At 46.2% G+C, this 123,976-nt stretch overlaps 4 protein-coding genes across 8 annotated transcripts in view; 3 read left to right on the top strand and 1 right to left on the bottom strand.

Annotated features, from left to right (window-relative positions):
- Window positions 1-27,286: 27,286 nt before the first annotated feature.
- Window positions 27,287-49,009, top strand: LOC308147838 (sodium channel protein type 2 subunit alpha-like; the record flags this gene model as incomplete). Its single annotated transcript, XM_080520171.1, has 25 exons — window positions 27,287-27,553; window positions 27,634-27,920; window positions 27,996-28,124; window positions 29,319-29,410; window positions 30,933-31,226; window positions 31,905-31,968; window positions 32,456-32,597; window positions 33,248-33,454; window positions 35,176-35,463; window positions 36,277-36,627; window positions 37,081-37,192; window positions 37,286-37,524; window positions 37,634-37,807; window positions 38,402-38,758; window positions 38,839-39,363; window positions 42,514-42,649; window positions 43,674-43,828; window positions 43,932-44,105; window positions 44,218-44,340; window positions 45,214-45,489; window positions 45,566-45,619; window positions 45,699-45,843; window positions 46,989-47,086; window positions 47,165-47,435; window positions 47,817-49,009. 25 exons carry the CDS (start codon window positions 27,287-27,289, stop codon window positions 49,007-49,009), a joined length of 6,153 nt encoding a protein of 2,050 aa, XP_080376297.1.
- A 4,551-nt stretch (window positions 49,010-53,560) lies between these two features.
- Window positions 53,561-56,305, bottom strand: LOC308147837 (cysteine/serine-rich nuclear protein 3-like; the record flags this gene model as incomplete). Its single annotated transcript, XM_080520170.1, has 4 exons — window positions 53,561-54,427; window positions 55,117-55,428; window positions 55,525-55,781; window positions 56,131-56,305. The coding sequence occupies 4 exons, from the start codon at window positions 56,303-56,305 to the stop codon at window positions 53,561-53,563; spliced, it is 1,611 nt and encodes a 536-aa protein (XP_080376296.1).
- A 6,194-nt stretch (window positions 56,306-62,499) lies between these two features.
- xirp2a (xin actin binding repeat containing 2a) lies at window positions 62,500-92,406 on the top strand. Of its 5 annotated transcripts, none has more exons than XM_080519787.1 (10): window positions 62,500-62,697; window positions 73,416-73,509; window positions 79,480-79,631; window positions 79,895-80,038; window positions 81,043-81,123; window positions 81,214-81,283; window positions 81,607-81,710; window positions 81,988-90,883; window positions 92,054-92,187; window positions 92,266-92,406. In XM_080519787.1, the coding sequence occupies exons 1-9, from the start codon at window positions 62,560-62,562 to the stop codon at window positions 92,146-92,148; spliced, it is 9,774 nt and encodes a 3,257-aa protein (XP_080375913.1). In that variant the 5' UTR covers window positions 62,500-62,559; the 3' UTR covers window positions 92,149-92,187; window positions 92,266-92,406. The 5 variants fall into 5 exon arrangements, with proteins under 5 accessions (XP_080375913.1, XP_080375914.1, XP_080375917.1 ...); XM_080519788.1 differs by having other exon boundaries at window positions 62,574-62,697; window positions 73,420-73,509; XM_080519791.1 differs by lacking the exon at window positions 73,416-73,509 and having other exon boundaries at window positions 62,590-62,697.
- Window positions 92,407-115,986: 23,580 nt separating this feature from the next.
- Window positions 115,987-123,976, top strand: part of LOC308147372 (beta-1,3-galactosyltransferase 1-like) — a 63,567-nt gene continuing 55,577 nt past the window's right edge. Inside the window, exon 1 of the mRNA XM_080519492.1 lies at window positions 115,987-116,120. The gene's annotated coding sequence lies outside the window, so the exon portion shown is untranslated. The remainder of the gene's footprint in view (window positions 116,121-123,976) is intronic.

The following is a 123,976-nucleotide window of genomic DNA, read 5'->3' as shown; positions in this document are numbered from 1 at the left end:
AACGTGGTCACTCGGGGGGAGGGTTGAGTAAAGGTTGTCTTATTTTCTGAGGCTTGAAGAATCAAAGCTTCTATAGTGGGGAAATTTAGTTGTGACGAAGTTGAATGTTTGTTTTTCTCAGATCAACAACAATTACCTTTGAAGAAAAGATTGTTGACGAGAGCAACGGGAGCAGGACGCGGGGGTTGTTTTGCGGGGGGGACGAGGTAAACGCGTTTACCGACTCGTGTCCTACGTTGTTTTCGGGCCACAAAGCGTAAATAAAGCCGAGGCTTCGCCTGCGTGACGGACGTTTCCAGCGCGCCTGTGTGTTTTCCAGTGTGTCGGGCCGAGAGGTTGCCAGCTGGGATTAGGGGGAATGCGAATCAGCGAGGGGACCACCGTGGTGGAAACCAGTGGCGGAGGGAGCGTGTCCTCCCCCAGTCTCTTTCACAACCACCAACCCCCCCTCCCACCCCCGCCTTCATCCCTCGTTTCTGCCTCCAGCTTCAGCTCTTCTCCCTGAAATTTAGCGAGTGGTGGTGAAGATGCAGACTGACACCGCGCTGGTGTGTGTGTGTGTGTGTCACCAGGAATCCCCCCCTCCTTCTGCCAAAGTCCAGCAGAGAGGAAAAATAAAGATGTGAAACTACACGAGAACACCCCCCCCCCCCCCTTTTTTAGAAATTTTGCCCGTGCCAGTGTAAGCTGCTACCTATAGCGCTAACAATCTCCCTGTGGAGGGTATTAGAATAATTTTATTTATTTATTTTAAAGATGGCTGCAGAGAGCCGAGGAGAGAGAGGTCTCAGGTCAGACTCCCCCCCCCCAAAAAAAAATACAGCCGCAAAAATATGTTTACCATTAAAAAATGGCTCATCCGATTCGTTAAATTTCTCCACAAATAAAACAAAGGAGAAATGTTAATGTTCTGCTTGATCAGAAATGGTTCGTACGTTCAGTTTGCGTACGATATATTCAGACAGTGACCTCACAAAGAGGGTTAAACTGAATGAAAAAGTACCTTAAATCGGCTCAGTGGAAAACGAGAAGGTCTCGTCTCGCTCGGCTAGCGCGGAACGTTGAAAGTAGCATTAGCTAGTTTTTCAGCTCTTCACAGCAATTAATGTACAACGTCTGCTAAAACCGGTGAAACGCAGACTTTCTGTTGGGACAAAAACTCATTTGCATCTCGGAAAGGTTCCGACCGGAAGACGACACAAATGACGCACTCATGCTAACGAGGCCAAACATGCGCGGCGGCGGCCTTCTCCTCTGTGATCCTCAAACAACCGCCGAGTGTTTGGGCTGATTAATCAGTGAAAGCAAAGAAAGGGCTTTTAAATAGAGAAATCTTTCATGGTCTTTCAGTGTGTCCTGTCTTTCCGCGGCGTTGGTTGGAGGCCGGCTGTCGGTCTTCGGGGTGCCGTCCTGTGGCAACATCAGAAGAAATGTCAAAGATTGTGAAGGCTCGGTTAAATACGACTGGATTTCTTTGCCTTAAACCTTCAGTGACATTTTTGGCTGTTGGAAAGGTCAGCGTGCGGCTCCTGTGAAATGCTAGCTCTTTTGGGGTGAACTTCAATACAGGATAATAAATCCCTCTCTCTCTCTCTCTCTCTCTCTGTCTCCCCCTCTCTTCTTCACCCCCTCCATACCTCCAGCGCCACAATAGCCCATCAACAAGTAGGAAAACACACAAGATATTGAAGATGTGATGGATTTTTCTGTGTGTTTGGTCCTCAGAGTGACGAATCTCCACCTCCGGTAATAATTATTCATTGAAAATCAATTCAGCCTAAAATCTGCAGCTACGATTTTAAAAAAAAGTGTCTTTTACCTTCACAAAATACAACGAAAAACATTTTTTTTTCCTCCCATAATTTATTGTGCATTTTTTTAGTATTTCATCGTCACGGCCTGGAAAACCATCGGGGACGTCAGCGAGCTAAACCAGCGAGCTGCAGCCCGATCCGTTACGCAATACCACTTCACACCACAAGATGGTGCAGTGAGTCGTTCAAGGACTATTTCTGCATTCAGGCAGACGTTTCCGACGAAGACCTTTTTTTAACCTTTGCCAACATGCAGTAAAAAACAGCTTGATCGGCCATGCAATACAACTTTGTACCACAAGATGGCAAACTTCATTACAATATGAAAATAGCGACAACGAACCTAAAAAGAAAAGATGATGATGCTTTTTTTTATGCCTTTTTATGCATTTTTTTTTTCCAGTTTTGGAAATAAAACCTGGATTTTTTTAATATTTTGCGATTTTGCAGCTCTGTCAATACGAATAGCAACTGTTAGCTTGCATTCCGTCTGCCCAGAACACGACGTCCTGACAATAGCATCTCCCTCTTTTTTTCCCTTCTTTTTAATACATTTAAGCCTCTATCCTTTAAAACCTTTGTTTGCACTTTTCATTAGCATTTCAAAGAAATCCCATCGGGAGCTGCTTCGCATATTTACATCTGATTAGTAACTTTAAACGAACGTGTCAAAAACGCTCGACTTTCACCTAGCTTGTATAATTAGCGGCAGCACATGTAACACAGCCAAAAAACACAATTTCAAACACCTCTTTTTTTCTTTTTTTTTTGTTTTTTCTTTCTTTTACTTTCATTGAGAACGCTCAAATCTTCCCGTCTCACCTTGGACCCGGGACGCGAGCAGGAAAAGACGAAGTGTACGTTAGCGGAGGGTTTCTCGCTATGACATGAGGTCGTGTAGATTCTATCAGTTCGCCTGTGACGGGAGTATTTTTAGACGTACGGAGGAAGAGTTTGAAACGGGAGCGGGCCGAGTTCAAGGTCGCTCGGTTGGGTGACAAAAACAATCAAAAGCGACGCGTCAGATCGTTAAAGTTACGACGCGCTAACGTGACGTTTCTGTCGTCTGCGCTGACAGCCGAGGACGACGCCGCGCTGACATGTTGTTCCAGGGAGCCCAGATCTGAAACACAATTTAAACATTTACACACACACACACACACACACACACACACACACACACACACACACACACACACACACACACACACACACACACACACACACACACACACACACACACACACACACACACACACACACACACACACACACACACACACACACACACCTCCTGTGTGCGAAAGGGAAAGCGAAGTTCTTCCTCCTGAAACTTCTGTTGGGACAAACTGCAGCCACAGCCAGGGGTGCATCATGAGAATGAGTGGGGGGGCTGGGGTCCCAGGCCCCAGCCCCCCCCCCCCCCCCCCCCCCCTCCCTCCTCCAACCACCCCAGCTTATAAAACCATTGGAAAGTTGAATATTTTTCATCGACACAAGCAAAAAGACCAGATTAACAAGAAAAGCCTTATTTACAAGTGTGTTTTATGCATATTTGTATTTAGTTGACGGTATATTTTGCTTTTAGTTTATACAATGTTATTGTGTTGGTATTGTGGGATGTATTATAATGTAAACGTTTTCTGTTGTAACATAGGAGCTTGCAAAAATGTCCTGTAATTTCATATTGTAAAAAATATTGATATATTAAAGAGCATTTTATACTTTATTTGTAGCATTAAAACATATTTGTCAATGACAAAGTATATTTTAAGTGATGCTATAAAAAGTATTTCGTTGTGTTGTAATTTCACATTATAAAATGTTTTACATTATAAAATATTGTTTAAAAAAGTGACATAATATCTTGTTTTTCACAATTTTGGCAGTAAAACATGATTGCATAATCTATAATATTTTATAATATAAAGTGTTTTTTCAAAGTATTATGTGATATGTAATGGTTTCCATTGCAACATATTCCAAAATGTATTAGTTCTAATGTTGTTGCCATTTTTCATTTTATTTTTAACAGAAATGTTTTCTAAAAAGATTTACATTTTCCAGTGGTCATAAACTACCAATAAAATATTCACCCCACAACATAAGATATGTTACAATATAAAACAATTTGATAGATCAGTTTCATATCACATCATTATCACAATTGTATATTAGTGTATCATGAATTAGTTTAGGTATCATACCATTATGCCAGTATCATTTTGATATTGTGTGAGTATCGTATCGATATCAGTGAGTATTGGTTTTACAACATGTATCATTGATCCTGATCATATATCATAATCGTTATCAGTAGGTATTGTATCGATAGTGTATCAGTATCATTTTAGCGTTAGTATCAGTTGGTATTGGTTCAATTACAGTATCAAGCCGATATCATATCGGTATCGACGTCGGACCGGACTGAGGATCAGCGGAATCATTCTGATGCCACTATTTTGGATTTTTCCATTTTTGTGTTTTTTCCCCTCCAAATTCGCTTTCAATTCATCCCCAGGAAGTGAAATAAGAGACACACACCTTCCAGAAACTAACGACGTGATCATTAATTGGGAGCGCATTTCTGATTCCGTGCCCGGCGCCGAGCATCGTCGTGGGTCCTCGGCGGGAATGGGGGGGGGAGGATCCTCGGCATACAAATGAGCGGGGTTAAGAAGGCGCCGGGCTCAATCCCCCCCCTGCAAGTCTCCATGGACCCATTTCCAAAAGCTGCTCCTAATGTGAGCCCATGTCAATCACCCCCGCAGACAGCTCCCCCACAGCCCCCCCCCCATATGAAATAGTCATACATGAGGAGAGGAGCCCCCCCCCCCCCCCCCCCCCCCGCACGTATTCTAATGCGATTCAGAAGCTAAGTGAGAGGCGACTAAAGGCTCAGTTCTCTTTCAAAGATTCCCAGAATCTTTTGAGTGTTTGTTTGTTTGTGAGTGTTCTGTCAGCCGCCGGATGGGCGGGGGGGCCGAGGGGGGGGGGTTCGTATCGGATCCCGCCGCGACACGTTCATGTGACAACGTCGCTTGACAGCTCCGACAAAACACCTTCAAAAAGAGTCACTAAAAAAATAAAAAAAATATACCGTCTTTTGCCAAATGTACAATAAGTTGACGGATCATTTCTAAATTGAGTCAATCATCAAGACAAAGAAAGCGCAGCGAAAATTAGCATTCCCACTAATTCATCCTCGTCAAGGGTTTAAATTTGGTGGTTTTTTTATTGATTTGGTGGAAGAAACGAGCAAAGAGACTTTCTTTCAAGTAAAAAAAAAAAAAAAAAAAAAAAAAAAAATCCCTTTAAGAAACAAAACTAACAAAATTTGGACAAATTCTCCTGATATTTTCGGTTCCTGACCCACAAGCTGTGCGCCAAAACCTCAGGGAGCGTACACAAGTGATAACAGACTGAACAGAGTCCACAAAGGAACATTAAACCACAGACAGTTGGAGGTTTTGTGTTGCGAGTTACTCAGTTATAAGCTTAAAAGTAACTGACTTAATTCTTTATTATTTCCATTTAATGCTAAACAAGTGACGATTTGATGTGAGGGACCGTCTGAAAATGATTTGCCAAGAAGAAAATTATGCATATATTTGTTCATAATGACAAATACATTGTTATTTGGTGTTAAACTGTGACTTTTTTTTTAAATTTAAAAACAATTCTAAGTAGTTAGAATTAATCTTCACACTAATAACGCCAAGACAATTATTTTTGTTATACATGAAATCCAAAAGGCGAAATAAACTTTTACGCATGAAATTATTTTATTCCATTTGAAAAGTCTATCATCTTGGTGAGATTTTAGTTGAATGATTTATGATATATGCAAATAAAGCAATAAAATTCCAATCTAATTGCTCAGACAGAAAAATCAGATCCGCAATAGCAAAAAGGAACAGAATAAAATAAACCTACACTCCAATCAATTGATTAAATTAAGTAAGTATTAGACTTGCCCTGTATTCTTATTTTTTTATTGAATCACGATTAATTCATGAGATCCAAAGGATTCATACTATAATAATTACTTAACTAAACTCATAGTTGTAATTGTCCATCAAACACAAGTTAAAAGTGACTTTTGCCTGAAGATAATTGTAATTTATGTGTTTTTGTGGGTAAAAATCTACAGAGGTATTACAGGGAGTATTTTCACAGGATTTATTAATGGTATTAAAACTTGAATACCTGTGAGAAGACGAATCATCTGTATGACGTCTCAATCACAACAAGAATTGTGGGTAAACCGACCATCAAAGTCCAATTTACGTTTTTGTTTGTCTCTGAGGTTTAACTTTCTAAAGTCCGAATTAAGAAAAAAAGTGAGAAAAAGTTTCATGACCATCAATTAGGTGTCAAAAATATATTTCTGTGTGTATGTGTGACGATCAAAATCAAAACGAAAGCGTATGACGACAGGGCTCGCCGTAACCTTGTCTGTTCTGCTCCATCCCGATTAACACTGTTTTGATTAATTGTTTTCTTTAGTTTGAAAAAAAAAAAAAAAGCTTTTAAAAGGTGAGCATTTTGTGGCATTAGCAGGAAACCGACTGAAACAAAAAGGTTCTATCCAGTTAGGACCGCCTTAGCAGTTAGCATGAAAGAGGATCCGTCATTACTGTGGAACCCGATGTGCTTTTAAAATTAATGACAGAAGCACTCTGACTTTTAGTCTGTCTGAAATTTTCATTAAATTTCATTATTCAGTCGTCTCCGTGGCCCTGAATTAATAAACTGCAGGTATCGCACCATGAATTCATAAAACACTCCACTTTTTCCCCTCCCCTCTCCTCCATTGCACTACTGTAAAAACGTACAATTAAAAGTCTGTTCACAGCACTTCTTCTTCTTTCACACCCAACTTGGAAATGTAAAGTGGAGAGGCTCCACACATACATTCCGGAGTTATTTATACACAATTAATGAAGTTAACGCCACAGAGATTCATGTCACTTCTCCATTAAATTCTCTCTGTTATGTTCATTATCAATTTCTTAAAATACATCCCAGGAACTAACGGCAGAAATATAATACAGTAAATTTAGCAGCAGAAAGAAAAATAGCAATTCTAATTAGGAAGTTGGTCACTTCTTCAAGGCAATTTGTTTAAAAAAAACAAAACAAAAAAAAACATTTAAAAATGGACCAATTAAAGAAAATAACTGATTTCTTTTTACGTCTCCAGGTGTTGTACTGGAAGTTAGCATGCTAACCAGCTCGCTATCTACTCTCTCGTGCTAAAAGATGTGGATAACGAAGTTGGCACAATTACAGCTCGCCTTGGCGTGTTTAATTTTTTGGAAATTTCTCAAAGATATCGGCTAATATAGATTAACGTGTTGCGCTGCAGGTAAGAATGCTAAAGTTAGCGTTCTAACCAGCGAGCCTTAAGGCAAAGTCATTCTGTCGTCTACTTTGGATATACATGGTGGTCCATATGTCTTTTGTTTTATGCTGTACGTATCACATTAGCTAGCTAATCATCTCTTTAGTACTATGAATGACAAACGACTGCCGTCCGTTAGTTGTGTCACGACTGATAAGTACATAAGTTAGCATGCTAACGAACTATCCAATAACATATCGGTCATTTATTATGTAATTCGCTCGAGTTGTTACTTTAGCATAGCGTATCGATCTTTGCGGAAGTCAGCGAGCTAACTGTTGGCGATGTCGGCGGATATTTAGAACGGCGAATGTAGTTACCATGACAACCATAGACCTTAGCCCCCGTGTGTCAATGCCAAAGCTAGCAAGCTAATCAAAAGGAGCTACAGTGAGCGATTGAAAAAAAAAATGAAGCCGGCAGAAGCGGCTTGACTCATTTGGAGAGAATCACGTCAGCTTGAGGACAAAGTCCAGAGGATCAGAGCCGCCGTCTGTGACGTCCGCGGGTCATAAATGTAAAGACTTGAGATGTTGACGCCGGCCTCGCTCTGACCGCCTCGTCACTCTACATAAAACATCTGCGCGGCCGCGAGCTCTTTACATCCCGGGCAGGAATCCTGAAAGCGTCTGGGATAATACGGCGGCTTGACTCCGCGCGTCCTGCCGCGTCGCAGGGTTCATGTTTGTTTACCCGAAGCTTCGGGCCGCAAGGAGAGGAAAACACCTGTTAACAAAGTCCTCAAGAGATGCTGGTGAACCCGCAACCTCCAGGAAAAACAACAATAATGGGATGAGAAATGCTCTCGTTTACTTTAATGGATGCCGTTATGTCAAAACGTTTACAAAAAAATAAATAAACAAATAGTGAAATTATACTTAACTTTGAAACTGTGAAAAGTAATAATGTCAAAGGAAAAACTGATATTTTATCTGTCCAAAGACAAAAAAAGTTATTGAGGTAAATACAAATAAAATGACTCAAAATATTTAAATGATTGATTAAAAAAAAATCATGCAAAAAAAAAAATGGTGTTGCTTTAACTGTTTCCCAAAATATTACACGTCATTCATGTGTATTGTGTCAATGACAATACATTATTTCAAAGAAATGACAAGGGAAAAAATGGGTTCCTTGAATAAATTAGTTAAAAGGCCTACTTTTTTGTATTTCACTTTATCAATCTTAAATCTTAGGAGGGAATTTTTTAATTCCTAACAAACCGAGGCATGAAGCAGAATAAAAGCAATTTCTGTAAAAAAAAAAAAAAAAAAAAAAACTGAAATTAATTAATAAAATATTTTAACTAAAATTCCTCAAAATAACATTTCAAGCTGGATCCTGACACGAGTCTTTTCTTTTAGAAAATCAGTATCACTTGAGACGTGGCGTTTAAACTTTAAAAAACTTTTTTTTATCACCTGAAGCTTCAAAAACTCACAGAAAAATGTCAAAAGCAAACTTTTCCAGCAATCAGACCTAGCATGAATGCTATAATTAGCTTGAGATTTGTGGCGTTGGGGGGGGGGGGCTAATTAGCGCGCCGTTGTGTGGATGTGACGAGTCCGGATCCATTGTGGCGCCGGTTCACACCAGAGACGTTCAAGGTCACGGTGGGATTGTGGCGGGGGAGGGAGGGGGGGGGGGGTAAATTTAAAGAACTGCCCTGGTGCAGATTGGATGGCACGGAACACGCAACCTTGAATTACTGAAAGCTTTTCTCCTCAAAAATATCCTTTTTGTCCGTCGCATTAAGAGAGAAATTGCACAAATTATTCATGTAAAGACCCTGATGTCTCTAATTGGGCTTTTATGACTTTTACAATCGGTATCTTCATTTTCTGCTTCTTTTCTTTTTTCCTTTCTCCCTTCTGGCGTTTGTTTTCCTTCCTTCCTCCACGCTGCAGAGTGACATTGAGCCTCTCCCTGTCGGGGTGCTCTCTTGTCTCACTCCAGTGCACATCTCCCCCCCCCCCCCCCCCACCCCCCCCCTCCACCCCAGACGACCAGCTTTTGACTGAATACATTATCCGAGCTGTTGTTCTGTTTGTTGTTGTTTTACCATCCGAGGAAAAGAGATGAATTATTAATGATGACGGACAAAAAAAAAAAAAAAAGAAAAGAAAAGAAAAGAAGACTCCATGAAGACACCGTCACCTCTTCGACAAAATCAGACAATCGCTGCGATTATGGAGCGCTCGCTCCACTGTCGCCACTTTTCTCCGCAAATAAAGTTTGAGATGAAAGTTCAGACGCGTTGATGCTGATACATTTTAATTCAACGAGCAAAAGGAGGCGACACAACGGGAATATTTAAAGCAAACAAAGTCAATTTATTGAACGATTCTTGTGATATTGAAGCATTGGAAGCCGGTTAGCGACGTCTATAAGTGTGAGCAGGAAACTCAACTGTATTGATAAATATCTATTGACGAATATCATTTTTGTAACTAATCGGGATTCCAAAAGGAAAAGCAAAATGCTAAGAGAGCGCTACCGCGGCTAAAGAGGCTAAATTAGCTTTAACTAAAAGTATAAACTCTTCTTGATGGAAGTGATTAATCTTCCTCAATCTTCTTACAAGAACTTTAGTTTTTGTTTAAAAAATATATACAATTTTGAAATATTTTGCAGTTAAAAGATGTTTTGTTGCAGATTAGCTGATAGCATTCACATGTGATGCTATTTGCCAATGCAAACTGGACCCTGAAATGAGATAATCGGTTGACTGCAAGTAAAAACACGCCACTTTGCAAAAGTTGGTGTTTTTCGCAATGATCTGAAACAAGATTACTGCGCCCCCTGCTGGTTTGAAGCCAGCACTGCAGATTTGACAAATGACCGAACGTTATTGATCAGGAATTTGAAAATCGTTTGGCTTAACAGTTAGCGTTTCTACTAACTTCTTCTGCTTCGACAAATTTGATGGAAAATGGACAAAAATATTAGCAAATTTTACAGATCTTGCTAGTCCTCCACCGTGAGGCTAATGCTAGTTAGCATTGAGAGACACGCAGAAGAATTATTGCACCTCCTGTTGGTTTGAGGCCAGCAATGCAGAGTCGACAAACTCAATAGAAAACAGTGGCAATTCGTCTGAAATTTCAAAGACGTTTAGGTTAGCATTTAGCATTGCTATGCTACGGGAAACGTCTTACTTGTGTTTCGACAAATTTGATGGAAAACGGTTAAAAATATCAGCAAATTTTACAGATCTCAGTAATCCTCCACCGCTATGCTAATGCTACTTACCATTGAGAGACGTGCACCAGAGGCACAGCGCCTCCTGCTGGTTTAAAGCCGCGATTAGCATCTTTGTGGACGAGCGGGTTCCGTCACAGATGGAGGAGATTGTGATTCAACACATTGATTCCACCGTTTCCCCTCGTGTTTGTATTTATAGCTCCTTCCCCCCCCCCCCCCCCCCCACGAACGGTTGGAGAGGGGGGCTCCTGCAGGATCAAAGACGAGGTAAATATCATTTCCATAACATTTGAACCAGTTAACCGGCAGCACAGTGCGGAGAAACGCCGCTGACAACGCCAATGAGGCAGGAAGTGTGTGATTTGCCGCTCTGGCGAGGAGGCGGGGGGAGCGAGCGCCAGCACGGAGGAGGGGCAGAGGTCAGCCGCGCTCCCCCTGCATCACTCTCCAAGCACCCCCCCGCCGCCCTCCCCCCCTCCCTCCCCCCTCCCTCCAGCGCTGCGGATGTTTTAGGAAACCGAACCTCCGATCGGGGCGGCGGCGAGGAAGAAGAAGACCTGACGGATGGCGCTCCCAAGGTGGAGGGAAAGAATAGCTGCGAGCTGCTTTGGGTGATTCACGTATTGATTATTTCCAGCCGGCGTGGAGGTGCCGTGTAAACACACATATATTAGCGTCGGGGCTACGCGCACACACAGCTCGCCCCGGGCCGCACTTTTATAATCGCATTCCGGCTGGTAGCGGCCCGTGGGCTCCTTCAAACCAGCGGGCAGAGACTTCAGACGCGGAGCTAAATGGAGATGAATGAAGAGATGAAGGAATAAATAAATGATAAACGAGCGTTAGCAGCGTTTGTGTGGGCCAGCTATTAGGTTATCGATTCCAGCTCCCAGATTTTTTTGGGCACGAAGTCCAATTTTTTTTTTTGCTTTTTTACGCTCATTGTCGAGCAGAAATGTTGTGCAGAAGATTAATGTTTTGAAGGCATTGAAAGTAGGCTGCAAGAACGTCGCTAAACTTTTATGGCCGTGGCGGTATTGCAATGCTAGCTAAACGGCTATACTAAGTGTACTATTCTAAATACTTAAACTGGAACATGCTGCTCTGCTGAATTTATATCTATTTGAACTACTTTGCTAAATCTGCTTCTTCAATTTCCCACAGATGCTACATATGCTAGTCTATTTTTAAATAATCCGCTACGATTAAAATGTTAATATGTAATTTATGTAAATGTTTTCTATGCGTACTGCTCCACTAAACTGATTCTTTCAACCAAAAGCTGCTTTGTTCTGTTAAATGCATTAATTTTCTAAAGATGACGCTACGCCGTGACGCTAAATACGCTTCTCTGCTCAACGCGTTGACGATTCTACACACGATCTCCGCTTCATTCAATCACTGGAAAATGTGAGTCTGGTTGAAAAGACTCATTTGATTCTTTAGTTTTTCCATTTCTATTACGAACAAAGAAAAGTTTTCAAGGCCTCAGTTTTTAAAGATTTCATGGGCTCCATTAATGAACTTAACCAAGAGTGTTAGAAAAATATAATTCAAGTGTGAAAACGTCTGCAACAATTTTGTCACATTCCCATGATTTAGATTATTTTGAATGCAATGTATTGATAGAGAAAGCTATTTGAATTCAAAACAAGGAAAGTCAATGGAGAAACGTGAAGATGTTTGCAGATCGCTTCTGCAGAACGGGATGCGTCTAAATGTCCGCGTTTCTAAATTTCCGACGGTCAGTCTTTTCCTGCGCTCCGGTCGTCCGTCCGGCCGAATCACGGCGAGGTCTGGCAGCGCGGAGCGTTGGCTTGAAAGTCAACCTTCGGGAGGCGAGAATGCCAGCGTTGTCATTTACGTTGGAGTTCGCCGCTTTGAAAAGAGCTCCTCTCTTTTCTCTTCTCGATTTGGGAGAGGAGGAAAAAAAAAAAAAAGAAAAGAAAAGAAAAAGAAGCTCTCTCTCTCTATATATATATATATATTTCTTTCTTTCTTTCTTTTTTTTTTTTAAACGTGGTGGCTGTTTCCCTTAGGGGCGGTAATGGCATTCTCCATGACAACGGCGGTGTGACACGGCGGTGCCCTTGAGGGCCCGGCGCCCCCTCTGGGGGGAGCGCCGCGGAAACACGACAGGGTCAACGGTCACCTCCCATCATCCACCAGCACCCCCCCCAACCACCCCCACCCCCACCCCCACCCCCGCCTCTCTTCCTCCTCAGGTGGAGCGCCGGCGAGGGAGGGAAACGTCTCGAAGCGAGCCCACTCAGCCCGGGCCTGGCAGACGAGGAGCTTTCGCCACGGGCGCTTCTGGCGAGGCCTCTACCTCACATTCGCCGCTCCTCCAAGGCCGCGGCCGGATCGATACGCGCAGGATTCTTTTTGGCACCCGAGTATAGCTGCGCCGCATCGCCCCGAGGTCCGTTAAAGACATAACAGTGCGAGCAAAGTGGACCGAGTTTATTCAGGAAGCTTGGCAGAAAACGCAGGCTTCCTTTTTGTTGCTGGAAATTCTTAATATTCAGCTTCTTTCTTTTTCTTATTCTTTTCTTTTTTTTTTTACCTACACTGTGGGAATGTCCCTGGAAAGTATAAGAGATTCGAGACCCTACAGGAAAGAAAGAAAGAAAGAAAAAAACAATCCTCACAGTATTCAAATCTGCCTAATAGAAGAGCAGAGCGCCTTCCTGCTGCTTTCAGGAGAAGTGCTCTACTGCCACCTGCTGACCAAAAACCAGAGCAGCCGCAGACGGTGCAAAAGAGCTTTATGGTCTGAAGGGTACAAGACACAAAACAAAAGCCATCGATTGGTTCGTCGTACGGAGGAAATGAAAGGGTGGCGTCCGTCTTGGCACACGCTGAAGGGAAAGATAAGGAGAACGGGGACGGCGAGGGAGAGACGTCCCGAAACGTTTGGCACAAAGGAAAGACTCACGATACATTCAAACGCACAAGACTGGTAGAAAAACAAACAAACAAACGAAAGAAAAAAAACAAACGCCCCTGACAGTTCAGGGAAACTGCTCCACTGACCTTCGCAGGTCATTTACAGGTCGCGTGTTGAGTCTGATGTCCTGCGTCAGGCACCTGGAGACGCGGAGACCAAGGAGAGAAAGTCAAAATGTGGGTTTCTGGGCAGGAAAACACAGAAAGCAGCTGAGATGAAGTGAAAACGAAACACCGGTCCAATTCCTCTGTGGTACAATATTAATGTACTTCAATATCAAGCCGTGTTGTCTGATGGCACATTCCATATTGAGGATTTTTCTGTATTACTGTAATTACATTGAACATATTGCACCATACTTTACATTAATATAGTAAAAAGTTCTACATTGCAAGGTGAACTCAAAATTCCGTCACATATTTCACGGACAATTTTATTTATAATTCCTACAAAAAAAATTCAACCATTTTTATGTCATAGAAAAATGTGTCGATATTGTGTCGTCCTTATTTAAGACAGAATATAACATTAATAATGAATTTATGAAATGAGAAAATGACTATAAAAAAAAATTTAAGCTGCTGAAATGGCTTCAACACACCCGCAAAAATTGTTGCGGAGTTAATGACGGATATTTTCAGATATTTCGACATATTTAGTTGCGAAGCTATCCAAATGTGATATTTGGAGTTCTGTGCAAAACCGCCACGAGGAGAAGCCGCCTCACCGTACTGGTAGCTGGGTCTGGGCGCCGCCGCTCCGCCGGACGCCTCCGGTCCCGAGCCGCCGCCGTGACTGAGCCGCCGGGCCCTCAGCACGGCGCTCGCCACCGCCTGGGCGAACCTGGACGGCGCCGAGGCGCTCTGGGAGCGCCGGGGCCCGGCGGGGGTCGCCTCGCCCCCCGGGGCCTCGTGGCCTCCGTTCCGGGCCGGTTCGGCGCCGGGCTTCTCCTCGGCGGCGTCCTCGAAGAAAACGGGCGGCGGGGGAGGAGGGAAGCCCCCCTCGTCGTCTTCGACCTTCTCGTCTTCTTCGACCTTCTCGTCCGCGGCGTGAGAACCGCGCGGCTCCTGGTCCTCCCGGTACGAGTTCTCTTCCTGTGACTGAGGCGAGCCGGGGCGGTCCTGATGGTCGGGATCCTGGCGGGGCGGCGAGGGAGACCTCGGCACGTCCGGACCGGACGGAGCCGCGTCGCCCCCCGACCCGTCCGGGCGGCTCGGGACGTCCTCGGCCTCCGCGTTGGGAGGAACCTCCCCCGCCGGGCCCGCCGCCGCCCCGGGGGGGTCGGCGCTCTTCGGGGGAACCACCCGGAAGGTGGTCAGGCCCCGCCGCTCCGCCGGGTCCCCCCACTCGCTCTCCGTCGGCAGGGGCGACGCGAAGGCCGACTCGAACTCCGAGCAGAAGACGCCGTTGCCCGAGCTCTTGGGCGCGGCGGCGGCGGGCGCGAACGGGGAGGCGTGCGGCAGCTTCCTCAGGCGCCTCACGAGGGCCCCCCTGGACACGGAGGAGGTCAGGACCCTGGCCAGAGCGGCGCGGGCGTCCGACAGGTCCTTGCCGCGGAACGCCGGCAGGCGCGAGTCGGCGGCCTGGTGGAGGTGGTTGAGCGACGGCCGCGAGGACGAGAGCGACCGGGCGGCGAGGGGAGGCGACGGCGTTCCGGAGCCGCGGCGTTCGCTCAGCGGCTTCGGAGTGTCGGAGCTCACCGACGCTGGAGAAACGACAGAAACAGACGACGGCAGCGCCGGACTTCATGAACAACTCCAAATAAAAGAAAAAAAAAAAAACCTCATGGAAAATCTCCTTGGTTACAGAACTTTGAGGGAAAAATCTCATTTAAATTGTTGCTCGTCATCATTCAAAAGTTTTTATTTTCCTGTAAATTCTTAACTTGTAGAAAATATTTCTGTTCCACAAAAACTGATTTAATTTATTTTTTTGCATTCATGAAAAGATAATTTATTTCGTATGGGGTTCAAAATTTTTTAAATTAAAAAATAACCATTGGCTTGTTTCTGAAGCCGAAATGTCAAAAATCAGAAATAATCAGGAGTTTGAAGACGAATAAAGACTAAATCTGCATTTTCAAAATATAAAAACACAATAAAAATAGTCACATTTTTTATAAATGGATCATTTGTACAATAGAATAAAGTATTTTCAGAAATCGGACTGATTTCATTTTATATATCTATATATATTTTACATTATATTGTAAAAACCTTTACCGTTAAAAGGCAACATGCCTGTATAGTGTAACATATTACTACATGAAATCATGATTTTACATGATAACGGGACATAAATGAAAAAAAACACTGAATGTTGCAGGTTGAATTCATAAAGAAAATATGTTTTTAAAGTGACATATTGTAAATAGCACAACAAATAACGTAAATACATTCTAATTTGATTTTACATTGTGTGATCGTCCATGAGGTTTTTTTTGTCTCCCTGTATGTAATCTACTGCACGGTGGCGGCAGCATCATGCTGCAGGGATGCTTGGTGGAGGAGGAGGAGGAGGAAGAGGAGGAGGAGGAGGGCTGAGGGGAAGAAGAAAGCAGCTCAATGTAAAGAGAGAGCGAGTTGATTTGGGAGCGCAGGAAGCGGCAGCAGAGCCCAGACTGGAGCTCGGGGGTTGGGCTCAAATCTCCGCGGGCCGACCTGGAAATGAAAGTTTACACACTCCTCCCACCCGAGCTGGCACGGCTTGAGACGATCTCCCGGTGAGGGAAAACGGGACGGAGCGCCCACAGCGAGGAGAGACTTACCTGATCCTCCTTCAATCTGAACCACAACACAAGAAAGTCCAAAAAAAAAACAATAAAATACAAAATCACCTGGATGTTCTCACATCTCAAGATGCTTTAGAAAAAGAAAAAAACAAAACAATGAATCAATGAATTCAAGTAGTAAAAACACAGAGAAGTTTTATTGGAGCAGAAATGTGACAATAAAAAAGAATAATGTAAAAAGGAGATTGAAGGAAAAATAATAAAAAAAATGATTTCTCAGGACTGAATCTGATCCTGAAGCTTCGTTATTAATTCAAACTATGACGAAGAAGTTAAAGTACAGATGCGTTCACACGCTTTAGAAAGTAAGACAAAAGTAGAAAAAAACCAAAAACCCAGAAGTGTCCAGGAGCAGTGAAAACCTCCAGAGAAGCCACTGCGACGGGGAGGAGGAGGAGGAGGAGGAGGAGGAGGATGAGGAGGAGGAGGGAAAGGAGGCAGCAGTAGATCTCAGTCAGCCTGGAAGCAGGAGCACAAAAGAGCTGGGAGTCGTTTTACAGCCAGAACGTCATTTCACCAAACGTCTAAACTCGTATATGAACATCGTGACGGTAAATAACGACAATCCTAAAGGTTTTACCTCAAATTAGGCGCTAAAGTACTTTAGTTTTGAAGCTTCTTTCTCACTTTAACTGACTTTAACTGGATTCAACTGCTAAATCTGTCTTGACGTCGCGCAACCGACACTGAAACGATCTGAAGATTCCATAATAATAATCATTTTTAAAAGAAAATCGCTTGAATTTGGACTGAAACCCTGGAAAAGATCCTTTTCTTCACGTGTTTCCTTACCTGTGACGTGGCCGTGAGTCTGCAGCTCCTGCAGTGGACTCGCACACGGAGGAGGCGGAGCTCGTCTCTTGGTGTTCCTCAGGGTGGAGTCCGCGGACCTCTGCGCAAATAACGTCAACCTTTTCAACCCGCAATCGTCAATAAGTCTGCATCTCCGTATTTTGACACAAAACCATATTATTTCGACACTATTTAAAGAAATAAAGTGTTCATTCAGAGTGACACTAAATATTTTACATTTCTGACAAAAATCAAAATATTTCAACCACTTTTTAAAGAAATAAGTCATAAAAATACAAAAATGTTGACTCTACATTCTCACTCATCAGGAGCATTTTCTTCGTCACTATTTCGTGTTTTTGGCGTCTCAAAGCTGGAACTTTAACAGAAATGGACAGAAAATGGGAAAATAAAAATGGCGGCGGCGAAACGCTCGAACCTGAGTGAGGTGGCAGCTGCTCAGGTCGTTGGGCATGCTGAGCGCCGGCGCCATGGCGGGCGGCGGCGGCGGCGCCCTCCTCTTCTTGGGCAGGTCGGCGGGCAGCGTGCTGCACGAGTAGATGGCGGGAGCGCCGGGCGGCTGCTTCTGTCGGGGTGAGGGACCGAGGTGAGGGACCGAGGTGAGGGACGAGCGGCAACGGCGTTTGTTCGGCCGCGTTCCACCAACAACGTACCACTTCCTGTTTCTTCTTCCTCCTCCGGAACAGACCGAAGAACCTCGAGTTCTCCTTCTGCTTCTTCTCCCTCCGCGGCGGCTCTGATGGTGGTTTATCGAACATTATTTGCCAAATTAACCTTTTAGCGACTGAAAAAAGTCCCAATTAAAAATAAATAAATAAAAAATGTGTTTTTCTGTGTCGCTGCCTTAAAAAAAAAATTGATAAATACTTTGAAATCTGCCTCAGTAGGTGAGAAAATCTGATTCAGGGCGTTAACCCGCTTCTGTCTGTGCAAATATATCAAGTATCTAGAAAACATCTGCCTGTCATGATGAGGAAAACCCAAATAAACTTTTCACAAACAAGCGACAACAAGACAAATGTGAGTGGAATCATGCACTCAGACCACACCAACATGACTCCCACCGGCGCCGGCGTTCCCGGGTGGCGGTTCTGGGGTTCCCCGCTCCGGGGCGGCCGTGTCCCTGGCGAACACCTCCCTCAGGCCCAGCTGGTCCAAGGTCTCGGCGAGGTCCAGCGGCTCTTGGGCCGCGGCGTCCCGCAGCAGGACCGTGCTCTCCACCCGGAACTCGCACTTGTGGCAGACGGCCGGCAGCAGCAGCTCCAGCGGCACGCGGGGACTCACGCGCACCACCGTCTTGTGGGACTTGTCGTAGTTGATCAGCAGACGCACCGTCGCCTGAAAGCACGCCGCATCTTTGAATCCCGCGCTTCTTCCCCCAGAGTCGCCGCGTGGCGCCGCGCCGCGCCGCTCACCTCGGGCATGTACGGCCTCGTCGGCTTCTCCCCCGCCGCTTTGGGCTTCAGGACGAGCTTCTCCGCGTCCAGCAGGCCCACGGGGGAGTCGGCCTGGAAGCCGACGACGTCCTCGTTGGCCGACAGAGCCTCCGCCGTGAAGTCCGAGGGGTCCAGGTGGTAGCTGGCGCACAGAGTCGCCAGGAAGTCCGTCACCGGTTTACTGCCGGGACGGGAAGCGGTCAGACAAAACGCCGCCCGAGGCGAGACTCAAAAGATACGCGCGACACGACGACCTACCTGCCGTGGACGGTGACCGTCTTCTCCAGGCCTCCGGGCAGAACCACGCAGAGAGAGTGGTCCGTCTCCAGGGGATCCACCTGCTCGTCCAGCTCCATCGTCACCTGAACCTCCTGACAGGTACGGAAGACGCTCAACTTTCTGTACACAAACACCAACGGACACGCCCACTTCATCCTCTGGTTGTCTTGGGTATTTCAGCGCCTCATCTTGACTAACGGAGGTGAGCAAAATGCTCCAAAACACAACGAGGCGGGTGTCAAATTACACGGTGTGGTCGCTTTTCTTTGCTTCTGCCAATAAAACTGGATTCTTGCCACTTTGTAAACATTCCATGTAGCATCAGATGACTTTTCTATGATTTCAGTGCCTGATCACATTACATGGATGTGTTTTTAATCTGCTAACTAAAATAAAATAGTGGTTTTAATCATCCATCATCATTAACTCGGTGATCAAATTCCACAATATGAGCCTATAAAGAACATTTAAACTGGATATTCTGTTGTTTTGGTCGTTGATTGTGAAACATAGATGAAATCAAGGGTCTTCCGATGGATTAAATGATATTTTTTTAGCCGATTTGTGACAGTTTAAAGACCAGAAAAGGCTCAAATCTCGAAGGTCTGACCTCACGACACGTCCTCACAGAACACAGTTTAGCTAGTAACCTATCCTAACGTTTAGCGTCACTATTTAACAAATTCTCTCCTCAACTTTACGAAACACAAAAATAAGAATTGTAAACACGAGCTGATGCGTTAATTTAAAAGTCACGGATTAAACACGGTAAAACATACCTGAAAACATGTCTCGTCTTAGTCGTTGATGAAAACTACAAGTCCCATCAACCCCAGCGCGAGATTACTATACAAACGCTTTTTTTTTTTTTTTTTTTTTTTAACATTTTTTCCATTCCTTTTGAGGAAATGATCAAATCAAAGAGAAATATAAGCCGTGGTTGATTAAAATAGATATTCACGTTCATTTAAAAGTCGCCAAAAACGTTTCAAGCCCAGAGCTCAGCAATTATAAGAACTACAAGTCCCATGAGCCACTGCGGCGGAACGCTACAGACAGCAACGTTCAATCATTTTTCAGGATATATTCGCCTAAAGTTCAAGAATTACCCAGGTAAATATAACAATTATGACCTAACATTGATGACAAATTAATTTAAGTGGGGTATTCTGTAAAAAGTGGACCATAAGACATGTTTAAAGTCCGAATTCCAGCGAGCAAAGTGTAGTATCATGTCCTATCAACCAGCGCGGCTGGTGATTACAAATGCTAATGTTTGTTGGAGATTGAAATTTAGATTTTTTTCGCGCATCAAATCGATTAAACGATACGATATAAGATATATGAAAGCTGTGGTTGACTAAAGAAGTTATCCAAATTACATATTAAGCAAAAAGTGTACCTGATAAGGTGTTTCAAGTCTTGAATCCCTCGCTCAAAGTAGCTTTTGATTAAAAACTACAACTCCCAATCAACCCCGCGCTTAGAACTACAAACGCTCCTTTTTGATAGTTTCGTCGAGATTTTCCGCCTTAAATCGCTAAAACGATCAAATTAACGACAAATATGGAGATGATCAGCTTCTAAATACTCTACTGAAACTGTATGAATTATTTTAGCTTATTATTTCCTACATCCAGTCAGAAAAAGGGGCAGTTTGCCCAGTCCATAACAGAGTTAATGGGTGGCTCCGGGTGGACACTGCTTTCCTTAAAATACATTAAATTATTATTATTATTTTTAATTTACATTTCTTAAAACCTACCTTTGACTTGTCGACATTTACAGAAAAAAAAGAAGAAAAGACTTTTAGACGTACCACTTTTGTGGAAAATAAAACATGTTTACATGTTTAAAATCTGCCATTTCTTAATGTCTACATATCGTGTGTCCATTTATACTTTATTTGAGCCCAAATTAAGCAATAGAAAATCTTTAAATAACAATTTTAAAATAACTATAACAACTCGTATTCAATAATTCATCAAGACATTATTCATTGAGCAAATTGTATTCATTTTATTTGATCTTCATACTTTTGCCTCATTTAAGTAGTAAAAAAAAGTAAAATATCACATGTTGCATAGCAATATGTATGTTTAGTTTTACATAACTTCCAGAGGTTAAACAAAAGTAAGTTTGACTGAAAAATAATGTACATTTCAGAACTTTTTCGGTCCCGTCTGTCTGCCTGAATGCAGCGTTGCCTCATACTTGTACAAAATGAGAGGCAAACTGAACTTGTGCAGCGCAAACCGAGCTGCTTTTGGGATGAACTGGACAGAAGAGTGATAGTAAACGTTAATTTAAAGTTCTGCCACAGAGCTGGAACCCCCAGCCGAGGTTGTGGAGCCGCTCTGCCATGTTCCACAGACAGTAAATGAGCTTAATGTGTTCCTGCGGTAAGAAGGATTAGTGGGTTTGCTCCTACACACACTGCAGCATGCAGACACAATGCTCCATCACACACAGACACACACACTCTCACACACACACACACACACACACACACACACACACACAATCTCACACGATACACCTGTGGCCGTCCACACTCACCTGTGTTTCTCTGTTCACATGGTCCCTCTGCTGCTGTCCCCTGGGCTCTGGATGGACCGGCTCCTGTCCTCTGTAATCCCTCTCCAGCAGACGGTCCTGCCACACCTACACCCGTCATGTGACCGTATGTGTGTGTGTGTGTGGGTGGGTGTGTGTGTGCGCTTCGCGGGAACAGGGTGGAGTGTGTGTCTGCACGGCATCAACCCGGTGAACCAGTTTGTTTAGAACATTCGCTCCGGTTCCGACCGCATGAATTCAAAGAGACTCTTATTAATACAATTTTTTATGTTTTGTTAACGTTTGCGTCGACACCTCGGGCTCCGAGCGTTTGTGCTGGTTGCTATGACGATAGTTAAACTGCTTAAACAGTCAAAGGTCCCTTTAAATGTTTTAGCCTTTTAGTTTTTTTTATTTTAGCTTTTTGCTTTGTTTAAGTTTTCCTGAGGTTTTTTGTTGTTGTTTTTCTTTTGCGATTTTAGAAGTTTTAGGTATTTTAGTTACTTTTTGCTTTACTGTTTTTTGCACGATATTATTATTATTTTCTTTTAAAATTTCAGTCAGAAAACCAAGAAGTTTAAAACATTTTAGCTGTTTTACCTTTTTGTAATGGGTAATTTATTTAGCATTTAAATTTTATTTATATATTTTTTTTTTAAATAGAAGCACTTCTGCTTTACTTCATGCAGTTTGCTCGTAGTAGAATATTCTCCCAGTCAGATGAAAATATGGTCGTGTGTGTTTTTTTCTGCTGGGGGTCGCGGGGACAGTACAAGTACAGTACCTGGGATTATTTCCCAGTTCCTTCCATGGGAAGTGAAGAAGGCCCGCGGTAGGACTTTGTTTCCGTGCGCTCGTCTCGACTGTAAACTCAGGAAGTTTGGATCCAGACGCTCCAGACTTTGTTTTCCAGCAGCTCATTCTGAGCCGGGCTCCTAAATTCACCACGTGGACTCTAATGAAAGTCTCAGCGAGCTGCAGAATGAACCTCTCCACCAACCATGTGCCGCAAAAACCTGTTGACGCCACAAACGACTGCAACACACAGAACAGAAAGATCGGCAACCAAACCACTAGTAATCTAAAATCTGTTCACTGCTGAGAAAGTATTTCGATTTTTTGTTTCAATTAAAGAACAAAGTGAGTCAAAGACAACACAGAAAATAATCTTATTAACTACTATTCTTATTTTCAAAAAATGTTTTTTTGATTTCTATTCCCTGATGTAAAAGACTTTTTTACTTACAGTTAAAAAAACAAAATTTTTTATTAATTTTAAAATAAAAGATTTAACCCAATGAAAACAATAAAAAAAGAAAATACAATCTGTAAACTACATTAAAATGTTTATCATTCAATTCAATCTAGTTTAAAAAATTTTAAACGATAACAAAAACATAAGGTATTCTTTTTCATTACAGACTATCTATTTTTTATGGAGCAACTCAGATATCAATAAACATAAAATTCCATAAAAATGCATCAATTCACGATACTGAAACGTAAATAAAAGTAATAAAACAGCGAAGTTGTTTTGATAAATATGATAATAAAAAGCCGCTGAGGCGCACTTCCGGGTTTCGTCCAGTAGATGGTAGGAGTTCAACATAAACAGGTGACGCACACATGTGACGTCACCGGGGACGCACGTGGCGGAAAGTCACTTCCCGTGTTCGTTTGTGTAAACAGACGTAACAGACAGACACACACACACACACACACACACACAGCCCAAAGTGATAAAAAAGAAATGAAGACGCTGGAAGTGCATATTGACCACACAAAAAAAAGAATCAAGAAAAAATCAACACAAAGAGACAAAACTGAGAAAGAGGAAACGCAACATGAACACAAAGCAATAAAACCACAAGTGATGATGAAAGTGAGCAAAAATGACCACAGACTCAAAAAAGAAGACTCACAAAATGTAAAAGACTAAATTAAGAGGAAAAACCTACCCTAAATCAGAAAAAAGATTAATTGAGCAACGTCACAAGAAAAGAAAGTGTCATGATGAGTCACATTTACAGAAAAAACACAACATGAACACAAGTAATAAAGACGAAAACAGTCAAACAGATATTGATTAAAAAAACCCCAACCTTAATAGTGGTTAAAAATAGACCAAAGAGACAAAATGATTACAAACATTAAAGAAAAGACACAAATGTATTTAAAACAGACAAATAAAGATACCAGACGACTAAAAAAGAAACTAAAAGAATAAAATAACACAAAATGACACTGATTGAAAACAGATCCAGACAGAAAATGACCACACAAAAAAAGACAAAGGTGATTGAAAACAGACACAAAAATGATTAAACGCAGGTAAAAACACTAAATAATGACTAAAAACAGTGAAGAAACACAGTGACTAAAATAATCCACACCATTCATCTAAACGGGGTCTTAGAATAAAGACGTCAGAGGACACAGCTGCTTGTCCTCTGACGGGAAGTGGACCAGCAGACTCGTGCGCGCGCGCGCGTTTGTGGCCCAACAGGTTGCTGCAGCCGCTGTGTGTCGGATGCGCCTTGGACCTTTGAGCGTGTGTGTGTGTGTGTGCCATCTTGTGACAGTCGTGGACACTCGTTCCCAGCCTGCCATGTCTAACCAACCGGAAGCGCGCATTGATTTGTACAGAGCGAGCGAGGGGCGGCGGAAAAAGAAATAACCTAATCATGGAAAAAAGACGCGCCTAATACGTGGTAATCCCATAACCGCACGGGATTATTATTCTCTTTCTTCCAAAGAAGGGCTGTTAAAGCTGCTCCACCCGCTGTAATAAGGGATTATTCCCTGAGAGATGGGATCTACCTTCGGGGTCCCCACCTGCTGGGCACCGTGATGGTGGTAAGGTTTCACATCTTTATTATTTTCGCGTCATCTCACACGTCGTCATTTCTGTTTGCATCATTAGAATTCGCTTTGATTGGCGACAACGGGATAAAAACGTGTCGCATCTAATAGAAATCCTCCTCTAATTGTGTGCGTAAAAGACGCTCGTGTTCGAATATCCTCCGCCTTTTCATCCCTCAACAATCTGCGCGTGATTTTCCTCCACTTTCATCCAGATTCCGTTAAAATCGGACGGTCATTTGAGCCACTCGGGTGTTTTGGGAGGTGTATTCCCTGCGCGAGGCGTCAAGGTGGCAGGAAGGGTGAAAAATGAGGAATTGGGGGGGGGGGGGGTTAAAACATCTGCCCCCGGCGTTGGATCGATGAAGAGCGCACATCTGGAAGGGCGCGCCCAGACGCCTACCATCCGACGGAGGACTGACATTTACACCCGTTTCGAATGGAGGAACAGAAACGGGTGGTTTTTTATTACGATCGGGTGTATTTTATGAGTTTGATGAGGTCTGAGGGGTTTAATTTGAGGAGCGTGTTTTTTTTTTGCGTCTTGCGGCCGTGGCGGTGCGGGGGGGGTGTCGATCGAGGTGCCATTGCCGTCACCGTCAACATGGCGACCGGGGCTCAACCCATCCAGGTGCGCCGGTGGCACATCCCCCCCCCCCCCCCCCCCCCCCCTTTTTAATTTTTTTTATTTTAAACTGGAGCCGTAAACGCGTCGTGCGCAGGTGTTACGCGTAAATCTGGACGTGTGCAGGCAGGTGCTGGTTCGTTTAGTTCCCTCAGCCTGTTTCCCTTGTCTTCCTCTTCTTTTGTGACATTTTATTTTTCAATATTTATTCAGGTGTTTAGTTCAGGTGTCTTCTTTCAGACTGACGTCCGCGGTGTCCAACCTGTGGCTTCCTGACAAATGATTCCAGAGCCGGCCTGGGCTCCAGGGAGCTTTAGGACATGAAAACAACAGAAATTTATCAATGTATTAATCCGGAATGCTGTGAAAATATACAACAACACAAAACGGCTAAAGAATAGACTAAAAAGCACATAATGTCTTCATAACAACAGTTATAACGATGCTTATTCCCTAACTAGTACTTTCCAAATCAGCATTTTGTTTTTACGGCTTAAAACAAACAGTACAGCAACAAACAACTTGGAAACATATTTCACAAACTACTACAAATAACGAGTTTATCAGATTGTGAGCTCCGTCTTCCAGTTCCAATAAACAGCCTTTCAATTTGAAACACAACATTTGCTGGTGGTAGTGACTCGCTCATCGTCCATTACGGCTCAGCAGGACTCTATTGGCCAACTTGTGAGCTAATTAATAGTTTTGTTGTGGTATTTGACTTCATTAGATGAATTCCATTATGAGCCATTACGCCTGTTCAGTCCCAGTTTTACGTCCTTTCAATGACGAATCACCCAGTTGTGGCCTGAAATGTAGAAAATCCAGGGACGGTCTATTAAAACAGCAGCAATGCAAAGATCTTTACAATGAACCACGACAAGGCGTCAGATTAGAAACATTATCAATGAAGTTGAATAGTAAAGAAGTTTCCTATACCAGAGGCAATAAATCGCAATTTTTATATTCAATACACTTTACAGTTTTAACACCTGGAGGCAACATCCTTTTTGATGTTGCGTGTCAGAGGTACCCAGAGCCGCCCAGCACCAGAGGCAGTCAACATCTGCACCAATGAAAAGATGGCCGGAGACCCCTGGTATTTCAAGGAGTCTTTGTTAGCGCAGCTCTTCACGGCCGGCAACAGATACATTTCTATTTTTTTTCCCTTGTTTCTCGCCGTCAGAGGCAGCAGCAGCCAGTCCTGACCAGAAGCTGTTGACTCACGAGCAGCAGGAGCTTCACAGTAGTTGTTGTCTGAAACGTTCCGGCCCTTCTGACTCAAAAGCCTCGCCGTTAAAGTCCCGTCACGTTTCCCAGGGGGGGGGGGGTGCAATTACTGTCTGCCATGTAAGGAGGGTTTGTCTCCGTGCTCTTCCGAGGCCGTCGGCTAATTGACGAAGCGGGGTATGGCCGTCTCTCCTCCGTCTCCAGAAGCCACTTTCTGGCAGTAATCAGATTAAGATGGGACCCGCTTCGCTCCGACTGCACTTCGTCTTGACTGTTTGTGTCCCTGAAGACATTTCAAGGACGTCAGTCGGTTCTATTTACTGCCTCCGCCTCAACCTGTGTCCTAGCACTGCGCGCTATCAAGCATTCGACCCACCGGTTGGAATGACGTGAGAATAGATTAACTCTACCTTTTTTTTTTTTTTTTTTTTTATACCACCTCTCAAAGCAAATTGAAGTTATATCAATGCTGATGTTCTTTTTTTTTTTTCCCCTCCCAAATGGTGATGCTCGTCAGTCATCAGTTATAAAACCGCCACGGCGGCACCATTGTGATTAGTCACCAGAAACATTAGCATTTAAAATGTGCTCCGTCTCCACGTTGTTTCTTTTTCTTTTTTCTCAGCCAACCTTTCAGCTGAGATGCAAACATCTTCAAACTGAGAAGCTTGTATTTAACCAGATGTCTTGCTGATGTTTTTTTTTTTTTAGATTTACTATTAGCATTGATTATATTGAGAGAACGGTTCAAGATCCAAAGTTACTTGGCACCTCATAACAAATAAAGACACAATAAACCAAACAAGCGGATGATAATAATCGCCACAATCTTTTGGAGCGACGTTGCCCCACATGGTTTCTGCTGGTACTGCAGCATCGGTCTACATAATGTCGGTTCCAATCTTCTGACTGATCAAATATGTTGACGATAAATTTGGAACATAAAAGTCCGATCACGGACAAAAAGGTTTGTGCAGATCTGTGTTTAATGTCGAAAACAAATGAGCCTTGAGGCTGACGTCACATTTAGTACATTTTGTGTATTATTACGTCGCCATTACGTTGCAAGATTATGCTTAAACTACAGCACGGATGTTGTCAAAATTCACTACAGACAGTAATTGGGGTGAGGAAGATTTATTTAAATTTTGGTGGTTGATCCAGATCTGGGGTTTTTTTTCCGGCTGTATTTCCCCTTGATTGATAAAAAAGTTGACCCCAAGCCATGGCGACTATTTTCAGTCTTGTGGCTTGTCCCCGCTGCAGCTCCCGGCCCCAGCTGAGCCCCTCGCTGCCCTCTGAAGGAGCAGGATGACAAGATGGCGCAGCTGCTTGTACCGCCCGGACCTGACAGCTTCCGCCCCTTCGTCCCCGAGTCGCTGGCCGCCATCGAGAGGCACATCGCCGAGGAGGAGGCCCGGAGACCGCGGGCGGAGCGTCGCGGCGACAGCGATGACGACAACGGGCCCAAGCCCAACAGCGACCTGGAGGCGGGGAAGTCCCTGCCCTTCATCTACGGGGACACCCCGCCCCGGCTGGTGTCCACGCCTCTGGAGGACCTGGACCCTTTCTACAGCAACCAGAAGGTCGGTCGGCGTCTCGAAGCGCGCCGTCTGCCAAAGTGTCTGTGTATCGTCAGGGTAACTGAGCTGTCGTTCTCTTCCAGACCTTCATAGTATTGAATCGCGGGAAGGCGATCTTCCGTTTCAATGCCACTCCTGCCTTGTACATCCTCAACCCCTTCAACCCTCTGAGGAGGGTCGCGATTCGAGTTTTGGTGCACTCATATCCTTTCAAATACGCTCCGTCGTGGATCTGTGGCCCAGGCGTTGGCTTGTTGCTCCTTAACCCCGCGTCCTCTACGAAGTTCAGCATCTTGATCATGCTCACCATCCTGACCAACTGTGCTTTCATGACCCTCAGCAATCCCCCGGACTGGGCCAAGAACGTAGAGTAAGTCTCTTCCCCTCTGCCACAAACCTGTCCCGACACCACTCCAGACGTTTGACCCTCGCCCCGTTTCCCCAGGTACACCTTCACAGGGATTTACACCTTCGAGTCCTTCATTAAGATCCTGGCCAGAGGCTTCTGCGTGGGCAAGTTCACTTTCCTGCGGGACCCATGGAACTGGCTGGACTTCAGCGTTATCCTCATGGCGTAAGTGTCTCCGGCAGTCGAGATCCACGCAACACGTTCAGCCTCCAAATGAGGATAAAACTGCTCTTTAAGCTTATTTATGGTACATATAGTAAATATGTATCTATTTTATAATGCTAAGCTGTTTTGCTTGTTCTATGTGTTTTTTATTCTGGAGGGTTCTGTCAATTTGAAACCTTCTGGCTTGTTTTAGTTAATGCAGCTGACATTTCTCCAGTGTAATTTCGTCAGTTCATTTTCAAGCAGGTAGTTTTTATATATCCTCCGGAGCTGGAGAGGCACATGTAGCTCCAGATCAAATGATATCGCTGCTCGTCGAATTGTGTCCAAATGTGATAAAAAGACGGAGACGTGTGAAGATGACGTCCCGTTTGTGACGTTGACCGCTGAGCTTCAGCTGTGTTTTCTAGCTCAGCAGTGTTTCCCGTCTTTTAATGAGACTTTGCAGGTTCGACGTCGTCCAGTTTCTTCATGAACTGAAATACTTCCCCCCCCCCCCTTTTTTTTTCCCTCTAACATAAATATTGAATAGTTGTTATTTGGGAACCTGAGAGGACGATGCAACTGGTTTGGACGGGGACCAGTTGGTCCAAAGGTCACAGCTCATTCAGTGTTTCACATCCGTTCCAGTAACGTCAAACCGACTCGGAGGCGTTTCCTCCGCCGGCCCTCCGGATCTTCTATCTGCAGACTTTGTCGGCCATCTTGGGAATCCACTGTCCCGGTTTTCTGGCTTGCGTTTTAAATTTCGTCCCCTCCATTTACCATGACACTTGTTCAATAACTCCCTGCCCGGTTTCACATTTGATTCGCCGGCGAAAATCTCTTCCAGTCCTGGTCCCGGTCGGGTCGTCGGGCCTCGGAAAGGCGTCCAGCGGCGTCCAGCGGCGCCCCGGGTGGGAAACACTGAAGGGTTTCTTGTGTGTTGAGAGACTTTGCTGTCTGCCTGTGTAGTAACTGTGCATTTGATCCTGCAGGTATATAACAGAGTTTGTAAACCTAGGCAATGTTTCAGCTCTGCGCACGTTCAGAGTTTTGAGAGCTTTGAAAACTATCTCGGTGATCCCAGGTAAGGCCGCCCCCGCGCCTGCTGCCGGCACTCCTGCCACCTGTCCTCTGTGCGTGACCGTTTGCCGTTCCCTCCCCCTCCCCCTTCCCCGTCACCCCCTCCCCTCCCCTTCCCTTCCCTTACAGATATGTCACAGAGTTTGTGGACCTGGGCAATGTCTCAGCACTGCGAACCTTCAGGGTTTTGCGAGCCCTGAAAACTATATCGGTCATCCCAGGTGAGAGAGCCACCGAAGAGCCGCCAAACGGCTCAGACCAGATGCTAGCGGCTAACTGGCTAACATCCGCCACCGCCACTCCCTCCTCCCCTCCCCCCGCCACTATCAGCTCATCTCACCGTAGCAGCTCAACCCGGCGACGCCGTAAAAGCTGGAATCTTCCTCCAATCTGCACAGATTGACGGGATTCTTTCGCTTTTAGATGCGCTCCTTCAAGCACAACTCGTATTGGCTTTATTTTATGTAATATTTTTTTTTTTTTATCATTTGGTGGAAATCTACTCTCGCCTTGGGAGCCTTTACGACTAGATTTCTCCGTTGTTTTTTCCTTTTCTGCATGAGACATTGCAAAAGCCGATCTTCTGGTGGCAAAAGCAGGGTTCCTCCTTCCCTGGTTCTTCCCCATGCATGTCCCGTTCTGTGTTGTGTGTGTGTGTGTGTTTATGTGTGTGTGTTCCTGATTAACTGTTGGGTAACTGCATTGTAAACGCTGACACGGTTCACTTCACACACTAACAAAAAAGCCACACATGAGCTGCCATTGGCTTCATGAGCTGATTTGAGCTTTTCCACTCGCCGGTCTCTGTTTGTGCGACACTGCAAAACCAAACAAGCAGCAGGTTGAAGGACACGTGACACCAAACTGGGTTGTTTTTTTTTTGTTTGTTTTGGCAAATTAGAAGCGTCTATTAGTCACCGAAATGTACAAATTGAAAAGTTCCATCCTTACCATGGCAAGACTGTGAGGTCACAACCTTAAACGACGATTTTATCATCAAGTCTCTCATAAAGACGGACAAAAATCACAAATATTAAATTTTATTGTTCTCTCTCTGACGTAAAGTTGATCAATTTATTCAGTGTACGATATGTTTTAAAATTGTATTCACATTTGTAAGATAAATGTGAATAAAACAAACAGCAAAAAGCAAACACTGGTTTCTCTGCCATTGTTAATAATTAAAGTGATACGATAAAAATAACGAGGAAGCCGGGATTTAATATTCTAAAACGTTTTTCTCTTATTTTCTATTTCCTCTATTTTTTTCTCTTGTTTTTATTTCATCTTTTAAACACTGGAAACGGTTTCCTGTGACTCTCTCACCGCAGCAGCGCGACTCGTTTCGCGTCACTGAACATTTCCAGTCTTTTGTAGCGTCAGTTTCAACTTCTCCTTTCCTTGGTGTGCGCGGTCCGCGGACCAAACCTGCTGCTTGGGGTTTTTTTTGCAACTGTCCCCAAAAAGGAGCCGACTGGAGGCGCCTCGCTCTGGAACAGTGGTTCCGAGCGAGGGTCTGCAGGCTGCCGAGGGGAACCGAGGGATCTGCTGGATCCTGTGTGTCGACGCAGGAACAGGAAGCGCTCCACTGCAGATCCTCACTGGCTGCTTGATACTCTGAACACTTATTAGCAGCTTCTTCTCTGCACGAGCCCGAGGCTGTAATTAGCAGGCGGTGATCACTCTGTGATGTGTCGCCTCCACCCTCACCCATCCCCACCCCCCATCCCCCACCCCTCGCAGGCCTGAAGACCATCGTGGGCGCTCTGATCCAGTCGGTGAAGAAGCTGTCGGACGTGATGATCCTCACCGTCTTCTGCCTCAGCGTCTTCGCCCTCATCGGCCTGCAGCTCTTCATGGGGAACCTGCGGCAGAAGTGCGTGCGCCTGCCCGTCGGCGTCAACGCCACCAACAGCAGCTTCGGCGGCGGCGAGGACGACGGCGCCTTGTTCCTCAACGGCTCGCTGTTGGAGATCAACGCCAACTTCTCGCAGAACGCCTCCACCTTCAACTGGACGGAGTACATCAGCGACGAGAGTGAGTGCCAGAGGGGAACAGGGGGGGTCAAGCTAGTTGGAGCGGTTCAGGGTGGTGGCGGGAGGAGGAGGAGGGGGAGGGGGAGGAGGAGGAGGAGGAGGAGGAGGAGGAGGAGGAGGGAGTCAGGATCGTCTGCTCTGATGGGGAGTGACAGTGGCGGCTCGGAGCGGCGTTCTCCCTTTCTAAGAAGCGCCGGTGGCAGAGCGAAGCAAATGTGGCGACAAAATCGCCACAACAACACAAACGCCTCCCTGGGCTCTCCGGCCGCCGCCTCTCGTCATTCTCCCACAACCCATCTGTGTGGCGTGAGCCGCCCGGAGAGCTGGGAGGGGGGCGAGTCAGCGGCCGCCAGCGGGACGGCGAGGAGACGTGAAGCGGCGCCGTGACGAGCCGGGGGAGACAGACGGAGCCGATTCACACTGGAGCTTATGTAGCCTGGCAACTCCAGAGCGCCGAGGGCCGCCGTCGTGTGCGGCGTGAACTCCACCTCCGGGGCGGCGCGACGTGATCGGACTGCAAATCGGTTGATAATTAAATCCTGCTTTGATCATTCTCTCTCGGTGTACATTTTCTGAGCTTTTTTTTTTTTTCTTTTTGGCCCCGTTTGGGCTAAAATGGACTTGATTTGAAAGCTGAAAAAACAAGGTGAACTTAACCACCTCTCTGTGCCCCTTGTAGGTAATTACTACTACCTCCCTGGCCGTAGGGACGCTCTGCTCTGCGGGAACGGCAGCGGCGCCGGGTAAGGCTCCACATGGTTTATTTATGTGGCCAATTAGTGGAACCACAGAGCTGAGCAGTTCACGGTCGACACTCTGCGACGCTTTGGGGACAAAACCGCAGCAAACATCTGCAGGATAATCAAGTTATTGATCATCTGCTGACTCCATTTTGTCATTTCTATTTCATAATATTTTATAATAATGCACTTTTTAAGCAGATTTCAGGACACTCAGGGTTTCTATACATGAAAGAACGTAAAAAAAAAACATGACGTCATGAAAACCATGCAAACATTTAGAATTGATATCCTGACTTCAGTTCATTTCACTTTTATTACATGTTTAGCTCTGCCCTACTGAAGAATTGCAGTTTGATCATTAATATATAAAGGTTTTGAAGTATATCCGTATGTTTTCAGTCAGAATACGTTGAGCTTTTATTCGCCGTCTCAAAGCGGAGTGGGGTTTTATTGGTTTTTCTCGTCTCGACGTCTGGTTCCCATGCAGGCTTTGTCCAGAGGGTTTCACTTGTATGAAAGCCGGCCGCAATCCCAACTATGGCTACACGAGCTTCGACACCTTCAGCTGGGCCTTCCTGTCGCTGTTCCGGCTCATGACGCAGGACTACTGGGAAAACCTCTACCAGCAGGTCCGCACGGCTTCTCTCCCGTTTCGCCTGTGGTCATATTCTGGAAGTTCTATTAAAGTCAATATTACTACTTACAACTCCCACTGCCACCTGGCCGTAAAACAAGCTCAATAATGTTAAAATATGAAGCTCCAGATGACCACAGTTCTCTTCCATTTCATTATTTTTTTGTCAACTTACATTCTAATGTGCAAAAAATGTGGCCAATATTTAAGAGGTTAAAGAGAGTTAACAGTGTGAAATTGTCATTTTCATCTTTTTTGAGACGGTGTTGAGATTTACGATAATAAAGACAATTTTGTTCCTAAATTTGATCCTGGATCCGAAGTGGAAAATAATTTCTACAACAGTCGCTGAGAAATTTGAGAATCTTTAGAGGATGTTTTTTTTCCAAGGAGAATCGTTCAGATTGTGTCGTGAGACTTTTAACGTCCAGTATGAAGTCAGTCAGGATTAGCTGGATAAAAAGCCAAATGACTTACTGTCCTGTTCCTCCCCACTTCCTGTCGTGTTCCTCACCACTTCCTGTTGTGTTCCTCACCACTTCCTGTCCTGTTCCTCACCACTCCCTGTCGTGTTCCTCCCCACTTCCTGTCCTCTTCCTCACCACTTCCTGTCGTGTTCCTCCCCACTTCCTGTCCCTCACGCAGACGTTGCGAGCGGCGGGGAAGCCCTACATGATCTTCTTCGTGCTGGTGATCTTCCTGGGCTCCTTCTACCTGGTCAACCTGATCCTGGCCGTGGTGGCCATGGCGTACGACGAGCAGAACCAGGCCACCATCGAGGAGGCGCAGCAGAAGGAGGAGGAGTTCCAGGCCATGCTGGAGCAGCTGAAGAGGCAGCAGGAGGAGGCGCAGGCAAGCACCTCCGTCACATTCCCTCCAAACCAGACCTTTGATTTCTCCTCTCGTCGAGCTCGCCGCGTTGTTCCGTTGACTTAGAGCCAACCGTTGCCATGGCGACCGAGGGTTTTACCCCCACTTAGCGTTGCCTCTCGGAAGCGGCGGTCCTCGGGCGACGGATGCAGAGGAGCAGGAAGCAACTTGACGATAAAACAACAAATGACAATCTGAAGCTGACATTCTTCTGAAATTCCAAACCTTAACAGCAAAACTGGGAAACGTGTGAAATGTTATAATGATCATAAAGACCCCAAACATTTAAATCTAATTTTAAAAAGTCACATGTTATTATTCGCTGCGATCAGTGCCGATCGGCAGCATGAAATTTGATTTCATCAACGTTCTTATAACTTTGGAAAACTTGATCTCAATGGTTTTTATTTTAAAATCTTCACCTTTTACCAAACCAAGTTGCCTTTTGTCGGTTTTGTTACTTTAAACTGCAGCTTTAAGCTTCTCTTTATCACATGGGAGCTGAATATGACCTTTTTCCCTCTGCTTTAGCTTTAAAATATTGAAATAGGACAGAAGTTTAAGCTAAATCTTCTCAAATGCATATGTTTTTATGGCAATTCTTCAAATTATTTCTTTCCATGAGCGTTCTCCATTGTGCCCCGTCTGTTGTAAGTGAAGGAGCCTGCAGGTGCATTGACCTTGCAGTTGATTTAACAACACTTGAAACGTGGCAACAGGGTCTCCTGAGAGCTACTCCACAGTTTTTATTTGAATTGATACCAGTACGTTTCAAAGTCCTCCTCCTCCTCCTCCTCCTCGTCTCTCTGTTGTTGTCTTATCAGTCTCATGCACATTCACACTCGTGTTGTTGTTGTTGCTGCTGCAGTTGCCATGACGCTCCTAAATCCTCGTACTCTCGCGGGCGAGTGGGAGCGGGAGGCACGTGTCACCATTTCCAGCACAAAGCCTAAAAAAACAAGCTGCAATCGGACCAAATTTTCTCCGATAAATGTGGACTTCCCGGAGCGTTCTGGCTTTGCGTGTCGATTTCGTGTATCGTTCAGGAGCTGGAAGGTGTAGAGAGCAGCAGAGGATCAGAACTGACTAAAGAGATCTACAAGGAGATGGAAAACACCTGATATTTTCAAAGTTCAGTGTGAAAAAGTACCAGAAACAGACATTTGCTGTGTATTTGCTGCTCGTTGCTACGAGCCACACATCAAAATCTGAACCTCTTCTCCAACCTCCAAAATATAATAAAGAGAAATGTCACATATTTTATGCACACAGGGTGAATAAAAACGTTCTCAGCATTAATTAGGAGTTTTAAAAATGTTTAACGTAGCAAAGGAAAAGATATTTCCGAAGTGTATGTTAATCCTGAATATCCATTTTTCTCGAAGAATCCCACTCCAGTACTGCAGTAAACCTGCAGTTATCCCTCACAGATTCTCACAAAAAGTGCTTTGAAAAGGGTCTGCTGAAGTCAGGAGACTTTAAAAGGAGGAAGCAGAGAGAAATCCATCCCGAGGCGCTTGGTGGGTTTTTCTAACGGAGCACTTCCGTCACATCCAGACGTCCATTTTTAGACGCATCTGAGACTCGCCGGGTTCTCAGCTGCACTCCGGTGCCTCTGAGACAGAGAAGGAGCGGGAGTGTGTGTGTGTGTGGGGGGGGGGGTGTCTCCATGGCGACCGTGTTGACGTGCAATTGGCCCGCAGGTTGCCGCGGCGGCGGCGGCGGCCTCCGCCGAGAGCGGGGAGTACAGCGGGCGCGGGGGCCCCGCCTCCGAGTCGTCCTCGGGGACGTCGAAGCTGAGCTCCAAGAGCGCCAAGGAGCGACGCAACCGCCGGAAGAAGAGGAAGCAGCGGGAGGAGGAGGAGGGCCGGGCGGCCCGGGACAAGGTGCGCAAGTCGGCGTCCGAGGACAGCATCAAGAGGTCCAGCTTCCGCTTCTCCATCGACGCCAACCGGCTGTCCTACGAGAAGAGATGCTCCTCGCCCAACCAGGTGCATCGGCACCTTTGTCATTAACGCCATTAAAATGTCTTACCTGGACGTTAAAAACGACATTGTTTGATTATCGAATCAAACGAAATTGGGGAAACTACCCCAAGTATTTCTATATTTTCCATGGCTTAGAAATGACTTACAAAATTGTAAAAAAAAAAAAGAAAAAAAAGAAAATTGCTATAAAAGGGAAATGGATGAGATGGCTAAAACGACTTAAATTATTAAAATGACTTAAAATGGCTAAAAATAGCCCCCCCAAAAAATAGTAGTAAAAAAGCTAAAATTTCTAAAACAAGTTAAAATAATAAATAAATAAATAAAACAAATAAATAATAAAACAGCTGAAGCTACTGTGACTGATAAAAAAGTTGGATTAAATTGGATAAAATACTGCAGCTGCAGATGAGATGATCGCTACTAAAATAAGATAGTTTTATCAGCTAAAATGCTTTAAAAAAATATTTAAAACACCTAACAATGGCCAAATTAGGTAAAATGGATGAGACAGAAACTACAAAAAAAGATTGCTGGAATAAATAACAATAAAAAAAAAAAAAAAGAAAGAGCTAAAATGGAAAAAATTGAAATAGCTTGAATGGTTTAAAATGGCTTAAAACAGATGAAATGGCAAATGTTTCAAATGGCTAAGAGAACTGCTAAAATAATTAAAACAGATGAAATAGTTGGCTAAAATAGTTAGTGGATACAGTTAAACATTTGAAGGCATCAAAACGACGACTTAAAAAGGTGAAAATAACTTAAATGTTAGAAAGTCTGTAAATTTGGTTGTTTGTTGTTTTTCTTCCTCAGTCTCTGCTCAGTGTCCGCGGCTCTCTCTTCTCGCCGCGGCGGAACAGCCGAGCGAGCCTCTTCAGCTTCCGCGGGCGCGCCCGCGACATGGGCTCGGAGAACGACTTCGCCGACGACGAGCACAGCACCTTCGAGGAGAGCGAGAGCCGCCGCGGCTCGCTCTTCCTGCCGCGGCGCCTGGAACGCCGCTGCAGCGCCGTGAGCCAGACCAGCCTGGGGCCGCCGCCTCCGCCGCGCGTGGCGCTGCCCGCTAACGGCAAGATGCACTGCGCCGTGGACTGCAACGGCGTGGTGTCGCTGGTCGCCGGGACGTCGGTCACAACCTCTCCTGTAGGTCTGCTGCTGCCTGAGGTGACCCTGAGGTCACTGCCCGCCCTTTTCTTTGTTTAACGTGGTTTGAATATTCTTTTTTTTCCTCTTTTTTCATTCTTTCTTTTTTGTCTTCTTTTCCTTTTTTATTGTTCTTTTTTTTTCTTTCTTAGTTTTTTTTCTTCAAATATTCACGGGCACTGACGAAGCTGCGTTCACGGAACGAGGAACTTAAAGTTACTTGGAAATTATTTGGAAAATTTTCACCTTGGATTTTGAATTTTGACATAATTAATGCAAAACAGCTAGATAACTTTACCATGCAGGCTATTTTCACGTTGTTACTGAATTTTTCTTAAAGGACTAGATTTTTCTCCATTTTACATCTTTTAATCATGAATAAAACAAGAAATGTAGGGTTACTTCGGAAACACTGAAATCCTGAGGAATCTTGTTTGGATATTTTGATCAGGTTCGTTGTTCACGTTTCTGTAGGGGACGACGACGGACACGGACATGAAGAAGCGCAGGACGGGTTACCTGGACGAGCCCGGCGCCCGGCCCAGAGCCATGAGCGTCGCCAGCATCCTCACCAACACCATGGAAGGTCGCGGTCCCACCGCCTTTGGGCTGTTTTTTTTTTTTTTAATGTGTGTCCTCTTTGCTCTTGCGTCTCAACTGGACTCTTCTTTGTCTGCAGAGCTTGAGGAGTCGAGACAGAAGTGCCCCCCCTGCTGGTACAGATTCGCGAACACGTGTCTGATCTGGGACTGCTGCCCCGCCTGGTTGAAGATTAAAGAAGTGGTGAGCACCGTGGTGATGGACCCCTTCGTGGATCTGGCCATCACCATCTGCATCGTTCTCAACACGCTCTTCATGGCCATGGAGCATTACCCCATGACACGGGAGTTCGACAACGTCCTCTCCGTGGGGAACTTGGTGAGCCTTCGCCACATCCTGGACTCGAGACGTCCCTCCTGGACCCTTTCCTCATCAGGTGTGACTCCCCCTCCTCCTCCTCTTCCTCCTCCTCCTCCTTCCTCCCCAGGTGTTCACGGGTATCTTCACAGCGGAGATGTGCTTCAAGATCATCGCCCTGGACCCCTACTACTATTTCCAAGAGGGCTGGAACATCTTCGACGGGATCATCGTCAGCCTGAGCCTGATGGAGCTCGGCTTGGCCAACGTAGAAGGCCTCTCCGTGCTCAGGTCCTTCCGATTGGTAAGATTCACCCAGAGTGATGTAACAGGAGTCTTTGTCCCGGGCATGAAAAGCTCCACCTTTTATTCATCAGGCCTTTTCCCTGCTTCGCCTTATTAGTTTTCCACCCAAACTGATCTTTATCTATTCAAACTGGGCATATTCACAAAATCCTGCGCATTCAGGCGGCGAACAAACAAGCTCATGCTTCATCCCCCGGCTTTTGTTTGAAGCAGCACTTTGGTATTTGGGAAAGGTGTTCATTTGGTTCATTTATTTTGGCGCTAAATAAGAAGTTTTATAAATTGCAAATATGTTAATTAAATATGGAGCACAGGTCATATCTTTGTACCTCATTGATTTTGGTATAATAGCTGATTATGTGATGGAGCCTGACGTCTGACTGACATTTGTATATATATATATATATATATATATATATATAAACAGATTAGGCTAAAATACATCATGCTGTTGGTGCTATTGCGCGCAGTTTTGTAGACCATTAACTATACGGTCAGATTTATTATCTTTTCAGCCTTGGACAAGGCAATATAGCTAACCGCTAATGGAAAAATAGAATTCTCCATATCATAATTTTTCTGCCCCCGTCAGCTGAGGGTCTTCAAACTCGCCAAGTCTTGGCCGACGCTCAACATGCTGATCAAGATCATCGGGAACTCGGTGGGCGCTCTGGGGAACCTGACCCTGGTCCTCGCCATCATCGTCTTCATCTTCGCCGTGGTGGGCATGCAGCTGTTCGGGAAGAGCTACAAGGAGTGCGTGTGCAAGATCTCGGACGACTGCGAGCTGCCGCGCTGGCACATGCACGACTTCTTCCACTCCTTCCTCATCGTGTTCCGCGTGCTGTGCGGCGAGTGGATCGAGACCATGTGGGACTGCATGGAGGTGGCGGGCCAGTCCATGTGCCTCATCGTCTTCATGATGGTCATGGTCATCGGGAACCTGGTGGTACGGAGGTCTTGGTCCTCGTGTAGCGAGCGGTCGATTGTCGGTTCAGACGCTAACGCGTCATGTTTCATCCCGCTCAGGTTCTCAACCTCTTCCTGGCTCTGCTCCTGAGCTCCTTCAGTGCCGACAACCTGGCGGCGACCGACGACGACAGCGAGATGAACAACCTCCAGATCGCGGTGGGCAGGATCCAACGCGGCATCGCGTTCGTCAAGTCCCTGGTGCGGCAGTTCCTCCAGAGCCTTTGCTTCGGGGGTGCTGGGAAAGGGTCGGGCCTGGGCGAGGAGAGCAAGCCTCTCGATGAGCTCCACAGCAACGGCAAGGGTAACTGCATCTCCAACCACACGTCGCTGGAGATCACCAAGGACCCCAGCGGCGTGTACGTCACCGAGGGCAACGGGCGGCCCGGAGGGGGGCTGCTGGTGGGGGTAGTGGTGGACCCGGTGGTGAAGTACCCAGCGCAAGATTGCGACTACATGTCGTTCATCCACAACCCCAGCCTGACGGTCACCGTGCCCATCGCGGTGTGCGAGTCCGACTTCGAGAACCTGAACACGGAAGATTTCAGCAGCGAATCGTCGGACGCGGAGGGCAGCAAGGTGGAGGTGAGCGCCGCCGCTGCTGGCAGTTTCGTGGAGTCAGTACTTGTAGGAGTATGAAGAATCTGCATAAATACGACCTTTCAGAGAGTGTGGCAGTTTACAAATATCACATGTTGAATTTTCAAAAGCTCCAACAGAAAAACAAACAATGACTCAGCTTTGCTGACGTTATTTTGTCCGTGATTAAATGTAGCTCATTAAAGATCTGCTCTTCGGGGCCGGCCCTGCCCTATAGGGTTTAGACCCACACCCCCTCCGACAAACTGTTCAAATTCTAAAGGAGTTTGATGGAGGTCTGTTGGTTTGAATTTTTTGTCTGAGAGCTGAGGGGTCTTTGCAGGGCAGGGGCCCCCGAGGAGCAGGGCTCGGATAGCAGCTAAGGCTCCCTGCTGGCGTGGGCGTGGCACCACTTCCCTGGGATTTCAAAACCCACCTGGGAGGACTATTTCTAGCCATGGCGCCACACGCTCCACCAATCAGGCTGATGCTAATCTCCACACCCCGTAGCCGAATACAAATTATTCATGCGTTCATTTGTGGTTTTCAGGGAAACTGTGTTAGGATAACGTGTTCCTCCCTCCCCAATCCCGCTGTGGTGCTGATTTACTTTGTTTAACCTCCTCCTCCTCCTCCCCCTCCCCCTCCCCCATTTGTTATTGCAGCCGTGTCAGAGACGCTCTCAAGGTTTTCAGTGAGAGGAGGAATTGTAAGACCACTTTATTGTGCCCGAGCACTAACCGTGAGGACTGCCGCCATGTACAGACCAACAACATGTTTCCTCTCATACCTTCAGTGGATTGCCCATTTCTCCGTCCTGTTGCCTGGTCTGCCCTCCGTCCAAACCACCTCCCACCCCCCCTCCACATCCCTTTCTCCCTCCTCCTTTGCCTGTCCCATACAGCGCTCTGCTGTATCACCCCCCCCCCCCCCCCCCCCACCCTTATCTCTGAGCATCAGGCTGTGTCGCAGCTCCAAACCATTAGGAATGAGCAAAGCCACCTTTTCTTTTGTTTGATTTTTCCATCTATAGATGAACTCATCTTACATGACCTTTGATTTTGATTTCATTGCTTGGTTTGATTTTTTCATTTACTTATTTTCTTTTGGACTTGGGACTTGATTTGGCGTCCGACACTCCAAAAGCTTGAGAATGAAGGAAGAGAGCAGAGGTGAAAGCGAGTGGAGAAAGAGAGAGAGAGAGAGAGAGAGAATGGAAGGAATGAATTTTGCTGTAGCTAGATAAAATTCATTTGTCTGGTTCACAGCCCATGCATATGCACGCCAAAAACTCCACGGAATGATGAAAGGAGGTCATTTTTACGCTAGCGGATGACGATTTTTGCAGAGCAGCGAGACCGACAACACAGGCAAAGGTCAAATATTAAAAAAACAACCCAAATAACGACCAACATCTTAAATATTAAATCTTTTAAGAAATATTTAAGTTTTACTTTTCTTTACTCTCTGCCTGTGTTGGTTACTTTTGTTCCACTGCAATGATCTTCAAGGATAGCGAAACTCGCCAAGAATTTAGCGTAAAAAAAATTAAAATAAAGATCCTAGGTGACGCTTGGAAAAAGGGAGACAAGCAGAGTGAAGCCGCATGCAAGCAGCATGCTTCCATCATTCCCGCGCCGTATTAGCTGGATCGCACCGCAATCAGGGCTGCTGCACTGTGTAGGATGACATGTTTCCTCACAACGACAAACAGAAACGGACAGGAGGAAGCCTCACGTCAGCATCAAGTCTCACTATATGCAGACGATGCTCCATTCTATGTTGTTAAACAGACTATGTTGGCTGCATTGTAGGGTTTCACCACAGTGTTGGCTCTTGAGGTCAAAATTCAATGGGAGAATGAATCAAGCTTGTCAGGGTTTTTCCCCCCAGAGATGTTTGTAGCAGCAACTTTCAAGCTCTTTTTATTTGCAGTTTATTTTCGACACACAGTCATGAATTAAATCAGAATTTAATCAAAATGCTCAACATTTATTATTGGTTTAGTCTCTGTGTAAAGGGGCTCAGCATTCCACACTTTGTCAAGTTCTGCTTTCAAGGTTCTAATAACTCTGAATAGTCTTATTCTGTTCCTGGATTCTTCACCATTTTCTTCCAAAACAAGGGTGAGCGTGACTCAACGCCACCTGAACGCCTCCTGTGTCAGGACACCAAAGGTTATAGGTACCAAACTTCCTATCAATGCATTTAACAAAAATACTCTCAATTTATTGAAGAAAAAAATGCAACAGAGAGCAGCTTGAGTTTATCTTGAATCAGAGCAAATCTGTGTCCAATAATGGACAGATTTGATCCAAACAAGTTATTATCAGAGGCTCCAATCCCTCAGAGGTGATATTCACGTCAGTCCTGAATCTCCTCTGTGTGCAACGGGTAGAGCACCAGACCACATGCTGTCTTATAAACAGTGCGCAGTGCTGGTTTTTGCTGGTAAGCTAATGTGGTTCTCCGTCTACTTCAACCCAAACAGAAGAAGCTTGTACACTGCTTTCAAGGAATGGAAATAATGTGTTTTCATGTCACTGAGGAACAACCTCGGCCATCCTGGTTAAAGGGGGTGAGGGTGGAGTGGTGGTAGGGGAGGGGAGGGGGGGTCCAGGTAAGAGGGGCGGAACAGAATGGATTTTTCAGAAAATAAGAAGAAGTTGGGGGTATTTTGTCTTTATGTTTTGCGGCGATTTGGGATAATTTTTCAGTGGACATGAAAATACTTGAACACACGTTCTGCTTGGTACGATTTCAGTCTTGGATTGATCATGCACTGGAATACTGCATGCACTCGTCCTCTAACTGAGGTCACATCAAACGTACCCACAGTGCAGTTCAATAACCTCCCCCATGCTACCCGATCAGATTCGAGCCACCAGATAAAAGTGATCGAACCAAAGCCTGTAGGTACATTTGATCAATGCTGCATGTGTTGATGATGATGATGATGATGATCCAATGACTTGAAAGAGCCTAACTCTGTGAGTTCTGACAGCGCCGAGCCTCCACGTTGGGGTGAACGGCTCCACATGTGGACACGGTGACGAGCAGCCGAGACGGTTGGCCCCAGTAAACCACTCAACCATCTTGCTTGTGCAGGCCCGGCGGTGTAGCTTTGCCCCGCCGTCTCCTTCCTCGTCCACGCAGAAGCTCGACCTGGAGCCTCAGCGGCTGAGCTCCTCGGAGGGCAGCACGGTAGACGTCCGCCCCCCGGGTGACGGGGCGGACTCAGTGGAGCTGGAGCCGGAGGAGTCTCTGGACCCGGAGGCCTGCTTCACGGAGGGTGAGCTCTAACGGTGGGGGGGGGGGAACCAAACACCTCTTGAACACATTTCAAGTGGGCCAGGAAATCGCAGTAACTGTGTGTCATAATCGCGCTCCAGCGACGGCGGATACAGACGCTCTATGATGCGAGCTGACGTTTTATCCGACTCCCAGACACGTCTTCAGGAACACAGCTGAACATCGGAGAGCAGCTCCACTGCTTCTCTTTTATTTGTTTCATTGAGGCGTCTTCAGCTGAATCCTTTCTGGATTCATAGAATTAACATTGTAATCCTACTGAAGTATCCACTTCTGGCTTGATCATTTCCCAGCTGCAGTTCTCCCACACTATTATAACAGCGATAGTTAAATTCCCAGATCACACATCATCTTAATGACATTTTATTCCTCTTGGATGCTTTTTTTAAAATATAGAACTTGGTTGTTTGATGGTCTACATTCAATGTTTCTACGCTCAGAGAGAAATTCTACAAATTATTCTTCTACTTGTGGACAAACGAGTGTGTTCAAAGCAAAAAGAATAGTTTAAAACCCCGTAATCTGTAACAGCCTCTGTGCAGTGACGCCAAGCAGATACAGAAATCGGTCGCGTGCACGTTGACTTTTAGATCCCGGGATGAAATTCAAAGGTTTTAATGACCTGTTCTTGTCTCAAACAATCAATCCTCAGTCCTGGCCTTGTGACCTTTCCTCTTCCAGGCCTTTAGAGGGATTTGAATGCGTTAACACAGCACACTTTAACGGCAGCGAGGACGACGGAGTCATCTGTTTGATTGTGTCACCTTGATTAACAGGCGGTGTGCGTTTGTGTCTGTGCGCCCGGTCCGGACGGAGGAAATGGAAAAGTGAAAGGTCATCTCAATCTGTTTGGCCAACATGCTATCCGCTAATGGAAAAAGACAGTGTTCCCATAGAACGGCACTGGCCTCCCTGGACGGGTCAAAGGTCGCGCTCGTTGGCGAGGAGAAAGCAGATCCAGATCTGAATCCGTCCCTTTCTGGTTTTCCCGCCTTGCCCCGCAGGCTGTGTGCGAAGGTTCCAGTGCTGCCAAATCAACGAGGAGGACGCGAAGTACAAGAGCTGGTGGACGCTCCGGAAAACCTGCTTCATCATAGTGGAGCACAACTGGTTCGAGTCCTTCATCATATTCATGATCCTGCTGAGCAGCGGAGCGCTGGTAACCCCCCCCCCCCCCCCCCCCCCGGAGGCGTCTTTAGTCCAGAACGTGGACCCCGAAGACGCCCAGTCTCACCGAGTTCTACACCCGTTGTCCCACGCAGGCCTTCGAGGACGTCTACATCGAGCAGCGTCGCACCGTCAAAACAGTGCTGGAGTACGCGGACAAGGTCTTCACTTACATCTTCATCCTGGAAATGCTGCTGAAGTGGGTCGCGTACGGCTTCGTCAAGTACTTCACCAACGCCTGGTGCTGGCTCGACTTCCTCATCGTGGACGTACGTATGAATGAATGGATGAACGAAAGTTTACTTTTCGAACATACAAATATGTAGAAAAATCCCACAAGCTGCCCATGAGCCGGTTGATGAATCACAACCTCCTTTATAGGTGTCTTTGGTCAGCCTGGTCGCCAACGCTCTGGGCTACTCTGAACTCACCGCCATCAAGTCTCTGAGGACGCTGCGAGCCCTGCGGCCCCTCAGGGCTCTGTCTCGCTTTGAGGGCATGAGGGTGAGTGCAGGCAGAGCAGCGGGGACGAGCTAAACCTTTCGGATTCGCCTTGTTCGTGGGCAAACTGAACACAGTGCCAATAATTCTCACACTGACCACGGAAAATGTTCCGTTTTATCGCTTTGATACCAAAAATGTAAAGATGGATGCCACTCTGGTGGCTTCAGTTGTGAAAGAGAATCTTGCTCCCGCTAAATCCGGCCAGCTCTTCCCTCTCACATGCAGTCCAAGCAGCGGTGTCAGTCTTTAGATTGGTCCTGTTCAGTCTCAAGCGTCTGAAGCTGCATTCAGTTTGCTCCTTTTTAATAAATGTCTTTGAAGCTATTGAGACGTTATTTCAGTGTTTCGATTTCCATCCTTTTATATGAGCAGCTAAAGCTTTTAAACGTCTGGCATGCTTATATCAGCCCTGTAAAGTTGTAAAGTCCCTCTACGTGCATGACCTTCTTTGCATTGTGTTGATGGATTACTGTAGCTGTTGCCGTGTGGTGCCTTTCGACCTGTAATTATTTTCTTTGTTGTGTGTCTTTTTTCATTTACATTCAAACAAAATGTTGTGACTTCATCCCGCCTCTCTCAAGTTTTTTTCTGTTCTGCTTTTCTTACCAATCAAACTGTAGCTTCTCTTACCTGTCCACCTTTTTCTCTCCATGTTGTTAAATTGGAATGCAGATTTGAAGCATTGAAGCTAGTTGTGATTAGCACATGGCCGCCATTACTGTAAAATCCTTGGCCTTGTATTCTACAAGCTCAGTCCAATCATGTCCTATATAAGAACAGTTAAGTGATTACGTGATTGTAGTAGCCTCTCAGTCAGTAGGATGATTGCGCCGACCACTTTGGAGCGCTGAGTTTGTGCGTGTGCGCCCCCAGGTGGTGGTGAACGCGCTGCTGGGCGCCATCCCCTCCATCATGAACGTGCTGCTGGTCTGCCTCATCTTCTGGCTCATCTTCAGCATCATGGGCGTCAACCTGTTCGCCGGGAAGTACTACTACTGCGTCAACACCACCACGGACATCATGCTCCCCATCAGCATCGTCAACAACAAGAGCGAATGCCTGAACATGGTCAACGACAGCGCCCGCTGGAAGAACGTCAAGATCAACTTCGACAACGTCGGGGCGGGCTACCTGGCTCTGCTGCAGGTGGTGAGTGTCGCTGAGCCCAAACCAGACGCTGAAACGGACTCTCCACTCGTATTGAACGACTGTCTGCTTCTCCTAGGCCACATTTAAAGGTTGGATGGACATCATGTACGCGGCTGTGGACTCGAGAAACGTATGTAGAAGAGCCTCCTCGGGCCTCAGGTCCAGCCCCAGCCGGTCCCCAGTAAACTCTGGACTTTGTTCTGCTTCAGGTGGAAGATCAGCCCGAGTACGAAGACAACCTGTACATGTACCTCTACTTTGTCATCTTCATCATTTTCGGCTCCTTCTTCACCCTCAACCTCTTCATTGGCGTCATCATCGACAACTTCAACCAGCAGAAGAAAAAGATAAGTAGTCCCTATTAAACGTCAAGGGAATCAAGTGGACAGGAAGACTGTGCGTACAATAAGTGCCGGGAGAAAGGGAACTGTTATTTAAGCTGAACACATCCACATCATCAGCGTACGTGTTTTTAATTAAATGTATTTATTTATCTGGAACATGTGCAAACCAAGAAACGGCCCCACGTGTGTCCTATTAATCATATTTCGCACGTTCAGCTAATTCAGAGTTCATCCGCTTCACGGGGCCAGAGCTTATTAACGCTGTCACACAGAAGTTTGATCAAAAGGGACACCAGCAGGTATCACATCTGCACACACACACACACACACACACACACACACACACACACACACACACACACACACACACACACACACACACACACACACACACACACACACACACACACACACACACACACACACACACACACACACACTTGTATTTAAAGCAGCCGAGGCACAGATTTAGCCTGAAGCACGACCCACAGCTGCGTCAGAGAAAGAAAGCAGCCGCACAGTAATGATCATCTGCAGCAGGGTGAGGACCAGTGAGTCACTGACACACACACACAGGGTGGGGGGGGGGGGGGGTGCTGTATCAGCTGGTGTGTTGCAGCTTCCCTCCCAGTGTTGCACGCACGCACACACACACACACACACACTGACAGCGTCGCCTCTGCAAACACAGACATCATCCAGTGTCAGTCACTGAGCTCAGCACCCCCACCCACCCCCCCACCCCAACCCTATACCAGACTACACTGCAAAATAACATTAAAAACCATCGTTTGAAGGTATTACTTCCATCATCTACACCGAGATAGCATATTTATTGAGTTTTGAGCGCTCGCGCCAAGGTAGGAAAACGTCAGGTACATAAAATGCGACGTCATGGTTGACACATTTTTGTTACCTATATAAATAATGTTAACATACTCGAAATGGAAATTCACAATGCTGAGTAGCTGTAATGGTTCTTTTGGATAAAATGTGACATAATTAAAATTTTTAGTTCTACCACTCATAAAGAGCAAGAAGCCGATCTTCATCCAGACTGTTGTCTGAAGTCATTCCACGTCGAGAGTTCCTGAATCCCCGAGGCGATGGTGTGTGGTTGTAACCAGGTTTCTGTGCTCCGCCTTTACTTTGGAGGGCAGGACATCTTCATGACGGAGGAGCAGAAGAAGTACTACAACGCCATGAAGAAGCTGGGCTCCAAGAAACCACAGAAGCCGATACCTCGGCCAACAGTGGGTACCTCCCTGGTGGCGTCCCCGTCGGAGTGGAGACTCGACAGAACTGAGTCCTCCTCCTCTTTGTGCTTTCAGAACGCTTTCCAGGGCTGTGTGTTCGACTGCATCACCAGGCAGGCCTTCGACATCGTCATCATGATCCTCATCTGCCTCAACATGGTGACCATGATGGTGGAGACGGACGACCAGACGCCAGACATGGACAAGATCCTCTACTGGATCAACCTGGTCTTCATCGTGCTCTTCACCGGCGAGTGCGTCCTCAAGATCATCTCTCTGCGACACTACTACTTCACCATTGGCTGGAACATCTTCGACTTTGTGGTGGTGATCCTCTCCATTGTAGGTGAGGGAATTTAGCCACACCCGGTCAGTCTGAGCACTCCGGTTCCAAGTTGGACCCGTCGAGGTTAAAGATGGACAAAGAAAGATCCCGAGGGATCCAGCATTTCACACCGTTTCTTTTACAATATATACGTTTTATGTTCGAAAACGCAGGTTTGAATGATATATTATTGATTTTAACCCTGGAAGAGTGGAAGTGGGTATATTTCAAAGGTCACGATGACCAAAGAAGTTAGTCGAAAAAGTAGAAACTGGCTTGTAGCTAAACCGTCAACATATAAACCAACATTTATCGAAGGGTGAGCGTTAAAGGCTCCAGTGTGTTACTTGACTCTGTGTTCCGAAGCGTCACGTGACGATGTACCGTTGTTTTGCTTGGCAGGTATGTTCTTGTCCGAAGTGATCGAGAAGTACTTTGTGTCGCCGACACTGTTCCGAGTGATCCGCCTGGCCCGGATCGGCCGCATCCTCCGCCTCATCAAAGGGGCCAAAGGCATCCGGACGCTCCTCTTCGCCCTGATGATGTCACTGCCCGCCCTCTTCAACATCGGCCTCCTCCTCTTCCTCGTCATGTTCATCTACGCCATCTTCGGCATGTCCAACTTCGCCTACGTCAAGCGGGAGGTCGGGATCGACGACATGTTCAACTTCGAGACGTTCGGCAACAGCATGATCTGCTTGTTCCAGATCACCACGTCGGGCGGGTGGGACCTGCTGCTGTCGCCCATCCTGAACAAGAGGGACCCGGACTGCGACAGCCTGATGGAGCACCCGGGCAACCCCTACAAGGGCAACTGCGGCAACCCGTCGGTGGGCATCTTCTTCTTCGTCAGCTACATCATCATCTGCTTCCTCATCGTGGTCAACATGTACATCGCCGTCATCCTGGAGAACTTCAGCGTGGCCACGGAGGAGAGCGCCGAGCCGCTGAGCGAGGACGACTTCGAGATGTTCTACGAGGTGTGGGAGCGCTTCGACCCCGACGCCACGCAGTTCATGGAGTACAGCAAGCTGTCGGACTTCGCCGACGCGCTGGACCCGCCGCTGCGCATGCCCAAGCCCAACATGATCCAGCTCATCTCCATGGACCTGCCCATGGTGAGCGGCGAGCGCATCCACTGCCTGGACATCCTGTTCGCCTTCACCAAGCGCGTGCTGGGCGAGGGCGGCGAGATGGACGTGCTGCGCGGGCAGATGGAGGAGCGCTTCATGGCGTCCAACCCGTCCAAGGTGTCGTACGAGCCCATCACCACCACGCTGCGCCGCAAGCAGGAGGAGCTGTCGGCCACCATCATCCAGCGGGCGTTCCGCCGCTACCTGATCCGCCTGGCCATGAAGAAGGCCTCGGCGCTGTACAGGGAGCAGCTGAAGGAGGGCGTCCGCGACCCCGACAAGGACGTCATGGTCATCGGGAAGTTCCAGGAGAACTCCACGTCGGACAAGACGGACATGACGCCGTCCACGGCCTCGCCGCCGTCCTACAACAGCGTGACCAAGTCGGACAAGGACAAATACGAGAAAGAAAACAGGGAAAAGGAAAACAAAGGGAAAAACTTAAAAGACCGCAAGAAATAATACAAAAAAAGTAATAATGCATCAGACACGAGGGGAAATTTGTTTACAGCTTTTAGAAGGGGTAGATAGTGTTGTGTGATGAAGAGCCACGCGTCATGTACAAATATGTTGGGAGGAGGTCCGACACCGGGGGGCGCTGCCACAGTGAGCGAGACGTGCAAAATGTTTGTGATTTTCCTCTTGGTTGTTGTTCTCTGACACACTTGAGTGTACCGTTCAGTTGTCTGTAGCTAGTTGCTGCTGCTACTATAAACCCAGTGTCTTGAAACTAACAATCGCTGTATCACTTTACTCGGCATTCTTTTAGGGGGGGGGTTTGTTTTTGTTTTTTTTAAATGAGAAAGAATGTTTCATACTTTTTTTTTTTTTTTTCCGTCATTTCGTAAGAATGTGTCCAACAAAACAAAACAAAGAAGAACAAGTCAATGCTGGAAAACTCGTGAAGTAACAAGTGCATAGAACAAATCCGCGGCGTCGGAGAACATCTGTGCTGCGCTTCGATCTGAACACCAGCGTCCCTGTTTCAGCAGAAGAAGAGCAGAGAAGCTGAATGTATGCAAGCCGAAGGAATGAGGCGCGTTCAAAGATGTTTTGGGGAAAATTCTGAAGTTTCTTTAATGCCTTCAAGTCCAGATGACGACAGAAAGTTGACTCCACTCTGACGTCTGTGAACGAAATTGAAAAAAAAAAAACCCTCAAATTGTTACGTTTCCAACATAGCTATGGCGTAAAGAATGCGCCAAGATAAGTAAGCTGCCACCAGGGGGCACTGTGATCAGAATATATAGTGATTTCAACCCTACTTCCAGTTCTAAACGACCCGCCCACTTTCATTAAAACTTGGTTTGAAGTCGAGCATAATCGCGCGCGTTTAGCTCCCGCCGTTAGCCGCGCTCGTCACTTTTAGCAAAATTAGCGACCCGAACTTCTCCGACGTCAACTGTCACCACATCTAAAAAAAAAAAGAAAACAATTAGCTCGCTACTTTTTTTTTTAAACCAGTTTGTCGAAACAAGCAAAAAGTACAGAACGCGGCGTCAACTTTGTCCGTCTTCATCTTGCTAGCCAAACCACTAATTTCCCAAAACCGCCGCGGAAAATTGTCTCACGTGACGGAACGATACCGAACGTGGCCGAGCCGCGCTTCGGCTTTGACGCCGCGTCGCATTTCGCGAGCGGTTTTCCCCCACGTGGCGGTTCGGTTTGTAAATAGCGTTGCGGTTCGCGACGCACTCCAGGAAACGCTGGAATGTAAACGTGGGCGAGCGTCTGCGGCCGCTCCACTTCGGATTATTAAGACAATTTTTACTGTAGATACCGGTGCGTTTTCTCCACTCATTCCATTCTTTTCTTTTTGTTTGTTCGTTTGTTTGTTTTTCTTGCACTGTAACACGATGAAAACTCATGTACGGTCCCTCGTTGTCTGTTTGGCGCCACCTTGAGGCAACCAGTCGCCATCTCATTGCGCTTGTAGTGTTTCGGTGAACTGCATGCAGGAAGTGACTTCTGTCGATACGCTCATATGGTCTCATCATTTCAAAGCCAAAAGAATAAAGGACATATTTTTCGTAACCGCGTCTTCATTTTCTTTTCTTTTGTTTCATTCAAAATGTTCTGTGTGTGTTTTTTTATTTATTTATTTTTGTTCTAACCAAAGATGTGGCCAAAAAAAAAAAAAAAGATTTCCAGAATAAAAGTGACTTTGGGAAGCATTTCATGCAGGATGGATTTATTTCACAGGTTTAACAATATTGTCCACCTGAAGGATTTATTTTAAATATGCTTTTTGTTTTATGGTCATTTTTCTTCACTTTGTGGCTGTTTTTGTATATTTTCTCGTCGTTTTGTGTCTTTATGTTACGTGACCATGCAGACGATAAGTTTCCCTTTGAATAGGTTTGGTTGTTTGTAATCACCATGTGATTTGTTTATTTAATATTTTGTTTTTTTCCCCTCACGTTTATTTCACTTGATGCTGTGTTTTTGTGCTTCAATGTTTATTTGTTGTTAATTTGTGTCTCTGTATTATTTGCCTTGTTGATGTGCCGATGCAGAGCAGATGGATCATAAATGTAGTTTAATATTCGGTGTTAATGTTGTGATCAAGTTTATTTGTTATTTTATATTCATTTGTATTAATTTATCATTTTAATTCATCAATTTTTTTCTTTGCCCCTCTAATTCTATTTTGAACACTTTGTGTTTATTGTAGTCATTTTTGTTTATTTTTGTTTTACTGTCATATTGTATATTTGTTTTTATTTTATGTGTTTGTTTGTTCTTCTTTTACCTTCACAGTTTGAACTTCATCGTCTCCTGTGTTGTTTTCCATCTGGCATCACTTCCTCAAGGTACAGCTTGTGAAACACACACACACACACACACACACACACACACACACACACACACACACACACACACACTAGGAGCAGTACCAGTCGGAGCGGAGACCACCCCCGTCCATCCTGTTGCCTAGCAACGCAACATCACAGTTCCCCGGCTGTGATTGATCGGAGGCGTCTCGGAGAGCTTCTACCCCAACAACTGCCCCCCCCCCCCCCTTTACCCTCCTCTGCGCCCCCTGCAGGCTGCAGGCAGAAGTGCAGCTCAGAGTTTTTCCATATATCTAGTTTTTCTGCGTCCTGTTTTTTAAAAATTATTTATTTTTTGCAGCTTCAAGTCGACAATGTGAGGACAAGTGACTCCATCATCATCATCATCATCTTCATCATCATCATCATCATCAATCTGAGGGGAAATATGCAACACAAGCACCACCTGATGGCAGAGGAAAAGAATGCAGCTACGTGAGGTTTCGTTCATTAATCTGTTTTTACAATCTGCACCTCTGGATGAAGATTTCAGGAGTAAAAAACATTTAATTTCCTTTTCAAAACTTTTTACCTTTTGTGTTTTTCTTGCTTTCATTTGACTTAATTTAGTGTGTTTTTGTGTTTTTAATTATAATTTGATGTCAGTTTGTGTTACTTTCTTTTCATTGGTCTTTTTTTTGTGACGTGTGTGTGTGTGTGTGTGTGTGTGTGTGTGTGTGTGTGTGTGTGTGTGTGTGTGTGTGTGTGTGTGTGTGTGTGTGTGTGTGTGTGTGTGTGTGTGTGTGTGTGTGTGTGTGTGCGTGCGTGCGTGCGTGCGTGCGTGCGTGCGTGCGTGGATCTCCAGACATTTTGCATGTTTGTCATCATATTCTACTTTCCAGTCTTTTTCTCTTTGTTTCTCCATCTGGAATATTTCTTCATCTTTTTGTTGTTTTATGTTTATTTGAATAGTTTTTTCCTCAGTTTCTATAACTTATGTGCCATTTTAGTGGACATGTTCAATTTCATTCAGGTTTGAGTCTCTTCAGTTTCTCAGGACAATTTTATTCCCATTTTCTTTTTATTTGTCACCATATTTTCTCCCCCTTGTGCTGATTTTGTCATTTCTTTTCTTTCCTTTTTTTCTTCCTGCCATTTTGTGCTTTTATGTTGAAACTTTTTACATTTTGGAGTATCTTTCTTTGGTTACCAAAAAAATGAGTATGATGCAATAATAGTTATTTTTTAATTCTCTGTCATCACTTTGACAAAAAAAGTAAAATTTAAAACAACACATGAAAAAAGCTATGATGACGCTGTGGTGGCGCAGAAAAAAAAGTTGAACAAATCTAAAATGTCTCATTGCAAAAAATAATTCTGATTTTTAAAAATATATATAAAACAGGAGAAGATATCTCGACAAAATTACAAACTACCAAAAATTTAATTAAAAATAAGGCAAAATAGCTAAAATTGCAAAAGGAAACATATTCGAAAGGAACAAACAAAATTTGAGCAACGGAGTTTATTCTTTCTTGCTTAAACTACAACTTATAATAAAGTCTAATATTATATTTGAAGGTTTCACGAATTTCACAATTTAATTCAGTGAAGCTTTTTTGAATACATTTTTTTAAATCAGTCATCTCACCAAGCTAAATTGCCAAGAAAGAAAGTCAAAGGACGTGAATCTCGAGTTCAATATAAATGATTTATTTCCCGAACATGTGGAGGTGTGGTCAGAAAACTCAGCACAATTCATTCAGCAAACGTTTAAAAAAAAAAAACGTAACAGAAGCGAGCAATGAACCTTAAGGGACTCGGGTGTTGATCGCATTCTCTTTGTTTGTTTGTTTTGGTAAACGGAACACATGCGATACAGACGGGCAGGTTCTAAAAGAAGCGCAGGACGCGACGTAGCGTAAAACGCACGAGCGCCTCGAAATCCGGCGCGGATTCGTCACGGATGCTCGGCAGCGGGAAAAACATGCGGCGATGATCAAAAAACTTCACAACGGCGCGTGAACTCTACACTTTATTGTCACGGGGAAACTCACGGAAACACTTTTGTTGAGCACGAGCAATAGAATTTCACTTTTTTTTTTTTTTCCGTAAAACAACAACGGAGTGTGTCTGAGTCTTCCCGAGTCCGAAGTCTCTCTTTGGAAGTGCACTTATCCAGAATAAATCTTTCTGTTCAACGTAACGACTCTTGACGTAAAAATAGCGCACGTCTCCGTCAGTCGGACGCGTTCGGGACTCGTTCCGCCGCCTGTTCGTCAGTCCGTCGCGCTTCGGGGTTTACGTCTTTGTGCGCCGAGGGTTCGTCGGGCGTGGCGGCGGTGGCGGTGGCGCGGCGGTCGGGGAAGAGGCGGGGCCGCTGGAGTTCGGAGTTCAGCGCAGATTCGACGGTGGGGAGCGTCGGGCCGCCACTTCCGAACGTGCCGGCGTCAACGGAGCTCTCTGATTGGATGGGAGGGTTGAAGGCGAAGGAAGGAAGCGGCGCCGAGTACAGCGGCGGGCTGGTTCCGTGCAGCGAGCGGTCCCAGTCTTCCTCGTCGTCGTCGTCCTCCTCCTCATCCTCGTCATCCTCGTCATCCTCCTCCTCCTCGTCGTCTTCCTCGTCGTCTTCCTCGTCCTCTTCGGTGTCGATGGTCTCCAAGCTGTGTGTGCTGCAGTCCGACAAGCCGCTGCACACGCTGCTGCCGTCCTCCTCGTAGGCTTCGTCGTCATCGTCTTCATCCTCTTCCTCATCATCCTCCTCCTCTTCCTCCTCGTCCTCCAAATCGCCCGTGTTCTGCAGGTGCATGATGGGAATGTGCGGCGCGCCGCTCATCAGTGGGAACTGCTGCTGCTGCTGCTGCTGCTGCTGCTGCTGGACCGAGGTGGAGTCGCCATGGTAACCGTTGCCATTGGTTACAAGCTGCTGCTGATGAAGAAGAAGATGAGGGTGGTGCTGCTGCTCCTCGCGGCTCTTCTCCAGCTCCAGCTTCATGATGGTGTGCAGGAAGTGCGTGCGCACGCGGACCGGGTTGAACTCCAGGCGGCCCGCCGAGTTGCCGCAACCGTCTTTGTTGCAGCCGCACGGGAACGACATGCGATCCACCTGGAAGCACAAACATCCCGTTCAAAACATCCACAAACACTGGAAATTAATTATCTACGTTCGGCTTTTCAATGGCGTTGGCGTATAGGAGTATTTATATCCCGATCTTGGATAATTAAGCTGTTTTTTTCACTTCCTTTTTCAAAATGAAGCATGAAAATCAAACAACAAGAATCCAAAAATGTGTCAATCTGAAAGTCAGTATATCAACGTTCCATCTTTAGATACCTGGAATGAAAAGCCCAGAAAACCTCAATGGGTTTTAAGGAATTTTTAATAATTTCTTTCCTCCACATTCCAATGCATTACTTTAAGTCCTTAACGTATTCTAAAAGCCGCCCAAAATAGTCAATAACTGGAGGGAATTACACACGCGAGTGACAAAAAGACTCAATAGCGCCACCTGCAAAGTTTAGAAAATGTCGCCCCTGCACCACATTTCGCCTACGAAATCTGGCGACCATAACATTTTGAAAAATATCGTGGATTTTGACCCACATTTACAAACGTTCTAGTTTCTTTATGTAACTAGATTTCTTATTGTTTAGGATAAAACAATTCTGTAGCATTGTTGCTAAAACCGATGCTAATTGCATAGTTTATCCCTTCGCGGAACTTTTTTTTTTTGAGAAGTGTGTTTGTTGTGCCGGACAGACAGGAAGAACGTGAGTATTATAGTCGGGCCTCACCACAGCTCCATTTACCTGGCACTTAATGCCGGCCAGGCTGCAGGCGCAGGTCGCCGGGTCGCAGATCCCCCGGCAGCGACAGCCGCACTCCTCCCGGGACGTCCGCAGGGCGCGCAGCTCGTGCTTCTCGTCCACGTCGATGCGGCGGACCCCCGAGGCGCGCAGCAGGGCGCGGCGCCTCCTGGTGGTCAGCGGCTGCAGGAAGAAGTAGTCGTCCACCTCCGTGTTGTCCACGTCCAGGTCGTCCTCCGAGACGTCGTCCAGCGTCAGCGTCTCCGCCGCCGCCGAGGACACGGTGCCGTTCTTCGTCAGCTGCGGGCGGAAGACAAAAGAGACGGGTGGATTCTGGACGGCGGGATCGGAGCGCCGGGGGTGACGACGTTCAGGGAACCGGAGGTCCGGACTGACTTTGAGCTTGATGGCGTTGAGCTTCTCCTCCTTCAGGTGGTCTCGCAGCATGTTCCGGTGGCTCTGCTTCTGCTCCATGGCGAACTCCCTGAGTGTGAAGCGCTTCACGCCGCTGTGGCGCGGCGACATCCCCAGGGTGCTGCCGCCCTGCGTGGGCACGGTGGTGAAGCCCTGCCGCCGGTTGAAGTAGTAGACGGTCACGCTCTCGAAATGCACGTTGCGACCTCGGAGGCGCTTCGGCGGCTGCTGAAGGGACGCTGGGGTCGTGGGCGAGGAGGTGGGGACCAAACAAAACAGGAAAAAAGTCAACCATTAAAGTGCTAAAGTCCGTTTACAAAACATCCTTCAAGTCCAGTTACAAATAACAACCAAAAAAACCCTGAAAATGACGTCTGAATTCAGAGAAGTTTCAGGTTCGACTGCCTGTTTTTAGATGATATATAACAGAGTGTCATCAGCGTACAACAGCAATCTAACTCGTTCTATTGTGTCTACGACTTGGACCCAAGTTTTTTCTTTTTTACAGAAACAAAAGTGGTCCCTAACACATCCCTGAGGGACACCACAGGTACATTCAACGTTTTGAACCAAGACACTCTCACGTACAGTCCAGCAGTCCGGACGGGATGGCATGGTTGAGGCTGTCGCTGCTGTTGCCGCTGTCGCTGCAGGAAACATCGTCGTCGGAGCCCTGTAGGGTCAGGTAGGGGGCGGGGGCGGGGGCGGGGGCGGGGGCGGGGGCGGGGCCCCCGTCCAGCTTCCTCTTCAGGATCCCGCTCATCGTGTGGCCCCGGCCGCCTCACACCTGTCCCCAGGGACCGAACAACAAGTTAACTCTTGACGGTAGTGTCTTTCAGGTCCTTGGTGGAAACCATCTCTGATCACCGATTGGCCGAGACAATACGGTTAAAGTCGTGGCACAAAAACAAGACGGTCTTGAATCTGGTTTGCAGGGTCAGACCGTGATGTAACTTCCATTTATCTTCTATGCTGATTAATTAGCGGCACATGTACTTTTTAAATGTATTTTTGGTAAATTTGAGCTGTTTTGGGTGTTTTATCTTCGTAGGCTTCTTTCCTAGGAAAGAGGGCGTCAGATTTTGCCCATTTATGCAAATTTACACAGACATCGATGCTACTATTCAAGATTTGTTCCTAAATTTCGCACAATTTGGTCTGTTTTTCTGCAGCTTGCCGAATTGCGTTGCGCCTGGACGTGGAAACGACGCGGCGTGGACACGATTAGCGCAGTGACTTGAGAGCCGAAGTGACTTTTGCCGCCGTTTGAGCGGACGAGGAAGCCGAGGCGGATGACATCATCTGCAGCAGAGTCCATCGCCCCGGCTTTGTCCACCTCCTCAGGTATTCCTCCCGTCTTCACCACGCAGGTGATTTTTGTTCAAACAACTATTTTTCCCCTGCCCAGCCTCACGTGTCTGCGTGCATGCGGGCTCCCGACCTGCTTCCCGGCCTCAGCGGCGTCCCGGCGTCCTCCTCGTGTGCGGCGATGATGCGGCGGCGCCGAGCGCTGCCATGATGCCGGATCGCTGCCTCGCTGCTTCTCTCCGCCGGCAGGAAGACTCCCGAGTCGCCGCCTCTTCCCTCCTCTCCCCTTCTCTCTTCTCTTCTCCTCTCCTCTCCTTGCTCACAAAGACTCGTTAGCTGGAAGTGCTGGAGCCGACAGAGGGGAGATCAGAGAGAGAGAGAGAGAGGGAGAGGGAGAGAGAGGCGGTGTAGGGAGGGGGGGATGTGACGAGGTGGGGGTGGGACGGGGGAAAAAATACCTCCAGGAAACTGGAGTCATAATAACACAATAAATGTCTCATTGGCCTTGTCAGTCGTGGAAAAACATTACAGGTGAAATTTGAAAGTAAATAACATTTAAGTGCAATCATTTCTTCGTATTTTGTGTCACTTTAAAGAAATTCTTCACATTTCAGCTTGAAATAATTAAAATGATGGTAAAAGCTGGACAATGCCACAATGGAGAGATAGAATTGTCTCTTTACTTTTCATAGACGTTTTAATCGTGTTAGCTATCTTACCCATTTTAGTCACTTTAACCACTTTAGCTATTCTTGTAATTTTAGTCATTTGAACTACTTTTTTTTTTTTTTTACCATTTTAGCAATTTTGGCCATTTTAAACATTTCAACTATTTAAGGTATTTAAACCATTTTACTATTTTTGCCATTTTACTCATTTAACTATTTTTGGCCATTTTAGTCATTTAACTATTTTTTGCCATTTTAGTCATTTCACTATTTTTGCCATTTTACTCATTTAACTATTTTTGCCATTTTAGTCATTTAACTATTTTTTGCCATTTTAGTCATTTCACTATTTTGGCCATTTTACTCATTTAACTATTATTGCCATTTTAGTCATTTAACTATTTTTGCCATTTTAGCCAGTTTAGCTATTGGAGCTGTGTTGGACATTTAAGCAATTTTCGTCATTTTCACCATTTTAACTCTTTTTAGCCTTGTTAGCCATTCTTATCTGTCAGTCAATTCAAACAGTAACGATCAAACGTTTCTAGATAACCATATTTCATTTTAATCAATGTGAGATCTCAAATATACGATGACTTGTTGGGGGGGAAAATACCGCAGCATGAAGTGTTGCTATGGCAACGCTGGACCCCGAACTTGGCGCTGCTGCTTCGAACCCCGTGAAGGAAGCGGGAGAGAGTGAGTGTGAGCGTTGAGTTTTCAACGTTCGTGCTGCGCTAATTATTTTAGCGAGTGATTAAAAAGCGAGAGGTGGGTAAAAATTGCACGTCTGATTCGTTAATTTCACACGTGGGAAGCCGACAGAGCGGCTGGTGGGGTTTGTCAGATGTGAAGACCTCCGGCAGAAGCTTTACAATTTTTTTTTTTTTTTTTTTTTTTTGGAGCTGGTTTTCTGCTCTGGATGTTTTCTCCTGGAAGCACCGAGAGCCGAGGCGCCTTTCCAATCAGCCTCCATGGCAACGGTGGGGGAGGGGGGGGGGGATGTGGGGGCTGGGATGGAGCTGAAGTCTCTTTATTCCCTCTACAGATATCTGACTGGAATCTTCCTCCCACTCTGCGCTAATGCTAATGCTCACATTGTCTGCAGGAGAAACAGATCACTGCAAACTAAGTAATCAGAGTAAATCTCTTCTGTTTGCTGCAAAACTAAACAAGATGTGCTAAACAGCTGTTGTCTAATTAGAACTAAACAGTAAATACCAATCAAAATATTATTTTCTGTGTTTGCTTCAATGTTTGCAAACATGTATTTAGTGTTTATTGTGGTTGATTACTTTGAGAGTTTGTCTTGTTTTATGGTTATTTTGAGTCTTTTTGTTACGATCATCTGTGTCTTGGATCAGTTTCATCTTTTGTTGCTACTCATGGTGATTGTTTTCTTATTCATTGAGGTTATTTGCATACATTTGTGCTTATTTTTATGTTTTTGTCAATATTTATACATAATATTGTGTTTTTGTGGTCATATTATGTTTAATGTATTTGATTCTATTGATAGATTGTTACACTTTATTGTTATTTTGTGTCTTTTTGTGGTTAATATTTTGTGTTTTTGTGGTCATTTGTGGGGATTTTTTAGTGGGTTGTTATTTTTTTCACTTTATAGTCATTGTTTGCATTTTTTTTTTGGTCTCTTTGTCATTAATTTGTTTCTTCATTGATTTCATTCTGTCCGTTCTTGTCTTTCTTCCTTATGATTAGATGATGCCTGTCAGCGACCAGCAGGTGGCGCTGCTGTTCTCGCCTCTTTAATGCCCTGGCCTGGACTGTCTGCCCCTATCTGCTGCTCCACCAGGGTAATTGTTCCCCTGGGGACTGTGTGTGTGTGTGTGTGTGTGTGTGTGTGTGTGTGTGTGTGTGTGTGTGTGTGTGTGTGTGTGTGTGTGTGTGTGTGTGTGTGTGTGTGTGTGTGTGTGTGTGTGTGTGTGTGTGTGACTAAAATTACAGGCAAAAATAAAGAAAATCACCACAGACTCATAACATCACCAGTTTGGTGCAAAATGTAGAAAATGCTCAGTGTAACAAAAGATTAGAGATGAAATGCTCAAAAACTACAACAGGAAAACAAATATTGACCCCAAAAAAAGACCAAAGATCAAAATAATGATCAGAATACAAAAAAAATTTGATAATAGTACAAAAAAAAAGCAGAGGAAAAAAATGACCTTAAAGATAAAATAAAAAATTGCAGAAAAAGCTGAAGTAAAAAAAAAAAAAAGCAAATTAACATATAACAAAAAATACTGCAAAGCACAAAAAAGGCATCAGAATAACACAAAATGATCAGAAATATACACAAAAAAACCCTCCACGTTTAAATGCTTGACACGCTTGTGTTTCCAGTGCTTGACCACCAGATGGCAGCCTTGTTACGTAATAAAAAGTCTCATCATGCGTCCAGAGGAGCTGCTCCTCAAAGCAGCGACTGTCACGAGCACATTCCTCTGTTCACAACTGAAATGACTCATTTTGATTGGGCAGTACAAGCTGTTTTGATGCAGTAACTGTTGATTTGAGTCCATATTGAAGCCATCTGGCTTTTCTTGACAGAATAAATGAGGTATTTTCTCTAAAAGCCACCAGTGAAACGCTTTATTGAAGGCTGCGTTCTTATATCGGGGCCGCGGTTCGGTGCCGGTTCCAGACAGCTGTTCTTGAGCGGGAGGAGGCAGCGGCCCGCAGGCGATCGGGGTAGAAGCAGATGGCGCCTCCGTCTGTCCGATCTGGTTAACCGGCACCGGCGGAGACGCCCCGAGTCCGACCGGCGTCCAACCGTCAACATCAATCGACAGAACCTCCTCATGAAGTCCCGACTAAACTTATCAACCAGCCCAGATTCCGCGATCGAGGAAGATCTGCTTTCAGGGGTTGGCTTCCATTGTTGAGTCACTTTCCTCCGCCGCTATCGGGTGACCCGCCGTGTCCCCAGGAAGGTGAAACCTCAGTAAACTGAAGCCGCCACCCGATCCGCCGACCGCTGCGTCCAACCCGTGTACCTGGAGAGTCGGCAGGAAGTCCAACCGTCGACAACCCGGAGCCTCATTTCCTGACCGAACGGAGAGGAAACAATGGTTTTCAATGTCTCTGCTTCTGAATGTGGTGACTGAAACATCAGTCTGGTGTTTTAGTGGTGAAACAGGAAGGACCCGGATCCTCAGTGCCTCAGTTGGTCGAGTGTCCGTCTTTCAATTGGAAGGTTGCGATGCGTCCTCGAGCAAGACCCCGGACATGAAACGAGATTATTTGACAAAAGACAGGAAGTCCAATAAAGACCCAAATCTAAAGTAATTAGCGGGGAACAAATGAGGTTAAAAGGATAATCCAGCTCAATGAGGTTTATTCAGCCAAAGAACAGAGGAAGCTGAGGAATGAGACACAGCTGGCAGCAATCAGGGGTCGTCAGGGAAGCGGAGGGAAGACGATGCTCAGAACCAAAAGGACACTTCAGTTTCAAACCTAAATAATGTGAAATACAAGAAGAAGTCTTTTGTTTTAGGAACTCTGGTGGGTAAGAAGACGCTCGCCGATTCAAGACATTTTCACTTTTAACATTCCAGATTTACTCTAAATACTCAGATTACTACTGCTACCAAACATCCTAACAGAAGCAAGAGTAGGTTTCGGGCCTGTGGTTCACTTCAGGCGCCCACACGTTTCGCCGCGCTGTTAGGTTTACGAGAGCCAGCAGGGGGCGTGCTTCCAGCCAGCAGGGGGCGTGCTTCCGAGACGCTGGACTCATTATTAATTAAAGCAGAAGCTTTAAAAGACCACGGCTGACGTCTCCGGGGACGAGCTAAATACTTCCAGCGAAGCCCAGTGGAGGAAATGAAAAGAAGACAAGCAAAATAAAAAAAATTAAAAAGACATTTTGAATCTTGGAAATTGAGAATATCATGAAATATTACTGTAATTGTTTAACTTAGAATTAATGTGAAGAGGTGATATGAAGCAATGGAGTTCCTCAGGGTTCTATCCTGGGCCTGCTGGCATTGACAGTTTGACATTGTTCCCAGCAGAAACTCAACCAAGCAACAAATCTAGATATTTACTAATAGATCAGGATTCTCGACGAGTGTGGATTGTATTTGTTTATATATAAACAAATAAAATATATAAACATTGTTTATTTCCAGACTTTTCTCTGGCAACCATGAGGACGTTTTGGCTTCGGACGCAAGTTCAACTCCGGTGAGTGATTTTATTAACTGAACTTGCAGGAAGTTGAAAGGAAGTGAAAACACTTGGTTCAGTTTTCATTTGGTATCAGTTTCATGCGTTTCTGGAGAAATTGACCAAAAAAAAAAAAAAAAAAGTAATGTATTAATTCAGCTTAATATCCATCACTAAAATTCGTCACTTCTGTATAATTTTAATCATTTTAGCTTTGTTAGTGTTTTTTTTTTTCTCCCATGAGGTTAATTTTATTGCCATTTTAACAGTTTCATCTGTTTTGCAGTGTTATGTTATGAAAAAAGAAAAAAGTTGGACCAACTTAATTGAATCATGTAAAGGAATCAAACTTGATCTAATTCATTCCCTTAAGTTCAAAGATTCATTTGGATGTTAAGTTGGTCCAACTATTTTCCTTCTCCAGTGTATTTTAGTCGTTTCAGACATTTCAGCTGGTAGGATTCAGTTAAATCACATTTTTCATCCTATTCGTGTTATTTTTTTAACGTTTTTACAATCAGTGAGGTCCAAATAAAGTTTAAACACAAAGTCTAACAATTAAATGGAGCCTTTTACAAATCCTCTGCTTTATTTGCTCATGAGTTGTTTCAGAGTCGATTTCCCTTGTTTGCTGTTTTTTCTTTTTTCTTTTCTTTTCTTTTCTTTTCTGAGTCTCCATGTGAGTTAGAGTGTGCGGGTAATTACAGGGTCGGGCAGGAAAAAGTTTCCCAGCGACTTTTTTTTCCTCTCCTCCTCCGCCTCCCCTTTTCCTCCAGACTTCCCTCCGCTCATTCGCGCGGCGGTGCGAGCGCCAGGCGGAAGGGGGGGGCAGTGTTGGGTTTCGGCAACAATGGATATTCAATCTGGGGACGGCGGCTCGGTTTCCCGCGGGCCGCAGGTCGACGGCCGGGGGGAGAAGATCGAGAGGTTCCACATTCCGCTGGACAGCCTGAAGAGGATGTTTGAGGTGCCGGCAGCGCAGCACACCGTGAGTTCTCCCTCTTTTCTCTCTCTGCTTTACGTTTCCTGTCGCCGAGAACCAGCAGAGAGGGTCTCTATATGCAGGAAGTCGTAAAGTCGTATGAAATTGACCAACTTTGGAGTTTAAAGATTGAGCTGATCGCGATAGTCACTTGATATCCTCGCTTTACTGTTTTTTTTTTTTTTAACACTTTTCCCACTGACTCGGATTTTCCACAAGACCCACATCCTGTTTTCCAAACTGTGGAATTCATCGGAAAAACTGAGTTACCGTATCCCCTTGAATTCAATCCCCCCCTTCAATTAAACAGGATTATGAAGCCGGGTTTTCTGTGGCGGCGTAGCAGCTTTCTGTTGTCACACAGTGACATCTAGTGGTCTCACGGCTGTATTTTCAAATAGCATTACATTTTTATAAAAATTCACATGACCTGCAAAACAACTAATTAAAAAAAGTTGAAGTAAAGTAAAAGTTATTTAATGTCCTCAGTGTGCAGCAGTTGGCGTCGGGCTGCCTTTTGTGTGTGTGTGTTTTTCTTTTCTTCATTTTTTTTTATATCAGATTGACCCTGTTGCATTGTTTACTGTGTTTTTTACACAAAATGTCATGGCAACAACAACAGACACAGGAACCTTTTTATTTCCTAGTAGTTTTGGTGAAAAAGCAGCTGAAGGAGTAGAATTGTGGGTGATTTTTCTTTCAAGTTTAGTCGATATCTGACCTGCAAAACATCTTTTTTTTTTTTACTTCTTGAACAGTCACAATGACTTCCAGCCTCATTCTGTTGAGTGAAACTGCAGGAATCTATCTGAAACAAACCTCTAATAGTCGTTCAGATTTCTAAAGTCAAGGTTAAATTCTGCACACTAGTTATTAAAAATCATTACAGCTTGAGAAATGGTACCAGAACTGTGGATAAACTGTTCCTGCGAACCGATGTGGCTCCAGAAGCAGTCGGTTGACGTGGTCCGCCATGTATTTTCTGTGGCGCAGCAGAACTTTCGCAACAAAACGGATCCGTCCGCGACCAGCCGGGATTATGTTTTCTGGTTTCGGTGAGGAGGAAATGCCTCGGAGGACAGTTCAAGGCTGGCCGTTCTCCTCCAGCTGGCCTCCTCCAGAGGAGGAGACGAAAAGGCCCGCTGACCTACTTTTCCCCTCCCATGTGGCTTTTCCAACGTCTGCGAGCTCCGAGTCGCTGCGTGGAAACTTCTTCTCCGCCAAACATCTGAGCTCCGAAACGAGAGAAACCCCAGGAATCGTGGTTCTTGTTGCCCCGCTCGCGGAGAGGCCGGCCTGCTGAAACCCCACACCCTGTCATTGAGCTGCTATTTCAGGGGCTTTGCGGTTAAGCCGGGTTTTTAAAAATAACCCCATAATTGTCGCTGCCGGGAGCATCGGGATCCATCGCCAACACATCTGGCTTCGGATTAGCGCGGCTAATGAGCCACGTTGCTAAAGCAAAGGTCTGACGGCGACAAGTCAAAGATCGGTGGTTTTACTCTGCGTCGGCTGATAATCATGTTGGAAATCAATCGCCTCTGTCTGATTCTTTGTTTCATTGATAGAATCAGCTTCTGTTGCCTCATTCAGATTAGCATTCGCACTGTTGCTTCTTTTTTCTGTATACTTACGTAACGAGCCGGACTATTAGCGCTTAGTTTGCCTGTCCTGTCACACCTCGAAGTGACTTGCGACACCATCCTGTGGTCAAAGGAGGTATTACAAGATGAGATGCCTGGGGCCAGCCTCAGTCGTTCTTCTTCTTCTTCTGCCACCATCTGCTGGTTCCAGCGTCGTTATTTATCATGCACTACCTCCAAGTGAGTCAAACGCCATCTTGTGGTGGAAAACAGTACCACAAGACTCAAAACGTGTATATTACATAATGTAGAATGAAGAGTTTTATTGCTAGCTTCACTTAACCATCCTCTCATGACCTGTTCGTTTTTTGCTGACTCAGCAAATAATATTATATTTCCAACGATAGTTGCGGTATAAGTGTGAGTTGAGCAGTTTCTTTGTTGGAGCAGCTGATCAGAATGTGAGGCCGTCGTTCCCAGAGAGGAGGGGAGGCCGTCTGCTTCTAGAGCTGCGCCTCAATATTTGATGAAGTTCTGGGTTTTTTATGTCCGTTGGCCTATTTCAACTGTTTCTGGAGCGAATGACCATTGAGTGTGTGTGTGTGTGTGTGTGTGTGTGTGTGTGTGTGTGTGTGTGTGTGTGTGTGTGTGTGTGTGTGTGTGTGTGTGTGTGTGTGTGTGTGTGTGTGTGTGTGTGTGTGTGTGTGTGTGTGTGTGTGTGTGTGTGTGTGTGTGTGTGTGTGTGGCAGCCCTGCTGCCCCCATTGAGTGGATGAGAAGAGACACAACATGTAGGAGTTTTACAGTGTATTCAAAATGCTTTTAAACTGATTGAAATATCAGCGTCGGTGTGTACGCAGCTGCTAACTGGCTCTCCGTCTCCAGAGTGAATTGAAGAGATAACCACAGTGCTTTATCTCGGGAGCTTTCATTATATCCAGAACGCAGCGTTTGATCTAAAAGGCGGTAAATGGAGCGACGCATTAAGCTTCCATATCCTTCATTTTTATCGCTTTTTAAAGCCAGGAAAGTTTACTTGTGCGCCCGCCGCGACACGGCCGAGCCCTTCGGTTAATTGCCAGACATTTTTCTCGACGCAACACACCGGGGGGAAACCCACTCGGCGTGCAGCAAACGTGTTTTAATGAAATGCTGGAGGAACTCAAAGCCGCAGCGTGTCTGCAGGAAAACGATCGCAGCCGATGACGACGGCGTTTCAGCTAGCTCTTTGCTAATTATCACTAATTATCGCAGAACAGTCGCGCTAATGCGAGTGAAAACTGGTTTAGAATCTTATAACTGGCTTGTAATCAACACCGTGTTTGTTTTTGGATCAATTATCATGCTAAAATGTGAAAATTTAATTCATGGCCAAATAGACTGCGAGGCCAAATGTGCTAAAATAATTCAACCGGATATTAAACAGTCACAGTTGACAGACTTTCAATCCTCTGGAGTTACTTTTATTGATAGTAATTGATCAAATAAGTCGGTTTCACCGGAGAAACCGTAATCTATCGTTGGCCGGGGGGATTCACTCACATCCTCGCGTGACACCAGCGTTAGCTCATGGTGTTACGTTTGCAGGTAATTATAGAGCTGAATCCCACAGAACATGACGGCTTCTATTTCGAGGGGCTGAAAACAGAGCCGGAGCCTTGAGCTCCTCGCTGTATTAATAGTCGACGCTACGCGGCGAGAATTTATAGATCCTGATGAAAGCGACTGAAATATGGTTTTGATTTGAGCCACATGGAGCCAGGATCAGGAGGTGGGGGTTAGAATCATTACTTAACGATAAGATTACTCACCGTAAGAAGTCTGGGCTGCTGCGCAGCTCAATGTGGTGCTAAGCTAATGCTAAGCTAAACTAGCCACGTAGAAATTTGTTTAAAAATGATAGCCTGAATCAGGATAATGCTTATCCATCATTAGCTTTGCACTATATATCATTTATAAAAATAAAAATGTTTGTTAGCGATTGGCTAACAAGCTCGGTCGCTAGCCAGATTCGACATATAGCACACAGACGCTACTCGGCTAATAAACCATGGTGGGTTTCGTTTGATTCTCCAGGTCAGAGGTCAAGTGAACAATTGGCCTCGCTCTCTTTCGTCTCAGAGGACTATCTAGCGTACCGAAGTGCTCGCATCAGCCGATTAGCATCAGATGCTTCCCTGACGATTAGCGGGATGACTCATATGTCGAGTGCTCAGTGGATGTCTGACATGTGCCAAACAAAAGCACCCTGGTCTCCACCGTGGCGCTAAGCTGCCCCGTGATAATTGCTGCTCACGCTAAAAATAGCAGCAGGTTGAGTCCTGGCGGCTCCGGCGAAGCGGCTCGACTGTCGGCAGCCAACAGAATCGCTCGTCCTGGAAGGTCCCAGGTGGACGTTCATTAAACTGAAGCAGCGGAGGAGGAGTCTACAGTTTTAGTGGTTTATTTATTTCTTTATTTTGTGGAAGATATGTTGCATAAAATCAAGTAAAACTGAAATGTCTGTGGTCGTTTTATCAGCTGTGAAACCGCAAAATAGACACGATAGAGGCCTAATTTACGACGATCCCGCAGAGAACATAGTAAATTTATATTAAAGAGGTGGAGAGGAAGGTGGAGCAGCCTTTAAAAAGTTATTTAAATGAACTCTAGCATTTGCATTTCAAGCTTTAAAAGGCTGAAATATTCAAGTTCAGCTTAAATTTGTAGTTCCACTTTGTACCACAAGATGGTGTAATGAGTCAAGCCAACATATAGATCCTGATTTATGAAGATCTTTTATAAAATGTGCTAAATTGGAGGTTTTATACACTTTCAAAACAATACTGCTGAGTAAATTATCCTACCGACATTGAATATCGTTCAGTGTGTACAAACACTTTAATCAGAGTAGCAGCATGTGTAATTGTCACATTTTTCAGCCATTAGCAGTGTGTTTGACAGACTAATTGTTTATTTAGCAGCAGCAGTACACAATCTAAAGCTTGCTTGGCATTTTTCTTTGTTTTTCCGCAGAATAGCAGCATTTCTAATTGTGCAATTTAAGTGCATTGAGGAACCGTAGCACGTCATCATCAGCTTGAGTATGATTCAGAAAAAAAACTGCACAGCAGTGAATTCTGAATTTCAGTGAGTTCAGATTAAGAATGCAGAACACGTGGAGCAGTTGACAGGACGGGAGCACAAACACGGCTGAGAAGTCTTTGCTAAGTGTTGCATCATCCTTTTTAAAACATACAGTGGGGGAAGAAGGAGAAGGAGAAGGAGAATGGCCTGGAGTCGATCCGTCACGCCCCCAGCTGGCCGTCGCCAGGAAACCCCAGCCGGACTCCAGCCTTTCAGGATACGGGGGCGTCGGTCAGCTCGGCGTGACGGGGAAACAGTTTCCTCACCTCAGGTTCGACGCCGACGCCCAACAAGAAAGAGAAGAGGAAAGAGAAAACGCGCCGAGAGAAGAAAGACAGGATGACTTTCAGTGAACAAAACGTGGGGTTATGTAACCGTCGCATTGTTCATTAACCAGCGAGCAGGAGGCCTTGAGAGAAGAATTCTTTTTTTTCTTTCTTCTGCTTCTTTTCATGCGTGTGAGAGCTATCGCCGCTCCTGACATCCCAGCATTTATTCATTCAGCTTTGACTTAATAAAAAAAAAAACAACAACAAAAAAACAAAAGCAACACTTTGTCTGCAACTCAGACTTTAAACGTTTCTAAAAAGGGAGCCTGTGATCCAGCACGTTAAAACATACCGAGGAGTCTCTGAATGTTCCAGATCGCCGGCCAATGCTTCAGCGCCTCGTCTTAAGCAGCTTCCTGCAGACGTTCCAGGCTCTCGGCTCGCTGGCCATTATTGGAAATAGGACAAACAATTAAGGACTGGAGCGCCGGCTAATATTCCCAGTGTGGGCTTTGGGACGGACCGAGCGTCAGAACCTTTCTCCGTTTCTCAGCGTTTTAATGAAGCTGCAGAGCTCTGTGAAGAAACGCCGCTGCATTCAGGGACACCACATTATCAGAACCTGACGGAAACGGCAGAACTTCAACCTGCATGGACGGGAAATGAGTGAAATCCCTAAAGATGGCGGACAGAAATGAATAAAAAGCATCCTCTGCTCCTCTGATCTCGGGTCTAAGTGACGTTCTCAATCGGATTCTTCTTCCTGAAAGTCGCCGGTTTATTTACATTTCCTTTGACTTTGTTGGTGCACTTTTTATCCACTTGACCTGTAACTTGGTCGAAACCAAATGAGCTCCTCCGTGACAGGCGATCCGTCACCCGAGACCAGACGACATACAGTCACTTACCCAAAGTTTCTCCATCTCAACTTTTATTATTTCATCACTGAGCGCTTTTCACTCTTCGGTGTTTGTCATCAATCACCCGACAGCCAGCGGAGGAAAGGATGTCACACAGGAGATAAGTCTCCCCCGGTAGAATTCATTATTTGAGCTTAAAACAAACATAAATAGACATAATTACAGGGGGCGAAGGTGTGTAGATTATTTGATTAAAAGTGAATTACTACTTGATGAAGGTAATTGGGGCTGCACCCGCTGGATTACATCTTTTTGCGTGGATCAATCTCCCCATCAGGACAATTAACTGCTGTGATTAACAAATGCTAATGCTAACGCAGGAGCATTGGCACAGACGGCTGTTCACACCCGATTCATCTGTGGACTTTATGAGAGGAGGTTTTCTTCTGAACGTCGACGGTTAGTTTACTTCTTCACGCACGTTTTATACAGGATGTGTTTAATGCATCAGTTGGCGCAAGTGTCGTGATCTGGAAACGATCAGATCCAGCTGAAGCTGTGAATCCAAACAGGACGAGTTATAAACACAAACATGAAAGAAAACGTGTGGAATCAACAGCGTTGCAGATTGACATCTTTAATTACACACTTTTTAAATGGCTCCTATATTTATAGCTTAAAATGGCTTCAAGAAATCATTCAAATTAAAAAAAAAAAAAAAACACACACACAATCTGAAACATATGGAAAAATGTGTAAAAACAAAAACAAACAAACATCCAAAGTGGCTGAAATTGCTTAAAAGGAAAAACTGCTATAATAGGGGACATTTTGCAAAGAGGAGTGAAACGACTATTAACAGCTACCAAAACACCTAAAAATCAAATAAAATGTTCCATATTTGACTAATGAAACTTCAATATAAGAGAGTTTGTGTAGAGCAAAACTTAACAGCTTCAGCTTTTTAAAATAACACGATGTAGGAACATGATTTTGTTTGGCTCCAAATGAATGGAAAGATTGAAAAATGCTCAGAAATGTTGCAGACCTTCGAAGTTTTTTTCAACCAACGATGGTAAATGTGTTGATAAAAACCTTGCAATCTTATCGAGTGTTGGGGGAGAAATGCCCCTTCGGTCTGATCTTCATGCGTTTTGGTGTCGAATGTTGGGTTTGTCTCGGGCAGCTGAGCTTCCCGACTTCCTGCTTGTTGATTCGCTCGGTTGATCGTCTCTCACTGGCCGGAACCGTAACGAAACCCCAAAACACCCGACTGGACGCTGCCATGCAATAAGCGCCACGCACACACACCCGGCCTCCACTCTGAATGGTTCAAGTGTTTCCTTGCTGTTTCCTAAATGGAAGCGTGGAGTCGCCTGCTGGGAGCCGCTGGCCACGTTTGTTTGTTTTTTTTCTTGTTGAGGAGCTTCGCCAGTCGTGTTCGAGAGCCGCCACTCGTGAGTCACGCCAGCCGGCCCCCGTAAGACGGCTTTCACAGTCCAGAGGCGCTCGTGTGTGTGTGTGTGTGTGTGTGTGTGTGTGAGAGAGTGTGAGTGTGTGTGCATGCACAAGAACCGACTCTGGTAATTTAAACTGAAGCACCCAAACAGGAAGTCGTGTGTGACTGCTTTCTTGGCAGGACATTAAAGTGGGAACAGACACACACACACACACACACACACACACACACACACACACACACACACACACACACACACACACACACACACACACACACACACACACACACAAGGTGACGTGAGCTCTGGCTTGTGCGCGACTCATTTTGTGTTTGTTCCAAATGACTTCCATTATATTAAATGTACTTTGATTAACAGAGGCAAGAAAAGAAAGACCAACCTTGAACATTTATTCCCACGTTGAGCAACAGAGACTCTGCAGCTCTTTGGAGTAAAACTCTCAAAAGTCGACCGAAGCGCGGGAGGTCAGGAGAAACTGAGGGAAAGTGGAAAATGAGCGGCGAGAAATCCCAAAATAAGATCCTTGAAGTGTTTAAGGCGCACAGCCTGTCGAGTTAGCGCGACCTCTCCCCGCTGAAATGTCTCGTCAGATGTGGAAGAGGGGTGAACCTCATCGGTTCGCTCCGGCGGGGAACAGAAAAGAAGAAAAAAAACCTCGCGGCGGCTCGGAGACGTTTGAGTCGCCGGGTGGAGGAGCGACGGCGAAACCACGCTGATCTGCAAATCTGCAAGCAGGAATACAATAGTGACAAAAAGAGAATAAAGTTCGCTTTGCAAAATGGTGGCCGATCGAAGCCTCAAACACGAGTTCCACCTCCACGCTGCAGTTTAAAAAAAAATTTGAGTTGTGACTTCTGTAATTCGCTTCCTTTCCTCGTCAGACACAAAACCCACAGAAGGTTTTTGCTGCTCTGGTGTCACAAACAGAAGAATCTCCAGACACATTAGCAGAGTTCCTCTTCTTGGATCGTTATTTCTGGTGTTTTGGTCCATTTGGCGGCTGCAGCGGTTCCGAGGGCCAACGCTTGGCGCCGGTCTTGGCCGGCTGGCCGGCGCCTCAGTTGGACAACAGAAGCAGCAGTTTTCACTTCGTCGTACGCCTCCAACCACTGATGGCCAAGAAGTTCAAGATGTCTATACATCCTTCTTACGACGATTAGAACTCTACCCATTAAGAAAAGGATGGAAGAACTAAGAAGCGTTCAACGTCTGGAGGCTCCATTCCGTCCATTCGCCTGTGTCTCTTTGTCTTTTTGGTTCTCAAAACTGTGAAATGCTCACGGAATTCTGACCCTTTGTGACTTCATGCTTCCTCGTCTTGGATAAAATACGGTGGTTTGACTCTCTGCTTTGCGTGAAGCCTGGAGAGCTGCAGAACGTACGACACCAAACGAACGAGTTCACGCCCGAGCCGAAATCGTTTTACACAAGACGTGGCTGGATCACCCTCTCTCTCTCTCTCTCTCTCTCTCTCCCCCCCCTCCTCCCCCGACTCGCCGTCTCCCTCTGCTTCGGGAAATTGAAGCTTTCCGACTCCATTCCCGACTAATTGACTTATTAAAAGTGACATTCTTGAAGCGCGGTGACTCGGGCGGCGGAGGCAGAGGACAGATGGAGAGCGTTGGATGAGACGGAGGCCGACAGCTCTCCGCGGAGACCCTCGGCTTGCCGCCGCGTGTCACGCGAAATCCCGCGAGCTGGAAGGCGCCTCGTTACCGGACGTAAATGCCAACAGCTGATTCCAGACAATCGGTGGCAGAGAGGAAAGAACGCGACACGCAGTCCCCCCCCCCCCCCACCCCGATGTGCTCCTGCCTGCTCCGGCGATGTTCCCCTCTAATGGGCACCGATGTCAAGGTGGAAGGTGTGGCGGCGACTCTTTTCTGTTTCCATGGTTTCACTTTGTCACATATAAAACGGTCCCAGAGCTGAATTTATTAGCGGAGCACCTTGAAAGAAGAACCCGTCAATTTTTTTTTTCCTCTCCATTTTTTTCTCTGTCTGTCTCTCTCTCTCTCTCTCCCGCACCCCAGGGGATTCTCCCTCGCTGCAGCCCCGACCGTCAGCGTTTAGACAGAATTCAACACTGGCCCTTATTAACTGTGTCACTCTGTCGGGGAAACTGCCAACGCCACCACCTCCTCCTCCTCCTCCTCCTCCCAATGCTTCCTCTCATCCTCCCTCTGCCACGGCAACCGCTGCCAAGTGTAGCATATGGCGCTACAACGCGCTCGGTGACAGTTTCATGACCGTCTGTTCTGCCTGTTATTTTCTTACATACAATGAATAATCATACTTCTCCCTTCTGAGTCCGAACCTCTTCTCCGAACGCCGACCGTCACGCGCCGCCTCGAGAGAAAAATACCTTTCGGGTTGTTCATTATCGAATTCTCTGCAATGAAAGTTTCATCTGAAAGAATCAGAAATGGATTTTGACGATGAGGTTTTCAGAAACGTGAATTTGCAGACGGTTGAACATTCTAGATTCTAGTGAGAGGAATATTTCGGTGTACTGGGGGGGGGGGGGGGTCTCTCTGCTCACACAGTTTAACTTCCGCTGAGCTTCAGAACAGAGAGGAAACACCAGGGTTAATGTCGGCGGCCAAACAGGAAGTGACACGGAGCCGCACTCGCTTTGTTTGAGCCTCATTCCATGTGAGAGGAACTGCGTGTGTGTGTGTGTGTGTGTGTGTGTGTGTGTGTGTGTGTGTGTGTGTGTGTGTGTGTGTGTGTGTGTGTGTGTGTGTGTGTGTGTGTGTGTGTGTGTGTGTGTGTGTGTGTGTGTGTGTGTGTGTGTGTGTGTGTGTGTGTGTGCGCTCACAGGCATTTGCAAATCAAATGAAGCAACCACAATACGTTTTGACAGACAAACTTGGACACACACACACACACACACACACACACACACACACACACTCACAGGTGTGTTTGGTGCCCACAGTGTTGATTTGTAACAGAATAGTCGAAACACACTTTTCTTCATAACACCCCCCCCCCCCCTTTGCAGGAAGAAGCCCCGCCCCTTTCACTCCGTGTGTGTGTGTGTGTGTGTGTGTGTGTGTGTGTGTGTGTGTGTGTGTGTGTGTGTGTGTGTGTGTGTGTGTGTGTGTGTGTGTGTGTGTGTGTGTGTGTGTGTGTGTGTGTGTGTGTGTGTGTGTGTGTGTGTGTGTGTGTCTATTTGTAAATGTAAGAAACAAGCTTGACTGTGAAATAAAAGTGAGCTCATGTGAAGTTTGGCTGGATTAACTCTGATCAGTATCAATTAATTAAACCGTGAGAATCAGAAGTTGGTTTGTGTTTGGGCGCCACTCTGGGGGACAGGCTGGATGTTTGAACAGTGAGGACTTTCACAGGAGTTTCCTCTCTCTCTCTCTCTCTCTCTCTCTCTCTCTCTCTCTCTGACCAGGAAGTGACTTCCCTCCACTCGTCCGCTGCCGCCCGGTCAACACCCTGCGGCCGCTCGGCTGATCCCGCCATGTCCTCACCTCCGTCCAGTCCACGTGAGTCCTCCTCTCTCTTTCAGCTCCACGTTCTGATTGGACCTGCTGGATCGGGCGTCTCGAACCAAAATGTTTTGCGAGACGAACATTTGGCAGAGTCGGAGGCTTCGTCTCCGGATCAGGCCGCTCGCTCTTTGTTGTACTTGTATAAACTAAAGCTAAGTGCGACACGCTAAACTAGAGTCCGTTTAAAGTCGTTGCTGTTTGTTGTGAGCATATTTGACGGACTGGATCACGTCGGGCGACATTTCCACATCAACAAACCTGGAGGGGCGGCCGGGAGCCACGCCACCGCTGGTCCTGCTTTCCATATCTTTTCCTTATCTGTCCCTCGTGTACTGAACTTTAAAACCAAATTTACACAAAGGCTCGTGAAGAACCAGAGCAGGGAGAGGCCTCTGCAGCCAGGTGGTTGTTTTTTTTTTGTAATATCCATCTGGTTCGTTAAGTTTCACTAATTTAGCTGCTGTCGCTATTTTAGCTTTGTTAACCATTTTCACTACATCAGTTGTTCCTGTTGCCAGACTGGACCATTGTATTGTCATGGCAACCACAAATGGTTGAAGGGTTTTCATGTCTTTTGCGCGCCAGCAACAGACATTTAATTTTGCCGTCTTGTCTCTACGTGGGACCGCTGCTCCTTTCCCGTAAGGTAGCCGTCATTTTCATGATGGACGTCTCGTGATTTCCTCTGTGCCGACGCTGGACACTCGCCACTTTCCTGTCATGCTGTCAGACGGGACTTTGTCATTTTCCCATCCTGCACCTCTTCTATTTGCCGACTATCTTCATATTTCTTTGTTCGGGCGTCCAGATTGGACAGATGTCATTTTTCCCGCGTTCGTGTAGATTAACGGATCTTCATCCAGCCGAACGAGGATCGCCGTCCTCATTAATGGACCCAGACAGAAGGAAACTGATACTTGGATCTGGATTGATGGACACGTCGACGTGACATCGCGGTGCATTTGCGCGACGTCCGTAAAGTCCAGAGATTCCCCGCCTCCACCTTTGTGTCGCCCTAATCTCAAACCTCTGCGCCGGCGTCTAAAAGCGGAGCTCGCCGGCGACCCCTTGTCCCCGCCGAGCGACGGCGCTTTGTCTCGGCTGACAGGTTTGACAGCGCCACGTAATCTTCCCGGTGGGATGAGTGGCGGCGGCGGCGGCGGCCCGGGAGCCGCTCCCCACAAAGCCGCAGACTTTAAATAAAGCCGGGCGGCGGAGTAACGGCGCTTTAAGCAGATGCAGAGCTCCTTCCAAACAGTCCTCCTCGCTCCCGGATCAATGGGGATTCTTCTCATTCCTTTTAGAGTTTGACATTTCCTGAAGACGTCTCTTCACTTTTTCCTGCTTCATAATGAACAAACTCTGACATCTGTTCTCGTCAAGACCTGTAAATTAGCCATTCTCCATCTTATGTCGTTTATCCGGTATTCCTCCTACCAAACAACCGGATGCTTTCTTTCGCCGACAGCGGACGGTCGAGATGTTCCCGTCTCGTGCCCGCGCCGGGTCGATTCTCGTTCCCGCGCTCGGTGCCAGCGCCGTGATGAAGTAGATCCTCACTTGGTGTAATCAACATCCCCCCGACTGAAATGAGAGTTTCAGGTTGAGAACACCTGAACGCCACGTTCTCACCAACTTAAAATACCCGATTAAATGCGTGCGGCGTCATTAGCATTGATTAGCGCCGACATTAGCCTCACAGTCGGAACAGTAAATCTCTTTATCGGCAATTTAATTTAGCAAATTAAAGATGCCGATCTCCAACAGGGGGTTCTCTGTACGGAATCTGGATGCACTCTGGACGGCGGGTTTAGGGGATATTGGTGCCCCCCCCCCACAATTCATTAGGTATTCTGTGGGAGTGTGTTTATTTTCCACTTTAGGAACAGGAAATCCATGTGCAATTTCAGTGGGATTATCAGCAGAGTGCAGCTTCTCCAGCAGCCCGATAGCCACGGTGTGCTCCAGTCGATGTGCTGCCGGCGGCCGCGGGACGCCGCCGTCTGCTTCATACATGAGACAGTCGGAGAAGTCGTAATCACAGGCGACGCACAAAGGACACACGTGGAATAATTTGTGATCCTTCCTGGTTGAGGAGGGAGAAAGTCAATGGTTAAGGAAAATAAAAACCTCAATATAACGACTTTCTGTTGGTTCCTTCTTATCGATTGCCCGTCTGTGTCTTGGCGCTTCAAGATTATTTCGGTTCCGGCAGCGTCCCATCTCTCCAAGTGTTTGGGGAAGATTTGAAGACGTGTTGCTGACAGTTCCTGAGATTACAGGAGAGCCGGGGAAGGTTTGGCGCAGAGAGGAACTCAGAATCCAAACCACTTCTACCTTCAGGGCTGCAACAGGAGCGGTCTGTCGCTTCTGTTCCACAAAATTGCAACCATTTATTGCCTTTCTCTTGGAATCAGTGGAGGATTTTCCTTTTAAAAACAAAAGTGCATCCATAGACTGAGCTGCTCAAGTTTTGTTCAGTACTTCCACTTTAAGAGTTTGGAACCTCACAACCCGCTGATAGCGCTATCAGCGCGATTGATTAGCCGCTCTTATCGGCCCCTGAGCAGCGTTTCCCAAAGGGTTTTGGGAGAATATGGTGGATTCACAAGCTTTCTATAAGAAGAGAAGTTTACTGATTATTTGTTACACAACCCACCGGCATTGTTTCCTTATTTGAACAGATTTGGTCTCTAGCCTTTTATTGATCTGCTTTAGCCAAATATTGATGACTTATCATAACTCAGAATTATAGAATGTACATCTAAAATACTGTGAAATGGCAGCAAGTACAGGAACCATTCAATATGCTCTTGTCAATTTTAGGTTATGAAATAATAGTACATCAAATTAAACGGAAGTCCTGAAAGACCTGCTGCCGTCTGCTCTTGTTCTGCTTTAACAACCGTCATTAGACAAATATTGACTCACGCCAGCGGTTCTGGGATTCCTTAGGAAGGACAATTACATGAAGACATAGATTTATTATTTGGGAGGATTCTCTGTTTGCCGGTTGGTGGAAGTGAACTTTCCCGTGACGTTTTGACAAAACCGACTTAAGCACACGCAAATAACACGAGTCCCCGTAAAAACAAGAGGACAAATGTGGTGATATTCAACCTCCTAACAAGCAGAAAACTCCAAATGCCAAACGTGTGTCTGCTCTGCGTCCACAGTGACATAAGCTTAAGAGCATGTCAGGTACCCCGAAGCTAAAAAAAAACCCCTTCCAGCTCCACGTCCGCTTCCCCCACAGGCCCCCAGAAGTCCGTCCTATTTTCTCCAGGGGGGGACGTCTAAAATAAAACCAGCTGTCACTGGATGCCTCAGCCAGCACTGCTGGAGCTGGTCTCCAAGCCTCGCCGTGCCTCCGTCTCTGCAAGCCGCCGGCCCACAAAACCCTTTCACTCCCCAAGGCCTTTTTCTTTTCACCTGGATTCTATTTTGCTTTTCACTGAAAGGCAGAACCAACAAGCACGCGGTGAGTAGAGGTGGCTTGTTTCAACAGAGAGCATGAGGCTGTTTGTCCAGTTCGGCTCACGGTTGATCGCTTCACAACCAAGACCTTGTGTTCAGTGTTTTTCCAGGTAAAAGCTGATATTTGTAGTTTTTTTGACAGCTGAAATATATTGGTATTGAGCTGGATTCCAGACAATCTTTCTATAAAATGAAGACCTTCGAAAAAATCACTAATCCTCCTCACGAACAAGTTTCTTGTCACTGGTTTCTTGTATTTTAACAGACATTCACACAACTTTGTATTGAAGTAAGCCTGAAGCATTTAAAATCAGAATTCTGTGAAAAAAAACAAACCCCTCAGTGGTTACACAAAGTTATTTTGAAGGCGTCCGTGGCGTCATGTCTGTTTACGAAGTGGATCAGGTGTCGTCGGGTTTCCTGTTGAAGTCGGTGACTCATAAAGTCCGGAAACTTGAGAAAATGATTAATTCTAGTCGCTGGTTGGTTTGTTCACCACATTAGTTGAAATCCTTGAAAAACGATTTCAGAAAAACCTCTTCACATGAGATTTATTGAATGAAAAGTATCAGTTACTCAATCAGACAAAGTTGTTTTGAGATCTTTTGCGGGTTTTTCATGTTGGTTTCTAAAATACGTATAAATATGTCAAATCAGACTTTTTAAAGGGCTTTAAGGGTCATAAAATGAAAATATGAGGTAAATCTTAGAAAACAACATAAAAAAAACACTAACATTGTTTGTGCCGTCGGATGAAGATGTTTTATTTGTTTTATTGTTGCTTTCCGCCAATTTTGTACAAGAAAATCATACATTTTCTTCCCTGGAAGTGTGAAATTGCACATCCATGATGATAGTATTGTGTGAGAACGGCATTTTGCACTTTTATTATTATATTTCTATCTACATACATTCTCACGCCATGTGATTCACATTCAGGAGGTTTGTTGTGATTTTAAATTTGTCTTGATGCTTTAAACAATATTAACTCAATTCTATCTCCAATAACTGTGAAAATCTACCCCAGAAATCTCTTATTCCAATTATTAGAGAACATCTTTTTAAGATAAAGTTATTTGTCTGCAAATAATCATTATTTAGATATTTTGGTGAAATAAAGATTTCTATTGGTTTCTATTGGGCTTGTTGACAACATTACGTGAACATTACGCTCTGGTCAGTCATAAGCTTGAATTTACGATAATGGTTTTATTTTTGTAATAAGTAATTATATGGAACATCTTGACTGCATCAACAAGACAAAACCTGCGATAAAAGACTGGAGGGCGTCCAGATGGGAAACATCCACGCACGTCTTCCAGCTAATAGATGATCAGAGTCGAGTCAGTTAAAGATGAAACAAAGCCTCTTCAGTCGGGAGCGTTAAAAACTGAAAACGACTCCAGCTTCGCTGTTCAGTGACGGGAGCCATAACAGACGATTCCTCCAGGATTTGTAATCAAACAAGAATCGGGTGTTTCTGGGAAAATCGTTTACTTTTCCCGGCGCCTCGTCACTTTCTTCCTCCCTCGGTGGGAACTGAGATAAGAAGCCAATCGTGCCGGAGGAAGAGAACCACCGTCGCTACGTGAGAAGAATCGACTCGACAGGTTCTGCAGGGGATGTTTGTTATACCTGACGGTGCTGAGTCAGCGGGTCCGGTTGATCCTCTGATCATTTCCTCGGCGTTTGGTCGATAGTTGACTTTGCTCCTCCTCCAGGTTCTGAAGAACAAACAAGAAGAACGATGGAAGCGTGTGGCATTCAGCTTTTCCAAAGTATTTCGCAACACCGTTCGTTTGAACTTCAGTGAACTTCAGAATCTCCTCCTAAAGCTTCTATTAGCACAAGTAAACATGACTTCTATTGTTTCCTCACATGTGTTTTTAATTAGTTGTTGTTTTATTTTACTTAAAGTTAAAAAACATAATGTAAGCACTGTCTACGCTGAAGCGTTTGAATCAACAAGTGATTAAATGTCCCTTACAGTATTTCCAGAGAGACAAAAGTCTCTTCTTTCCATTTCCAGCTGTTGTTTTCTCTCGAAAACACTTCCACGCTGTAAATCAGCATGTTTACGGGGTGACGCGACGCTGCAGACGAGACGGGCTTATAAAAAGGCCGTTGCCTCACCACGGCGCTATGCCGAGGAGCCGGAGAGGTCCGGCAGCATTCATCCCCGGTGATGAACGGCGCGTTGTCCTCGCACGTCCGTCATCGTTCCGCCGTGATCCGGGGAGTCGGGTTTCTGACCCATATTTAAAAACTAGTAAGCGGGGAGAAAAAAAAGGGGTTTATTTTCAGACGGGTGCCGCAGCAGGAAGCTAAAATTAGATTGAGTTTGGATCGATGCCCGGTCACATCGGTATTTGGTCAAGGAGGAATGTTAAGCTATTGTCCTTCGAGAAAAGAGATCGGATAGCAAGACACGCGCTTCAAACACAAAGAAGGAAACTGAACTTGTTCCACGTTGTTTTTTGCGCACAGCTGCAGGCGGCGAAAGTTCGCAGAGGCCGGTGAGTCCCGACGAGAAGACCCCGAGTGCAGAGGAGCAGGAGGCGGAGCCAGTGTCCGTCAAAGAGCGGCTGGCGATGTATCAGGCCGCCGTGTCCAGGAAGGAAAGCGCCGCCCCTTCTGCGGTGAGGCCACGCCCCCTCAGGCTACAGGAAGCCACTCGTCGCTAACGATGCTCGTCGGCTAATTACAGGGCTGCTCGGCTAAACGCATGCGTCATCATGTTACGTCATTAAATATGCCACTTCACTAAATATGCTATCTGCTAATCATGCTATGCTCGACATGCTACATGCTGCATTTGCTAAATCCACTCTTTCCTATGAGCTTAGCAAAAATGACACGCGCGGGTTTTCGGCAGGTTCTTTACGTGACCTTTTCCCGACAGGCGATGGAGGATTCGGAGGCGTGTTCGCTGCCGGGTGGTCTGGCCAGCGTCAAGAGGCAGTTTGAGAACCAGGAGTTCTCGTCGTCGTCGTCGTCGTCCCACTCCACCGTTACTCAGGTGCACTTCCAGCAGAGATCGGTCCAGGTGAGGCGACGCGCTAACGGGTTCTTGGAAATAATCGAGCATGACATATAATACCCAGTCTTTTTCCGTGTTAATGCTAAACTAACCTAAAAATCTCCCGGAAGAGTACTTTGCCCCTGATTTTCAGGAGATCTTTACTGTAGCTTTGCATTCAAATTGATATATGTGTATTCTTCTATAATGTGTATTGTGTCTGACCGATGAGTGCTATTTCCCTCACAGACAGAAGCATCAGTCGTATATCTTTTTTTCTGATGGAATAAAGAATCTCTTACGAATATATTGGTCCATTTTTAAAGGTACTTGTTCACTTTGCTTGGCATTACCAGGCGGCCAAACGAAAAGGCACTGAAAGAGAAAGTGCTGGGGTCCATTCTGCTGAGTGACTGAAATCCTTGTGAAGCGTGTCTTCAGAGGAACTGAGGGTTCGGGTGAGGCTCGGCCAAAGAGCTGGAGCAGTTCGAATCAACGAGGGCACCTTGAACTTTCCAGTCGCTCGCTGCTGCGTGAGCAAAATGTCAGAACGTGTTAGCGTTAGCTCAATACGGGAGGCAGAGGGGAGCGACCGGAGGTCAGTCCAGGCTTCTCCCCACATCTGCTCGTTCAGGCGGGAGAGTTTTTCATCCTTTAAAGAGGTTTATACACCGACGAGTCCTTTTTTTCCCCACATTATAATCGTAACATCTCTTTCTACGGCCTCAAAGTTCTCAAGCCATCTGTTCGCAGTCACTTCTTTGGAGGCAGGCAGACGAAGAGCACATGTACTGATGTAGCTTCCTGTTCTTTGAACAAGACACATTCTCTCTGGTTCTTAAGGAACAAAAAAAAATCCCGAACTAAATTAATGCATTTGCTATAAAACCAAGGATAAGGCCTCTGCAACCACACAGTTTCCTGTTTACACACATACTCTTTATATATGTTTGAAAAAGGGATTTTTTTTTAGCACATTAAATAAATCAAATTCCTGCCAATATTTACTGTTTTCATGTTGTGTTTGACAGGAGATGTCGAGCTCCTCGGAGGTGACGGTAAGAAGCAGTGCCAGGGAGATCGCCCCCGCCACAGCGCTCGCTCGACAGCAGGTACCAGCGACTGGCGTCATGCTAACGTCTTGCTACAATTTCATTCCACTGAAAACAGTTAGTGAAGAATGCTAACGTGTTTTTCCACAGATGATCCACGATCAAAGTGTCCACCATGAAAACATGGCCGCAACTTATGGGAACCATTTCAATGAAACAGGTGATTTATATTGTTTGTTTTTGTTTTTTTTTCATCAATGTGTGCGTGTGTCCTGTATGTCAATGATCAAATAAAGGATGAGCTCTGAAAATGAGCATCCACGATTTTTCTATTAAGTGCAGAGCAGCAAATCTAATCAGAGGAAAGTCGGGAAGGTAAAATATTGGAAGGTAGAAATTGGGCAATCAGTGCTGCACAATTCGGGAAAATGAAAACTACTCAGGTTTAATAATGAAGTGATTTATTTCTTGTTCTGATCCCCCTGGGCTCTCGCTCGCTGTGAACCACTTAATGAGGCGGCCTTCTTCTCGTGTCTCGTTCAGTTATGCTGGTCGGAGGAGAGGATCTGCCAAAGGTTTCCACACAGGCTCTGAAGCAGCAGCATGAAAAAAGCATTGAGGAAGCCGCACCTGCCAAGGAAATTAAGGTAATGTTGTGTGTTTATCTGAATACATGCTTTTTTTTTTTCATATGAGGTGCTCGTAGGATAATGAGGCGACATCATGAAGTCATCAAAAAATAAATTGTGCTGGAGTAGATTGAATGGGGTAAAAGACATTGTGTCTTTATGAAATGAGGACTTTCTCTGCTTTCTGAGGTAAAATGGATATTCCAGTCTATTCAGATTATGTTTGTGGATTTGGATTGTCTTTTTTTGAAGGGTTTTTTTTCTCACTGTGATTGAAATGACCCCTACCCTGTAGGTCGATGTGGATTTTGATCAGTTTCAATGGGCACCAGTTACACAGTCCTCCAAAAAGTCTGCTACCAAAAGCTCTTCCTCTACCGTGAAGACTGTCACTTCCTCCTCGGCAGCGTATGAGTCAGCTGATCAGTTCCCGCCGCCGCCATCCAATCCGCTGCAGGTATCCCAAGAAATGTCAGAGTACAACGTCTCTTCGCAGTCTCAAGATTCCCAGGTTAAAACAACCAAGGAGCACTACTTCAAACACAAAAGTATGGCCGAGCTGAAGCGCCTCTACAAGCATATTCACCCAGAGGTGCGCAAGAACCTGGAGGCAGACTTCCTGAGTCAACTCACTGAAGCAGAGAAGGCAGAGTTACAAGGTCAGGAAGTCGTGGGTGACGTCCAGCAAGCGTGCTACTTGTTCGAGAATGACGGGAATGGCTCCAGTCGGTGTTCCAGCCCCGACAGGGAGTCCCTGGAATGGGAGGAGATCCTGAAGGGGGAAGTGCAGTCCATGCGATGGATGTTTGAGAACAAGCCTCTGGACACCATTAGAGACGACACCCCAGACGAGGTGCAGAACATCGCACAGCAGGAGATAATCGCCGGCAAGGACGTCCGGTACACAGCCTGGATGTTTGAGACGCAGCCCATGGATGCTCTGGGGACGGAGACTAATGGCGCCACTGAGGAATCCCAGAAAGACTCGGATCTCGCGAGAGGCGACGTCCGAACAGCTACTTGGCTTTTTGAAACCCAACCTCTGGACTACCTCAACAAGATCTACCAAGAAGACGAACAGGAGACAGACGCCACGGCGAAAGACATTACAGGCGGTGACGTCAAGACTGCCAGGTACCTGTTTGAGACCCAGCACCTGGATTCCCTGGGAAGGATGGAAACCATTGAGGAGAGCCACTTCCTGAACTTGAAGTCTGAGCTGGAGGAGATCAAAGGCGACGTGAAGACGACTACTCGCATGTTTGAGACACAGCCTATGTGCGTCATCAGGGGGGATTCAGGGGAGATGCTGGAAATAACCACCATCCGAAGGGAGGAGACCGAGAAAGGAGATGTGAAGACGTCCCGCTGGATGTTTGAAACTCAGCCTCTGGATATGATCAGCAAAGATCCATCCAAAGTCAAGCTCATATGTGGCATTTCCATGGAGGACAACGTTCAGGTTGGCGTGAACAAAGGCAGGTGGATTTTTGAGACCAAGACTCTCGATACCATCAATGACGAGGAGTGGGAAAGTTCCCGGAAGCAAAAGGAGGAAATAATTGGAGCTGACGTGAGGAGGCACTGCTTCGTTTTTGAGACCCAGCCCATGGACACTCTGAAAGACAACACCAACGCTCGACCTCTGCCCTGCGAGGAAATCATGGGCGGCGACGTTCAGTCCACCAGACATCTGTTTGAAACCGTACCCATGGAAAATCTGAAAGAGCTGCTGGAAGTGGGTAAACTCCAGAAAATGGTTGCGTCCGAGGAAGAAAAAGGTGACGTGAGGCATCAGAAGTGGGTCTTCGAAAGCCAACCACTGGGGAATATAGGAGAGGAGAAGAAGGAGTTCACAAGGACTGTGAACATCCAAGCCCTCGACAAAGGAGATGTGACCAACTACAAGGAAAGGTTTGAAAGCATGGATTTAAGCAAATGTGAGGGGGCTCAGAAAATTCAAGTCGAAGGTGTCATGAGCGGATCCGTCAAGTCAAACAGAGTTCTTTTCGAATCCACGCCCATGTACGCGATGCAGGACAGCTCCGGTCATTACCACGAGGTGAGGACCGTGAGGCGGGAGGAGATAGTTAAAGGGGACGTGCGCAGCTGCAGGTGGATGTTTGAAACTCGTCCGATTGATGAGTTTGACGAGAGCATCAACAAGTTCCAGATAATTAAAGGCATTTCAAAACAGGAGATTGAGTCAGGAGATGTTAAAACTGCCAAGTGGTTGTTTGAAACTCAAGCACTCGATGCCATTAAATTTTTCAGCAACTGTGAAGAGGAAGAAAATAAAACAAAAGAGGATATTGAAATAGAGAAAGGCGACGTGAAGACGTGTCGGTGGCTGTTTGAGACGCAACCAATGGATGTTCTGTACGAAAAGGTGGAAAAATCTGAGACCGACGTCAAAGAGGTGCACAAAGGCGATGTGAAAACGTGCACATGGCTCTTCGAGACGCAGACGCTTGACAACATCCGAGATCATTCAGAGTCAGAAACTATTCTGAAAACCTGCACCGTGAAGCAGGAGGACGTTCAAGGAAAAGATGTGCGATTGGCCCGTTTCCTCTTTGAAACCGAGAACTTGGAGAACATTGTGGGCGAGGATGGAGGCTCCTTCAGGAGGGTCACGGAAATCGACATCCAGTCAGGCGACGTCTCCAGGATGAAGTACATCTTTGAGAATCGCTCCTCTGACATCATGAGCTCCACATCTGAGGAAACGATGCAGCGGCTGAAGACGCAGCAGGCCGAGGACATCCAGCGGGGAAACGTGCTCAACTGCACCTGGATGTTCGAGACCCAGCCGATCGATGCAATCTGCGATGATGAAACTGACAAGGAAATCCACACAGTGACCGATGTCCAAGGAGGTGATGTTAACAAAGGCCGCTTCATTTTTGAAACTTTCTCTCTTGATAAAATCAAAGAGGAATCCACTCAAACCGACATCACCAAAATCACCAGCATCTTCAGAGACGCAGGTGAGAAAGGAGATGTAAAGAATTATACAATGATGTTTGAAACTCAGCCGCTGTATGCCATTTGTGATAAGGAGGGACATTACCATGAAGTGACTACGGTTACTAAAGAAGAAATTTTGAAAGGAGACGTGGTGGGGGCCCGATGGCTCTTCGAGACAAAGCCTCTGGATTCAATCAGAGACTCGGAGGAAGTCTACGTGATTAAAGCGGTGACGGAGGAAGGCGTCAACAAAGGAGATGTGAGCTCTGCCAGGTGGAGGTTTGAAACCCAGCCTCTGGATGAAATCGCAGAAGAGATGAAAGTGAGGTCAAAAACAGTTGCGGATATCCAAGGCGGAGACGTGAAGATGAACAAGCAGCGGTTTGAAACTGACGAGACATCTCAAAAGTACATCAGGACTGTCAGCGTGAGTGAAATCCAAAAGGGAGATGTCAGGTCTGCCACATGGATGTTCGAAACGCGCACCATGGATGAGATCCACGGCGCCGGTGCAGAGTATGATGGCATGGAGAAAGTGACAAAGGAGGAAGTGATGAAAGGGGACGTCAAGCAATCCGTCTGGCTGTTTGAAAAAGAGCCTCTCGACAAGATTAAGGACACTGATGACACAGAGCTCGTCGTGACAAAGGAAGAAATCCCACAGGCAGACGTGAAGACAACTACCTGGCTGTTTGAAACCACTCCATTCAATCAGTTCAATGAGAGCAGTATGGAAAAAACTGAGATAATTGGTAAAAGCATCAAGGAGACCCTGGAGGAGCTTTACAGTCAGAAAATGGTGGACTCACAGGGTATTCTCATCGAGACGGATGAGATTGGTGACATCCGCATGGCTAAATATAAACTCCTTAACCAGGAGGCCCCTCAAATCCAGAGGCAAGAGGTCATTCGTGGAGACCTGAGCAACATCATGATGAACCTCCTCAACCGTAGTGAAGTCACCGAAAGAGGAATAACTATCGATGCGGAGGAACATGGCAATATCAACAGCACAGTGAAGCAGCTGTTCAACCAGGAAAAGGGAATTGGTCTTGAGAAAGAGGAAATTATCCGCGGTGATATTCAAGAAGCAATGAACAACCTGCTTAAGAGTGAAGGCTCCTCCAAACGTGGCATTCTGATTCAAGAGGACGAGAAAGGAGATGTGAGGATGACTATATATTCACTATTGAATAAGGGCGAGGAAGCGAGCACCGACAGAGAGGACATTGTCTATGGGAACGTCAACAAAACTCTGCATCGTCTTCTGTCCAACTCGGGGAGCGAAGACTCCAAGAAGATCAAGATCGGCGACAGCGAACGGGGTAATGTCAGCTTCTACTCCACGTGCATCGAGTCTGGAGCTCTGGATTACCTGAAGCAGCTTCGGTATGGATCTGACCAGGAAATAGAGGATAAAACTGTGGAAAAAGAATGCATAATCGGCGGTGACGTTGAAGAGACCAAAATCCTTCTGCGGAGGAATCAGCAGCAGATCGGTCGCACAGTGGCAGAGGACGATATCCTGCCTGGGGATGTTCTCAGCAGCGTTAAAGTCTTCATGACAGAACCGAATGTCATCTATAAGAATCTGCAGAAAGAAGACATTGTGAAAGGGGACCTTGGTGCGGCCCTTGATTCTCTGACCCAAGCCATCAATCAGAAGGTGGTAGTCGAGAAAGAGGAGGTGGTAAAAGGAGACATACCCACAACTCTGAAGTCGTTGGAAGAAGCCCAGCATCAGGCCAAAGACATGGAAAAGCCAGAAATCGTCAAGGGTGACATCAGAAGTGCTCTGGAGTCGCTGGAGAAATCTGTCTCCATGAAAACGGAGGTAACTGTTGAGGATTTAGTTTCAGGCGATATCAAAGGCACCCTGAAGTCTCTGGAGGAGGCGAAGCAGGTTGTGAAGGAGGTGGAGAAAGAGGAAATCGTCAAAGGGGACATTCACACCGCCATGCTGAATTTACACGAGGCGTCGAGTGAGAAGAAAGTTTACCAGCACCAAGTGAGCGAGCAAGGGGATGTAAGAGGCACCATTCAGCTCCTGCTGGAGCCGACGACCTCGCCGAAAACACGGCGCCGGGGAAGCATTGAGGGAGACGTGAAGACGTCCATAAAATCCCTCTATGAAGGGCAGGAGGCAACGCAGGTGGAAAAGGAGGAGGTTGTTCGAGGCGACGTTCAGGGGACGATAAAGTGTCTGATGGAGAGGAAACAGTACTCAAACGCAAAGCGTATGCATCCTTCCAAGAAAGCGAAAGCAGCCATAAAAAATCCATCAAGCTTGAAGCCAGCGGAGCATGAATGTAAGAGTGAGAGTGCAGCAGGCAGTTCGGCCCCCGCTGTGAAAAACCTCTCTCATAGCCAAAGCAAATCACTGAAAACGCAGGTAATAACCCAAGAGGTTCACTCTGCTACAGTAGCCAACATAGACAATCCCACCAGGGCCTCTCATCAGAAGAACACCCAAGAGCCGAAGCAAAATCCGCCACCGCCCCAGAAACCCCAAACTCTGCAGCTGATTAAGACACACAATCCACAAAAGACGGGGGACGATCAAATAGAGAGGAAAGTGGCTGATATGAATGTGATGAAAGAGGTGCAGAAAACATCCCAGACGAGTATTTCAAGTAAGCAAACCTGCGAAACCAAGACAATCAGACAGGTGCACACGACAGTGACGGAGAAAAGCACGATGCGTCAGCAGAATGTGCTGGAGCGAACGTCTCGGAAGCAGGAGGAGGGCAAGGTCAAAAGTGTGAAGGCTGATCGCTGTGACCTCGAAACCAGAGGGAAAGGCGTCATGAAAATGAAGAAGGTCAAGCCGGAGATTCACTTCCCTCCACCCCCTTCTTCCCCACCCCCACCCTCAGAGTCGGACCTCTCTCTTCCTCCGCCGCCGTCCCCGGTGGCCGACAACCCGGTGTCCTCCACCTCCTGTGCTTCCATCATGAGGCAGGACAGCGACCTTCCTCCTCCTCCGCCGCCTCCTCCGCCTCCTGTGGAATGCGCCAAGTCTGAGGCGGAGTTTTTCCCACCTCCTCCACCTCCGCAAGATTTTCTCCCTCCGCCCCCGTCGCAGCAAGAGCTCAACGCCATGCCGCTGCCTCCCCCCACAAAGCTGGGGAAGCCTATCGGGAGGCCATTGTTCAAAGTGCCAAAGCAACCAGAACCACCGAAACAGCCCGTGCAGGTTAAACCTAAGTGGCAGAAAAAGCAGCCAACTCCCCCTCCTCCCCCTCCTCCACCCCCTCCACCTGCGATGGTGCAGAAGGAAAGTGTTAAAATCCAGGAGGTGAAAGAGGAAAAAGTTCAACAGACAACAGCGGCATTGCAAACAAACGTACAGAAAATCCCGGCGGTACAGCCGGTGGAAAATCCAAGCCCAAAGCCACCTAAAAAAGTGTTTGCCCCACCCATCAAACTGCCCCCACCTCCTGAACCTGTACCGGCGCCAAAAGCAAAAACACCTGCTCGCAAATTTAAAACCCCTCTCATGCTGGCCGAGGAGCGCTACCGTCTGCAAAAGCAGGAGAAAGACGAAATAGACAGGAGCAGAGTTACAACTCCCACCACTCCACCCGTTAGTGTGCAGACGACTGACGCCACCCTTCAGGTCTCTGCAGCTGAAACCTCAGAGAAAGAAGAAAGAACCAAAGTCACGACGGAGGCAACAAAGATGAAGCGTGAAGAAGTGAAAAGTGTTTCTAAAGAGGTAGCCTCTGCACAAGAGAGCCCCAAGAAAACACCCTCCCAGATGCCTTTCACCAAGCCAACCATCTCAGTTGTGAAGAAGAAATTAGCTTCTGGTGGTTCAGATAAAATGCAAATTTCAAAAGAATCATCAACAGAAATAATCAAAAAGGTTCAAGTTCCACCCACGAATAAATCAGACTCTGTTTCTCAGTTGCATCGTGAATCTTCAGATAAAGAAGTCAAGTCAAGTTCCAGCATGGTCACAACTTCTTTCACTGAGCAGCAGCAGTTTATTAAGAAATCCGTCACTGCCACGCAGAGTTCTGTCCACGGAAACCTTCAAAGTCAGGTAGCGGTCACATCAAAAGACGATGACATGAAGAATATTAATGCCCCTTTGACAAAAGAGGGCAAAACCAGCCCATCCCAACCCACTAGAATTCCAAAAGTAACGCCCAGTTTCAAGGTGAAAACCTTCAAGATGCCGGTGGAGAAGAAAGAAGAGAAAAGTGAAAAAGTTTCACAGCAGCAGCAACAGAAAAGTGGCGCAATAGCAGATCAAGGGGGGAACCAACAGATGTCAGCGAGAACAGAGATGAAAAAAGAAATTACAGTGAAAGAGAAGAAAACTGAGGTCACTCCGCCTGCAGAGGTCAACGCCAAGGCGGTGACAAATGAAGAGGCAAAGCCGGCGGTCAAAGTAACATCTACGGGAACCAATCAAGGACGGGGCCGCATATCCGTCAGTCAGCAGAGCGCGAGGACGGAGCATTTTCAAGAGGTGATCCTGAGCGAGAGCGTGGTGCAAAAACAGCAAGAGGCTGTTCACGTGCACTCACAGCAAACCAAGTTACAAGCTACAAACGCCAACAGAATGCAGACCAAGGCAGGGGTGTCAAAAAGCGAGTCCAAGGAACGGCAACGAGTTGAAGCTCGACCCCAGGAGGTTACAGATGTGGGGAAATGCAGCATTATGCAGAAGCTGCTGTCTGAGATCAAAGAGCTGGAGGCCACGCCCAGCAAGGTCGACTTCAACGCCATGAGGACGGTGATCGGCGACGTGCCAGAGTGGGTGATGGGCTCAGCCGAGAGGAAGAATCTAACAGAAATCGCTAAACAACAAAGCAAGAAAAAACTGAAAGAGTTGATGATCTATGTGAAGAATATTGTTCAAGCCAAACTCACATTTCTGGAAAAGACCTTGATCGTGGTGGAAAAGGAGGGTAAAGAAGAGCCACCAGCGCCACCAGCACCACCAGCCCCGCCGGCTCCACAAGCGCCACCAGTTCCCCCAAAACCTGAGAAAAAAATCATCAGCGGGACGAAGATTTCAAAGATCAGCATCGGCTCGAACAAAAGTGAGAAGAAAGTTGTGGAGCAAAAGAAGCGGCAGCCGGAGCGGAGTGACAATGTGGATCCGCGGATTTCTTCCCCCTTAGCGAGCATCCGCACGCCGTCGCCAACATTCATCAGCATCGAGTCCCGGAAGGTGGACCCCCCCCTCAGGGTGACTCCCTCTCCTCCGCCCTACAAGTTGGTGGGGACGCCGCCGCCGCCGCCTCCTCGCAGGACGTACACGCCCACCTTCAGCCGGGCCACGCCCTCGCCCACTCTCAGCCGCTCCGAGAAGCTGGTGAAGCTGCGCGACACCCCCTCCATGCTCGCTCGCGTCACCCCCCCGCCTCCCACGCCGGAGAAGCTGGAGAGAGAGCGGAGTCTGTCGACAAGCGAGGAGGTGGCGGAAATGGTGGATTCCATGACGACGGTACGAGACAAGAAGTCCTTCTTCGAGGAGGCTCAGAAGGCCGAGGTCAACAAGATGTACCTGCGGAAAGATCCCATCGACATCCCCGAGCGCCTGGGGCCCGATACCGAGGAGACGGCGGAGGGCGTGGCCGTCGACCTCCAGAAGGAAGACCTCCCCAGAATCGATTTAACAAAACTTGTGAACAGATTCGAATCCCCGACACTGAAGCGTTACGCCAGAAAGGACCCGATCCTGATCGCCGAGCGGCTGGGCAGCGACACGGAGGACCCGGAGGCGGAGGCGGACGCGCCGAGAGGCGAGGAAGTCCCCACGCTCAACGTCAGGGCGATAAAGGACGTGTTCGAGACGGGCGAGCTCGGGTCCCGCGCCGCCCGGGAGCTCCGGGAGCAAATGGAAAGAAGGGAGTCGGAGGCGGCGCACTACGAGCCGCCGGGTCACTCCGCCACCACGTCGGTCACCGAGCACTTCTGCACCGTCGACGACTCCGGCAACGTGACGACGGAGACGAGGAGCGAGGTGCACTCTGGGAGCGCCGCCGCCACCGGCCGCGGAAACCCGCCGTCCTACGCCGACGTGGTGCGGGGCGCGGTGCCCACGGTGGCGGTGCCCCCCGAGGCGTCCACCGAGGAGCTGCTGAGGAACTTCCAGCAGTCCTGGGCCGAGAGCCAGGGCGTCTTCCACAACCTGGGCTTCAGCGTCGCCGAGCAGAGGACCTCGCAGATCGTGACCCGGCAGCAGCAGACCGTCGTGACGGGTAAAGCCGGCAGACGGTGGCGTGTTTGAGCAGTTTGGGATTTTTGAAGACGTCGGCTGCATCGAGTGGAAAGACTCTAACCTCCAAACTCACCTGGTTTATTTGGTCTGAAAACGAAGGTGCTACTAAAAACCTTTTAACTTTACACTTGTGTTTGAGCATGCTGCTGGTGTGCGACGCCCCGAGCACTGAGGCAAACCGAGTTCACCGATATTCCTCATGCTTGAGTGTGTGACGGCGTTCGCTCTGCCTCAAAACACCTTTTACTGACGGAAATTCTCCCATTTTGTTTTTGCTGGTTTTTTTTCTTTTTCTACACTTTCATTCAAATTCAAATTCATTTTTGTTTCCACACTTATCCTTGATTCTCACTCAGTGTAGTTAATCCATAACACAGTTGACTTATAATGATGCACTTTTGCACATTTAGCTCATAAATATATATTTATAAAGATCTATAACACATTCAAACACAGTGAATTGACTTCGTCTGAAAACATTTCTCCAAATATGAGGTAGAAAAGGGTTCATTTTATATTCTGGCCAGTAAAACACAAACATTATGATTATAGCAATACGACTGGTAATGCAACTAAAACAGCTTAAAGCACTCGGAAAGTTTAATCGGTAAAAGATGTCCTACTGGATCAAGTAAATCCACAAAACATGGCTGTAAAAGCTACAGAGATGAAAATGTCATAATATTAACCTTTTGAAATATACTTCTTAAGCAACATGTATAAATGTTCACGACAGCCACTATTAATTAAAAAAAAAAAGCAATAAATAATGTAAAATAATTTGGACTTTGCTTTATGTTTTTTTATTTGTTTTGTCTGCTTTTATGTAACTTTTGTGTTTTCAAGGTTCTCATTGGTGCCGACATGTCCGACATAAACTTTTCAGTAATTCATCCAAGCTTCATGAATAAAATACGAGTCAATTCATTTGATCCATTTTCAGCTCCAGATGAATTTTGCATTTTGCATTCTTCTCGTAATAAAGCAGCAGAATGTTTGCGTTTGTCTTCCTAATTTTGTTGAGCATTAACATGCACGTCAGGAGTCGTCGTTAATCCACTTGTTGTCGACGTTCTCATGGGGAAATGATAAATTCCTCTTGAGTTACTGAGATTTTTTTTGTTGTTTTTTTTTGTGCTTCTCTTCCCAGAAAATTCGAGTTCCCGAGTCCGATCTGTGCAGGATGTGTCGGAAGCGGGTCTACCCCATGGAGTTGCTGATCGCAGACAAACAGAACTTCCATAAAGGCTGCTTCCGCTGTGAACACTGCAGAGGCACGCTAAGGTGAGGACGCACTGCCGGGGCGACGCGTCCTCCACGCCGCCGCCGTCCTAACTGTGCTCGTCTCGTTTGTGCGAACAGTCTTGGAAACTACGCCTCTCTCCATGGACGGATGTACTGCAAACCGCACTACAAGCAACTCTTCAAGGCCAAAGGAAACTACGACGAGGGATTCGGACAAAAACCCCACAAAGAGCTTTGGAACAACCGGAACCAGCAGACTTCAGACGTCAGGTCGCCGACTCCCGAGAGGAGGGTCGAGAAGGAAAACAAAGAAATGAGAAAGTCCAGCAAGATTTCAGTGGTGTGGCCTCCGCAGGACGACTCCCCCAAGAAAGCCTTCACCCTGGAGGAGGAGCTGAGGGTGGTGAAGCCGCCGTGGCCGCCGAAGGAAAGTCCGGAGGAAAATCCAAACCGACCGGAAGAGGCGGCGGAACGACACGGAGGCGAGGAGGGGAAGACGAGCGAGGAGGCGGCTGAGGAGGTTTCGCCAGAGGAAGAGACGGAGCGGATTGAAGGGAGCGACGAGGGGAGGGAGGAGGTTGAAGTGAACGACGTGGAGGTGGAGAGGTTGGAGGAGGAAGAAGAGACGGAGGAGGTGACGGTGACGCTGATCGACGAGGACACGGCGACACTGAACGTCAACAACAACAACAACAACAACAACAACAACAACGACGACAACGACAGTCAGACCTTGTTGGATTCATCGGAGGCTCCCGATTCGCCCCCGGACGACGTCTGCAGCGAGCCGCCCTGGAGGTCAAGCGAAGTACTGCAGCTCGCCGAGAGGGATGACGCTTTCGTTCCGTCCGTTGCCAAAAGCTCCGACTCCGCCGACTGCTACGCGGCGTTCTTCACCGGCGCCGAGCCGAGCGCCTCCGGCCTCCTCCAGGACATATTCGCCGACCTCAGCGTCAACACCACACAGCCGGACGCGGAAGGCGAGGCGCCGCGGGCGCTGGACGACCTCCTGGACTTCGGGATTTGGGCGGCGGACGATGGCCTGACGGTGGAGGAGCAGATCAAGCGAAACAGACACTACGACGACGACGACGACGACGACGACGACTTTTGAATCCGGCCAATCTTCACCACCCGCGATAATTCCCCCCGCTGCGTCCATGGAGAGACGAACTGAATCCTGCTCTGTTCTTCTATATCTCAGCTTTGTTTGATGATCGGCTGCACCTGGCGTGCAGGGAAATCTCCTATGTTAGCTGTAGCAACTCCTTCTGTCTCCCTCTTTACTCTGTCTTCTGCCTGAAATAAAGCTTGACAAACTCTGGCTCTGTAATCACTGTGCCGACGCCTTGATGTATAGCCTAGCTTGATAACCCAGTCGCTCTGAGATCGCCGTGGCAAAAAGCCTATTGATTTCCACTGATGCGGCCGGCCTGTTGCAGGACTTACAGATTTTTCCATTAGGTGGCTTTTTTTCTTTTTTTTTCTTGTTTGTTGGATTCAGCCGGAACACGAGAGGCGATCGGAGGCAAAGAGACACGATTGCAGCGTTGATTTGAAACTTAAAGTGCCGCGCTCACGGGTCGACAAGACGCACAAATCACACAAACACTGTTTGCTTCTGGTAGAAACCTTGAGGAATTAAGTTCTCTGAGAGCGACGTCCGCATCCTGCTGCTGGCGTGAAGTCAATCATTCAGGTGAGACGCGTCAAGAACGACAAACAAACAAACAAAAGGTCGTCAACCTGTCGCTCTAAAGAAGCAGAAGATGATAAGATGGCTAAAAGAGTGAAACTTCTAATGGCTAAAATAACTCGAAATACATAAATGAATGCAAATATAATGGATAGAACATCACATTTAGATAAAAAAAAAACAACTAAATTATTCATCATCTCTCAGTTTAATAAATGTTCTTCCACTTCTGCTTGTTTGAAGTCTGATATTAAAGTCAGGATTCAGATTTATCTTCCTAAATTTGAGAATAAAGCCAGAATTTTAACTGTTAACTCTTTTGGATGAATGTCATACTTCTGACTTCAGTGAAGTTAAGACTTTAAAAAAAAAAAAAAAGATAAATTATGGTTAATGATGTATCTGCTGCTGTTCCTCCTGTAATCCCCCTTTTCCTCCTCTCATCCTCCTCTCTCCTCCTCCTCCGGATTGGCTGTCATCTCTCCGTTTTGCGGCTTCTGATTGGACCGTGTCCTCTCCATCCTCTCTCCATTCTCTCCCTCTCTCTCTCTCTCTCCCTCTCTCTCTCTCTCTCGCTCTCTCTCTCTCTCTCTCTCTGAGAGGAGCAGCGAGGGTCGGTGGTGTGAGGAAGGAGCGCACGCACGGAGCTCCTGGTGCGGGACAGGTGCGGCGCGGTGCGGTGCGGGACGGCGGATGCGCGCAGCGTCTATCCGGGGAGAGAGCGTCCTGACGCGGCTGGACTCCCCGCTGCGTCCCGCTCTCATCACGGATCTTGTGGGGGTTTTTTTTGTTTTTTTTTCTTTCTTTCCTTCTGTCTTTCGGACTCCTCCGGTTCCTCCAGTGCGGTGTTGTTGCTGGATGTGACCCTGGCCGGCCGCTCCTTCCGGTGAGTATCTGAACTCCCGGCGCACGGTGCCCCCGGTGCCCCCGGTTGTCTGCGTCTTTCTCCCGCAGCTGGACGCGCGCTGGGGCGGGTAACGGAGCTCAGCAACTCCCGAGATTTTGCACCGGGCACAGGGCACCGGGCACGTCCGCCGTGCGCGCACATAACGGAGAAATACTCCAATCCCCCGTTCGATTCACGTTTACCCAACTTTCATGTGATTTGTGACCTGCCGCGTCTCCTCTTCATCATGATGCTCCACAACATCATCACCATCATCATCACCATCATCATCATACAGCACGTGTCCTCTTCTCTTCACTCCTCCACCTCCAGACCTGCAAACACTTTATTTACAACTTCATGTTTCACCTTCAAAATAACAACACGACAGGGTCGTTGTTTATTTCGATTTATCTCATTGAGGAAGTTCCACAGCAACAATCTACAAGAAGATATTTTATTAGATTTTAAATCTGTCAGTCTTTGTTGTCGTTTTACCTTGTTTTCATTCTTAAGTACATTCATGCGTAAACACTCCGTGGTTTCATCCAATCCAACAAGGAAACAGCAGAAACGCTGAAACACAATGTAGTTTTCCTGTTGGGCCACTAGTGGGTGCTGTTGTTTGCCACTATAATGAAACAGAATGCAGCAGAGAACAACAAGCTATAAACACTCACGCTATTCTAGTGGACAAGATGACCAAGTGAGATTGTTATTATCGTGACTGTCAAAATAAAAGCACAAAGCCCAGGAGAATATGGACCGGAAGTCATGAAACTGTTGTTATTGTCCGTTGACTTGTGCGTGTGCCGTGACACTATTTCAGAAAATTTGAGTTTCCCCTCATTTCCATGGAGACGGCACTGGAGCATTTTCAAAAAGTTCCTCTTTGGGAGTCACTTTTTTTTTTTTCAATTGCATTTTCAGTGACCGCGAGCGCCGTTGTCATGGAAACGCAATTTAAGACTTCTGCTTTCACTTGGAAACGTTGTTGTGTAAACAGAACCTTGCCTGTTTCAGCTCTTTTTGCATTGTCGGTTGATACAAACAATGTCAGGCGAGTTGGAGAGCTTTTAATCTGAAAGGAGGGCTTTTATTTTGGGTGCAAGTACTGTAATTTGCACCACTTTGCGCCTTTATCTGTAATTTTCTGTAATTTTATGTTTTTGCTGCACACATGTCACCACTCAGTCCCCCTTCTGCCAGCAGCCTTTCACACATCCATCCATCCATCCATCCATCCATCCATCCATCCATCCATCCATCCATCCATCCATCCATCCATCGCTACTTTCATAACATTAATATATCCCCCACATTTTTCATTGATCCTATCAGAGACTCAGCATTATCTTGATAGAACAACATGCTTGTGTTTTCAGTCGGGTACATATTGCAATTTTGTTTGTTTTTTATTCCCTGCATACATTTTCGAGAGGAAACAACTCATTTTTCACGATGTAGATTTGCTTGATGTTTTTCAGAGACAAAGCGAAGCCCGGCGCCTCGACCGGTGGCTGTGTCAGTTCTTCCTCTAAAAATGGAATAAAAGTGTGGGAAGCAGCAGCTCGGCAGGATTTTAGCTTGTAGTCAAAGGGTCATAATAACAGTTGTGTTCCAGAGTCTCAGCCTCCAAAAAAAATCCATTTCCATGGATTTATTTTGACAGCTGCTTTGAAACGCGAGTGCCGCCGGTTTAAAAACGAGCCAACCTGCTCCCATCCGCACTCCATCACTTGCTCTCCCCTTTGTCTCCTTTCAGGGCGTTCAGCCTTTATGACGCCGCCGGGCCGTTAGCACCTGCAGCCCTGACACTCGCTCTCATCTCAGCCGGGAACGTGCCGGAGCGTTTCATTTCAGGAACGTCCCAGAGACCGCTGTGGTTTCGTCTCAATTAGGCGGCGACGCGGCGGGAATTAGGGTTTCAAGGCGCTTGAGTGTTTAGAGAATGATGACGTTTTCTTTTTTTAAAAAATTAGGGTTAGGGTACTACTTCCTGTGAAACATTGGTGCTGCCTCTGGTACTGGAGCCTCTTCATTTGTTGCTCTACTGCCCCTGGTGGTGGTCACCCATTGATGCCCCCCGGAATGACGACACAGCATCATATGTCTTACTGCTGAACTGCCTCTGGTACTGGACAGCGCTGGATTGAGTCGGTTGCAGCTTCTGGAACTCCCGTCGCCGTCTCTGTTTCTGCTTTTGTTGCCACCGGTACTGGTTTCTTTCAATCACTTCTCTTTTTACCGATAGTTTATGTCGGATCCAATGTATGTATGCTTTGCTGCCTCTGGTACTTTGAGTCACCTTCAGATTATATTGGGATGTAGTACTGGACCTGCTACAGTGCTTTAAGAAGTTGATCGGGTTTAATCAACGGTATTCTTTGGTGATGACATCAATGGTCTCAGGTACTGGAGGACTTTACCATCTCTAAGTGTAACCAGACTCACACTGGTGAACAAAGGGTGATAAACACAATCAGGCAAAGAGCAGGGGGATTTATTTTCACAAACAGGAAAACAGGGTCCAAGATGGAGCTCCTCTCTGGCAGAACCCGATGACCCGGGTGGAGGAGGTGGAGGTGGAGGAGGTGGAGGTGGGAAGAACAATGGCTTCCAGGTGCAGATCATCCTCTGCTCACACTTTTAAAAACAAATCAAATTTAAACAGCAAATTAATCACAGTTTTCGTCTCAACACAGCTGATTTCAACGAGGCTCATTATTAGTTTTTATATTTTTATTTTATGTTTTTTTTACAAGCTGGATGATGAATTTCAAATTATATTGAGGATTGCTGGAGCAGGGAGCCGTGGAAACCCTGCAGGACGCTGGATTAAAGTTTGACCCCCCCTGCAGGTCAACTTGGTTTGTTCCACCTGCACTGCAGGTGAGCAGGTGGAGCCAATCAGTGATCAGCTCACACTGCCAGCAGGGCCTGTCCAACACACAGCCCTCCAGAGGTCCAGGAAGTAATCCAAAGAAGTAATCCAAGAAAGTAATCCAAAAGAAGTAATCCAAGAAAGTAATCCAAAGGAAGTAATCCAAGGAAGTAATCCAGAAAAATAATGCAGTAAGTAATCACGGTACACTTACACACGTTTGAGTTTCTGTTTGGTGCTTGTGCTCTGGAGGACTTGGTCTTTGACAGTCCCTCACATGTTGACTTTGGTAACGGCAGCTTCTGTATCGTCTTTGTGTTGACTCTGGTTCTACCTCAGGTACTGGATGCTGCTTTACTGTATATGTGGCAGCTTGCCCTATTTGTTACCGTCCGTGTATGTTTAGTACGACAGTCCTCCTGATGTGTTTCTGCCTAAGAATGTCTGCTACTACCTCAGGTACTGGATGTCATTTTACCGCCGCTGTCGGTTTGTAGGTGGAATCACTGTATTGCTTTCATTGTTTCTTTATTGCCTCTGGTACTGGAAGTCTCTTTTGCTGCCTGCGGTTGGATGGATTGTCATCATTTCTGTCCACTGCCTCTGGTAGTGGATGGTGTTTTACGTTGATGCTTAAGAGAAGAGTCCAGTACCGGAGATACTCCAGGTAGTTTAATTGCTTTTGTCGTGCTTTTCTTGCCTCCGGTACTGGAAGTTACTGAAGTACCTCCAGTACTTTCACCTGCTTCGTGACCTTCATGATGTTTTCTCAAAAAGTTTCCTCCCTTTTTGTGCTTTGACATTTTATGAAAAGCGAAGGATAATATTATAATCGTTTCTTTTTGGGGTTTTTTCCAGTTTGACTTAAAGAAAATGTCTCCGTTTGCTTTGTAGTTGCTTTTGAAGTATTTCTCAATAGCTTCTATATTCTGTACTTAATCGTCCCGGTGGGTTCACTCCTCATGAGAAAAATCAATGATTCTTACATTGTTTTTTTTTTAAAAGCTTGCGTACGAGTAAATCCCTTCTTTCTGCGATCAGAGTCTTTGGCTCTATTAATAGTCTGTTTACATCGGCTGTGCTGTAAACTTCATCTCATCGATGTCCCGGGAGAGGAAGCCAGCCCCCGGCTGAGCGGCTAATAGCCCCGGTTTTTAACTCGTTTAGCCCCGACGTCGGGGGGCTTTTACTCCACCTGTTGGAGCTATCGGATCTGTGATCACAATCGATCATCACCAAACAGGCCACATCAAATAATTTCACAGCTTTCTGAGGAAGATGTGAAGAAACCCCCTCGAGGCGCCAGCAGATTCCTCTCCTGGCGGGATATTTTAGGGCCGGGGAGCGATTGGAATCGCATCTCATTAACTCATTTCCCTGCACTCGTCCTTGTGATTTCTCCGTTTTAAAGGGTTTGGCTGTCTTCTGATGACATTTCAGTGCCTTGAGGGACGATTTCCTCACTTTTAAATGCTACCGTTGTCTTTTTGAGTTGGAAACGGGACCATTCTTTTATTTCTGCTTCTGCTTCTGCTGTGTTTTGTTAACGGGTTTTTAAAGGTTGACAAGTTGGCAATAATCAGTTATGAGCGGCAGAAATGCCACGTTAATGGGGTTTTGCAGATCCGCAGACGATGTATCTTGTGGATAAGAAATTCCTGCTTATCAAGAGAAAAAAGCTAAATTGGGGACAGATGATGGGGGGGGGGGGGGAAATGCTGAAATGGCATTTAAATGAGCTTCAACTGCTAAAACTGATGTGAAACCAAAACAGAGTCAAAGTAAATTAAATTGCTAACAAGATAACGTGGCTGCAATAGCTTATACTTTTCCATTTTCTATGTTCTGACATGTAAGTTATGGGATAATAGCAATATCAAATTTGATGATATTTCATATTTTGACGGTGCTCAAACGCAATTTCATCTTCTTGGTTATCGTTTTCGCTTCAGGGCGTGTCTTTGTTGATTTGCCTTAATATTGGCTTGATGGTAATTGTTGTGGTTCAACATGTTTTATTGCCTTTACGTTGAGTGAAAAGTCCTTTTCTCTCGGATGACGGCGCTTTGCTCACAGGCTGCTCGTTAAATCGAGGGACGTTTTCCTCTTTTGTTTTTGCAGAATTAATGCTGATGAGCCACCGTTGTGTATATTCACTCATCATTACAGCCGCGGAAGCCAACAGCTCGCGTCTCGAAGTGGCGCCTTAAATTATGTGAGCTACTTATGTTACAGCAAGCACTTTGAGAAAAAAAAGGGACTTGTGCAGCGACTTTCAGGGTCAAACGTTTGAAATCTGCCAACTTCTTCTCCGAATCTGGTTTATATATGAAATCTGATCGAAAACTGCAAAAACTAAATGAAATCTCTCATTAGATTTGAAGAAAGTTCCAATTAAAGGTAGAAATGAAAATCCCACTGGAAACTGTGGGATTAACTGGACGTCATGGATGTTATTGCACCTCCGACAAACATGGATAAAATGTATTCCTACACCGGTTCCAACATATCTCAAGGCGTATGTTTTAATTTTCCAGGATGGAGACTCATTAAAGGAACCAGTTGTTGTGTCATTGAGAGGTCGAGCCTCTTATTTCTTCACTTCTGAATGTTTGAACGCCCGCAGCTTCTTTTCTTTAAATAAAATAGACTGAAGTCCTTTGCAAAAAAACACAGAAAATAAGAGATCTGAGGTGAAAGTGAAGCAGAATAAAGCAGAATCGGGATTAAAAGACTCTTTCATGGCTTCTCCTTTCATCAACAGGTGGGTTATTTCACAGGATCCCGCTTAAATTAAAGCTCCTCTCTTTGTCCTGTTTCATCCGCTGCAGACGGGAGAGAATTAAGAGGCGGAAGAAAGAAAGGTGAAGGTGTGAGGCGGAAGAGAAAATGGGGGAGAGAATTGAAGTGTATGGACGAAAAGAGGCGAGAGAATTGAAGGTAGATGAAGATGGAGGAAGTGAAGGATGGAAAACGACATGAACGGAATGCGAAACAAATATTGGGAGGAAGAAAAAGGGGGAGAGAAATGAAAAAAAAGAGGTAGAAAAGAACAAAGGGAAAAGACTGACTATGAACTTTGTAATTGAGACCAGTGGTGTCGGAGGCGGTTTGCAAGATGCTCTGAAGAAAAGCTAAATGCTATTCTGAATTTGTCCACTGGGGGCAAAAATCCGCCGCCAAAGTGGATGTTTTCAAAGAATTTCAAGAAACTGGATGTTGACAGCATCTTTCAGAGCGAAGTCCAGCTCAGACGGGAGATTTAAAGAGGAGACAAGCTCCAGACAGACTGGCGAGCTTCAGTGTCGACGCTGGAGCCGAATGTCCAGACCTTTTAATGTAAATGATTAAAGACGGTTTCTGTGGTGGTTTCGTGGGAAGTTTATCTAAATACTTCAGCATTTTCAGCGCGTCGAGACGAGATGGGCGTTGGAGGTGAACCTCATGCAGAATTGATGCCTTGGTCGGCCGCCGACGAAGTCGGGACTTTACAGCGCCGTCATGTTTCATAAGGTTCCCGTGGCAGGATTTGTGTGGGATTCGTTCTCCGAGGCCGTTTGCTGGTTTTCACACTGATGCGCTCCGACCTCTCTCCTCTCTCCGGCTTCGTTTTGTATTCCGCCCGGCGAGCCGCGATCGCCGTCCCAACTTTATTGGACGGCCGGGTAATCTGGCCGCCACGTGTTTCCCAGACAATGGATTGGAATCCGGCGGGCGGTGGTGACACGGACGGAGGAAATAATAACCGGGATGGATGATGGTGTTTCGCGGTGCCGGTTCAGCCGAGGAGGAGATGAATAACAAGCGCTCTTGTGCAGAGATCAAATAAGACGATGCCTGTCGAGCCACACCAGAAATTAGAATTGATTTCAAGTTTATGGACAATGTTTACATCCAGCGAGCAAAATAATTCAACAGAAACCAATTCTTTACACTTATTGCAGGGATTAGTTGTCGCCATTTGTTGCTCGCTTAACCATTGAAACCGTTTTAATCTTTCTTTTTTAGCTATTTTAGCAGAGTAGCACCTCTGCTGCTCTGCCTTATCTCCACCAGCTGCCTGTTGGCTCTTGTTTCACCCCTCGTCCATAACCACCCCCCCTCCCCTGCCCACCACTTGGCTTCAGATGAGTGTGGATCTGAGCCCCCCCCCCACAACCCCCCCTCCCTTCAGGGTCATTTTAATTGATAGCTGGGGCTTTGCTGCTTTGCCAAGCCAGTTTGGACGGTGCTGATGTCTCCCGGTTCGCCCGTCGGTCAACTGCAATGATTGGCTTTTCATGAGAGCGGTCAGATGGGGGGGTTAGGGGGGTTTAAGGGGGTTGGGGGGGGGGGGGGGGGGGGGTTTAAGGGGGTTGGGAGCAGATAAAGCACCAGGTTCTTCCTGGTGGCGCTGTTCCAACAGAACACAAGCACTGGGGGGGTTGTTTGTGCCGCTTCCTCCTTATCTCCGCCGCCGTATGGAAACCTCGTCACTCTGATTTTGAGCTTTTGAGCTTGAACACTTGGAGACGTTGTGGCGAACGCCACGTCTCCAAACCCTCAGTTACACAAACTCTATTTAGAAAACGTGCCGGTTTGGTGAACCGAAGCTGCTCGTTTGGATTGTTTAGTGAAATAACACATTTAATAACACACCGTTTGAAAGAATGTTTTTTTTTTATTCTAATTTTGGGCCATAATTGAATCTAGTTTTAATTTCAGCCTAAAAACTCACCTTAAGACTTAATCAAAATAACGTTGAGCATATTTTTGCACATTGGCACGATGCTAATGCGCTGCCTGGGACGTTGTTTCAGGGAAAGGATCATATATTTCTCCTCCTCGTCTTCCTCCTCCTCACTCTAATCCTCTTTTTGAAAGCCCGACATGTTTCCATACTGATATTGGGATGCGGCGGCGGACGAGGAGCCAAACTGTTTTTAGTTCTCGCCGCTAAATTAATTAACCACAGAGTGCAGTTTCCTTCATCGGCTCGCCGCGGAGGGCAGGATCCCGCCATCTTTAGCGGGGCTGTGTGGATATCGCTTTGTGCCGCTCCGGGCGTAATCCTGTCGGTGGTATTAATATCACGCCATGCGCTCGGCTGATTTCAATTGCGCGTCCCTGTGTGGACCCTCGCCAAACCTTTTCAGCGGCGGCGGGTTTGACTCCCAGGCCTAATTACGGCGCGTGAGCACAAACCCTGCGCAGAGCTCCATTAATCTCCGCCTAACCGGATGCCACGGCAATTATTTCAGGTGCGTTTTGATACACTTGATGCGCGTTTAAGTGTCTTTATCCTCCGAGCACTGCAAATGTAAATCTGACATTTGCCTTCTGGAATCGACGTGGAACAGATTGATTTGCAGATGCAAGGAGTCTGATCCTCGTCGTGTCCCAGTTGGTCTTGTTAGGAGTCGACAGAAGTGGGTGATAAAGTTCCCGATCTGACCTTCTACACCAAACACTTTTGGTCCAACCGGGCGAAGAGGATTCCCGATAACCAAATGTCACATTCAGGATTGTCCTTCACATGGAATAGATTCTGGGCGTTGATCGGGCGATAAAGTCCGACAGTTTTATCCAGCAGAAGGAAAACTCGACCAAAGGTGCGTCAGAATCACTTCAAGTACAAAGTAATCGGCGTTTCCATAGCTAAGGTACGTCGCAATGTCACCAAAGTCTCTGATTCTTCGCCGTAACTCGGTTTCCGTCTCGCACTGAACAAATCAAATTTGTGTAGAACGCAACATGGAAGTGCTGTGATCTCGCGCCGCGCCGAGGGATTCCAGCTTCAAACGCCGACAAACGAGGAGCAGGACTGGGAGGATCGTCGGGGTTCTTCTTTATTTATCGCCTCAGATGTGCTTTATTCGCGGAAGAACAAACTTTAAAACAATCTTCCCCTTGAGCTGCCGGGGACGGAGGGGAGACGCTCGGCTTTGTTTGGTCTGATCATTTCTGGGAGCATGTTTATTCCCCGCTCGCCCCGGGGCTCTTGTTTGTTGTTTTTGTTCCCCGGGTGAACCGACGCCGACTTATCTCCCCAGAAAAGCCCGTAAATACGTCGTGTGTGGATTTGAATAGGGCACGCCGCGCTCCATTAGCGGCCCGTTCGCTGCTCCGCGCCGTGATGAATGGCTTGTCTGGTGCTGTAACTCTCAACATGCTTTTATCAGCCTAGATTACTTCAGGAATGTCCATCTTATCTGCTCGCCTTCAGAGACTGGGGGTTAAAAAAAAAAGAATAAAGAAGAAGAAGAAATGGGGGCAGGCTAATGTGTGGTGACTCGAACACAGTGTCCCATCTAATATGTGAACTCTTTGCATTTTTCACAATGCGGTTGATTACATTCACTGGATGATTCTTCATATTTAATCAGCTGCAGGCACTATGGGTTTTACTCATGCAAGAGATCCCATTAATATTCAGTGTATCCACATTTACTGAACTGCATTTACTCCGTCGGCTGATTTCAGCACGCACCGACTCCTCGTCGGGATCCAGTCGGAGCGGATCATGTCGGAAATGTTAAGCCGTTACGCCGGATTGAGTTGGTAAAGAGTCGATTCAGTTTAAAACGTGGGTTTAGTTTAAAGAGTCGGTTCAAAGAGTCAGTTTAGTTTGGCTGAGATGATTAAATGGTGCCACCCAAAGCTATTTCTGCATGTAAATAACATATATGACCAAAAACCTTGAATATTTGCATTTCTGTTAATAGTAAGACTTTTGGTCATTTGGCAGGGTTTCAGTAATTTGTCGCAAAGAATCTCATTAAAAAACAAAAGGTTTTCTGTCGGAAAGTCCCATAAAAAGCTGAACGTATAGAAAGTTAAGTTTAAACATTTTTTATTTTTTATTTTAGCGTCATCACTGTGCATCGGAGAACAACTGCAGGGAAAGTCGACCGAGGCCTTGAATTATAGATGACTGTGATATTATTGCTCATAACTCAGAGGGTGATGATTCAAATACTGCTTTACATGGCTCCAAGCTAAGTGCTAACGACGGCGCTAGCCCCCTTTTCATATCTAGCCAACTGCTCAGGTGGCGTAACCAGTTGGTTTCATAAAATGTTATTTATTTGATTAAAGTTTTGTTGGTTTTTTTTTAAAAACTTTTTTACCTTAACGTTTCAAAACCTTTGGTCTTCTGTATGTTGGCTTTCTCGATTACGCTTAAGTCTTGTCAAAAATGCTTTAAATGGTTTAATAGTTTGCTTTAGAAGTTCAAGAAGAACTCTATTTTAGCGGAACTACTTGTTTAGCTATCTCAGCAGTTCCCACATTTTTTATTAGTTTTAAGCAATTAGCCATTTTCTCCATAACCTCTTGTCACCGGCTTGTGATGTGTATCTTAACTTTTTAAACTCCGGAGATCCTTTCATCACTTCAAATAACGATAGAAATCGAGATTTCAGCGTTATTTAGTTGCCGGGTCAAATCTGGAGTTGGCGAGTAATTGCCCCCCCCCGACCACCTTCATTGAGCGTGATGATCTACGGCAGCGAGGGGCTGCAGCGGCCTTCAGATGAAAGCAATAACACAGGATCTCCCCCCCCCCCCCGAGCTCTGATTCTTGTTACCGACATCCCCGCTTCCCCGTCTCGTCCCCCTCGCTGAGGTTTATCATCAGCCGCTCCCCGTCGATGGCTTATTGCCTTTTTTCCCACCCTCATCTGTCCGCTTGGCGGGGGGGAAAAAAGCCTCCCAGGAAGAGATTAGCAATCCAATAACTGGACGAGCCTCGGCAGCAGGTGAATGTTGATGAGGAGAGTCGAGGCGTCGCCGTCAGTTTCTTGGTTCCTCTTCCCGCCCAGATGTTGAGCGTGAAACGTCTTAAGGAAACGGGCAAAGATTCCTTGTGTTTTAATTGAGAAGTTTGGTAGTTTCATATCATGAAATGATTCCAGGGATGTTGTTCGGTTAATGCAGTCGCTTGATAATTACATGATTAACTACCAATTCCATTACACTCAAGATGCATTAGTGGCATTTAGACAAATGGAATTATAATAATCCCCAGCTTATTGTTTTTGTTTATTTTTAAGCTCTGCTTTTTCGAAATAAATAGATTTTCAATCTCACCGCTAAAAACTAATTCCCTAAATGAGACCCCCCCCCCCACCCCCCCCGGGTTTATCAGCTTTTTATGTACTTTCATACTTGTTTTGCCTTCGTTCATTGCGCCTTGTTTATGCCCCGTCGTTAACTTGTCACCTGCGGTTTTACGGCTCCGCGGCGCTTCGCTGCTCATGATTGCAGCCCGAGAGAAACGCCGCTGGTGGAAATCTCTTCGCTGCAAACCTCCAAACCCAGCGATTCATCAAGCCAGAAAATAAGCTGCTATTTTACACCAAAATGCATTTTCACCGCCTCATGAAGCTAAATAATGTTAAAGTCTGTTGCATGCATCCATTCGGAACAATGATACCAATGATATTTATGTACTTTGCATACAAGGAGTCGTATATATTTTGTGCGGGAAAGTCTTTTATTGTCGCTGATGGCAAAGCTCTAAACAAACTGCAGACGCGTATTTTCCTTTGACAGTCGACACGAGGAAGGCTTAAACATCGCGAAGCGTCATCTCGCTCCGCCGTAAATCCCCCTCCACTTCCCCGATGGTCTTATCAGCTGTTTGTTGCCTTCACCTAACAAGAGGCCTGGTGTTTTACGATAAGAAGAAGCTCCGTGATGCAGCTCCTGAAGGCCAACCAAACTTTATCACGGGAGGTTTGTGTGTTTTTTGTTGTTGTTTTAGTTTGTTTCACTTCTTAAAATGGCTCATAGAGGAAATTTGTTCGATTCAGTTTTGGTCTTTAAATGTAATTATGTATAAAGAACAATCATTTTGAATAGAAGAATTAGCTAGCACCAGTTTTGTCCCTACCTGCTAACTTGAGTATCAAAACGCCCAGCATTTAGCATTTATATATTTCAATTTAAAATATATTTAAAGTAAAAAAAGTTTTAAAGAAAGCTTCCTCTTCGGCCATTAATAAAGTGCGATCTAATGTCATTTCAACATTTAGCGAAAATATTTTTCCAAGTAACTCTTTTAAAGCCACAGTGTGCAAGATTCTTTCTTAAAATCCAAACTAATTGAAGAAAATGATGATTATGTCATTCAATATTTGTTCGACTCTTGCATGTGCTTTGTGAACTTAATGATTCCATTTTAACAGTCGAGATGCAAAAAGGCACCTTTTGATAAGAAAAAGATGCGTTTGAGGCAAAAATATTTTGGCTTAAAACATTAAAATAAAAAGAGAATAGACTTAATGTAATTTAGTGTCTATGCATGTATTCTGTGGCTCCAGAGATACAAATATGCCAGAATACGACGTGTCGGAGGCAGAATTGAAGATTTTCCACTCCAGGTGCCCACCACGTCTTTCTGCATGACTGAGATTAGGAGGCGATGATGAGCGGATTTGCTGCTGGATGTTTTCCATCTCCGGTGTTGGCGAGGCGCAGGTGCAGGCGGAGCGTCTCTGCTAATTGAGCAAAAGTACAGGAGCCCGCGAGGGACCAGGGCAGGTGCAGGGAAACTCGTCACGGTTAGTCACAGAGAGAATCCCCCCCCCCCCCCCACCCTCCTCCGCCGACTCCATGTTCCCGCTGTAATTGCGGTTAGCCCGATCCGTCCCCAGGCCTTTCCTGTCAGTCGGCTGGCGCCGCGCAAACCGCCGTGACGGCTCAGGATTCCGCCGCCCGCGAGATGGGGAGCGGGAAAACACGCCGCCGCCGCCGAGAGATTAATGGCGGGAAGAGAAGTGCAAAAAGGCGGCGGAGTTACAGGTGTCTGCAGAGTGAGAAGCCCCGGAGGCTCCTGGCACGCCGCGAAACGGAGACGAAACAAGAAGAAAAGAAGCAACTTGATATTAATTGCGACAGGCGTGCGTTCCTCCCCGTTCTGAACGGAACGTCTGCCGAACAAGGAGAATCGGTCCTGGAGGAGTTTAATTTTCTGTCATTACGGCAGAAAGCGTGGCACCTCGTTCCAACAGAAGACAATTCCCCCAATCGTCGTCTTTCTTTCTCCAGATCCGATTCACGACAGACTCGATGCAGATAAATGTTTCGTTTCAAACGTTCACGAGGCACCGGAGAAAAGCACGGTGAGCTTCGTTTGAGGAAAACTGCCGATCCCAGGTGAAGAGTCGGATATTAGAACTCGTCAACCGGCAAATAACAAACTCCAAATATCTCCAAAGACACAATCGACAGAAACACGGAAAGAATTTCACTCCTTATTAGTGTTTCCAATCTTATGTCTTTTATTTTGCCCATTTATTCGCCCTTTTTCTGAATCGATTCCCTCGCTCCTCTCAGCCCCAGAGCCTCGACTTAACCCCAGATCAACTAGTGTGTTTCTAGTGAGTAACTTCCTTCACCAATATGTCCGACGGAAGACGGAGTCCCAAAGTCACCTCAAGGTCCACGTCTTTATTTCTGAACCCCCCCCCCCCTTGTTACCATAAACCAGCGAGTCCCAGCTTACAGCCCCCCCCTCCTCCCCCCGTTGTGCTTTTGGATTATGGATGGGGCTTTTAATAATCAATGACAGTGTGGTTGTTGGAACAGATTAGCGGCATAATCTCCAGTGTGCAGCTTCATAACACTCTTTACACTGTAACTCTCAGAAGCAATAAAAAGCCACGGCTTAGCGCTGCGGCTAATGTTTGCCGTCGTATTTCCACACAGTTCATTTCTAACCCTCGAGGGGAGGGGGGATTTGAGGGGGGAGTTGGGGGGGGGGCTTTATCGCTTTGGGTGGGAAGTTGATCAAACTGATGATAAAGATTACTTGACAGCCGGGTTTCCAAATGAGGCCGGCGGAAATCGACAGCAAAGCTCGGCGTTTGCTTTCGACGCCGGTGGAAAAACCTGGCAGGAGATCTCGGGACTCATCAATCGTAATCACGCCTCGGCAATCAGAATCAAAGTGGTATTAATCCCTGCAGGGAAAGAAGGGGTTTTTTGTTTTTGTCTCAGCAGCTGAAGATGGAGGAGCTGAAACACTTTGTCCATGTGTGGTTATATTCACACTTCAAGCACATTTGGTCTGAACCTGCAACAAAAAAACTTCAATATCCAGGTTGTACCACCTCCTCCTGTCCCCTGGGGATTTCCTGCAATTCATTACAGTCCATATAAATATCTGGTTTCACCGCGTTTTTTATCCAGTTTATGTAACTAAATGGTTTTTCTGTGATTTTCTAAACGAAGAACGTTGAGATTTGTTGCACTGCCAGTTGTTGCTCTACTAAATGTCCCACGTGGGACGCTTTGGTCTTGGGCGATGTCCTGGTCTCGGTCTAGGTCTATGTCTCAGTGACGACAGCCCTCCATGCGCTAATTGGACAGTGATGCTTCATGTGCTGCTCGGCTAAATGTGTCGCCACGATAAAATGCCGCTTTGTTAATCGTCTCGCCGCCTCAGCCGCTTGAGGAACGTCCGTCGCCGTCACTCCATTTGCATTTCTCTTTATTTGCCGAGGTACGAGGTTGCTCTCCTCAGCCCTGGTGGATTAGCCAACGATGCCCCCCCCCCCCCCCCCCCCCCCCCCCCCCCGGGGATTCGGGCAACGAGTGTGACTCAGCAATTACCAGCGAAGAGGCGGCGGCGGATTTGACATCACGGTTATATTTAGTGAATCAGTGGGAACCTCTGAACCTCGCTGACAAACCCTCCAGCAGGGGAAAGATGCTTCACAAAAGATGAAGCCAGCTCGGAAATAAAGTTTGACTTCTGAGGATTCAAAAATAAGTTTTGCTTCCTCTGCTAGAAAACACAGACACGTTTGCTTGCAGAGTTCTGGAGTTTCTCAGCCGCTGAGTAGCATTTTCATATTTTTCAAGGCTGATTCACCTGAAGTGTTTGGTCTTAAATTACTCAGTAAAAACTCAAACTGTGAAGAGAAATCATCTCCTGGTTGCTAAAATCTGGAATTTAATCAATTTGACAATACGTCTTGAGAAGAGCCTTAAGAGTGCAACAGTCAAAGTGTCCCCAGAGAACAGAGACAATGAAACGGTCCCCACACAAACGTGGAGACACTCGAGAGTCAAAAGCTGTCAGGCAAAGAATAGCCCCAATGGAATTACATCCATCTTTGCTAATTTAATGAAACTCAAATGTCCTCGAAAGTCTCCTTTGTTAATTGGAAACGAAAAAGCGTGAACAAGGCGGGGGTGAAATGATTGCAGTTTGAGCGGAAACCACATCCGTCTCTCAGAAAAGTGAACGTCGATGGGACTTTGTTAGCAAAGGTTAACGCCGCCATTAAGATTCAGCCAGCGGCTCCTTTAATTTATTCCCAAAGTGGCGGCGTTTGTGCGGGCCGGCGCCGTATCGAGACTCGGGAGCTGGAAACGACCGGCTGGACGTGTCGGGGATTAAATTAATCTATATAATCTGCAGGAAGAAGTCGCCTCAGAGCCGACGGGGGTAAAAAAAAAAAAAAAACCCACAAAAAAACACAGGAAAGGAAAGAAAAACACTTGTCAGCCTGACGCTGCTTCTCCTTCCTGGTTCAGGAAAACACATTGTGCTCGGCCGCCGTCGCTCCCGCTGATTAATCGCTGGAGGTGGAGGACCCACGTTGTGGCTTTGATGAGGCAATTTGTACAGTTCTGCGAGAAAACAATGGCAGTTCATTTTATTGCCATGCATCTCCAGGGATCCGCCGGCTCTGTACAGTGAGGACTTTAGCACCGTCGTAAATCAAAAGATGTTCGGCTGGCTGTGTAATGGCCCGTGTGTCGTTTGAAGCCGGCGTCTTACGCTGGCGTTTGCGTCTCGCTTTTGTTTTCCCGGCTTCACCTTTTCCTGCTTATCGATAGATACACAGTGTTATCATTAAACCACAACTATGCTGATGGACAATATTTTCCTTTTAATATTAGTTGCTGTGTATGGATTAACCAAGGGACACGTGATCTCATGTGTCCTTTAGGACTGCTAGCCAAAAACCAGAATGGCCACATGAGCTAAAACCACAAAAAATGGCTTAAGGAGCAAAATCTGCTGAAGTGCATGCAGCCAATTAAAAAGGCTAAATAAATGAAAATGTATGAAAAAAGCAAAGTAAAACTGAAAATGGTAAAATAGCCATTGAAAATGCTGAAAACAGTTTAGTTTAATAAGCTTCAATAGTTTAAACTGGTAAAAATAAATCAAAAATTAAGAAAATGGTGAAAACTGAAGAAAAATGCTCAAGATGTATAAAATGCTGCAAAGGCATCGGCCCTTATAAATAATTAAAACAAATACATTTCAAAAGGTTCAACTGCTAAAAAAGATCAATTGACTAAAATGGTTTGAATTCACTGAAACTGCTATAAAATCACAAAAAAGTAGTTAAAATAATACTATGGTTTAAACTGCTAGAAATGGCTGAAAAGGTAAACACGCCATTACTAAAGCAGCTAAAATGGTTTGTTTACTATTATCATGGCTCAAAGGCTCAACTGCTTAAAACAGCTAAAACATAACAATCTAAAAAGTATAAAAAGGTTAAATAGCTTTTAATAAATCACATCATGAAGTGTTGCGCCCCCCGGAGGGAGCTGTCCGGTGCTGAAATTGCATTCCTCCTCCGCTGTGTGCTCGGGAGGGCAGACAGAGGACAGGTGAGAGAATAAAATAAACCTGCGATCAATCTCAAGGCGATAAAACGATAAAACGACGGTCACGACAATAAACGATAATGTCATTGGCATAAAGGTGCACAATTTGAAACCGGTGTGGTCCCAACACCGACCCCTGTGGCACACCGTTTACATTCAAAGTCTTTAATCGGATAATAATGGGGAAAAAAAGCCGCAGACGTGACGGTTTTGAGCCTGAATTTGACTTTTGTGGTCATGATTTTGAGTGCATGATGTCATGATGTTACTCCAGCATCTCGTCTGCCCTTGAGCCGGAGAAACGAGCGGAAGCATCAAGTTTCCACGGTGTGGATGTTACAGAAAATGTGTTTGTGGCTGCTGTTCTCTGTACCAGCGAGGCTGCCGGGGCAGGGACCCATTACGAGCACCCCTCGCAGAAAAGTGAGCCAAGATCTCTGGCTTTTATGTGCATTAGTTGTCAAAATGAGCTTGTTTTCAAACACCGGCCACTCCAGCAGCGTCGGTTTGCTTTGGAGACTCTTTCTCTTGTTTTTCCGAAGTCGACCTCAGAAATGACGTAATTGAGCAGAGAGCCGAGCGGCGCTGAAAGCCCGGTGATCATGTGTAATGCGTCGCAGTTTGAGATGTTTTGCTCGCTTTCACAGTCATTTAGTTATTATCCCAACTGGGCTGCCGCCACCGCCGCCGTCCAAACTCCAGAAACAACAGCGGACCCCTTTGGTTTAGAAATCAAACAGACGACAGAACGAGACGGACTCCAGAGGGAAGGACGAGGGCTGAATACAGAGCGGGAGGTGGGCGGAGATCATATGGCGGGGGGATGTTCCGCCTCAGACGAAATCAGCCGATCGACACGAGGCGACGATGCCAATCAGACTCCTCAGCCGCCGTCCGGTCTGATGTTTCTCCGTCACTTTTCAGTCGTCACCCAGTGCAGTTTGAATGACTTTCATACATTTTTCCAACATTGTAATTGAAACGTCAAACTATTCTGACATTGTTTTGTGATTCAACCCACCTTGATTTAATCAGTGTTATGCACTGTCTGGATAATCCTTGGCTTTGTGTTTCCATGGCAACCGATTTGTTCTGTTGCAATATGACCCAAACAAATGCTAAACGCACTTCACTTATATCAAATCAGGTTTTAATCTCCACCGTAAGCTTCTGGGTCACGTTAAATTTATACTTTAAACGTCACCATCTTGTGGCACAAAGTGGTATTACAAGATTTGAAGATCTTGTTAGTGCTAATAGGCCCAGCAAAAAGCTAACGCTCAATATTCTGTGGAAATTTTTTTAGCTTTTAATCTTCACCATCTTGTGGTGAAAAGCGGTATTGCAAGACCGATGTGGTTGTCGCTAGCCAATTAATTTGGAGCTGAACGTTGCATTAATTGAGGCGTTATTATTCAGCCCGACCGGTCTTGATCTAATCAGTCCCGTCTGCTCCAGCTATTCTTCCTCGCAGAGGTGGGAACTTTATAAAAGAGGAGCTCAAGCTGTCACTTCATCAAAATGAAGAATCTGGTGGCGCCTCCTGAGAGAACGCATTAGGGGGAATAATAAAGGTGACTGAGAGCGCCCCGGGGAATTTCAAGAGGATAACGCTGTATTTTCTGCCTCATAAATTGTAATGCTGCCACAAAGAAAAGCAGGTTTAAGAGCACGTCTATGCATACAAAGAGCTTACACAGATAAATAAGCACGTAACGCAGAGGTGCAAGATAAATAGATCTTTCAAGGCACTTTCGACGCTTGTTTGGAGATGGATTTTATCTCGGAATTAGCATGAGAGAGCAAATATAAAATTAAAATGAAGCCACGGTTCTGACAGCGTGCGTCTGTTCGGCAAAGGTTTCCTATTAACCATCCATTTCTGGCAAATGCAAAACAATTCCCAGCTGTGAGGCGAAGTTGGCCATGTCTCCACTGCGTCCTCTCCGCTCTGCTGTGTGTTGATTTAGTTGGGCCTCCACCGCAACGTCTCTGCTCCCGAGTTGTGGATCTGGTGTCTTTCAGCTCTGTTGCATGTTAAACGCACGTATTTCCCCTGCAGCCTCTCTGCTCTTTTGTGTCTTTACTTGCCTCGTTTCCACAGCGTCGTTTTCTGTTCATTTGAAAGTATTGGTCTCTTACGTCATGTCATACAGCTCTGCTGCGTATTGACCTCGTATTTCCACTGCAGCCTCTCCGTATTGATTACCGATCAGTGTGTTTCCACTGCGTCCTCTCAGCTCTATCTTGTGTGGAACCTGTTCTTTCTCCTTCCTGTGGTGTGCTGAAGCTCCCTTGTGTATTTCCACTGCTGGTTTGTGTTGGTGCGTCTCCACTCTGACCTCTCGGCTCTGTTGTGTGTTGATTTCATGCGTCTCCACTGCAGCCGCTCTGCTTTTTCATGTACTGCTCTTTATAAATTCTTCTTAAGTTGCTCTTTGTAAATCACAGGTAAGGAAACCTGGATTGAAGAAATTTTAGTCCTAAACTAGTCCTTTATTGACTATCGATGTAGAAATTGATGACTCAATAGAGGAGAAGTTGATGTTTTTGGGGCGGCCTGCGGCGCGGAGCTCGATGAGCTCCATTTCCTCTGAAGGGACGTGGAGGAGGTGGCGGCTCTGCAGGGTTTCTGCGGAGGTCGCGTACTGAGCAGAGGATGTTTGGACACTTCAGGTGTCACATTATCATCCTGGCAGCGCCGGAGAACAATCCTCCCACTCGGCTCATCAGCGCAGTTCGCCGGAGGTGTGCAGGAACCCATTAATAAAGCCCCGGTGTGTGTGTGGGCGGCGGCCTGCTGCTTATTTTCAATGTATATCACCTTTTAATCCACTTCATCTCTCAGCCGGCGAAATCCAGTCCTGCTAAAAGACAGAGGAACTGTTGAGACGGTTTTCTTATGTATATATATAAAGATATATAAGGCGAACAGACAATATATTTTGAGTCATTTTGGTTGAATGTTTCATTCTTTACTACTTGAAGTCGTCGTATCCAGCGTGTCAATCCACAGACGTTTACGTTGAGTTTGCCGCCTGTGCTGCTCTGCTAAACATGTTTTTTTTTGTTGGCACGCGCGCTGTTATGGCTGCTCTGTTGGACTGTTAACAATGCTGCTCTGCTGAACCCTCAGCTGTGTTAAACATGTTGATGTGCTAAATATGCTGCTCCGCTAAACTGCCGAACATGCGACTGTGCTCAAACGTGACGTCTGACCGTCATGCTGCTCTGCTAAACGTGATATATCTGAATATTTCCAAATAGATCCCAGAGAGATCTCAGCTCTCAGCAAGGGAAATGATCTGCCAACGCTGTTGAACCTCTGATGGTTCCTCTATTAACGGGAAGATTCTCAGGCCTTTTTAAGAAGAACATGTCAAATCCTCACCAATTTTCTTGAAATAGAGTTTGTAACCATGGTTACACATAGTACAAAGTGTGATCGTAATGATTGTTTCCACCATCGACGAGGCTGGCATCCAGGTACCCTGGATCATGACGGCGTGCAGAAACAAACCGCAGTGATCTGAGGGAATATTCAAGCAGAACTCGGGGTTAGTTTTGATCTCAGATACGAACGTGGATTCGTGTTTATGTAAAATATTCAAATTGCTGACGTATTTCATCACCGCGGTGACCGAAAAACAAACATTTTATTTGATTTTTATGCCCGCATTATCTTTTCAGACGATCTTGTATCCAAAACAAGAGAACTTTTCTTAGAACACAAAGCTTATTTTTGAACTGCTGTCCTATAAATATGAGATGAGGCTTTAAAGTTTTGCGCTTTTCCTGCAGACGACGACTAATTATCTCGGCTTTTTGTAGCGTTTTTTTCCTTCCTGTAAAACTCCTGACTGTGCGCCTGTTGAAAACAAATGTCGGGGTGTGTTTTTTTTGTTTTTTTTAATTCGCTCTGAGCTGGTTTTGATGAGATTCTGTCCCAGGTACAAGCTGAGCGCTGTTACAATCACTGCCTGTGGAAGATTATCTCAAAGCTTGCTAAGCAGCAGAGCAGAGGTGTATTGCTTGTTGGATTACACGGGCTAAATTATGTAGATACCCAAACCTTGCACGAGGCCGCCAGGCTTGAATTTTCTTTTCCCGTGGGTATTTTTTATTTTATTTTTTTTAGACTATAATCGGATTGCACGGTGCAGCGTCCCAATCTCAAGATAACTGAACGTGTCTACAGAAATCCAGAGTCGGCCACAATAAATGTTACCTGAAAACGGAAACAACAAAAAAAAATCTCACCTCACAAGCTCTTTGAGAAAACGAAATCTGAATGAACGGAAACAAGTCTCTGTCCAAAAGGCGTCTGCAACAAGCTTAGCCGAGCAGCAAGAAGTTTTCAGTTGAGAGTCAGCATCAGTACCCAGAGCACTGGCGTGTTTCAAGCAGCGGCAGGTTTAGCAGAGCAGCAACATTATTATTTCAGCAGGGGCGTGTTTAGCAAAGCTTTATAGCAGAGGAGCTTGATTAGCTCAGTAGTTTCCTGTTAAACTGCCTTTAGCATTGAGGTAATATACTAACAATCAAGCAAATCCAGCAAATTAGCAATTGCAGAGCAATCGGGTTTAGCGGAGCAGCGCACAATGAGATATCATTTTCAGCAGAACTGTAACAGATTTGACTGAGCATTACCGATTGATGTGCTTAACAGAGTTGCAGCAGCAACACGTTTGTACACTTGTTTTATTACATAAGAAGAAGCAAACACTCCAAACAAAATGTCTAATTGATGTGAAAACGCTCTATATTGGACACAGATATTGACACGTATTCTCCTTGCAGCCTCTCTGCCAGACCTTCTGACGGAAGCAGAGCAGCTGTGGAGGTGCTTCAGCGGTTCTTCACATGAGGCTCCAGTCCAGAATCCGGTGAGTTGAGAACCGAACGACAAACCCTCCCAGTCAGAAAAGACGACGAGCCGATGTCGTGTTTGCGCGGTGTCGGTTTGGTTGGGGTTTTCTCGGCTGCACTGCATCAAACCACCTGGAGGAGGTGTGTATGGGGGGGGGGGGGGGGGGGGGGGGGGGGTCAGGTTGACATGCTGTTTGCAGCTGACAGTTTCAGGATAATCACTCCAACACTCCTGTGAAATTCTCTAATAAGCCGCTCGCTGAATGTCAATCTGGCTTTACCTGGGCGAGGTGTATACTGCAGCAACCCCCCTCCCCTCCCCTCCCCCCCCCCTTCTTTTCTCTCATTCTGCCCACTGATTTGACAGCTGTTGTTCTTAATTTCCTCCCGGGTTATTTCTGGAGTTTCCATCTGGAGCTGCGCCCGGCGAGTCTGACGCTGGAGAACACACCTGGGCGCCGCCGCCACTACCCCCCCCCTCGCATTCAGCCCACATGCGCTCGGCCACACGCATAAATAACCGGCGCTCGTCCGCGTGGAGAATGAGTCCGCGAGATAACGCAGCCGGAAACACATTAAAATGGAAATGAGAAGAGAGCGGAGTGACGGAGTGCAACTCCTCACATTTTAATTGAAAGCGGTTCAAAGGCAACGTGTGAAATGTTGAAACTGAGGAATTTGTTAAATGTGAAAATGTTAAAACCCAATAAGTGGAGATCAGAGCTCGACTTGTTTCTCGATGACGTTGGATTTTTTTTATAATCGACACAATCTCTCGTCATGGTCTGCGATGCATCTTGTGTTCTTAACATCCACACGTTTGGTTTTGTATAGAAGTGTTCACAGACGGTGGTTTTCTGAAGTGTACGGTTCAGGGTGTGTTCACAGTCGCCGTTTTCTTTTTTCTTTTTTTTTGTAATAAAAATCTCTTCCGTCCTTGCAGTGACTTTCCCTGCACAAGTGTCTGATTTCAAGCCGCTGCTCTCGAAGAGCCTCACAGTTGACGTCAGAGATCCCTGAACTCCCCCTCCTGTCGACGATGAAACCGCTGCTCTGAAAACCCAGCAGCCTGCAGTCGTGGCGCCCGGCGTCCCACGCAGACGTCCACAAAGTGCCGACCCCCGTCATCATCTCTGCTACCGAAGGACTCGACCCCTCCGACGATCGTTTCACGGCAGATACTGAGACGGCTGTTTGCGAGATTGTGAAATAACCCCCGCCGGCGTCTCGACAACGATGCTGCTCTTTGCTTCCCGTCTGCAATCAGTCGGCGTCTGTTTGCCTCGGAGACACAAAGGTTGAGTGGCGTTTAACTGCAGGTCGTAGGGTTTTGAGTTTGGCGGTCGTGTCGGCGGCTAAAAGTAAAAAAAAGTCTTTGTGTCAGAGAAGGGATAAGAAGCACACAAGCTGCTTCATGTGTTTTCTTTAATATTGCACCACGGGCAGTTTGCTTTCAGTGGAGCTCAGATTAGTCTTGGTTGGAATGATGCTTTGTTTTTGTCCTCCTTTCACCCTCTTCATGCACACGTTTCTTTCGCTCGCCTTTCCTCCCCGACGGGTTGGCGGCGGCGATAATCCCATTGATCCAGAGAACCCACCCTGCTAATCCTCCAACAGGAAGTTTGTGGAGTTTGTCGTCTCCACGGCGGCGGATGTTTACTTGGAGCGCCGCGGCTTCCACGGATAAAACGCCGGGGCCTCTTTGTGGATGTATTGTCTGCGGACGCCCTCTTTCAACGCTTTATGGACTTGGCAGACGGAGAAACGGGAGACGAAGGAGCGTTTTGAGAGGAGCCCCGGGGAGTGAGTCAGCCCGACTTCGCTCGCCTCCCTCACCTTGTGCTGTGGGTTCTTACTCGCCGTCTCTCTTGAGATTCGCACTTATTCCTCTTTTAAATTCTCCCTATGGCTCCTTTTCCCTCATCTTTTAGCCTCTGGTCCTCCCCGGAGTCGCCTCCCGGGCCAGGGAGGGAAATTAGCACTCGCCACCTGCACCATGGTGGATGGAGCTTTTCCTCACAGATGATGTAACTTTTCTCTTTTCTAACAATTACCCTTGAGAATTAGAAGCTACTTCCGCTGGCCTCCCATGAAAAAGCTGTGGGGATTGTTGGTATACGTGTGTTGACGTTGAAGCGGCTGCTGAAGCACTTTAAAGACTGAAACCTTTGTCATTCGTACGTAGAGATCAGTTAAATGTGTTTGAAGTCGTTCCCCGGACGGGAGCAGATGTTGCTCTAAAACCTAAATCTACTTTTCAGCATCAGTGGAGCTTTTTCCAGATGTGTAATCTGCCCCTGGCCGTCGGCGCTAATGCAGGCCCGCACACTCGGAGAGGCTCTTCAGCCGCCGATAACAAGCTGGATGATCCCTGTTCTCTTCACAGCACGTGGTCCAGCACTCCCTTCATAATGTTTACCCCATAAATCTGATTTTCTTCTATATTAATGGACTAAAATTGCATTTTTAGACTTAAAATAGTGAAAAACCCTAATTATCCCTCTGTGGGAGTTGAAGATTTCCCTCTTTTTTTTAATGAAAGTGGGGTTTTATATCTTTCTTTTTTTTTTAATTTTCAGTTTCACCATGTGGTTTTTCTCACTCGAGGTGAAAGCCAGAATGAAATGGGTGAAAATACGAAGGAGCAGGTAAAAATGGGGGCAAATGGACAAACCCCTTCCAGGTGGAGCCGTGTGACTCCACTCCCACGCTCCGTCACCAACACCGAGAGAGCACTGGTAATACCGAGTACATCGAAAGGTAAAGAAAACACGCGTCACATCCGGCGAAGTTTATTTATACTCGGTCTTTTTAGGCCGGCTATAAAGAGGGAAGCCCAAATTCTGCCTCTTTGTGAACCGGCAGCCTCGTTCTGCCGGATCATAACAGTATAAAAAGATGATGCCCAGAGGCAAAAGCATGATATTTAATCCAGATTTAACGTTTTATTATCTCAGCGACCTATATGGAGGTGCCTCTAAGTGGGCCCTGGTGGGCTGCTCTTCCCCACTCAGCCGCTGAGTGCGGCGTCACCGGGAGCTTTTGTCCGGGTAATAGCGGCGGTAATGAGGCCCGACCTGCGCGCCACCTGCTTTACATGGAATCAAGTGATTTCTCTTTTCAGCCCCTAAAAACTCTTCCACAACTGTGATACTGTGAACACTAATGATCTGCTCAAGACCGATTCCTCCCCCGCCGACCGCTCCGACGTTTAGAGCAGATTCATTCATCATCGGGTCGGAGCGCCGCCGCGCCGGGGAAGAGACGAGCCCCCAGTTTATTAGCACTAACAAGTTGTTTTTTTTAAGACCTATTTGTCTCCTCAGAAGTCGTTTTTGGCTGGAGGAGGAGTGATAACATTGGACGAGCGAACAAATCCCCTTCAAGCTGTTCTCTGGTTCCTACGGCAACCGGCGGCGGCTTCTTTGTTTGTGGAGGTGTGAGTCACGGTCGGCCGGCTGCCTGCATATTGTTAGGAGAGTTCAATCCGAGGGAAGGAATATAATGACGGGGCAATAGACAGTTAATGCGAAAGAAGTGAAGTCGCCTCAGACGACTTTTATTTGACTTTTATTTGATCAATCATGTCTCTGATTGACGCGATTAATGAGAATGTCACTTCAAACCGACTTTTCAGACAATACGTGACACTCCTCTGTCCAAAATGTCTGCAGTCGTCTTAAAATCCCATCATCTCCAGCACCAGAGAGCCGATCGGCCTCCATTACCCAAGGCAGAAAACAGCTTTACACGTTGGCTTGGTCTCCATTCGTAAAAGCGCCACAGTGGCTTTTTAGTACTGAAACGTCTTTTAGTGGAAAGGTGGTCTTTGTTCATCGAGGCGGATCATTGGTTTCAGAAAGTCGGTGTCACTGGAGATCTACAAAATTCCCGCTTTTGTCGTGTTGTCAATTTGGAGAAACTTTTTTTTGTGTGTGGTTGTGGAATAAATCAACGTGTAGGAATTCATTGAATTCTTTCATGGATCCAAATAAACGATTCAGTCGAACTGGAAATCTCCATTACCAAAGGCAGGAAGTCAAACTCGCACAGAGTTGGGACTGTCGTGTTGCACAACAATGAGACATTCGTAGGAACGACGTCGGACTCGTTCAGTTTAACAGAACCTCAATGACGTTTTAATCTTTTACATGTTGTCTCACAAACTTTGATCAATTAAATGATTAATTCTGAATTCGCAAGGCGCCACGTCGTTTCTTTAGTATCACTGCAAGTTTGGTGCTTGATGGTCTTTTTTTCTGGCTGCTTTTTTTTCCCCAACTGATCTTTTCTGCTTGTAGCTCATGAAGAGATACAAGTTTAGACTCCGAGGTTCTTCCAGCAATCGATTTAAATTGCTTTGACTTCATGAGACGTGACTGTTGAGGCGAATGTAAAAGACGTGACAGTAGCGGAGTAGAAATGGACGAGGATTGCTTTCAGAACAGTCGGAGTGCGTCAGTGTTGTTATGCGAGAGCTTCTCCACAATAGAGCGACTCGATTGGAGCTACAGGCTCTTTCAGGCCCTTTGTGCATCTCTGCCTCTCTAAATTACATCATAATGCATCTTTCTTGGTTTGCGGCTTCTCGTCTGTGATTTGAGTGCGACCCGTGGCGGCGATGCAACACGTCTCGCTCAACAATCCCCCGTCCTTGCATCGCGAGTCATTAACCTCCACCAGTCCGCCCGGGGGCGGGGGGGGAGGCGGGGGGCCCAATCAACTCTCATGCTTTGTCAAACCCTCCCCAGCGCCTCCTTCATGCCAGACTGTGACATAAAGGAATCACCGTCCTGCATATTCATCGTCAGATATAATTGAAGTGGAGCCGAGCTGGTTGTGTTGCTGAGGCGTGGGGTGGGGGGTGGGGGGTGGGGGTCGTCGTGCGTCCTGGCGGGGGAACCAGGCAGAGACGACACATGAAAGGAGTGTGTGTGTGTGGGGGGGGGGGGGTCCAGCTCCTCTGAAGGAAGGCGATGATAAACAAGAAGCCGGGCTGTAAATAACGAGGCTAAATCACAGCCTCGGCTCTGATTGAACCGCCCCCCCCCCCCCCCGACCCCCCCCCGGCTGGGAATTGATTGGCCATTTCAACGCTGACAGCTAAATAAATAAACACAACTCGGAAGTTATGCACATTTAATGCGTGGATGGGATCAATGCTTGTTGTTCCTCGTGCACGACCCCCGTCCGAGTGATGGCGGCGGTTAATGCTGAGGAATTGAGCCAGGTGTCGGACCGGGGCGAGACGCGGCGGCGGCGGCGGCAGGCGAGGTCCCACGAAGGACTGGGCGGATGAAAGATGCCGAGGAAGGTGTGAGTGGACACGGCGAGGCTTCAGAACTCCTGACACCTCTGAGGGGAGCAGGAGGAAGATGAGGAGGAGGAGGAGGAGGAGGAGTGGAGGCGCCTCGGAGAGATCAAAGGTGCACTCAAGGGCTCGACTCTGACGGGCCGGAGAGGTGGAGCAGGAATGAAAAGTCAGAGACGATGAGCAGCGAGAGGCTTTGAGGAGACCAGAGGGAAGCAGGGAGGACACACCAATCCTCCTACCTGCCGCTGCAGACGCAACACAACCCCACATCTTTGATTTCCAACGCACTCTCCCTGAAAGCTTCCCTGCGTTTGCATTGACGCAGACGTCGACACTTAAGCCTCGGCTAAAAGCGTCGCAGGAATTGTCCCCCCCCTTTTGCGTTGCACAGAGGATTTCAAACATAATCAGTTGAAGAATCACATCTTGTTTTGCCGTCTAAAGATAGTGCCGCTCACATTTGCTGCGAAGTGAACAAATCCAATAAGAGCCTGAAGGGACGTGAAGTGACGTTCAAAACAAGGTTCATTTAAATCTCCGTACTTTGATTTTTGGCAAGAATTAAGTCACTTTTTTTGTCATTTTGTGGGTTCGGCAGCTTCCTGTTGTGAATACAATCCTGTTATAATGCATACTGCTTGTTGGAAAACAGACCTGGTCGTTCTGAATTGGAGCACAACACCAAGCTGGAAAGATCCAATGTTTATCAGTTATTTGTGTTCTTCTGGAATCCTTTTTAATAAAAAAAACAAAACAAAAAAACAGATAAATCCAACATACAACGCAGTTCTTTTATTTGTTCTTAAATGTTTTCTTCCTTCAGATGAATTTTCTTTGGTGAAAAGTGGGAAAACGGCACTTTTGAGTGGAATAGGAAATCGTTACCTAACAAGTCGGATTGATTGAAATGGAAGAGAAGTTGAATGAAAAGGAAGATAAAAACACGGAGGACGGACGCGGCTCAATAAACTGCTTAGCGTGTTTAATGCCAAACTGAGGATCGTGTTTCGCCGCTGAAGGAACCAACAGAAGTATTGACTCCTGGTACTGAAACATCACAAATAATCTAAATCCACCGTTGCTTTTGAAAGTATCAAGACATTTCAAGTATTTCAAGATCTTTCTCCACAAACAAAACCTCTCCGATCGATGTTCGCGGGACACGAGGATGTGAATAACCGGCTCCGTCAGTCGGATCCTCTGAATTGTGAAAAGTCTGGCTGGATCGATCGCACGGCGGTGCGTCGCACGCCGCCGCTGTCATGGTGTGGATAGAAAAAGTGCTCTTTCATCTCTCCCTACGTGAGAGAATTGGTTGCACTTTAGTTCTCATTTTGAGATGGTAAAAAGCTGATGCGCTGACATTCTCCGAGGAAACTGCAGGACAGAAACACTCCAGATAATTCTCCGCCACTGCTTTCAATTTTGTTTCAGCCATTTAATTTAACCTTTGAGGTCTCCATAGGGGTTCTTCCTTTCACTTTCCACGGCTTGGGACAGAATCCATTTTCTTCTTCAGTTGTCTGAGTGCTTGTAATTTGACACCAGCCCCATTATTAAATATCTTTACTTATGGATTAAGTTGCTTTTTTTTTTTTTTTTTTACACATATTATTTCTAAGCTGATTCTCTTAAATGATACAAAGCAAAGCGATTGGATGGAAAGTCATTCAACGTGTGTGAGATGGTGCAGGTGTTCTGTCTGTTTTTCTGTTTAATTTTTATTATGTTTCCAGTTCAGATTTAGAATTTAGAATTGCTGCACGACTTCGCATGGTCTTACCCTCCGACCTTTGTCTGAACAAGTACGTGTCAACAACTGTAACATCCGTCATCCGGGCTCTCCTCCCACTGCTCCACAACAACAAGACAATGTGATGTAATTTCATACAACTCAGTCTGACAAACTGGGATACAGTGCAAGATATAATACAGTATGATACAATACGATGAGGTTCAATGCAATATGACTGAATACAGTGTGCGATGATATGATACAATATGGTGTGATATGATGTGATCATGCAATAAAATGCAATAAGATCTATTATGATAAAACATAATACAATGTTTTAATTTATATTTTGATACAGTGATGTACGACAACATACATACACACATACATACCTGATGTATCTAATTAACTGAAAAGGGTAGGTGATTAAATACAATATCATTTGATGCAAATATGGTCTGTTGTGATACAAATATGATACCATGTGATACATTATGATATAATGGAATAGAATATGATGCAAATATAGTGTGTAATGATACAATATAGAACATTGTCATGCGATATTTTGCATTGCGATGAGGTTTCCGTCATATTTTCGTTGACCTGGACCAATATGAGCCAAATGGTTCCAGTTCGATGTCCTGCCCTGCCGGACTCTTGGCATCAGATGTCGTCTTCTGTCTTGCGCCTACTTCCTGCAGGTCCATCGATGTAAGAACACCGACTGTAAATGCTCCAGTCATTAATTGCGTAGCTTCTGTTTAAAGACATTTGGGGACCAAAAAAGGACTAATTTGGCCAATTTTGCACGTTTTGCTGAA

The sequence above is a fragment of the Blennius ocellaris genome, assembly GCF_963422515.1.
Source record: "Blennius ocellaris genome assembly, chromosome: 24".
Classification (NCBI taxonomy): domain Eukaryota; kingdom Metazoa; phylum Chordata; class Actinopteri; order Blenniiformes; family Blenniidae; genus Blennius; species Blennius ocellaris.
The sequence above is the reverse complement of the archived record's forward strand: the minus strand, read 5'-3'. Positions and strand labels throughout refer to the sequence as shown.

Bases quoted from the DNA above. Each gene is read 5' to 3' on its own strand.
- xirp2a (XM_080519787.1), top strand. From the start codon at position 62,560: ATGGATATTCAATCTGGGGACGGCGGCTCGGTTTCCCGCGGGCCGCAG. The intron at 80,039-81,042 runs GTGAGGCGACGC...TGTGTTTGACAG, and splicing joins TCCAGCAGAGATCGGTCCAG to GAGATGTCGAGCTCCTCGGA. The intron at 90,884-92,053 runs GTAAAGCCGGCA...TTCTCTTCCCAG, and splicing joins GCAGCAGACCGTCGTGACGG to AAAATTCGAGTTCCCGAGTC.